We start from the raw sequence: 144,179 nt of genomic DNA on the forward strand, positions 1-144,179 counted from the left end.
ACCAGAAACGACCAAACTCACAATTGTGACTAATGTCCCATTCTGCAACTCTACAACAGAGTTGATTCTTTTCTGAAGGCGGCTGTTTGTGTCAGAGTGATACAGTATTCCATTCACAATGAAACTGTTGTAGTAGGAGGCTTGTTTCACTCTAACACCTAGTAGGTCATCTATTGCAAGCATGTGTAAAACCGAAACATCTGTCTGTACTGATTTTCCGAAAACTCTTACATGGGCACTGATTTGAACTGATTTGTCAGTAGAACACTTTCTGCCCTGTAGTTCAGAGAAAATATCTTTGACATCCTCATTCTCATTTTGCATCACTGTTGCACCTTTCTTTGTGAGACTCTTCTCCCTAAGGTACCTTTTCATTATTTGGACAGGGACATGAGTTGTGCCATTGAAATATGTCAACAGGGTGCCGTTAAAAGATTCAAAGGAAAATGTGGATGTGGCCCACAGTGGTCCCCAGTTCCTCAAACTCGCAGCCAAGTGTGTCATGAGGTGCACATTACATGACACATTAGCTGTGCCATATAACCCCTGAAACTCCCTGACAAATTTGTTCAATGCCTGCTCAGCTATCACCACCTCGGCGTCTCTGACCCTTTCTTGCAGGAGATGATAGACTGCAAAAACCAAAAGGAAAAGATGATTCCAGTATTTTCTGGGGAGGATGCCATTTAAAACGGGCAAAGCATAAAACAAAAGAAACGACCTCCACTCAGACGCCTTCCAGAACTTTCTCTCTCGTATAGATCGTGGTACTCTTGTGATCTCGGTTGGTGGTGAAATTTTTTTAAGCACTTTGTCGATCTGCTCAGTTTTGGTGCCTATGTACCAACCATGCTGATGGTTTTGTGGAATCTAACCACAGAGAAGTCAGCTGTCTTGTAACTCCAAGGCATACACTATGCTGATATTCTGGAACAAAGCCTCGCACCATTTGAAATTTGTCTAATTTCATTAGTTGACTTGGGCCTTTCACTCCCATGATAGGCTGCTGTGGTGTTGCATTCATAGCATTGTCAAAATGCTCAACTTCTGTACGCAGACGGGGTTCAGGACTTACATACGGATATGAGCCTCCACCTCTATGGTAACAGAAGTCACATCCATAAATACCATTGAACTGCTTTTTATTTTGCAGAAGTGGCCTTGCAACTGAATCTGCACTACAAACAAGTGCATGCACCTTTGAAGTGCAACCATCTCCCCAGGTGATCCCATGACTTTCAAGTTCCTGCAGCTGTTTTACAAATAGAACTAAGAGAGTCTGAATATTAGGCTTGCTCTCTCCAAACCAAAGACAAGGAACACATATGTTGTTCTTCCTGTCTGTAGGGTGTAGTTCTATGATTTGGCACTGAATAGGCCATATTTGGCATCTAGAGCTTTTAAAAACAGGGATCCCATCAGTGTTCCAGATCAGACTGATATCATCATCACCTATTTCTCCACTGTCTTTTAGCCTCCTATACTCCCCTCCACATTGCACATCACAAATTAAACCTGGAGTTGATGTATGTGTTTGGATTTTGATGTTGGGATTTTCCAGAATCTCTTTAATTTGCAAAGATAAACTGATCACCAAAAAATATGAACCCTTTTCTAGACTAGCATCCACATCAAATTCTGCCTCACACAGAACACACTGTGTCAAACCACAATCTTTGGTTCCAATATAATTAGAACACTGATGGCAGTAGAAATGGGGCACATACTCGCCATATTGGCCATAGGATTTATGGAAGAGATAAGAGGTTGCTGGTATCAGTGCAGGGAAAAGTTCATGGAAAATCCGTAAAAGATGGTCCAGAGCAATCCCGGTCAGGTTATGCCTCAGGACATAGGCCATTAGAAGGAGCAAACTTTGACCTTTGGTAATTGGTGCTCCAGGGTACAAAAGGTCATCTCCAGAATTTCCATCCTACAAAATGACACATTGAGATTAATAAAACATTCATTGCAATGGACAAAATATTCTCAACAGTACATATTCAAGTTTGTCATATCTTGTCCAGTTTCTAATCATTTAAAAATACCCCATATGAATGACACAGTACACAGTACATTAACTTTGCTCTACTACCTGAGCAAAATCTAAGACATGATTCAATATTATAATTATTTGTAATATGTTATTTGCTAAATATGATATAACAAGAAATGTCCTTGTATGTATTAGTTTGGGAACCCTTTGAATCGAGCACCATTTTTTTTGATCTTTCCTGGGTTGAGTATTAGTCTCTTTGCTCTGATGGGTTTCGATAAGTTGTCATCACTGAAACACTGAACTTCAATTTACAGAAATTTTAGGGATTCCTTGTGTGTATAGTTAGTTTTGGGGCGTCTAACACAGTATTTCAATGTTTTTTGGGTTCAAACAACAGACCATGTAGTAAAATGCTACGTCTAGTTATCACTATGATCAAGATTTGCTAGAATCTTGTGCCTTGATGCCCTCTTTGGGCATGGTTTTATGTCACCCAGAGATCTCAATTCAGCTTTCTTGTAGCCTATCTAACCAATACCCAGCTTGTCATGGAGGCGTGGCCTCCATGACACAGGATATAACTGATTGGCTAGTGTTGAGCGCCCGCCTCCTATTGCAGCCATCTTGTGGTCAGGTAAAAATAGTGCAATATATATATGTTTGGTCGTGTTCCCTTGTGGCTATGTGAGGATATTACTGCCAATTGCTATATGTACTGTTATTTTCGTAACATCTTACCTGTGACGGATTTGGGTTGGGTCTCTCAGCCGAAGGTCCTTGCATGGTCTGGTGCTGATCTATATCAACCACATCATCCTCAGCAGCTGATCCATTCTGAAGTTGGTACAAAGTGTGTGGGAAGTTAGTCACTGAATCTAGTGTTATTTTGATATCGAGTGTGATCTTAAAGGTACAGTATGTAGTTTTTTAAGTAATTTATTACCTCAAATCAACACCGTCATTCATAAATAAGTCCCTATTGGTGTAAAATGATCTATGTCAACAATCTCACTTATCCTCCTGAGCGAAGAATCACTTCTCTGAATGTACCTTGGACGGGTAAGCTCTGGAGGCTTCCGGTCTATGAACTGCCGAGAGGGACAAAAAGCACCGCGTGGTACAGGTGAGGTGAAACGCGTTTTCACTCCGAGCCAGCGGGACTGTGGAGCTTAGCGAGACGCGCTTGTCACTTCTAGGGTGACCCTCTATGAGTTGTTGAAAAGGAGGACACCTCAGCCCGGGGGGGGGGATAGGTGCCTCGGACCTACGGCCGACGGGAGGGGGGGGGGAGTGGGGAGGTGCGCGCCGATCTGGGTTCTCATAAACCCGTTCGCGTTGGTAAGAGACGACCAGAGTCTACAGCGTCCATTCGCTCCAGTAATAACCCGGTCACGGTGATAGATTACGCTAACTCTAACCATAACCCTAACCATAACTACCAATGCGAACGGTGTAGACTCTGCTCGTCTCTTACCACCGCGAACTGGTTTATGAGAACCCAGATCGTGTCACACAGACGCGGGAGGGTAGCCTACCTTTTACGTCAGTATCAGACGTCTAGGGGCGTGACAAATCGTCGGTATATTAAGAGTTGGGATGAGAACGGGTTGCTGTAACCTGTGACCGGCGGGGGTGTCTCAAAAAGGAGGACAAATACGCGTCCGGCTTGATGCTGCGCCGGACGCCGGACAGGGCTTTGAAAAACCGCACTGCACTTTAGTTTGTTTGAAATAACGTAAATCATCATCCGAAACAAAACTTGATGAAGTGGTGTTTGAAGACATGTTGTCATAGCTTCTTGAATCTTGACTAATACCGCATGCCGTAGTTTGTAAACGTGAGGTGCTAGAGAGCATAAATTCGTTTGAATGCAAAATCAAATTTGACCACTAGATGGGAGTAAAAATTACACACTGTACCTTTAAAGCACTAGAAGTAAAGCAACCTGTAATGCAAATGCTGGCCTGTGAGTAATTGTTATCTTACCTGTGATGGATTTGGGTTGGGTCTCTCAGCCCATGGTCCTTGCATGGTCTGGTGCCAGTCCATACCAACCACATCGTCCTCAGCAGCTGATCCATTCTTAAGTTGGTACAAAGTGTGTGGGAAGTTAGTCACTGAATCTAGTGTTATTTTGATATTGAGTGTGATCTTAAAGCACTAGAAGTAAAGCAACCTGCTCCAACTGTTACACTGAAATTTGAACAATGTGTGTAGCTAGTTTGTTACGTTGTAGGAGTCAGTTCCTCTAAATATGAAATACCAATAAACTAACATAGTGAACAAATGTGTATTACCTGTGTCCTGACCTGCATGTTTTTCAATTCTGCACACTATTGTCACTAACCTATAGGTAACTACTACTAGATATGTTGTTGTACTACACTCTACCCTATATTGGATTACACACACACATACATACATTTTGCATTGTCAGTGTCCTGACCTTACTGTCAGCACGTTTTCCTGCTCTTGGCTGCAGTGGTGCATCATGGTGAGCTGGAGGCTGTAAGCAAAACAATTATCACCATCCATATCAGTGTACTGCAGAAAATAAAATCTAACCAAGTGTTATTAAGATAAAAACATCTATTTGGTATTGATTTTAGTATGAAGTAGGGCTGTCACTTTTTATTCGAAGTTCGAATATTCGTTCGAAGGTGGGGTGAAAAGTTTGAATTCGAAGTGTAATTCTCCATTCGAACTGTGTGTGCTGCCGTCTCATAAGAACTTCAGACCATTTTAAGTAGTCTGCTTTCGATCCAGCAGAGGGCGCGCTAACATTTTATATCAGTTTGACCTGTTGCCGACCCTCTTGGCCTGGCTATCTGTATCGAATGTTGAATCAACATTCGATACAGACAGGCCAAGAGGGCTTTGAAACAAAACGTAACTGAAGAGAACGCAAACCGAGATACGGCTATTAAAAATGGAGAATTGCGAGGAGTACAATGCTGAGCGGACCATAACGACACCATCACATTTAAAAAGCAGCGTATGGAAGCATTTTGGCTTTTACACCGTGGGTGGAAAAGTCAGAAAACAAAGAAAAGGCCGTTTGTCGTCTTTGTAAAAGAGAGCTGTCGTACTTATCGACATCAAATTTACGCACTCATCTGCTAGCTTACCACCGAAATGTAGCAGTAGAGGAACAACTGCAGAGCGGAGCAGCACAGAGTGTACAGCCTTGTTCTAGCTAAAATCGGCGCACTCCTTTCTTTATTTAAAAATGTTCTATTTGAGGTTTTTTTTCAACTCCTATGTTAGCCTATATGAATTCAGAGGCATGTGAAAGTCTCATTTTCTTTCCGTAAGGAACAAAAAGAGCAGCGTTCCGTGTTGGAGGTCGGTCATTTATATAGGCTGTGTGTGCCATGGACGACATGCGCTCCGCATATCGCGCTCCGAGCAGTTATTGTTAATGTGTAAAAGACAGCCGCACTTGTGTGTCGGAGCTTCCTCTTGTGTTTACAAATGTGTTATCAAAGATGTGTTTTTATCCTGTGCTGTTATGAATTCAGTAGGTATACGTGATTTCCACAAGAAATAAAAAGAGTAACATAAAAAATCAAGACTGTTGTCGTGTTCTTTGGGGGGGGGGGGGTCGAATGTATTCGAATTAATTATGGACATTCGAAATTCGTTCAAATTTCATTTTTGGAAAAAGTGACAGCCCTAGTATGAAGAGACTTACCTGGCTCTCTTGAAAGATCATTTTGACTAAATTTAAGAGGACTTTGACTTATTTGAAGGAGTGAAGGACTACGAGACAAAATTACTTTTTTTCAGCATGAGACGTCTTAAGTCAAACTGTAGATTAAGTCAAATGATTTTACGAGAAAGGGTTAGGTAAATCTCTTTATACTGAAAACAATACCAACTACTTTTTTGATCTTGATATAAGATTAATAACACTTTTCTTTTTTGATAAGCAGTTTTTGCAGTGTGTCAAAGCAATTGGGCTGAAATGTCCATCACACCTTGTGATGCATGCAATACACAATGTCATAAGCATAAAAAAAATACTTATCATCATCATAGGCTAGCTTACTTCTCTGTCATGACGTTCTAAAATTTTGTCAGGGACTTCAACGCCAGTACTGTAAACGTACTGCTTGTACAGTCTTCTGCCTTTTCCCTGAAACAAAAGACAATGTCAATACAGTATAGATAGCCTATAAGATGGTGCAGCTAGCCTATACTTGCCTACTAGTTATCATGAATATCTGGTAGCTTTCTCCATTTCTCAGCCTGCTACTTGCCATTACCTATATCATGCCTAATATTTATTATTAATAACATTACTACTGTACTAGTACTATACTTCTTCTTATTATTATGGTAGAAGTAGTAGGACAACTACTAGGCTACCATAATAATAATAATTATAGGCCTAATAATAATAATAATAATAATCAGAAGAATAGTAATAATAACAAAAACATATCAATAATTCAAAAAATGATACCACTTTTAATTACCTTACTGTGTCTGTATGCTGTTGTCCTTGGTATTTTCTTGTTATCAACCAATAAGTAGGACTTGTACTTTGATTGTACAGGTGGCATATTTGAAAAATTAGCGCCACATCAGCCAATGTGGTACCAGTCCCCAAAGATGTGCCACATTTTCAAAATTCAAGACTATGCAGTAGATGGACCCAGGAATTGGACCTACCCACTAGTCGGTTCCCACATCCAATCAGTGTGCAGCAGCATCATCGACATCCAATCACTATGTAGAAGTTTGGGCGGCAATTACTTACACGGCCACAACGTATCCAAATACATTGACCGTTAATATTTGAAATTCATCACGGATACTCAGGCGGTAACAGCTTAACTTAACTTTAGCACAATGTATGTGTTGTTTTATTTCGTAGACGGGTCCGTTACTGTAGATAGTACATCTATTATACAGTATACATATAGAAATGCAGGTGTTACAGTCACATGCAAGGAAGACCTCCAGTCCGAGCATGGCTGGATAGAGGTGGTTTTGCCTGCTAAACGCAGGCAAAACCCGAAGCCGGTTGCAGCCAAACTCCTGTTCTTGGCGGGTAAGTTCTAAAACAATAGAAACATTCAACAACTTCAACTTTCATTGCATTAATACTGAAAGGAGCGCTAACGCTAATCGCTAGCAAAGTGCTAACGTTAATCCAGAACAACGTCAACTCTCATTGTATTAATACTGAAAGGAGAGCTAACGCTAATCGCTAGATAAGCGCTAGCTAAATTAATGTTTTTGATTGTATTATGCACCTGAAGGAGTGCTAATGTAAATTCTAAGCCAGTTGTTAGTTTGGTTAAGGAGTAATACTGATGAAAGTAATAAAGTACAAATAAATTAAATGAAATTAATAAAAGGTCACATTGAATTTGTATTTTATTTGTTAAGTTAATTGTGAACAGTAATGTTTGAAAAAAGTAACTGAAAGTTGTTGCATTTAGAATGAACTCAGCAAATATTGTGTCTTCACAGAAAACTACAAAGAAGTAGTCGAGAAGCGTGTTGCTTTCCACCAGGGGGATATATGGTCTTCCTTTGGTCAGTCTGGCAAAACGACTGGCCAGGAGAAGGGGAGGATGAAGCAAGGAATGACTGTAAGTGATTTATGACTTAACAGTAATGGAGCATTGTGATTCCACTTTACAAATAATAATGCTGTGGCATCGTAGAATGTGTTTGCCATGGGAGTTACATTGTGAATTTGTAACTCTTATCCAAGCTGGGTGCACAAGCATTTAGCAGACTTAGCCAGCAAATATAAATTTGTAATGATAAATATTACTTAAAAGACCATGAAACAAATCAAGTTAGCTTTTTTGTAATGCCATGCAGGTTAAGTCAAGATTAAGTCTCCTGTTACAAATACTATCAGAGTGATGGATGGATGGAGGTGGATTCTTGGAAAGTGTGGTGTATTTGCTATATGAAGAAATGCACTACTAAAAAATGAGTCTCTACAGTTACTTAAAGGAGAAATCCTGCGAGTTTTCACATACATCTCTGCCTGGCTGCGTTACCTGCTGGTTGTAGCAACTCGAGCTAGGTAAAACCAATTGTTTTCATTTTGTTTTGTACCGACAGTACTCGGTGACCTCGAGAAACGGAGTTCTTTGTGAAAACTTGCGTTGAATTTCCCCTTTAAAGTCTTGTGGTTTGTGTGGAAATGTTCAAAATCATTCTCTTAAACAAGATGTACGTTGTCAGTCTGGTTCACAGATGGCCAAGATTGGTGAGGTGCTGAAGAGGGACCTCAAACGGCAACGTATAGCACAATTGGAGTCTGATTCCGACGACACATGTTGCGACCTGTTTGATGAACCCAAAAAACGTAAACCGGTACGTTTAAAAATGTAACCACCTTCATCAAATAATGTGTAGTGTTCCCAAGAGAATTGTCAGAGTTTACAGTGGTGGATGATAGCCTATTGGTGCTGACATGCATGTAATAGCGCACTTTGCGCTTGCATTGAATTATGTCCCAATATCAAAGTCCAAACCCAACCTACAAACCTATGCCCATGGTGCTCAGGGTAAAGCTTTACGTGATATAGCAAAACTGCATTTTTTTGAAAATGAGTTACTATTCAAGACTGTATGAACTCTGTTGATTTATATGCATACACTCACACCATGAAAATTGTGTTTTGGCGTGTGTATGATTAGGAGGCTATAGCTGCCCTTTGTGCGACCAGTGACGACGAGGACGCCATCCCTCAGGTGGAGTCTCAGCGGCCAGGGGCAGTGCCTGCCGTTTTTGTTGAGATGAGCGAGGACACATTTAAGGCTCTGAAAGGTGGGTGGGTGCATATGTATGCTAGTGATGCCAGGGTTATCTCTGCCACCACCTGAACCCTCCCATACACCTGCAGCCATTGTAAATGAGGTCATGAAGTGAATTCAAGACATGCACCCCACTGTTAATTTGAAGAACATACATGTTACGTGTTATTTCTTAGAATACAGACCCGACTTCCCACATATTACAAATTTGAAAATAATCCACGGCCATTTTTGCCATCATTGTCTACCGTTAATACTCCTTGTTTGAATGTCACTGATTGAGCAATATGGCACAAGTGACAGTGGGGTTGGTAGAGATATAACCACAAGGCCTCTGGCAGACTGGCGCAGGTAACCACAGCCGTGGGTATCTGTACCAATACCATGACCACAAGTGCCATTTTGCTTTTACACATCAGTTCCACTTCCATCACGTTTAAGATATCAAATTGTGTTTTCAATCATTTATGGAGATTTATTTATTTATTTAATCTACTCCAAGAAATAGTTCTAATCTTCCATCTCTGTTGCCAAGCATCGCAATATATCAGTCAAGAGAAGGGTGTATGGTCTTATTCACACAAGAATGTGTAGCAGTTGCTTGCAGGGTTCCCACAGGTCATGGAATTTTTGGAATATCATGGATTTTCAGGAAAGCAATAATCATTTTTGGGGGCAAAGTCATGGAATGCTGGGGAATTTTGTTTTAGCAGTTTAAAATGAATTATTAATACAAATGTACTGTATTTCCACACAAAATCAAGGTATATCTGGCTATTAGCTTTACTGCTTGCTTGAGTAGTTGTGGTTGACCCAACTTCAATTCAAATTCAATGCCCAGTTATTCATCTCCCACTCTAAAAAGTAAAAGATGCTTGAACGCTACGAGGCTACTCTGAAATCGTTGGTCAGTTTATTGTACCATTCATAGTAGGTCATGGAAGTTATTTTTTTTGTCTGGGGAACTCGAGGGAAAGTCATGGAATTTTACATTTGACTTAACATGGGAACCCTGTGCTTCTCTATACTTCACATGCTATACTTAACATTTGCCCTACTCCATCTTCTCACCCAATAATGGAATCACTACCCTGTGGCTTTGAGTGAGTGGAACATTCATGTCAGACATGCATGGTAGCAGTGAAAGGTAGGAGTAATGATCCTCATCCAATCAGAAAAAAATGAAAGTTAAATCAGATTTAGCTGTTGAAATTACATTCATATATGTGCTTTTTTCTGTCACAATGTGATACTGACCCCTTTTATACTGCAGTGTTTCCCGCAGGATTTTTTTCAGCAGCGGTGGTGTGGTCCCCGAACCCTCTAGGGGGCTCCGGGGGCATGGTCGCCCGGCCGAAATTGTTTTGTACCCTTTACATTGGAATGCATGAATCTGGTGCACTTTGAGGAGAATATGCACTTAAATCCTATTCAAACAGTCCTGTGTATTACTGTAGATGGGATTATTGGTGTTGTAACTTTGCCTTGTGTCTTCATTTACAGATTTTTATATTTTTGTATAGTAATATTTAAACAAGAAATGCCACAACGCAAATATAATTTGCACAATTTATTTACAGATTTTTGCCTAATGCTTAAACACTAAACATGGTTGCTATCCCAAAAAGAGCGACAACACGCACACACACACATAGGCCTACACACACACACACAATACTAGAGGAAAAATGGCACGGAGGTTGCGGTTTATAGATACAATAAAATGATTGGGCTCAGAGGGTTTTTAACACTGGTGGTCATGTAGCGACACATTTTAGCAACTTACTTACTTTCTCTCTCTCTCTCTGTCTGTCTCTCTCTCTCTCTGTCTGGCTCACTATTTCCTTCTTTCTTCGATCTTCCGCTTCACTCGCTACTACAAGAATCAATGTAACTTTGCAACCGTGTAGGGTAGCCTACTGCCAACAACTGCCACACTCGCTGTGTATTTTTCTTCTTTGATGTTGGTTACGTGACGATGTGCCGCGTGCTGCGCAATTGACGTTACGCGCTGTACATTTTCTAAAAGGAGCTACGTAAAAAAAAAAAAATGAGGAGAAGGATTTTTATTGCAGCGGCGGAGAAAATTCAGCAGCGGCGGCGTGCCGCTGCTGTGTGAACGTGGGGGAAACACTGTACTGTATCCTTGTTTTAGAGCTGCCAGGACTGGTGTCTTCTCTGAAAACAGTCATTAACAAAATGGCAGAGTCACCTTTCTCTTCAATGAATTCGAGCCAAAGTGACTTACCACACACTGGCAGTGACACTGGCAGTGAAGACATGGTATGACTGAAGGACCTTAAAACAATCCCTCATTAGCATTGTGCAGGCCCTCCAGGATTTTGCGATCTTGCATGTTCACCAATTCATGCAAATTCAGGGATTTTGCTGCATTTGCGGGTTGCAATATTCAATAAATGCGAAATCATACACTGCAGAAACTACCGTAAATTCCGGACTATAAGCCGCTACTTTTTTCCCACACTTTGAGCACTGCGGCCTATACTACGGTGCGGCCTATACTACGGCCGTTTTGTTTAGTTTTAATGCCGCCAAAAGCATTTTGCCTCGTATCATTAGATCAATCAGATTAACGAATAGGTCTTATGTCCATGTCTTATGAATAGCTTATGCTATTCATAAGACATGGTTATGAGCAGGGCCGGCCCAAGGCATAAGCGAACTAAGCAGCTGCTTAGGGCCCCGTGACCACTAGGGGGCCCCCAAGAGCAACTAACTTAAAAAATAAAAAAGCTTTTTTTTTTTTCACGTGTGCGTGATGATGATTCATATATTATCAAATTCTTCTATCTCGTTCTTGTACAAAAAAAACAACAACAGTATCATGTTAACAGAGTCTGTTAACATGATATCAAGCACAGTGTAGTTTCCTACTGCCTCGCTGCTTGACATTTGACCTCCGCTAGTAACGTGTGCAGTGCACCCAACCGTGCGGTGCGCACTCAGCATCTAGGAGCAGGTGAAAGATGTCGCAAAAAAGGACTTACCCCTCAGGGGCAGAAAAGAGAAAAAAGAAGAAAGATGAAGACGAGAAAAAACGACAAGATAAAGGTATGTCTCGGTAATGTAACATTTGGTGTCAAGGAGATTTTGAAAAGTTCCCTGAAATTAGGAAAGTCCCTAATTATTGTTGACATTTCATTTCAAATACGTTAGCCTATAATAGCAAATTTGCTAGCTAACATTAGTTCAAAATGTCTTACTACTTCTCTCTTGTGGGTAGGTTAGATAGCTTAGATTACTATTCAAGCTAACGTTTTTGTGTTTGTGTTATACTTTGAATAAGTTAATTCTCAGTGTATATATATTATTCTGGGTCGCTTTTTGGCATCAAAACAACGTTTCTGATAACGTTTGATAGTAAATGTTTAATAACTAATGTTTATTACAAACGCGGTGACGTTTGCTAGCAATATGGTTTTGCATTAATGAATTAATATAGTTAACTTATAGTTTGAGGTATGTTGTTTGCAATTGTTTGCTGCAGAGCACAGTAATTTATGTGAGTAAATAAATATATTCCTTTTACATCAACTCCCTGTTATGCTGATACGTTATATGAAACTTCCCCAGGAGCACTGTTAAAGTATTTTGGAGGAGGCAGTGACTCAGCCCAGGAGCAATCCACCTCCTCAGGAGCAGCCCAGGCTGATGAATCAGGTAATCGAAAAACTGTCAACATATATATTTAATTTCTAGTCAAATTATCTCATTAAGATGTAATAATATAAGATAATCATATGACAAGGGACATTTTTTTCATCTCAGATCCATCTCCATCCTCTGCTACATCCACTGTGCCCACTGTCCTCTCTGCAACCTCAGCTGTACCTGGTAAGTTAACAACAAAACAGCCTTTGATGCTCAGTGCACTGCAGAACATACTGAGATGAATATTTTTATAATATAAGATATAATATATAATCATATGACAAGGGACATGTTTTTCATCCCAGGTCCATATCTATCCTCTGCTACATCCACTGTACCCACTGTCGTCTCTGCAACCTCAGCTGTACCTGGTAAGTTAACTACAAAACAGCCTTTAATGCTCAGTGCCCTGCAGAACATACTGAGATGAATATTTTTATAATATAAGATATAATATATAATCATATGACAAGGGACATGTTTTTCATCTCAGGTCCATCTCTATCCTCTGCTACATTCACTGTACCCACTGTCCTCTCTGCAACCTCAGCTGTACCTGGTAAGTTAACTACAAAACAGCCTTTATAATTGCTCAGTGTACTGCAGAATATTCTGAGATTAATAATTTTGTCCAAAAATATTATTTTAATTTCCCTATAGGTCCTTCATCTTTGGTCATGGAGATTGATGTGTCTTCTTCAGCATCCAGTTTGCAGCAGGGGTCAGCAGCTCCACCAGTGGACCCAGCTGAGTGTCCATCTTTCCTGACGGACTCAGAAAGGACTGAACAGGTATTAAGAGGGCCACTGCCTATAAAGGACACATTCACATTCCCGAAGAGACACGATGGCCGAAGCTTCCACCATCATTACACATACAGACAACTAGTAAATGGGGAAAAAGTCAAGCGGAGCTGGCTCACATATTCAAAAAGTAAAGATGCGGTCTATTGCTTTTGCTGCAAATTATTTTCAAAAAAGTCCATAAAACTGGCAACTGAGGGACAGCAGGATTGGGTCAACATAGGTGCACTGTTGAAACAGCATGAAAACAGTGGAGATCACTGTAACAACCTGGTTAAATGGAAGGAATTTGCCTTGCGTCTTTCAAAGGGGAAAACTATCGATGAAACAGAAATGGTCCTCCTAGAGGCAGAAAAGAATCGCTGGAGAGATGTCCTCACACGTCTAATCAGCATTATCCAGTCATTGGCAGAAAGGAACCTGGCACTCAGAGGATCTGTAGACACATTACAGGCCAACAATGGGAACTTTCTAAAAGAAGTGGAACTCATGGCTACATTTGATCCAGTGTTGAAAGATCACGTGAGACGAATTGACAGTGGAGCTGAGCATATCACATATTTGGGGAAAACAATTAAAAATGAGTTGATAACCTGTGTAAGTGATAAAATACTGGACACAATGGTTTCAGAAATCAAGGAATCTAAATATTAAGCAATAATATTGGATTGCACCCCAGATGTAAGTCATCAAGAACAGATGTCTGTTGTTGTCCGCACTCTAAGTCTTGTCAAAACACCAGAGATAAAGGAACACTTCTTGGGGTTTCTTGTAGCTCCTGAATCTACAGGTCAAGGCTTGTCTGAACTAATTCTTCAGAGGCTTGAAGAATTGAACATCCCCTTTGAGGACTGTAGGGGACAATCATATGACAACGGTGCAAACATGAAAGGGGCAAATAAAGGTGTGCAGGCTTGGCTTTTTTAAAAAAAATCCACGTGCTTTTTATGTGCCTTGTGGAGCCCATACCTTAAATCTTGTGGTTTCAGATGCTGCCAAAGTGTCCGTGGATGCCACTTGTTTTTTTGGAAATGTGGAAAAAATCGACAAACTCTTCTCAGGTTCCCCTCAAAGGTGGGCCATCTTGAAGAAGCATGTGAACATCACACTCAAGTCCTGGAGTGAAACACGATGGGAGAGCCGGATTAAAAGTATAGAACCATTACGCTACCAAGCAGACAAGGTGAGAGAAGCTTTGCTTGAAGTCAGGGAAAAAACTACTGACTCTATACTGAAAGTTGAGACCCACTCTCTTACTGAAGAAATCGGATCATTCCGATTTCAAATTTGCTGCGTGGTTTGGCATGACATTCTCTCCCAGATTAACACCACAAGCAAACTACTTCAGTCGCCCAACATGCAGATTGATGTTGCAGTGAGCCTCATTCAGAAAAACAAACAAAATTTAATCAGTTACAGGGCAACTGGTTTTAAAGATGCACAGGTCTCAGCAAAAGACATGTGTGAACAAATGAACACTGAAGCAGTGCTGAAGCAGAAGAGGTTGCGAACCACAAAAAGGCACTTTGCCTATGAGATGCCTGATGAGCCACAAGCTGATGCAATGAAGAGGCTGGAAGTGTCCTTTTTTAATGCTACAGTTGACTGTAGCATCCGGTCTTTAGAGGACCGCTTTCAGTCCCTAGGGGAGGTCAGAAGCCATTTTGGAGTGCTTCTCAACTTTGGCCAGCTTGATGCACAGATAAGGAGTGATCAGTGTAAACTTCTTGGAGACAAAATCACCTTAGGGGAACAGGCTGATATTGATGGGAGTGCACTGGCTACAGAGATGGAGAGCCTTCCAGAACTCCCCAAAGCACAGATGACCCCATTTGAGCTGCTCACTTACCTCTCTCAAAATGTGAGTTGTACCCAAATCTTTGGGTAGCTCTACGGATAGCCTGCACTCTCCCTGTTACTGTTGCGTCTGCAGAGCGGAGCTTTTCCAAACTCAAGTTAATCAAGAACTACTTGAGATCATCCATGGCACAAGAAAGACTGAGTGGACTGGCAGTGATGAGTATAAACAACAAAGTTGGCCATCGGATTTCTTACTGTGATCTCATAAATGACTTTGCCTCCAGAAAGGCCAGGAAACACAGGTTCTAAGGAGTGTATTTTGTATTTCCCTCCCTATTTCTACCAAAGATTTTGCACATTTTTACATAGTTTTCAGACGTAATTATTTAACTTTCTATTTTATTTGATATTTCTTTGTTTATTTTATTCAAGGCTGTGTTTTTTACATATAAAAGTCAAATGTTTGAATTACAGGAGTGTGTTTTGTATTTCCCTCCCTATTTTTACCAAAGATTTTGCACATTTTTACATAGTTTTCAGACCTAATTCAACTTAATATTTTATTTATCAACCATTTGTGTGTTACCTTGTTTTAGGTGCCTGTTGATTTTCATCATTATTTAAGTATTTGTTGTATTTTTATTTTATTTAATACTGTCTGTTTTTGTATATTTGGTGTTGCAGTTTATTTAAAATATTAATAATAAAGCAGATTGTGTTTACAGTAACTGATTAGTTTATTTTGTTACTTTTAATTGACCTAGATGACATTCAGTATCCCACTTAGTACTATATCACTTTGAATATTAAGTGTTAATCAACCCCAGGCTGCTCTTGTAGCTGAATTTGCTACCATTTCAGATTAAAAACCATAGATGGGTAAAACATGCCGGGCTGCTCTTTGAGGTTTTATGTATTGATTCTCTGTGTGGCCAGTAGGGGGAGTTGCTGACTTTGCCAAATATTAATTGAAAGATTTTTCTGTAAGTTTGCAAATCTTGTGTCTGCTTCCATTGCATTAATCACTGTTGATTACAATCTAACTACAACAAAAAGTTTTCACATTTAGTTTTACAAGTGTATTCGTAATGACGGAGTAGAATACGTTTATAGTAGGTGTGTGAATGATCAATAATCATTATTGGCAGTAATAGAGGGCCCCAAAATCAAATTTCGCTTAGGGCCCCATGGAGGCTTGGGCCGGCCCTGGTTATGAGCCACGGCGGGTCCGCGGTCCACCTCCGTAGCGGACCAACGGAAGCCGCGATACTCCGCGGCGGATTTGTCCGAGTCCGAGTTCCGGACTCGATACTCCGCGGCGGATTTGTCCAAGTCCAAGTCCCGGACTCGATACTCCGCGGCGGATTTGTCCTATATTTGTAGTATAGGCAGCACCGTAGTATACGCCGTATACGCAACACACCCGCCTCCCCCCCCCCCGTCGGTCGTAGGTCCGGGATGCCGGGGTGTGTTACGATCGCACGCAACCGCCCCCCCCCCCCACCTACCTGCGCCTTATAGTCCGGTGCGGCCTATGCAAGTACAAAATAGAGTTTCTTTCTAAAATTAGAGGGTGCGGCTAAAATTCAGGTGCGCTCTATAGTCCGGAATTTACGGTACTGCTATTTTTACTAAATCTTTGTTATGATTGGGTGCAATAAGCATACCAAAAAAATCTTACAAGATCCTGGAATTACTAATTGTGTTAAAACACTAGAAGCCAAGACACGTGCCAATCTTCCCTATAGAGAAGTATATGTAATGTACCTTTTGTCTTAATCTGTTTGTGTGTTTTCACAGATGTCATTGGGCAACTCATCAGTGGAAGTCCCAAAACATCTCTATCAGAGGCTGAGTGGGAGGAGGATGTCCCTCTTCACACAGGAACTGGCCACATTGGTTTTTGGAAGGGAAACTTTGGCCAAGGCAACCCTCACAGGGAAAGGGAAAAAAGGCGAGCTGAAGGACCAGCTTGAGCCAGAAAAAATCAGCGCAATTATAGGTACAGTAATGTCATAATTATGAATACACATCCATTGTCATGATTAATTGACAAATCCATTATCATCAATGATTGTATATCAGTGTTATACATTGTCTATCTTGTTTTAATTCATGCCCATGTCTCTTTCCTGTTTTCACAGATGCAGTGAGGGAGCGATTCCCCAACACAGAGGTGGCCGAGATCCGGGCCCTTCTACGGAGGAAGTGCAACAATGAGAGCTACAAGGCCTCATCTCATAATCACAGTTAGATGTTGCATGAGTGTATCATCTTTCTTGTAAGTGTGTTTGTGTTGTTTTCCCCTCTGTGTCAGTTCTAGTTCATCTTCAGATCTATGGCACAGAATGTTGATGTGTTATTATGTTCCTGTTATGGTGTTATTGTTATTATCATTATATGTCATATATGCTATGTCCTATTTTTTTTGAAGGGTAATAAAGTTACTTTTCTGAAATGCAATTTGTAATCTGTTGATATAATGCACTTGAAATATATTGAATTATAAAACACTTGTAGTATAATAGCAACATTTATGCTTAACTATAACAAAATGGGGATAAAAGTACAAATGAAATATACTTCAAACACAATTGTTTTCAAGAAAACACTAAAATAACATTGCACTTAAAGTATGTGTCTATGATGTTTAGATTGTTATTGAACCTCACTATAAATACACTATTATTATCATAGTGGGACACTTTTAATAGTACTAAAAATAGTAAGGAAGTGTATTTGTAGATCACTTGAAATATTGAAGAAGCATACTAAATTGACATAGTTTATAGTAATAATAAGTATGATAACAGTATGTACAAAATCTACTTAAAAAAACTTGAAGTTGAGCTTCAATGCCTTTTTAAGTGTATTTCCATTAGAATGGTAACATACTGTAAGCGTGCTTAATCACTCTTGATTCTTGGTTTTCATTAGTATACTTTAGTGCATTTGAAGTTTGAAAAAAGTTGTTCCATTTTAGCATACAATTTACACTTGAAGTGTAGTCAAATTGGTATTAAGTTGAACTTAATACATAATTTAATACACTTAACTACACTTGGATTTGACGAAAAAAGTACAAAATGCACTTAGTATGCTTTCAAAAAGTATATTTTTAATAGTTTTTTTTTTTACCTGGGGCGAGTGGGCGAAATACCTGGTCGGTTGTTCCGAAGAAAAGTGGAGACTTCTTCGGAAGAGAAAAAAATTCTGGCAGGAGTCTGGCAGGAAAAAACATCCGATATCCGAAGCCGGCGTTTCTCAGCTGTGACTTCACCGTGGAATAAGTTGCTCTTTTCTTGGACACCTCTGCGCTATAGTCGGGTTAGATGTGTATCTCGGAACCGCGGAAAGAGAGAGACCCAACCTCTCTAGCCAGCTTCACGATGCGCTCCTTGCTCTGGTAATGATGGATCCAAACGATGAACGGGCGCGGAGGGTCGTCCTGTTTCTTGCGGGGGATGGCTACTCTGTGCGCCCTGTCCACGGCTGGAGGAGAGGGAAAAGCTTCTGCGCCGAAGATTTCTGTCAGGAATACCTCCATGAAAGCTGTCGGTTGCGAGCCTTCAATTTCTTCAGGTAAGCCGGTTGTACGGATATTGTTGCACCTCTATCTATTTTCCAGATCATCCGTCTTATGTTTTAGGGCCTCTTTCTCTCTGGATAGGGCAGTGCAGGTTGACTCAAGGATTAGCAGCCTGGCCTCCATATCGTTAAGTGACGATTCCATATGTTGGATGGTCTGGTCGTGGCGGTCAATAATTGCTCTGTCAGCAGAAAATTGGACAGAAAGCTTGGCTATAATGCGTTCCTCCAATGAGTTGAGAAGTTTCTCCATGTCGGCCAAGGTCAGCGGAGCATTGCCAGTAGAATGATGTTCGTTTGGACTAGGTGCACGCGGTTCCTTTTGGCTAGCATTTGGTTCGCGGTCCTGGTTCTTCCCAGGCGACTGCTCGTCTGTAGGTTGGCATTGCTTCTTCGGTTTCCCCATGTTTAGTATACCTCCACACAAGCTTGCACAAGATGATTGTGATAATAATACCTTGTATTATTCGAATTTTGGCAGGATTTCAACAGAGCTCTCCCGGTTTGCGACCTACACCGTCATTGATCAAACCGGAAGTCCAGGATTCCACTTTTAGGCAGCAGCCTGTTGAATACAAATAGACATCAAACGCACAGCGGGTTGGCAGGAAGGGTGGCCGTCTCCAGACCGAGCTGGTGCAGGTAGAAGCCCCCCCACCCCAACCCGCCTCCGCCCGCACATACACTTTGAATTCATGATAGGTTTAGGGGCGTAGATTGAATTAAACCAATATAAGCGAAGGGAGCGAGGCGGACTGGCTAATGCCGTGCCAGGGCGGAAGGAGCCAAAATGCAGGTGGTTCTGAGTTGCGTTGCAACCGGTGATCCTGCAGGACCACTGATAAAAACCCATTTGGCTGGGCTGAGCGTGTGTGTGTGTGCTTGTGCGAAGTTGGGGAGTGGGTTGTGTGTGTGTGTGTGTGGTGGTGGTGGGGGCTGGGGGATATGCATGTGGGCAGTTGGGGAGTGCAGTCTCTCTCTCTCTCTCTCTCTCTCTCTCTAGCTCTCTCTCTTTCAAAGACACAGTCCTGTAGGGAAGGTTCTGTGTCAATTATTTTTTCATTTGAAAAAGTGAAATAGGGCGCTGGCGGTAGAGTACGGTGGCGCTGAGCATTCACAAAAAAAAAAGTAAGTTTCACACCGTTAGCACACCAGGATCTCGTAATTACGAGATATTTTCTCGTAATTACGAGATCTTTTCTCGTAATTATGGGAAAAGATCTCGTATTTACGACATCAGGATCTCGAAATTACGAGAAAAGATCTCAAGCCCCTAAATCGACATCAGGATCACCCCTCTCATTCATCAATAACGTGGCTGGCTGGCTGCAGGACGGCAACGATGACGCTATCCGACGCTATTGTATTTTATTTCTTGCTCGGATTGAGGCATTGGGAAATATTGATGTTCCTTAAAAGTGAGGAGGGCATTTATATGAGTATGTCAACATTGCGCAGACATCAATGATTTAGCCTCTACATTGTAAGTATCAAGCTTACCAATGTTATTGAACCTCTCCGTGGACACGCATTGGCTCTACTGAGCAAAGTAGTGACAGTGGTTCGTTAATTTTTTTTCTCGTTATGGATCTCGAGAGATCGCATAATTACGAGATCCTGATGTCGTAATTACGATATCTTTTCTCGTAATTACGAGATCCTGGTGTGCACCAATGGCATGCATTAACTAGTAAGACACAACTTAAGATGGTTGTACCCGTGTCACAATCTGTGAACACATTGTTTTCACATGACTCTCATAATGGTTCCCAGCTCTGGTTTCCTGACGTATGCGATCTTAAAAGAAATCTGTGTTGTTCCTCCAGTCCGTTTGGGCTTGGCACACGCCAAAACGTGTAGTGATTCACGATACAACAAGACACGTGTTGGCAGTGCACTGTGGAGACAGCACCACGGTCTCCCAGAAATGGATCCTGTTTTGTGTTCTGTTAATACGGTATGCTGATCAATGAAGAGCAGCTCTGTCAGAAGCGATCAGAGGAAGGTCCAGACTGACCAACCCATGCTTTGGTTTCGCTCATTTCTGTGTTTTTTTTATTTCCGGATAAATAGTTGTTGTCATTGGATGATGACATCCCTACTAACGACATTATTACCGAATTCATTTATTTGTTGAACGTTCTGCAATGTTTATTGTAAGTAGTAGAATTAGTAACATAATCTCAGCACATTTCAGCGCATGCATTTTTTAAGAGAAACAGTTCCTGTTTTTGTCTTTCTTTAATATTTGATTATGTTAATGCTGGTTTCTTCATAATCCTACTGCTGAAAAGCATGCCTCCGATAAGCTTAACCTTTACAATTACGAACCAAACTTTCTGAGAAAAACACTTGACAAACCAAATAGTTCAATGATTATTGTATTAGGGGCCCGAGCAGCGAAGCTGCTTGGTCCCCTATTGTTTCTGTAGCGTTTTTTTTTCCCCTCAAATTCTGTAAAAGTCATACTGCAGCCTATACCGTAAATCGAAAACTCTTGAAATTGTCAGGTATGGTTACCAATAACCCCCACTACCCATAAACCCAAATTTGTGGTACTGCACCTGTGGGGCTATTGTAAAAAATCATGAATTAGCCTTATTTCTCCTCACCAGATTTACTTCGACTCAAATTTTTTCCATAATATTAATCTCTAGAATCAGGTGTATCTATAAAAAAAAATAAATGATTCACAGGCTACAAAAATTATCAAAATTCAAAAATTCAAAATCGCCACATACATTTTTTAGATAATATCAATAATAATAATAAAGAATTTTGACATATTGCCTTAGAAAGCACACTAAAGAAGGATCGAAGTCCATGTCAATTGTTTAGTTTTTTTTTAGTATTGGCTTCATTTCCTTTTACAATTTTTTCACGCAAACGTAGTTCGACCTGCCCCTCGTCACTTTGTACTGAAGCATTTTACATTTCTCGAGAAACTACGACGACTACTTCTCAAGAAACAGAAGACCTTAGAAGACCTGTTGCATGAAAATATATGGCTATAACTTCAGCTACAACCCAAGCCACTAGAGGGTGCTGCTGGAGAACCGGGTAATGTGAGACATTGGGTAATGTGAGACACTCCCTGTATCTAGGCAACGGTACACATTTGTGGTCATGTGACCATTTAGGGGCTTGTTTCAAGCCCCTCCCATTTCCCCTTGGCCATAAAGGAGAGAACCTCCTGGTGCTGTGGTAAGCATGTGTTTTTCACAAAAATATTTTTTTGCATGTAAAAGTAAATTTTCTTGCTGTTATTAATAATAATATAATATATGTATCTATATAAGATCTAATATCAAGGCAAAAAGCTTTGTGCGCCTCAAATGATATTATGAATCATAAAGACTGCGTCTGACTTCTCTCGTGCTTCCACAACAAGTAAAGACTCGTAGTGGGGGTTATCTCTGCCATTGTTGAGAATAATTGGGAGAAAGGAACTTTGGCATTGAATTGGGGGAAAATAACTTTTTCCCCCTCATTCATTCCCCTCATTCATTTATTTTGCGTCTGACTTCTCTGGTACTTCCACAACAAGTAAAGACTCGTAGTGGGGGTTATCTCTGCCATGGTTGAGAAGAATTGGGAGAAAAGAACTTTGGCTTTGAATTGGGGGAAAGGAACTTTTGACCCCCCCCCCCCCCCCCTCCTTCTTGCCGTCCGTAGGTGGTCACCTGAACCCGGCCGTGACCTTTGCCCTCTGCCCCCTGGGGAGAGAGCCATGGAGGAAGGTTCCGGTCTACTTCCTCTTCCAGACGTTGGGGGCGGCGGTGTATTCATGTGAGTAGCTGACCCCTTTTAGATAAAGAAGGAATGCATCACCTGTATCCGAAAGGTAGATGGCTGTGAATGCGTTTTGGTTTGTAGCCGGGTATAGCGCATGATGGAAACAATTACGGCACCGCAACAAAGTCTAGCCCCGGTAAAAAGTATTATCTATTATGATTCTGAATCGATTCACAACTTCCACAAATCTATGAATATATATATTTTGGTTTTATTTAAATATTTTGTTTGCCTTTGTGTGTTGACATTATTGCCATCAGTTTATAGAATATTTCCAAATATATAAACAACGTACTCGTATGTACCACCTTTGTGTAACCAGTCAAAATTACAAGGAACAATTCAGTTAACCCTTGGTAGGGACCATATACCAGCCCTAGTGAAACATAGTACCTCTTCACACCTTATCGATTGGCTCAGGGGAATTTTGACATATTGCCTTAAAAAGCACACTAAAGAAGGATCGAAGTCCGTGTCAATTGTTTAGTTTTGTTAAGTATTGGCTTCATTTCCTTTTACACTTTTTTTGCAGATCAATATCACGAAAACGTAGTTCGACCTGCCCCTCGTCACTTTGTACTGAAGCATTTTACATTTCTCGAGAAACTACGACGACTACTTCTCAAGAAACAGAAGACCTTAGCAGACCTGCTGCATGAAAATATATGGCTATAACTTCAGCTACAACCCAAGCCACTAGAGGGTGCTGCTATAAAACGTAGGGGAGAACGGGGATAGGTGAGACATTGGGTAATGTGAGACACTCCCTGTATCTAGGCAACGGTACATATTTGTGGTCATGTGACCATTATGTTTTCAAGCCCCTCCCATTTCCCCTTGGCCATGAAGGAGAGAACCTCCTGGTGCTGTGGTAAGCATGTTTTTTTCACAATTTTTTTTTTGCATGTAAAAGTAAATCTTCTTGCTGTCAACTTAATCAACTGTTGTGCCAAAGCAAATTGATTAATATCATACATGTTGATGAACTACCAACGTATAAAACCATGTGATGATGCTAGCTGAAGATTAGCCTGAATTACTAAGAGAGGTTGTTTTTTCTAAAATGGTGGTGGTGGGGTAAAGTGAGACAAATGCTGTGGGGTAAAGTGAGACAGTGTTTCACTTTACCCCACCATGAGGCCCAAGTTTAGTTAAATCTTAAACATATTTTAATGTAATATTACATTACATATGTTTTATTTTTAATGTCATAAACATTGTAGAAAAGCCATCATGCCAAGGTAATACAGCAGGAAGACAACCTGGGGAAAAACACCCCTCGAGGAGATTGAGAGTGCAGCCGCTGAGGTCAAGGAAGGGAAGATGTCTTTAAGAGCAGCTGCAAGGGACAGAAATATTAAGTCAACTCCTATTAAGTCAAAGATTCATGAAGAAAAAAGAGAAAGGGGAAGTACAATCAGTAGCCTGGGGTGCAGTAGCTGAGGCAAAGAGAATATTCACAGACGAGATGGAGGAGGAGCTTGCGCAACACTTGAAACAACTAGCTGACCAGTTCCATGGCCTTCCTCCAGTTGAGTGCCGTCAACTGGCATTTGAATACAGAGAAAAAAAAAATCCCTGTCCCAGCCAATTGGACAAAGACACAATGTGCAGGTAGGCTGGGGTGTGCAAGAGATCAAATGATTATGTAGGTTAACTAAGGCCAACTGATCATGCCACAAAGCTAAATCTTATAATAATGAATTGTCTACTCTAGGTGAAGATTGGTTTGGCAGCTTCCTAGCACGTCGCCATCTCTCTGTCCGAACTCCAGAGGCAACATCCATGGGAAGGGCTACAGCCAAACGAAAGCATGTGAAGACAGCCATCATAACTGATACTCCTGAGAAGCAGGCAATTGAAAAGGCTTATAAAGAAAGACAAAAGAAACTGGCAGGGAAAAAGCAAAATAGCAAAGAAAAGGGAAAACCGAAAAAGAAAGCAACCAAAAAGAAAGTAGTTAGTAGCTCTGAGGAGAGTGATGTCCCTGTCCCACTTGATGATGTGTCTGACAAAGAGAGCTCTGAGGATGAGAGAAGTGATCCAGGGAACACAGATCTGTCCGTGGGTGACTTTGTCATAGTTAACTTTGCAACCAAACACAGGAGCGTCCGTTACATTGGCATGGTTGAGAAAGTTGAGGATGACGAAATACTTTTCGTCATTCTCAACTCATGCACAATTTCTCAGAAGAATCAAGGGAAACACGAAAGAGTGGGAGAGACCCATGTTTGCTATAAAGGAAAATGATGTGGCACATGTTCATAAAAGTGATGTGGTGAAGAAGCTGCCTCAACCTAAAAGGCCTGGAGGAACCACACTGAGAGAGCCACTCTTCATCTTTCCCTGTAACCTTCAGGGTTGTAATGTAGAGTAGCCTACTTCGACTTCGACTCTCTACCTGTCTCCACTCCTCTTCTTTACTTGTCTCCTCTCCTACAAAACAGTTCACGTTTCACAATGAACCTCATAAGTAACGTTGCTCAGAAACCTCAAGCCAATCAGAAGGTTCTTCTTGCTCTCTTCGCTCTTGGCGATCCAGTAGAAAGTTGAATCCACTGCTCTGAGGAAAGCCTTCTGATTTCTGTTCATCTTTTAACATCGTTCATGACATTTAAAAGTGTATATTTCGGGTGGTTTGTACCAAATTAGCCCTTTGGACATCTTCAAATTCCGTCGTGCTGTTCAAATACATAACAAAAATATATAAAGTCCTAAATTCTTGCAAAACTCGGCTAACGGCTTCTGGAATCTTCCACATCAGAGGGGTTTTGAAGAACAAGCAGACTGAAGAATCCAGCCGTCTCTCTTTTCCCGCCACAGAGATAAAAGCAGATAAAGGGCCTGCTCATAAAAACGTCCGTTGGGGCTGTGGGATGTTTTACTCTTAATCTCTTACCTTATCGGACAGCGGTGATCTGTGGGGCCACGGCTGTAGCCCTCGTGTTTTACACCGGGATACACGCTAAAGTGTGCACCTCAGGGGCCAGGAGCCTTATTAGGTTAGTTATTAATTAGTTATTTATAAGATGTAACAAGGCACACCCACTCGAGGTAACAGCACACTGGATTGCAATTAATAAAGAAATGAAGAGTAGACGTGTGGAGGAGTGTGTTCACCAGGTTTGATGACTCGTTTTGAGGTCACAGCCCTTTCACCTTTTCTCTGTGCATAGGTCAGTGTATGAACGCAGCATATTTCAATAAGCCGTCCTTACAATCTCCTCTTTATTTCCTGTTCTATTCAACCACAGCACCCAGCACCATATTATCCTGCAGCCACCGTCAAACAACTGCTGAACTCAACCCTAACAATTTCCAACCTCATTTGTTTGGCTTTGCCGCACTAGCCGTAGCCTTTTAACGGGGCCAGCGGTAGCCAGTTCATTGGCTCTGGCCCTTCGCTTTAACGCGATAATGGTGGTCGGTTGACAACACTTTCAAGTGTTATTTGCTTTGGGTTTCCTTTATGTCCACATTTCCCTTAGAATTTGGTCTCCTGAGAGGAGAAGAATTCTTTTCGGCTTGGAGATGGCGCGTATATGACCGCCAACCACATGCTCGCATGCCTCTACTGCAGGCAATGGAACAGGCCTGCGAAGACAACGACTTAGGGTCAATCCATGGATGGATGCATTGCTTGTGATGTTGATGAGATCCTATGGCCAGAACCCAACAGACGGCAGGATCCATAAGCCTACCCACGCACAATTGCCATGTTTTTCTGTGTTTACATTGCAGTAGGGTTTATTTTTTTTTATTTTTGCTCAAACTGTATTTACTGAAATGTAATGTACAGTACTGCAATGTATAGTATTTAGTATTTGATCTTTTGGTTGTGGTGAAAACGTGCCCTCTGTGGAACTGAATAAAAACAGTGAACATGAATGCAGTTCATGCTGTTTTATATAAAGTAGACCAGTGTGTTGCTGCTGATCTGAAAGTGTATTCATATGATGCAAGTGTGTATCATTTTGTCATCAGAGTGCCATTTTTACAAAGAATTGTTAGGTTTCGATAGCCGAGTTTCAATTTGACATAGATGTGAATGGTTTATTTCCCAGTGTTGTGTCTTATTTGGTTGTGTGTTGAGATTTGACACAATGAGCCAAATTTTGCAAAATGTGTTCAAGCAATTGAAAAAAACTAAATACAAATTAGAATAGTTACATTTCTATTACCATAGAATGAGCTCTTTATGTCTTAATAGGGTCCTCTTGCACGGAACCCACCATGTTGCACAGCCATGTTTCTACAGTAGCCCAGAACGGACAAACAGCTCTCAGGAGGATGGGATTTTAACTTTAAATTCTTACTTGTAAGCTATTGTGGGAGTGTGTGTGGATGATGGCTTAAGCAGCCTCACCTGGCCGATTCTGAATTGACTCTGGGGCTGGGTGAGGCTGCACACCTGTTGTGCATTGATCACAGTAGAGTTGTGATCTCCGCAATCAGGAGATCTCAACGGAAGTGGTGCACCAATGTCAAATGGCCTAAGTCATATCAAACCTTTGCAGTCCTTTGTCTGGACGAGCCCAAAAGAAGTCACCAAGGCGGACTGTAGAATGGACATGTAAAAAAAAGATAAATATACATCTCTCCTGAGTGCGTGTGGTGATGGCTGGTTTAACCTGTGCACATTGATCAATGTGCAACAGGTGTGCAGCCTTACCCGGCCCCAGAGTCCAATCAGCCTGCCTTGTGTCTATGGTGCAACAGTATCTTGATTTTTTACAATTTGTTTGCCATATTGCTATCAATGAGTTTCAAAAGCATAACAAAAACACTAGTCCACTCGTTACACTAGTTAAAAATCCTAGTCCAAATAGAACAAATGTCATAACACCTTATTAATGACAGTGGCGTAGCACCACTGTGTGGTCAACTAATAAATGGCATAGGCCTATTGTTGACAATTCAAGTTAAAATGGTCCTCGTGAATAGCTGCTCGCAGCGTGAGTAAAGTGGACCCAGAGACAACATAAGAGGCAATAGACATCTTTGCAATCCTTTCGATGTCAAACGCAATGGAAACATCCGACTAGTTAGGACAAGGAATCAGGCCAAGAACAATTCTTAGATCTCTGCATGGGTTTTCCAATTAATGTCATGCAAGGGATATTTAAACTATTAGTCTTCAATGCATTAGGAGAAAAAATCTAGTCTGTGTGATGAAGAGAGGCTAATTTATACCTGCGGTATCGTGTACTGTTAAGTTACCTGCCCGGTTCTCCGCAAATTACATTAATTGGAGACCTGAGATACCCAACAGGCGTGACCACTATATTCTGAAGAAGGATATCCACCCTCGGTCTACTTGGGCTGAGAGAGGATCATGGATTATGGGGTTATCCCGGTTTACCACAATGCAATTTCCTGTCTCTTTTTTCCTATGAACTGTGTAGCCTACTCCAGTCGACATTAAACAGTCCCCGGAGTGAGAACAACATGATTAGAAGAATGTTTGGGAGGGTTTTCTAAACCTCTACAATTAACGGAATCTTATATCCCACTTTAGGAAGTTCTTCCCTCTCTCCCTTCAGTAACACAGGTTTAAAGAATCCCGTTCCAGGCGCCCCGTAGTGAGACGAGAATAGGCTGAGTGAGCAAATAAAAAATAACACAGAAATAAAAGGCAATTTCATGAAGCATTTAGCAACATTAATGAAATTGTTATTGGCTAAGGGTTTTTAGTACTATTGTTATTTTTAGTTTGAAATCTTTTATTTCGGTTTTGTACGACCTAAACCACTATTATATTATACAATATATAGGATACTAGGGTCATCTAGTGGTCAAGCCCATCTACTGCCGTTAGAGTAGACCTAATAAGATGAATGCAACCACTTGCTCTACGATGAGCCTGGACGACTTAAAATAGTTTTGTAAGAAGCTCAATTTATTGTTTGTTTTCTTTATCATTTAATCTCTCAATCTCATTCTCTGCATTCCTTTGTCCTATTTGCCACCACACCCACATGCTCAGGTAGCAGATTATGACAAATGAAAGTAGGCACAAAATGCATAACAGAGGTGACTGGAGAGTCACCTCTGATAGAAGGTATGTAGAATGTCTAATTTGCTTCCATACCAGAATCAACAGTTTCTGATATTGCTGTCATTACTGTTTTCTTTCGGCCTTAACTCAAAGAAATATAACTTGAACCTTACAAAATGTCTATCCTCATTTTGTCCCTTTATTAAATGGTGAAATGTGTAGGGTTGGTAGCCTATAGCAGAACAGACTTGGCAGAAATGGAATATAATATTCATATGCATGTTTTAATTAGTGTTAGTTTTTTTCAATTGCTTGAACACTATAGACACAAGCTTAGACCAAAGTAACACAACTTGAAGTTCTTGTTTCTATACCTTAAACACATGTAACCATTCCTTAAACAAAAGCGCTGCTTTGCACTTTAGTTGCAATTGTGCAACACACTTGCTCCTTTCTGCAATACACTTGCTGCTGCACACTACACACTATTTCATACATAAGATACTTAATTCAAAAATGACATCTCATTGGACCATTGGGAAAACACATCTATTCAAAATCCTAAACCCATTGGTTAATTGAAAAAACTTGCATACATACCTGAAAACACTTTCTTCCAAAACTGAACCCCAATCAGCCAGCTACAGAAAAAAAGGCCTCAGTTAAGCCATTTTGAGAACTTTGCAAGCATGGATGCAGGAAGAGCAAGAGGCAGAGGTAGAGGCGGAAGAGGAGGACAGAGACATAGAGGAGGACGTGGTGGAAGAGGCCGCGCACGGAACATTATTTCAGATGACGTAAGAGCAACTTTGGTGGACCATGTCATAAACCATGGTCTGACTATGAGGGAAGCTGGGCAGAGAGTCCTTCCTAATCTAAGACGTTTCACAGTTTCATCCATAATAAGGACATTCCGACTGGAAAACAGGTATGTCTTCAGCTCTCTACTTTCTACTCTACTCAGACTGTATCTAGAGTATTTGCAGTACTGTACCATATCACATGTACTGTATTGCAGGGTGGCTAAAGCTACTTTTTGAATGAAAGTGGCAGTTTTGTGACATACTGTGATTACCTACATTGAGATGTTTCAGTACTTTCTATGGTATATACAGTACAGTACAGTATATACAGTACTGTAAAAAATAAGCAAACCAATACAGTACCATTTTGTGGTTGCTTTTTTCTATAGAATGACTAGAAGACCTTCTGGGGGCGGACGCCAACGCCTGTTCACCCAACAGCAGGAACTTGCCATTGTGGACCTGGTCAGAGCAAACAATGCAATCCGTCTCAACCAGCTACAGCAACAAATACTTGCAGATAGAGAAGTATTCAATAACATAGAGCGAGTAAGCATTTCCACTATCAGACGCATCTTGGTAAAGCACGAAATTACCATGAAGCAATTGTATAGGGTCCCATTTGAGAGGAACAGTGTCAGGGTCAAAGGACTTCGACGTGAATGTACAGGTAATTGTTACAGTCCTTTACATTTACAATACAGTATTGGTTTCGTTCAGTTACAGCTGAATATGTACCATTGTATCAGTACCACATAGATACATTCAGAGAAGTACCAGGTACCTGTTTGATGGGGTGGGGGTTCTGTATGTGTAGTACTGTAGTTGAGTGTTTTGAGTAATGCCATCCAAAATGTGTATTACATGTATTTTGTTTTGTTACAGAGCATCTTGCAGATGGATGGAGCTGCACAGCCTCATGAATTTATTTACATTGATGAGGCTGGATTCAACCTCAGCAAAACAAGACGACAGGGTCGTAACATAATTGACCAAAGGGCAATTGTGCAAGTCCCGGGGCAGCGCGGGTGAAACATCTCGTTGTGTGCTGCCATAAGCCTTCAAGGGCTACTGCACCATCAAGCAAAACTAGGTCCCTTCAATACTGAACATATAATAACCTTTCTGGATGCACTTCACGATGCAGCTGTACAGGACAGACCAGAGCAGCCCAGGTTTGTTGTTGTCTGGGATAATGTAAGTCCTATACTTGCCCCCTTACACACCATTTCTAAACCCAATAGAAGAATTATTTTCGGCTTGGAGGTGGCGCGTATATGACCGCCAACCACATGCTCGCATGCCTTTACTGCAGGCAATGGAACAGGCCTGCGGAGACAATGACTTAGGGTTAATCCATGGATGGATTCAGCACACAAGGCAATATTTACCCCGATGCTTGGCGGGAGAAAACATTGCTTGTGATGTTGATGAGATCCTATGGCCGGACCCCAACAGACGGCAGGATCCATAAGCCCACCCACGCACAATTGCCATGTTTTACTGTGTTTACAGTACAGTAGGGTTTATTTTTGTTTTATTTTTGCTCAAACTGTATTTACTGCAATGTAATGTACAGTACTGCAATGTATAGTATTTAGTGTTTGATCTTTTGGTTGTGGTGAAAACGTGCCCTCTGTGGAACTGAATAAAAACAGTGAACATGAATTCAGTTCATGCTGTTTTATATAAAGTAGACCAGTGTGTTGCTGCTGATCTGAAAGTGTATTCATATGATGCAAGTGTGCATCATTTTGTCATCAGAGTGCCATTTTTACAAAGAATTGTTAGGTTTCGATAGCCAAGTTTCAATTTGACATAGATGTGAATGGTTTATTTCCCAGTGTTGTGTCTTATTTGCTAGTGTGTTGAGATTTGAGACAACGAGCCAAATTTTGCAAAACGTGTTCAAGCAATTGAAAAAACTGTAAATACAAATTAGAATAGTTGCATTTCTATTACCGTAGAATGACCTCTTTATGTCTTAATAGGGTCCTCTTGCGCGGAACCCACCATGTTGCACAGCCATGGTTCTATCAGGAGATCTCAACGGAAGTGGTGCACCAATGTCAAATGGCCTAAGTCATATCAAACCTTTGCAGTCCTTTGTCTGGACGAGCCCAAAAGAAGTCACCAAGGCGGACTGTAGAATGGACATGTAAAAAAGTGATAAATATACGTCTCTCCTGAGTGCGTGTGGTGATGGCTGGTTTAACCTGTGCACATTGATCAATGTGCAACAGGTGTGCAGCCTTACCCGGCCCCAGAGTCCAATCAGTCTGCCTTGTGTCAGGTGAGACTGCTTAAACCATCCATCATCCACACACTCTAGACTGACCAGCATTACCATACCCAACTTAAACGGACTCTGACCAGGGTCACCATAACTAGAATAAATAAAAAGCCCAAATCCATTTGTCTCCACACCCCCCAGGGTTACACACTAACCCACCCTCCCCCTCCACCCTGGAGACTGGAGGCCTGGGATTCTGCCCTGCCTGGGTGAGGTGTCGACGGACCTGGCAGGGCTGTCTGGGACGGGGCTGGTTGGGTTGACATTCAGCTGGACTGCGGCGGTAGCTCTTCGGAGGGCCGGAAACAGGCCGATGTAGGGCCAGCCTCTCCCAGGGCGACAGGGCCTTCCCCTTCTCCCTCAAGCATGGGACCCATTGCTCCTGTGCTGACTGACTGAGGGGTGGCTTGGCCTGGGCTGCTGCGTGCTGAATGCAGGGGTGGCTAGTTGCAGGCGGTTGCTGGGCTGCCTCTCCCATCCTCCGCTGGGCTCCTTAACTGTTGTTGTGGAATGGGCTGGTGTTGGTTGGTGGCTGTCCTTTGCTGCTGCTGCTGCTGGCCTGTGGGTCTCTAGACAGCACTTCTGGGTCCCCAGTGGTCTGGAAAGGCTGTCCTAGTGTAGCAAATGTCCATGCTTCACCCCAACTAGCTGGCTGTCACGATCCACCTAGGTGACTTATTTTGGGCTCCTCCATTCCAAGGACACAGGGTGTTGGTTTTACAAATCTGTTTTATTGCAAAGGTTTCATACTGAACAAGGCAAGGGTCTGTGTAGGGATGGCTGGTCTAACCAATGCACACTGATTATTCAATGCACAACAGGTGTGCAGCCTCACCCAGCCCCAGAGTCCAATCAGACTCGGCCATGTTAGGCTGCTAAAACCAGCCATCATCCACAAACACTTGCGTTGAGCATGCTACAGCAGCAGCAAGCATTGAAGTGGCACTAGGTGAAGACCTGAGAAGACGTAAATGAGTAGGTCTCTGTGTCAGAAGCATGTGATGTGGAGAACAATCTATCTCTTCTCTCTCATAGACTCTCTGGCCCAATCCCAATGTCCGGAATCACAGTCACAGACTTTGCTGCGTATTCTCGCGAAATTATTAAAGCTTTAGGGCTGTCCCAATGTCGAATTCCAAAGGGCGTGAGGGTTTAAGTCCAAACGTAACGAGCCCTTTGCATGAGTCTGCATCAGCGCAGACTTCACCTAAGAGAATTACCCACAGTTCAAAGCATTTTGACGTTTACCGCGGAGACCATAGGGAAATCTGGAAATTAGGAAGGTAAACACCAAGACAACGCTACTGTCAATGCGCGACCAGATCGGAATTTCAGCCTTTTTTTAGTGAGCCGGATCATTTGGATCAGCTCACCAACAAGAGCCGGCTCTCTTTGCTCCCAATCGGCTCTTCATATTACTAATTATACCTTTTATAATTCAGCCAAATGTAGCCTGTTTTGACTTATGATTAGTATGTGTAGGCCAATAATCATCTAATTCAATGCATCCTTTATAATGAAGTATTCAAAAGTAAAAATTATATTTTCTAATATCAATAAATTGCTGTAGCCGATTTTTTTCACTGCATTTACAAAAAAACTAAAAAAAAACTAAAAATGAGGATTCCCAAACCGGCAAATGTCAGCAGCATCTTTGTCATTAAATGTTGCCAAGATAACATGTGCTCTCGTGAAGTGCTGTCCCAATCCCATATAAACCTCTCTGAGCCCATGTGGCCTCACGCACTCACTCACTTAGCACCTGACATCAATTAAGTCTGTGGGCCCTATTTTAACGGTCTGAAACGCAAGTGAGAAGCGCCAAGCGCAAGTAGCTTTGTGGGCGATTCTATGGCGATGTCGCTATTTTACCGGCGCAAAAAATGAATCTTGTGCCCAGCGCAAATCTAAAAAGTGTTGGTCTGAAGTAGCCTAATTATCCGTAGGTGTGGTTTGGGCGTAACATGCAATAAACCAATGAGAGTGCCAGCTCCCATCCCCTTTAAGAGCCATGAGCGAATTTGAATCTGACGAGTTGATATTTTGACAGCGTGTTTGCAGTCTCCGATGAGACAGATGCACATGAATTTCAAACGTCAAATGGCTCAGTTTTTGGCCAAATAATATGGCCTCAAATAGTCCTCAAATAAATTCGAAAAAAAAATTGGCAAAGAAAACTTGTATGATATAACATATGATATGCGGTAACTGTGGTTCTATTTAATGATATACACAGTACATTATAAACGTTGTTTCTTATCAGTATTGTATGCATTATTGTTATCGACTTGTGTTCCTAATATGCATGTGTCTCCCCGTTAATATACATTGCCATGGACTGTATTATGCGTTACGTGTTTAGTTTGCGTGTGTTTAAACAGATGGATGCACACACGCACACCCGCATTCATTACTTTGTTTACACATACAAACACGCGCGCATTCATTCATTCTTTTTAACACTCACTCGCGGTAAAACAATGTTTTCTCACGATCAAATACTCATCAATCCTAAGTTATGGGCATGTACACGATGTCTGTGTCAAGAAAATATGTGTTTGCTGTACGGTGTTTGCAGATGCATTGATTTAAAAGTACAACTTATTACCGCTGTACCTGCTGTTCTTTCCCAAATAATTTACCAAGAATGTTTCACTAGGTAGATGAGAGAAGCAAAGTGTATGCGCGAGGTGCACAAGCAACATTATGCATGCGCCCTTAAAATAGCATCTGAACAACGCGCCACTGACTTTAAACCACATATTTCCTAGTTTCAATCTCAAGTGCAATGCAAATTTTAACCTCGCTGATTCTCCTTGCATTTTGGCGAAGACAGGTGTTTTCTGAAACCTTATTCTCTTTTGGGTTTCATCGTGCCTATTAGTTTGTGTAGTGCTACACAAACAAAGGCGCATACATATCTTCGCCTTGGGCCCCCAATTTGCTAAATCCGCCAATTTTGAGTCCAACTGTATATTTACATTGAGTTTATTCAGAGCATGACTACAAGCATCACTTCACCTCCAGACTGCCCCCACTTTTTGATGCTGTCATCATACCGTGCCATATTGTGTCATAACCTTATCGTAACATTAGGCGAGTTTCAGATCAAGCATGCGTTGCGTTGCCTCACATAACGTAATGCATTCTGGGATCAAAACGTCAGAAATGCTGGTGATAACTTCCCTTTGCGACATGTCACATGACTTTAAAAACCCACAGGAGCTCCCTCCGTCTGCATTTCTGTGCATATGGTCTCAAATAAATGCGGACAGAAGACACTCCCCTCAACATATCAAAACGTTAGCCTAGTTGGTTGGAATTATCACATGGAATTTTCCATGTGAGAAACGACATATCTCCTTTCAAACTATGCTTGTTCAAACAACGAGAAGTGAACCTGTGTCCAACTTGACGTGGTGGGAACTTGGCGTATTTCTGACTAGTTCCGGCGGATGTTCTCAAGTCCCGTGCATGCATGCGCGCAAATGCAGACGATCTGAAACACGCCTATCATGCCACATCTCCCCTTTCTTGATTCTGGAAATACTTATTTAAAACTAATCACTTGTATTGTCCCCTTCTCCCGGGTGAGTGGCAGTGTTCATCACTAACAGGGTAATCGCTCTTGAATGGGACGGGGAGCGGCTGTATTTGTAACCAGAGATGTGGACTCGAGTCACATGACTTGGACTCGTGTCAGACTCGAGTCATGATTTTGATGACTTCAGACTCGACTTGACAAAATTACGCATGACTTGCGTATCGACTTAGACTTGACTGCTATTGACTTGAGACTTGAATCGGACTTTGCCTCTTTGACTTGTAATGACTCGACATGTCTTGAGTCAAAAACATTTATTGTTTTAGATATCTAATCTATTTCCCGCCTACAGGCCTAGACACCCAAGACGCATTGACCTCCGTGAAGATGAAAAAAAAAACAGCGAGCGAAGACAAATCTACACTTCAATAATATCGAAACGAAATTTCGATATTGTTTATACTTTATTCAGAATAACAGTTTTAGTTTCACATCGGCTGCGTTTTGAGTTGGTCCCATTGAAGCCGTCTGGCCAGCCTCTGACACTTAAGACATCGTAACTAAATTACTAATTGTTCAACCGTTTTCCTTCGTAAAAAAATATAACAAATCTACACACTCGTATCTTCAATAATATCTAAACTGAATTTCGATATCATTTATGCTTTCTTCAGAATCACAGTTTAAGTTTCATATCGGCTTCGTTTCAGTTGGTCTCATTGATTTACGTTGACACTGGAGGTGAGGACGTTCAGCAGTGTTGCCAGATTGGGCGTTTTTTATCGCCCTATTGAGCTATATTTTGAGGACATTCAGGCAGTATTGTCAGATTGGGCGGTTTTCCCACCCTATTGGGCTACTTTTAACAACATAAGATTTCGGCGCATGCCCATATCATAACACATTTGAAGACAAACAATGAACATATTATAACTGTATTGATAAGAAATGACTGTACATTAGAGTGATATGCTGAAATTATGATCAATAGCCTAATAATGACATTAAGTAAAAATACATGGTGACTTGTTCAAGATGTAGTGACTACATTATGGGTTCGTGTTCCCCTCTTACTGATCGAGTGGGAGGGAACTGGCTATGAGTCACGGGGGTCTAGGGGGACGGGTTATGCGGTTGCACCAGTTCTAGCCATGCGCTGCGAGTGATTGTTCTGCTCTGTCGTTGTTGGATTAAAACGGTTATTATTACGCTGCCTACGTCCTCCTTTTCCTCCGGCACTACATTGGTGACCCCGACGTTCGTTTTTGTTATTTATTCGTTTACAAAAACCGCACAAGCGAACACTGCAATTCTGCAACATGTCCGCCCGAGGAAGACGTTCACAGCGGCAGACATCACCGTCTCCTGTCAGGGTGACGCAGGTCGTGCGCACCCCCACTCTTAAGCTGCCAGAGTTCTGGGACTCAACGCCTGCTGCATGGTTCACTATAGTAGAGGCACATTTCTACAAAAGCGACGTTACCGACGACGACGACCGGTACAACCATGCTGTGGCTATGTTAGGCAGCTCCACCGCAGCGCGTGTGGTGGGGTTTCTGTCCACCCCCCCGGCGACAAACAAGTATGAGCGCCTCAAGGCCCTGCTCCTGGAGACATTTGAGCTGTCCACCGCAGAGAGGGTGCGCCGCTTGTTTGACATGTCGGACTTGGGAGACGAGAGGCCCTCTGCACGTATGGAGAGGATGCTTAACCTGCTCGGTACAGAAGACCCCATGATCCTCTTCACGGAGCTGTTTATGCGCGCACTGCCAGCTCAGGTCAGGATGGCGCTTGCTAACACCACCGTCGTTGGACCCCACGCCCTGGCCAGGGAGGCAGACCGGTTCGTCTTGGCCATGCCTCAACGGTCCCCGGACCTGCTGGCTCCCGCGGCTGCTCCACCGCCGGACCGTCGCAGGAGAACGAAGGACGACGCCGGACCCTCGGGCCAGCAGGGTAACGCTGCGGGCCATTGTTTCTACCACGCCACTTTTGGCGCCAAGGCCAAACGATGCCGCTCGCCCTGCTCCTTTGGACCGGCGGGAAACGGCAGGGCCGGCGTTCGGTAGTAGCCCTGAGCGCTGGTGTCACCAACAGGCTGCTCTTCATAAAAGACACCATTTCCGGTCGCAGATTCCTTTGTGATACGGGTGCCCAATGGAGCATCATTCCGTCAGGGGGATCGGAGGTGGCGAAGGGGGAGCACGGTCCGCAGTTGGTGGGTGCGGACGGCACGCCTATCCGTTCCTATGGCACTAGAGCGGTGGATGTTTGCTTCGGTGGACAACGCTTTACCTGGGATTTTGTCGTCGCTGCTGTCACGTTTCCCCTCCTGGGCGCTGATTTTCTGTGCGCCCACAACCTGTTGGTGGACGTGGGGAACAGGCGCCTGGTCAACTCGCAGACTTTCGCTTCCTTCGCCTGTACGCAGGGGGAGGCGATCTACAGCGGGTTGTCCAACACGCTCGCCAACGGCGACCAGTACCTTCGGCTGCTCGCCGAATTCCCTGACCTCACTAAGCCCACCTTCTCCGCTCCCACGGTGAAGCATGGTGTGGAGCACCACATCGAGACCAATGGGCCTCCCCTCCACGCCAGGGCCAGGCGCCTCAACCCGGAGAAGCTGTCCGTCGCCAGGGCGGAGTTCGCGCACATGGAGCAGGTGGGCATTGTTCGACGCTCGAACAGCCCCTGGGCGTCTCCCCTGCACATCGTCCCTAAGCCAGACGGTGGGTGGCGCCCATGTGGGGACTACCGCCGCCTCAACGACGCGTCCAAGCCTGACCGCTACCCAGTCCCGCATATCCAGGACTTTTCAGCGCATCTGGCGGGCAAACGCTTCTTCTCCAAGGTGGACCTGGTACGGGGGTACCATCAGGTGCCGGTGCACCCAGAGGACGTCCCTAAAACAGCCGTCGTCACCCCCTTCGGTCTCTTCGAGTTTCTGCGGATGCCCTTCAGCCTGAGGAACGCGGCGCAGACCTTCCAACGCCTCATGCACTCGGTGCTCCAGGACCTGCCCTTCCTCTTCGTCTACTTGGATGACATCCTCGTCGCGAGCACCACAGAAGAGGAGCACCTGTCCCACCTCCGGACCCTCTTCACGCGACTCAGCCAACATGGGCTGATTGTCAATCCGGCGAAGTGTGAGTTCGGACGACACACCCTTGACTTTCTCGGGCATCAGGTCTCCGCGGAGGGTGTGACCCCCCTACCCTCGAAGGTAGAAGCTGTTGCAGCCTTCCCGCGCCCCTGCACAGTCAGCGAGCTCAAGGGGTTCATCGGGATGGTGACTTTCTACTATCGCTTCCTCCGCCACATAGCTCACATCCTGCACCCACTGTACGAGGCCCAGAAGGGCAAGGCTCTGAAACAACCGGTCGACTGGACGGCGGAACGTGTCAAGGCCTTCCAGGACGCCAAGGCGGCCCTGGCCCGCGCGGCCATGTTGGCCCACCCCTCACCCTCTGCGCCCACTGCTCTCACCACGGACGCATCGGACTTTGCCGTGGGGGCGGTGTACGAGCAGTGGGTTGGGGATGCCTGGCAGCCACTCGCATTCTTCAGCCGCCAGCTGTCTCCCAGAGAGCGCAAGTACAGCACCTTCGACAGGGAGCTCCTCGGGTTGTGGCTCGCGGTCAGACACTTCCGTTTTTTGCTGGAAGGCCGTGAGTTTACGGCCTACGTGGACCACAAGCCGCTCACACACGCCATGTCCAAAACCACGGAGCCTTGGTCCGACCGCCAGCAGCGCCAACTCTCCTACATCTCCGAGTTCACCACAGACATCCAGCACGTGGCTGGGAAGTCCAACGTGGTCGCCGATTGTCTCTCCAGGGCGGTGGTCGGTGCGGTCCAGCTGAACTTGGACTACTCCCGCATGGCTGTGGATCAGGCTGCCGACCCCTCCGTCCAAGCTCTAAAGTCGTCGAACACAGGGCTGCGCCTGGAGGAGGTGCTCTTCAGTGACACAGGGGCCAAGCTCCTGTGCGACGTTTCCATGGGTCAGCCAAGGCCAGTAGTCCCCGCCAACTGGAGACGCCCCATCTTCGAGGCGGTGCACAGCTTATCTCACCCGGGTAGGAAACCGTCCTCATGGCTGGTGTCAGCGAAGTTCGTCTGGCACGGGCTCAAGAGGGATGTGAGGTCCTGGGTCGACACTTGCACTGCCTGTCAACGCGCCAAGGTGCATCGCCATGTCAAGGCCCCCGTGGAACAGTTCGCGGTGCCCGAGCGGAGGTTCGACCATGTCAACGTGGACCTGGTGGGACCCCTGCCCCCCTCGCACGGCTTCACCTACCTCTTTACCATGGTGGACAGGACGACCCGCTGGCCGGAAGCAGTCCCACTCTCCTCAACGACAGCCCCCGACCTGGCCCGGGCGTTCATCGCGGTGTGGGTCTCCCGCTACGGCACTCCTGCTGACCTCTCCTCTGACCGCGGCCCGCAGTTTACTTCGGGGCTGTGGGCGGCGGTGGCAGAGAATCTGGGGGTCAGGCTCCACCGCACTACCGCCTACCACCCACAGGCTAACGGACTTGTGGAGCGCTTTCATCGCTCCATGAAGGCCGCCCTTCGGGCCGGCCTCACGGACAGCAACTGGCTCGACAAACTGCCGTGGGTCATGCTGGGGCTCAGGACGGCGCCCAAGGAGGACCTCCGGTCATCGTCGGCTGAGCTGGTGTTCGGACAGCCGCTGCGGGTCCCTGGTGACTTCATCCCCAAGCCGACGGAGCCCTGGTCCGCCTCCACTCAGCACGCCTCCCTGCTGGACGGCGCCAGGGCCTTCGCCCCGGTCCCGACCACGCGGCATGGCGTCCCTGCTTCGCGGGTGCCCCCGGAGCTGCAGTCTGCGGGTTACGTTTTCATCCGCCACGACGGCCACAGGGCTCCGCTACGACCTCCCTATGACGGACCCTTCCGTGTCATCGAGGCGGGAGCTAAGAGCTTCATGGTTGATATGGGGGGTACGCCGGAGTGTGTGTCTGTTGATCGCCTCAAACCGGCTCACTTGGACCTTGAACTGCCCCCGGACTTGGCTCTGCCACCGCGCAGGGGCCGCCCCCCCGTCCTGCCCCCCCCTGCCACGCCGTGGCCGTTCCCCCCTCCAACCCCTACAAGCCCCCACAGCTTGCGGCCCTCGGGTCGACGCTGCCCCCCGCCCCGCACAACAAGAGGCTGTGATGGACGATGTCACACCTCCTCCCGCACCTCCTGACTTTGCCTACAGTCGTAGGGGCCGGGCCATACGCCCTCCTCGCCGCGGGGATTTTGAATATTGAGGTGAACACTGGGGGGGCTGGTGTAGTGACTACATTATGGGTTCGTGTTCCCCTCTTACTGATCGAGTGGGAGGGAACTGGCTATGAGTCACGGGGGTGTAGGGGGACGGGTTATGCGGTTGCACCAGTTCTAGCCATGCGCTGCGAGTGATTGTTCTGCTCTGTCGTTGTTGGATTAAAACGGTTATTATTACGCTGCGTACGTCCTCCTTTTCCTCCGGCACTACAAAGACTTGAAAAAGTTTGGGACTTGGACTTGGACTCGACTTGGCTTTGGTGTGACTTTGACTTGGACTCGACTTGCCTTTCCCTGTCTTGACTTGGGACTCGACTCGGACTTGACTGCCAAGACTTGGGACTTACTTGGGACTTGATGTGACTTTGTCCCATCTCTGTTTGTAACCACAAGTGTTCTCAGCTTTGCTGTGCTGGGCGCTGTGTACTGGGCTTAGCTGATATATGCTGCTATAATGGTGAAGTTTGTTTTTAGCGTTGCCCTTGTTACTGCCTTTAAACATTCTGTCTATGGAGTTGGTGTCACAAGTCTCCGACCTGGCCTGACCTGTCAGCGTGACTTGCTGCCGTTTCACCTCCTGGCTCTGCCGCGCCCTGATGATTACCGACTCCAGCATCAGCTCTTTTTCCGGCTGCATGCTCACCGATAACCGCCTGTTACGTAGTCCCAATGTGATACTGTCACGAAAGCAAGTCAACGTGTAGCAGTTCATATTTGCGGTGTTCGGTTAGCACATACAGTGCAGCGACAACAGAGGCAAGGATAAAAATTTGAACCTCATTTTGAAGTTAACCTGCTTATTGACAATTGAAAAACTCTTGGAAAGTGCCGGTTCAACTGCCATTCTGCTGTCCTTCCTCCTCTAATTTTAACTTTACCATCTTAGAGCTGTTGCTCTTACTATGCTCCGAAGCTTAACAATAAGACATTACAATGTATAAGCCCATAAATCTCTAAAATACAATGGCCAATATCGATATTTATGTCAATATATTTGAGAGATGCATGTTCCTTGTAAGGTTAGGGTGGGTTTGTTAAAAGGAAATAGGGGCCTCATAACTATTATCTGTAAACTAGGCTTCCTTATCGGGAGCATGCCTGTGAGGTTGTCAGGAGCAAAGGTGTCATGGAACATTTCGTTACACGCTGTGCTTCTTGGCTTGCGCTGCAAACAATAGACAAATACTTATTTTCTGTCCTTCGAAGATGTTTCCTCAAAATGTCTACACTATGAGGTTGCAAACGACACAAAGGGTCTTTGACGGGTTGCAACAAAAATGTCTACAGAGATCACTCAGCCACGCTGATTAACATTCCATGTTCAACATACAGACTCTCTGTCAGCATGATTGACACACTTTTCAAAAACACCCCTGTGAGACAAATAGTGGAATTTGTTACTCGTAAAACAGAAAAAAGAGAAGCTGTGTAGGAGCAGGCAAGCGACCCATTGACCTGTCTCGGTCCAGTCTTGATGCATTGCATCTAAGGCCCCATACATTGTGTCAATATTTGAATAATTATTACACTATTTAACATGTTCTTAAATCTTATCCTCTACAAATCTTTCCTGTTTGTGTCAACCGGTAATTCCGCTTACTGAAATAACTATGTATTCCTCGATTCAAACAAAGGGCCATTGTAGTTTCACCCACAGGTGCCAGTTACATTTCCCCATGCCATCAATTTGAATTCCCAGAACTGCAATCCAACCATACACAACATTTAAACTGAATCATGCCCGCACACTGGTCAAATTACTGTTCTTCTGGTTATCAAGAGATGTTTACGCGAACGTGTTTGAAATTAAAAAAATGATTGGATGAGGCCTGAATGAAAGTGGTTCACCCGCTGATTGGACAGAAACAATTACTGGAAATTGTCATGGGGGCTGAAATGAGGCACTCAAAGGGTCTAATATTGCCCTGATAACCACCCAGACTAAATTCCTTCTAAAGGTTGTGAGCTTCAGATTGAGAGGAGCGGGGCTGGAGCGATGTACCTGGGCCTGTGTGTTTCAGCAGTGGAGCAGAGCCTCCGTCAGCAAAGCGTTCCACCTCACGCTGCACAAAACACAAAGACGTCACTCTGGAATTCAACTTGGTGATAAGATGTGCACTCTTTTTGCAAACCTTATGCCAATATCTACAGTGTTCTTAAAATTACAGAATTTGTGTCTCCATATACATTCCTGGTTAGGTAAAGGTAATAAAATCATATAGATACTGGCTAAGATATTATATTTCAGGAGAAGGAAATATATACACAGCCCTGCCTGTGTTTGGCAGCCTATTTCATAATTGTTAGGTGTGACTCACTGACTATTATTATTTTTTTAATAGATGACATTCTAAACTTGGAACTCAGTTGACTGACATTGTTTTACGAATTACACTGCCAGCTCAGACAGCTGCAATTTCACTGTCGATCTATTGTGCTAACGTGGTGGCTTTGCTATAACGCCATCAATCATCATGGTCCAAAAAAAACAAGACACATTGTTTAAGAAGTCATGCATAGAGCCGCACAATGAAATGTTAAAAGAGGAACAAACTGATTTGTAATCAGCGTTGACGGTTATGTATTTTCAGTTATTCGCCATTTTACGCTCGACGTGCGCAAATGTTCATTCACCATCATAATCATAACACAATAATCCTAATAACCACCTGGCAATGGAATAATTGTCTATATGACACACACAACAAATCAAGGCAGTCCCTCAATCAAATCTATTCTCATGCCGTCAGTGTTTTCTCAAGTCTCTCACGAAAAGGTGAACCACCCCTCACACAGATTCTTATCTAAAAACTATCATTAAAGCATCCTCAATTCCACAGCCTTTCCCTGCATAATTAGGGCCATTGTCATTACAGTAAACCTTTTATCACCCCACTCGTATATATAGCTATGTCATGACATAGACAATGTGTCACATTTTAAAACCATTAATCAGCAATATTATTAATTTAGCACTGAAAAAAATAGAATTTGTATTTCTTCAAATTACAAAACACACTACATGCGTCAGTTAATATAAAATAAACCTCATGTTTATTTTTATTGATTTGATATTATTATTTCAAACAATGAATACAGTTTTGTACTTGAGGATCCTAATATTACGTTTTTTATTTAGTATAAGGTGATGCCAAGATGCCGTTGCGGTCATTTTCAAACAGGTGTAACCGGTCCGACATTGTTAAGGAAGAGGTTGGAGTATACACCCTCATAGAGTTGCCGTTCTGTCATTCAAAACACCTCTGTTGTTTTCACTAAGTTTATTCTTTGCAGAACACTGGAGGTAACACTAAGGTTACCCTGAACCGGTTGATTTCTATGGGTCTATGAAATTGCAACCATCAGTAGAAACAGGTAAGAAACTATAAATATTTAAGTTAAGATAGACATTTTGGGAGATAGTTTGGGAATTTTTTACATGTTGAATTAAGAAATCAGCTGGTGTTAAATTGGAAGACCGGTGCCTAGACACATACATACAGTACATAAATACATCTCTAGTTTGTTTAGTAATTTGTTTCGTTTTTCTAGTAAAACCCTCAGGCTATTATTTTCCATGTGTTTATTTGAGCAGAAAGAAAGCTTTTGGGCATGACTCCAGGGGGAGGCTCCAAAGTCATTGGCCGTGGATTATGTTGACATAATAACATGATTGTTCCATTAATCAAATAACATTCATGGTGATATTCATTAGTTTTCATCTACTTTTTAATGGACTTTATTAAATTCACATTGTATGCATTCATGAAATTAGTTCAAGTTGTGTTCATCATTCATCATTTAAGTTTTGCACTGCATCATGAACATTTTAATTCAGTGTTTGTGGGTCTGTGGTTATACAACCTTATCCTTATTGCACATTGTTTGTGTGCTCATTGTTCTCAGTCCTACGTCATGGCCAATGGAGAGGTCCAGGAGGCGATGGCAGTGCAGGAACAGAAGGAGCCAGATGAGATGTCAGAGGAATCTTTTCTTAAAGATCTCTATCTGAACATGAAGAAGAGGGACACGCCCATCGAGAGAGTCCCACACTTGGGCTTCAAACAAAGTAAGTACTGAGAAGCCAGCATCTGTGTTTAGCTGATGTTTTCCCTCTGCGTCTCTTTGTAACATTATTACAAGCGGTGCCTGTGTGAGAGTCCGTTTGTCATTATACATTAGTGTTCCCGATAGCCCTGTCGTGTGTATGCATAAACAATTACAAATGACTTACCTCTGTTTTTCTTTTTCCTGCTTAGTCGATTTGTTTTTGATGTACAAGACAGTCAAGCATTTGGGGGGCTACCACCAGGTAAACACAACCTGAATAAGTCACCAACATGCCGATCTACAGAACAAACCAAACACACTCATTTATAATTCAATCCACCTTTTTTCAGTTCAGTTAATGATGTTCTGCTTCCCCTGTTCCAGGTCACCACCCACCAGCTGTGGAAACAGGTTTACAACACCCTGGGTGGCAACCCCCGAAGTACCAGCGCTGCGACCTGCACCCGCAGACACTACGAAAAGTCGGTCCAAATTACAATCATTACACTCTTGCTTATTGTTCTTAATATTGCGCTTTTGCTTCTGCTGCTGAACTAGTTTTTCACCCGAAGTAAGCTGACATGGGTGATTTATGTTCTGTATCCTCCTGTTCCCACAGATTACTACTGCCCTACGAATGCTACCTGAAAGGGGGCCAGCTGAGGGCCATCCTGCCCCCTCAGAAGCGCCCGACCTGCGACAGTCTGCTGGAGGAAGGTGGCGTCCAGAGGCCGTTGAAACGCAGGCTGTTACCCTGCACCCCCCTCCACCAGGTCCGCTACGCTTATTCTGCTCATATTATACACCATGTTTCCACATTATCACCTTTACAGATCATTGAAGTTGCACTGAGCTATTCGTCCTCGATAGTAAACCTGGAAAGATTTCCATGGGGGTTCTTCATTTCTCCCAGAATAACACCCGCCCTCCCCCTTTGCCCTCTTCCAGGCCCCGCGCAGCATCGCAAACTCCCACCTGAGGGTGATCTCCCTGCCCGTGCACTACCCCCACTACTACCACCCCAGCTATCCCGTCTTGTCCCCCTACGTTCCCATGACTCCATCGCTGAAGGGCCCACCCCCAGGTCCTCCCCCGTTGGCCCCCCGGGCTCCAACACCCCCACCCCCACCACCTCCACCAGCATCACCGCCGCCCCTAGCAGTGCCTCAGCCTCAAGCCTTCTACCCCCCAGCCCCTCGCCAGAGGCCCATGGAGGCGGCCCAGAAGTCCCTGGAGCACCTGCGCTACCTGGCCCAGCAGTACAATCCCTCCACGGGGCTGACGGAGCCGATGAAGGAGCCGCTCAACCTCAGCGGCTGGGCGCCCCGCGTGGAGGCCCGCGAGAGCCCCGCCTCGTCCTTTGCGCCGCTCTCCGCCAACAAGAACCCCAAGTTCCTGAACAAGCCCTCCCCTCTGTACCCGGCGCGCCGCGAGAGGGACCAGGGCTCGCCGCCGTGTGTGAAACAAGACCCCGGCGACACCCAGTATCTAGGCAGCCCGCCACCGTACCCCCACGGCGCCAGGGAGGACGTTGTCCTGAACTTGAAGACCATACCCGGGACCTGTGCGTCTGGAAGCCCCCCTGCATCGCCGGCCCGTCCCCAGAGGACCCCCCCAGGGGTCCGGTCACCGATTGGGTCTCCAAAGGCGGATGGCGGTCCGAGTTTTGCGTGGGACGAGCGAGCGGAGAGCGAGCAGAGCCTCAGGCGAGACGTGTTGGAGTTCGGCGACGGGCTGGCCTTCCTGAAGACGGAGCACGCAGAGAGCGGCAAAAGGGAGATACAGATCCCGTTGTCGGTGCTGCATGGCTGGATCAAACTCATCTCCTCATCCTCCGCTCCAGCCAGCAAACTGTTCCGTGGCGAAGGAGACGCCGCCACCGCCACCACAACCACCACCACCACCACCACCAGCCCCAGCCCCAGCCCCACCAACACTGCCCTGTGCATGGACTCTGAGGTCCCGCCCTTCGACCTGAGAACCCGTCGAAATCCCCCCAGCCACAAGGACCCCAGGTTGGGGTCCCCCAGGCAGAAGCCCCCACCCAACTACGGCCCGCTTGGCCTCACTGGCCACAGCGACCCTTACCCACCCGGCCCCAGCTACCACCAGCAGCTGGCCTTGTCCAGCGCATTCCTGAAGGGTGTCTACGGCACGGGGCCGCCGGGGTGGGACCCCCCTCTGGACTTCCACCGAACCCCGGAGGCCTTCGGTAGAGACCCCCATGGACAGGGTCACTCCTTCCCCCTCCGGGTGGGGGGGAGATGGAGCCCCTCCGCGGCCAGACAGGACTTCCAGGGCTCCTCCCAGAGAGCGGCCCAGCCTAGCGTGGACATAAGGCGTTCACCGGGAGAGGAGGACGTCACGTGGAAAGGGATGATGATGAACAACCCTTCCTTCTCCTCCTCCTCCTCCCCCCCCTTGCTTAAACTCACCACTGAAGAGATCATGAAGCTGAAGAGGATCATATCCTGTTCACCATAAGGACATGTTTTCACCAAATCACGCAATACCACTTAAAATAAATTTTAAGAGCTTGTTTTTGAGGGTAATATGTTAGAAGTGGCCGAGCCGTCTGTCAGCTGTTGGTAAGTGAAATGTGCTGTGAAAACATCTGTTTCCAGTTGACTTCAACTGCCTTCGTATGAGTCATTTGGGATTTTAGACAGCTCCCCGCTCATTTCTTACCAATCAGGACGTCTCTTCAGCCTTTTGGGGATTATCTTTTGAAACAACTGCTTTTTGTGGCCAAGTGCATAGCACTTGGCCACAAATCAGAAGAAAAATGTAAGGCATTTTTTGGTTATTTACCGAAGAAATTACTGTTGTCTTTTTTTCATTTTGTTGCTTATGTACAGCTTTTTCATTTATGCTGCAACAAATTGTGTTTGTTTAGTTTTTATGCTCAGGAAAATACCATAATTATTGTGTCGTTAGTGATCACAGTACGTGAAATAAGTCTATATTATTTAAATGCAAGTACAATTTATGAAATTATAGGAAAACGACATAGTAACTTTCAGAGAGTAATACGGGGCATCAGTGGCTCAGGAGGTAGAGTGGGTTGACTGGCAATCGGAAGGTTGCTAGCTCAATCCCCGGCCCCTCCTAGCTGAGCGTTGGGGTTTCCATAAGCACGACACCCAACCCTAACTGCTCCCAGGTTGAGCATGAATGGGTGAATGTTATGCAATAATTGTAAAGCGCTTTGAAGTGACCACTGGTCAGAAGAGCTATATATAAATGCAGTCCATTTAATTTGAATAGATGTTAAATGTGCAGAGTATCCTTGCTATAGGCCTAAGCGATACGTGTAAGAAAGCATTTTCATGCACGTAGACTACTTCAAAACCTTCTGGAATAATGTGCCAAGTCAGGTGACCTGAATGATTGAGCTTACTAAGAATGTCAAAGTATATATATATATAATGTAAATAGAAATATAAACAATGGAACCTTAAATGCGTGGAAGCAATGACATGCTTTTATAATGTGCTCTTGGTTTATAATTTGTACTTATGTACATACATTGACTACGTCACATGCCTCACCGGTTATTTTCTTTCCAGTTCTGTAACTATACACTATTATTTGATTGAACAAATGCTTCTATTTATTTTCATTAATCTTATTTTATATTTTTATATATATTTCTACATTTAAAACATGGTGAAGCAGCATTAAGCTTGCATTGATATTTTAATATATTGTAACTTTGACACAGCAGCTGCACTGGTCAATGCCTTAACCTGTTAAGAAAAAAGAATTCTTTATGCTGTCCCAAATGCTTGAAAAGTAATTAAACCTGAAATATAAACATACAACAGTTTTAAGCAAAAGTCTCCTGCAGAGTAATTGTACTTTACCAGGATCTAGAACATTTCTTGTCACCTGATATCTGCCAACACTGCCCAACTGACCTTTAACTGGCCTAAAAAGACAGTTAAACAGCCACAAAGACATTTCTACTGAAGAAAAATGATTAATAGTGTTTTTTATTTTTATAGTCTGAATGACATAGCTATCATTGTTACGTATATAAAACAACACAAAAGTGATACAAATCACTCAATCATCCTGAGAGACACAAACGTCTAGACAATATCTGAAGAGAAATGCGACACAGAATGGAGGACGTGAATTCCCGCCCGGCGACACACCTTCAATTTTTAGCAATATCTCCTCCTTGATCTCTTGTCTGGAACTCGTCCTGGCTATGGCGCTGCACAATTATCTTAAATCATTCATTCTATGTGTTCTTAATCTCTCAACATAATAACATTAATCCCCGGTTGTGTTACTAATAAGACAATGCTTGTAAGGTTTTCCAGTATGCATCAAAAAGTATAATTAAAAGCCAATCCAATCATAGGGAGGGATCACCTTCACCATGCAAAACAACAACATACTGTAATCATAGGTCGACGCCGTGCTGAAAAGGACAGAGAGAACTAGTTCAACCTGGGGTGAGAAGAAGTGCTTCCGCAGTGATTTGGTTCCCTAAACATGGCGGAGGGGAGGAGAGCTCCACCACTGTGTCCATCATCCTCACTCCTCAAGGTCAACTACAAGGGAGAAAACAGGTTTTTAACATCAACAATGAACAACAGCTGTAACCGTCTGTGTGTACCCTGCGATGAATGACGTTTGCGGCTGTCCCTTCATTTAACAGACCATATAAAAAACTGGTTAGGTCACGTAATAACATTTCTGGCTGAGCCCTCTATTCAATGGAGTGTAAGTGTGGCCCCTGCCATGATAGTCATTTGGAGGGGATGACGTCGGACTCTGAAGCCCGATAATGATCTTTAGTTGTTTGTTGTTGCCTAGCAGGACATCTCGTCTTCAGATCGCAAACCTCTTAGGACAAAGAAATGTGAGCCAGGATGTCATAAAATCACACTGAATACACCCTTACACACAAAATGTCTAGCTTGAAGGGACAAGCTAATGTTCCCTTCAATGTCACAACATCAGCGTGGTATCCGAACACCACCAAATTGTGCATAGTGGTGAAGTGTTATAGGATTGATTTTCAATGTACTACTACTAGTGGATCTAATGACATCATCTTATTTTCGACATTATCTGTTATTTATTTTTTTACAGGCTGGACTTCTGCAGGCATTATTTTGTCATGCCTATATCTATCTCATAACCAGACATTGTTGATAAAAATATAATTATTTTCACTCATACGAAGCTACAGTAACAAATACTACAATGTTATCTAGTTATTCAACTGTCAAATGTTGACTTTCATATTCCGCTGTGAATAAATATTTAATCAAGATATCTGCATGTCTCAGGTGGAAACTATGGGCCTCATTTCGATGCACGATGACAGATATGAAAGCCAGGCCAAAAGCAGATGGCTCACTCGATGATGGAGGGTTATATATTTACTGGGCGTGTACAACGTAATTATGTCTTTCACACTTGCATCTGTAGATTAATCATGTTGTTTTAGATGTGGGTTTGGTTGATTTACTATGTAAGGCTGAATGATAACCAGGAATGTGACAAAAGAAATGTGAAAGGGCCACGTATAGTAAGAGGTGACATGTTAAAGATCGCTCCAGGCTTATTTCTGACCCTCACGACAGGAGGGCCCAGACTTTCTCAGCTTGCAAGCTACTGTCAAAATGACCATTATCTACCTACATAAAAAAATGCTAAACATATATTTATTTATGTTATACTGAGTACATACTCTGATGACTTGCACTGAATGGCGTTAGCTAGGGATGCGGTCTGGACAGTAGCTGCTCGTAGCTAGTCTCAAGCAGGCTTCCAAATGACCATCAGTCCTGGTGGAATGGTATTTAGACTAAATAATCTTCATGTGGGAAAAGGCTTACGGGCATAAATTAGTAGAGCCAAATAATGCAGTAAAGGAGGCAGCAGGATACTCTCCCTTTGTGAGTAAATTACAAAATTGTCCATGAGCCCTGGACTTAAGCTCAATATCAGCTTTAAGTATCAAAATTTGATCCTTTGATCCATCTTCCCTAAATTGGTAGCACATAAATGTAGCGATTGGTTCGAGTAAAGCAAAGTCTTGAAACCATTTGTCAAAGTCTGACAGACAATGGTGGTAAAGCCATACGGATGAATTAAAATATAATAATAATAAAAAAATGTATATATATTTATTTTTTGGAATGTCAAGTGATCTACCTGCACTACATTTGCGATCAACCTTTTAAATCGCGATCGACATATTGGGGCACCCCTGCTTCAGGACATCTCTTCTGTGATTGGTTAAGAGAACAGCAATGAGTCTGATTGGGGGACTTGTAGCACCTAGCGTGTTGCAAAAATATCTGCAAGAAAAACAACAGCTGACTCATAGCATCAGATTCGAGCAGTTGTATCGATGGACTTGTGCTTACTCATTAAAATGCTCAATGAACATAGCGATCTATATAATTTTATTTGTGAGGAAATATTTCACAGATGTGCAACTTCTGATGCATTAGTTCACATTTGGGTTTACAAATGCATGAATTCTGTGCATGTTCTCAGATTATGAAGCACGGGTGTGCAAATGTGTTTTGCACCCGCTGCGCTGCAATGATTGTAGCAAAAGTTTAAAGTGCATGACTCTTTGAAGTTGTGGTGCACAGGATAGGATTTGGGCACCTATAACAAAGGACTTGTGAACTCGTAGCCCCTATTTAGGGTTTACAATGGTATAAAAAATATTTACGGTTACACATTTGTGACTTTAGTGTACACATGCAAAATAAATATTTACGACTTCAAATTTACTGTCACACATTTGGGACTTTAGTGTACGCATGCTAAAGACGTTTGCTTCAATAATACCTTCATAGAAGGGGTCACTGATGAGCTGCACTGGGCAGCAGCGGGGGAGGGAGAGCTGAGATGGAAGGGAGGATCTGTGGTTGGTTTTGGTGAAACGTCATGCTCCTTCTTTTCTGTTTTCAAACTCTCAAATCGTACAGCATTACCTATAGCAACTTTAATTATTATTATTTATTTTTTAGTTTATTGGTTTAGTTGACATGGACCATGTACAGAACAGGTTATATACCAGAGCTACAGTCACGGTTAGCTGAATAGCTAATATGCATCTGTGGTTCAAATTAATTCATAATGAATATCTTACTACATATATTATTAAACTTTCTGATGGGCAGGGTAGATTCGAGCCATCCATAGCTATGCATCTGATACGGTGTTTAAAGCACCAGTGATCACAAGATGTCGTCTTTTAGTTTTAGGTTTAAATGTGCTAAAATGTATTCCTTCATCTTATTTCATTTAATGAACATTTTGTCAATTTGACTTTATAATAAAAGTTTAATTTAGAAAAAGCATGTCTAAAACCCTATGTTTTTTGCCATCCTCCTCCAACCAGTAGGAGGAGGATTTTCTCCTTCCTTAAATTGCGACTCCAATCCTGATCCACCCGGCCAGGGAGTGTGTGGATGTGAGGAACTGGGCAGCTCTGACCCTCAGAGTAAAATTAATTGAAACAGTTCACCTTCACTAATCCCACAGCTCCTGAAGTCGAAATTGGCACATTTTGTCTGCAAATAAACTCAATCAATAGTTGGTTCAATAGACATGTGTATGCCGAACATGTGACGTCTGTTTGTGGGTCCTTATTGTTCAGTGACATAAATATGACCACATGCCACGTAAAACGACAAGTGTTTGGTAAGAAAAGTGTGAACAGGATTAGGCGCTGTGTGTGGAAAGCACAGGCCTCCACAGCAACACAGACCTTTATTGTTCCATAGTATAGCCCAGAGGCTTTCTCACACTAAACCTCAGCGGGCATGACATGAATCTGTTTGTATGTGTGTTTGTATGTGTGTGTGTGTGCGTGTGCGTGTGCGTGTGTGTGTGTAATGCAATGCAAACAGTGAAACGTATGCTGAAAACGGACAAGAGTGAACAATGCTGCTACGAGTGCTGCTAGTTTCCATTGTGTTGGCAGAGGAGTGCCATTATTGATGTATCTTGATTATTAACCATGATGTTGATAAAAGTCATTCTTCAGGGTACGTGCATTGGTCTGAGTTTATACATGCTCTAAATAGTTGTTTTATTTTAAATATATAGATCACGTTATCTTCAAAGCAGAAAGGCTGCATAGGTAGTCACAGCGGTGTGCACTCACACTCACCTCTCTTGATAGTAAGACACCAGAAGTTCAGTGATCTCTGCAGACAAATCCTGGACCACATGCCCCTCCCCAGCAGTGGGTGTTACTGAAGCAGGAAGAGGGGACAGGGGACAAGCAAGGACCAAACAGTCACTATTTAAAGGACAACCAGATTCAATATAATATGGAGCCATTTCCAATGTTGACAAACTATGGCCGCAATCTTATCTCAGTGGCTCACGTGTTTTGTGACAAAAATGTCCTCATATTTAATCCAACGGGAAACAATCTTTCTCTATCCTCTCAGTTTGGGGTCACCAAACCCAACCTTATTTTCTTTCTGCCCAACACGTTATTAGTATAAATACTTCACATTGTTTCTGTAATCATCACACCAGGGAGGCACCCTTCAGATTGTATGGTTTGTCTTGCTTTAGTTCATTCTGAAGCAGGTTGGTTGACATCCATTCTAGGCTTCACTCCAACTTCCGTTCTAAAATGACAAAGAGATCCGCTGTATGATCCAACTTTAACCGAAACGCATAACAGACGAACAACAGGAGTTCTAGTGTCACGGTAATCACAACCGTTTCGGATAAGTTTTGGTTTGATACACTGAATGCACAGACGAGTCCCCTAATGTGGCGCCACTGAGGCAGTTTAAAAAACAACCAAGATGGCCTCCGCTAATGCGTCAGATGGTTTGTTGCTCTGACCTGTATGGTTGGTCTATCAAATTACGTTCAGAAACATTTTGGTCTGCGGCCGTTGATTACGCATCGAAAATGAAAGGTCTGCCGTTATCAGGCTTATAAGTGTGATTATTTAAGTGTAATCTTTTGTAAATGGCACAGCCATCCGTAAGCTATAAGTGAGTGAGAGGCAAGGTCAGAATATCGGTTTCTATTTGAAGCCCCCTACCGCTGTCTACACCTGCCACTGTGTGAACCAGTTCCGATTTAAAACCTCTCCCGACAAATTCTGACCATTCAGGGCAGACAAGGAAAGGAAAGGAGTGGAGGAGCCGAGAGTGAGGGGACCTTTACGGTTATTTTAAGTCTTGCAAGGGCGGTGATCGGTGGTTCCAGTGATGTGGCAGTGCCATGGGGGTGAGGGGGTGACATTGGGGTGAGGGGGTGACATTGGGGTGAGGGGGTGACATGGGGTTGGGGATGACATAGGGGTGAGGGGGTGGGCGCTTGTGGCATATCGTACCCATTTCATGATACAAGGAGCCCTGCCGGGCCGCGGAGGCTTTCCGAGGCGCCGGCTCTTCAATCTTCATGAGGTTGGTGCAACATCGCTGCCAACAGTCTGCGGTGAAAGAAGAGCATGTGTTCATCACCATGTCATTTATTCAGGTGAGTGATGATCACAACCCATCATAAGTGATTAAGAAACCTTCTGAAAGCATACCCGGACGCACACAGCAGTCCTTTGAACATATAATAAACTAGACAATGAATTCCTTTCAGCATGTTTTTTTGACAATCATTCCAAATTATTTTGTTGGGTGTGAAGTCAACAGGTTTTTGTTGATTGCGTTTTTTCTGCCGATTAGCTTTGAGATGAGTCAATGGAGCGTAAAAGATATGCTCCAGCTATATCTAATATAAAATGTTAACAGCTAGATTCCAATACTCAACAGCATAAAACTTAAATGTAACATAAATGTATTTATATTATAAATATTATTAATTTGTATTATGTATTTTATGATGAATTCTAAATAAGCTATGATTTATTGACAATCTTAAATTAGACATTAATATTTCGATCAGTGGTTCTCAAACTGTGGTAAGCGTACCACTGGTGGTACGCAATGCGCTATTTAGTGGTTTGCACTATTTCAAACATAATAATATCAAAATACTAGTACAAATTAAAACAAAATTAACCATGAGATTTAAATGGGGTTTAAAATAAGTAATAAGTCTTTCCTGTCATATTTTTAATTCAATATCAGCATTTCCTTGATGGGTTGTGGCGTTCGCAAACATCCACGATTACAAGCTAAACTGACGGCAACTGCTAAAAACACGCAGCGCTGAAAGAAAAAAACAGTTTATTTTTTCCTTAGAAATCGTGTTGGATTGAAGCAGTCAAATTCCATGGTTCAATGGTCAGGAACAACATCTTTGAGCTCCTCTTTTCGCTCGGAGCAGTTCCGCGAATATTTCTCAGTGCCGAAGCAAACAACTGGATGAGAAACCTGTTCAGCATCGAAACCTCTGAAATGCCAAAGGCCTTCACTGTGGGTTATAAGGGGATGTTAACAGATTTGTCATGCAACGAAACATTGCAGTCTGCTTTTAGAAGGCGGTCATTGTCTGACTTTTGGAAACAGCAACACTGCGAATACCTGTGCTTTCGGACCACACCGTGTCCCCTGTCCTTCCTTTTGCGACCACATCCGAGTGATAAAGGCTTCTCTTCACTTGCCATCATGAAAACAAAATACATAAACAGGATTGATTCTGAGCCACACCTGAAACTGAAGCTGATCTTGAGCGACCTCACATCGCAGGACTGTGTTTGCAGAGGAAGGTGTGGCCTCCTCATTGGGAGGGTGCGCCTTCCTCTGAGGTGAACTTACACATGATGGAAGTTCAGTTATCAACATGCGTGCCAACTCTTTATATAATTTGTATTTAGCCTTATACTTTTCAAACAGGTTTTCGGTATAGCTATTCATAATGTTGTCATTTGCTCTGTGTGTGCGTGTGTGTGTGTGTGTGTGTGTGTGTGTGTGTGTGTGTGTGTGTGTGTGTGTGTGTGTGTGTGTGTGTGTGTGTTTGTGTGTCAGTACTAGCGCTACTCCTTTGTACAGCTGAGAACCAACAATAAGTAATATAATTCTAAGGAATAAATGTGCCTCCTTTGTGTGGTGTGCGTAGCTGAATAGGACCGGCCTACACTACTGTATTTTGTTATATTTTATCAGTCACAATGGTTTGGGAGCAAACTTGGGGAGACAAATATCTTCTAAGTTGGTACGCAGTATAAAAAGTTTAAAAACCACTGTACTATAGTTATGCCTCATTATGCTTCAAGAGATAGTAATGTTTTGTTATGCTTCTAGAGATAGTAATGTCTCATTATACTTCTAGAGATAGTAAAGTCTCATTATGCTTCTAGCTAGCCAAGTCTCATTATGCTTCTAGAGATAGTAATGTCTCATTATGCTTCTAGAGATAGTTATGTTTCAATATGCTTCTAGAGATAGTTATGTCTCAATATGCTTCTAGAGATAGTAAAGTCTCATTATGCTTCTAGCTAGCCAAGTCTCATTATGCTTCTAGAGATAGTAATGTCTCATTATGCTTCTAGAGATAGTTATGTTTCAATATGCTTCTAGAGATAGTTATGTCTCAATATGCTTCTAGAGATAGTAATGTCTCATTATGCTTCTAGCTAACCAAGTCTCAATATTTTCAAGGGTCAACATGAAGCAGAAAAAAAGCTGCAGTGTCACGGGAGGAAAATCAGTTGAGTCTTTTGAATAACCCTATTTGCGTTTAAATGCATGATTTGCCAAACGGCACATTTTATCAGAACACCTCATCTTCCCGCGGCCATGAATACTAGCCAAATAACAATCAAGTGTGAACCAATAAACAAATTAAAACAACAACAATAAATGCCAACAACAAAAACAAATCTGTTGGAGTGCCAGTAACTGAACCGGAACAGACTGGGGATTGCCGGTAACAAACTAACTTCACAAATGCTATCTCAACTGGCAGCCACTGGAATGCAGTGGAGCAGGTCTTGGGCACACAAAGAGACATTACCGCCCAGTTCTGATAATGCCGGCGCAGCCTGCGTCGCTTACTGATTACAGGCTGAGTTGATACGAGAAGGCTACTAATTTAAATGGATTATATTGTTTGCATCTTTCCTTTCTGAATAACTAATAAGTGCATTGAACTGTGATTACATTCTTTCGGGGCCAACATGTACAGAAAACAAAGGGGATGACGATGAGGGCTGATGACGATTATGTAGGCTATTATTAATTTATTACTTTGGCCGCTCCTGACTAATAGAGGCATGACATGTCTCGCCTTACACAATGATTACAATGTTAAAATATGAAAACAACATGCTATTTGGTATTCAAAATATGCCAGTGACCTTGGACCTTTCAGTTATGTTTCCCGAAATGATTTTCACCGTTCAAGAAATATAATATTCATACTTCAATATTTTAACAGTGCCATGCACCTAGCTAGTGATAATGTTATCGTTGTCACTTCCCACAGAGAGAGACAGAGATACAGCAATGTTGAATCAGAGCCGTTTCAGACGAGAAGCTGAGGGAAGTCTGCAAGTGTCTTTGACACAGCCACTGACAGGGTGGTAAATGTATTCTTGAGGCTGCACATCTGGCTGCTTCCTTCAAGCTCGCAGGTCTATAATATCACAATGTCATTCAAACCCGGGGCCATGTTGACAAAAACGGTAAATAAACTTTGACAGGGATTAACAGGAGATCCAATTGCATAATAAGGAAATCTCTGAGACACTATAAATAAGACGCGCCAGTTTCCTTGCCGCTAATGTCTCACTCGCGGCCTCTAGTGGCCATTAGCTGTATTGTTTAAAAAATATATTATTTACATTATAACATCGCCACATTATAGAGGGAAGAATATATGATTGCCTTGGTTTTTTTGTAGGCTAGACATTCTCAATTGTCTAGTCAAAGTGCTAGTGAATAATATGAAGTTTGCCCAAACGTGCAGTGGAATAAAAGTGTGTCGCTTTGCAAAACCTTGTTGATAAAAACGATGAATCAAACATTCGACAGTTGTCTATTTAAGTGAAAAAGAATCCTAGCAAAGCTGAGCTGCGCCAGGGAGACATTCCGGACACCATGGTCTGGAAGCTAAGGGACACACTTCCTGTCTGGGGTACGTACCTTGGCACGACACCTCTATTCAACAGCCGCCATAATCAGTCAGTCAGTCAGTCAGTCAGCCTGCCTGCCTGCCTGCCTGCCTGCCTGCCTGTCGGTCTGTTGGTCTGTCGGTCTGTCGGTCTGTCTGTCTGTCTGTCTGTCGGTCAGTCTGTCGGTCTGTCGGTCTGTCGGTCTGTCTGTCTGTCTGTCGGTCTGTCGGTCTGTCGGCCTGTCTGTCTGTCGGTCTGTCTGTCTGTCTAGCATGTAATACCCATAACTTACTCAGGTCATGGAGCTGCTGCTGGCATAGCTGCAGCCATCGCTGGGTATCTTCAGGTGTGGGAGGAGCCACTGTGTAGGCTATGCTCTCGCCGTGACACTTTGTGCTGATCAGCAAAGATGGTGCTGGAAGGACTTCTTCTGACACAGAAACAATGGTGTTCTGAAAGAGAAAATGTGTGTGTGTGTGTGTGTGTGTGTGTGTGTGTGTGTGTGTGTGTATGTGACACCTTAAAACTTGTTTTTTGTTCACACACAACTTCAATCCTAACTTTAGCTGATTATGAACTATTCATGCAGGCAACGGTACCCATAGATCGTTTAAGCAAGACTTAATTATTCTGTGTTTTTACAGATTCCAGACCAAACTAAGTGAGGCAATGGTGGTCAAATCAATTGAATAGGATTGAATCTAAATACTTTTATTACTATTCTGTAATTTTCCCTTTGTATTTTCGCTGATGATGTATAAAGTTGATTTTAAGCCCAGGGCAAATACTATCAATACACACATCATAGATATTACAGTTGAAAACAAGTCGAACAAGGGTTTAAATGAAGAGGCATATAAAGGAATTAGGGGACTATGTTTTCATTTAAACCAACCTTGTTAACAGGGATTACCAATAGCGGCATCTCATCTGACTGCATGGCTTTTTCACATTGGTAGCAGAGCAGAGTTGGCCCTCTGAGGACACCGTATATATCCTCCCAGCCATCAGCGTCCACTGTCGACTAAATAGGTGGAAGTATAGGGTTACAAAAAATAAATGGAAAAATACACACAACGAAGATATTCTAAATTAAAAAATGCAATAGGCAAACAAAAAACAGACAGACAGACAGACAGAAAGACAGACACATTGAGTAGACAGATGGCTTACCTTGACTCTCAGTCTGCCCATAACAACTGGCCTGGTCATACAGGCGGGCTGAGCAACCAGCCGGCAGCACATGCTGCCGTACAGAGGCAGCCAGAACGGACTGTCCTCTGGAAGGACAGGTGACAAAACCTGTCAAAACCTCTTGGGCTCAAAGGAAAGGAAGAAACTACAAGGAAACTGAGGCCTAATTGGGCAGCATACTTTTAAATAAGAGGATTTTTTTGTTTTCAGACAGGTTGTCTATTACATCATCAATACGATGGTTGCTGAACAATCCATTAAGACTAGTGGGGTCTCAGTGGAGACGGAAACCAGAAATCTGATTGCGCAAATTAAAAAAATTGTCTTACTAATCACACACATCCTATTGTCATTCTGCTGAGATTTCAGTACTTAACAAACTCTTGGAGGTGCTAGAATTGCAGACAAATAAGTTTGGTGAGGTATTTCCAAGAGATCCACTGACCTGTGGCGGTCAGAGACAGGTCATGGGTCTTAAAGCTGTCCTGAACGTGATCCATGGTCAGTGTAGTGTGGCCCAACAGATGGAACCTCGGGCCCCTAGGGACAAGACAAGTACTGTTCATTGTTACAGCCCTTAATAACAGTTAGAGTCTCAAAGGGCTTCACAGGCTGTGTATGTATGACACCCCCTTAACCAAGACCCCAAGGGGCATGTATTAGAAACAATCGGTAACCTCAGAAAATCATTAGTTATGTCATACATATTGTATTCTTGTCTCTGTGCATCAATTATTCCCTGTTATGGTTTGTTTTTATTATTTTTCATAAAATAAAAATTCCATTGATATTAACTTATATTGCACTGTGTTTTCAAAGTGTACACAAATGAAATCCATCAGTTGTGGATACACACTTTTTATTAAAAAAAGCCTGGGATATGAGGTTCAAAAAGACTATGTCCTTTGAGGAGTGTCTTTTGAATCTGTCTTCAAATTCACACTTCACACTAATAAAAAACGTTTGTTGGATAATAATGCCAAGAGAAATGTTTTCTTCATCTAGTGAGGCGGGAAAACCCGAGAGATGAGGACAAACGTTGTCTGAACCTCTTCAGGAGGTTGTGTTGGGGTGATGTGTACGCTGTATTTAAACCAAGGTTGACTAGCTATAGCTTCTCGTACAGACGGAATTCATACATAGCAAACATAGCAGACATAGTGTGCGGTTTCTCTACCCTGCTGAGGACTAAAAAATAGCGTCTACGTATAAAAACGGGTTTTAGAGCACGCTTCAAAACCAATTCGTTTTCGGATATAGGATCCTTAAAAGAGGCGTGTAGGATCGGGCCGAGGGAGGTGGCGGGGGCTCTGGGCTCACGGTGTGACGGGGGGAGGCGCCAGAGCAGGGGGCTGGTCCTCCGCTCTCTCTCCGCCCCCGCCGCCGGACCCGCTCCCGCAGGCCGTGGCGGCGTCGAAGGCGGCCCGGATCCTGCGGCCGGACTGGCCCCCCAGGGTGCTGCCCAGGAGACTCAGCCTCCGGGCCCCCGACGAGGCGTCGTCCGCCATGGGGCTGCTGTAGAGCTCCACCCGCAGCTGGAATCCCGGCTCCACCTCTGTACTGGAGAACAGGCACGGGGGGCGGGGGGGTCAGAGGGGGGGGTCAATCCCAGGTGAAAGGTTCTGGGTTCAGCAAGGTTTGTTTTGCATTAATATCAATTACAAAATATCAATTATTTAATAGTAGTACTGTCAAGTTGGTGGACAGGTTTGGGAAGGGGGGGCTGTATTAATGTAGTGACACAGGGTTTTTGACCCCCAGGTTCTATGGTGGAACCTTGATTCACGATTCAGAGTTGATTTTGACCAAAAAGCGATTAATGGCGATTAATGATTAAGGTACAGAGAAAGAGAAACTCTTTCTGTTGTACAGCATACATACTAAAGGGGGGGGGGGGGTCAGCATGCTACGCTTACAATAAGACAGTGTCCTCAAAGCAGATGTCTGTCAGCGTCCGGTCCACCACCGCCAGGTTAGTGTCACGAATGTCTTTACCACACTGGAGCAGGCAGAACACTGCACACTGATGTAACTCTACCAGAGAATGGAGGAGAGAGGGAGAGAGCGTGAGAGAGAGAGAGAGAGAGAGAGAGAGAGAGACCTTGGGGACACACCCCAATACGAACAGAGATAGAGATCCTGTGTGAGTTCCTACAGCAATAACAGAGACATTCCAGTTCATTGAGCCATAGAGCCACTGGCAGTTAGAGCCGACATACAAACATAATAGCCTTAATGGTGTTTCAATAGCAGAATTAACATTTTGTCATTGGCACGGTAGAGTGAAATTTTGGGAGTGCCAGGGTGTCGAAATACATGTTTGTCTATGCATCTGGCCGAGTTCCCGTCTCGTTGACTTAACGATTATTTTAAAACAATTGCTAATACGTGAATGAAGAAAGAAAGAAAACACAACAATGAATGAGTGAATACAACTAAATAAAGAACTAGCAAAGGAACTAACTAAGGAAAGGATTATTGTCAAAACATATTTTTCATAACCACATACACAATTGTAAAGGATCATTTCTCGTTACGGTCTGTATCTGGGTATTGGTTGACTAACCGCCTTTGTTTTTGAAGTACTCTGAGTCTTTCCACATGAGAGGGATCCTGAGGCCTACAGAGGGGCACAACACATGCAGTATTGATGTACAGCGCTAAGCGTGAGGCGTGGTAGGCTAACACACATTGGGTTTATAGAATCAGGCTGCTTATGTAGGATTTCTCACTGTTTTACCAATGAGCCATGTCTCACCTGAAATGGCTAATTTCCCTGTACAGGGCAGTGTGTCCTTGGCATCCGATGACCTGCAATGAAACAGATACCTTCTTTCATTGTCTACATTCACTATCAATCCAGCTATATACTCATCTTAGTTTATCTCCATTCATTCACCATTCGTTCATCACCAGTCCATTTATCCATTAACTCATCCACCCCTTCATCAATCCATTCAATTCAAGTCAAGTCAGTTTGAACTTTATGACTTTATGAATTGAAGTCTTTTAACAGGGCTTCCCAGGCCATATATTCTTACACCCCCTCCCCCTAACCACTGTTTGAATCCCCCCCCCCCCACAGACCCTGACCTGTGGCCCATCCTCTGCAGGACCTGGGACTCTTTCATGCGCTGCAGCTGTCCCAGGAGGGCCAGGAGCCGTGCGTTGCAGGTGAGCAGGCTCTTGGAGGCCTCCAGGGCCTGGTCCCTCTGGGAGCAGGCCGCCAGCAGCCGGCTGGCCCCCTCTTGCATCCGCACCTCCATCTCGATCTGCCGCTGGAGCTCCCCGTCCTGGGGACCACCAAGCACACACAGGGGGGTGGTTCAGGGGTGTAGGACCACCAAGCACACACAGGGGGGTGGTTCAGGGGTGTAGGACCACCAAGCACACACAGGGGGTGGTTCAGGGGTGTAGGACCACCAAGCACACACAGGGGAGTGGTTCAGGGGTGTAGGACCACCAAGCACACACAGGGGGTGGTTCAGGGTGTCTGTACATGCAGACCGGTTCCCCTTGTTTCGCTGTCAATTTGCTGCTTAAGCAAAAACCCAAAAGGTATTTGTATTCACAAAGTTTTATTTAGCCTTCCGGAAGCACAATTTTAAAGGAAATAGATGAAGAAGTGCATACATCGTCTGTTTATTTGCCTTTAGGCTAAATTCAGTCAGCGGCTTAGAGAAAGCGTACAGGCCAAAGGACTGTGGCATTAAAGATATAAGGAGCTCATACCTCAGCCCTGAACATATTACAGAACATTCTGTTATCCAGAAAACGCAGAGAAAGTTAATGATTGTGGCAGAACAACATACCATGCAGTGTTACGTAACACAATGATCAGACAGACACAAAGCGGGCAGTCAGTCTCAGATACGCCTCTTTAGATATTTTACAAGTAGTTCAGAATGGTGACTCGTGTCTAAGTCAATAGCTCATTGTGGATTATAAGAGTTATTTCCAAAGTGGGCAGGCAGCAGTAGGGGTTAACAGCAGTACAACAAATGAACTCTGTTCACATGTGGGGAAGAAGGATAAATCATGCACAGTGTAGTCACTTGTCGCCAGCTCCCTGCATGAGACACCGAAACTTATACTACCCAGTCAGGTTCAACCTCACTAACTTCTCCTTCACTCTTAAGCAAATATATTTCAGAAAATGCATGTGTCCATTGAAGAAAAACTAATTTGATCCTTTGTGGTATGGCCGTCTCGGGCAAGTTATGACTCGAGAGTGGTAAATGCTTAACACTTGGTTTATTACAACAGAGACACAAGGTTAACTAGCTTGCGTTCTGGAGGTGGTTCATGAAGCCTCTCCCGAACACAGGTAAGAAATCAGTTTATATTGGAAGTGGGTGGAATGGTAAATAAGCCTACATATTCTAATTTACCCAGGTAAACCTTTGGTCTGTCTTGGATTTTGCAGAGATGGCAAAGTGGCCATGTTTGTAGTCTTTAACTTATCTACAAACTCATAAAACCTTACATGGTGTTGTCCATTATGTGGAGAAGAAACCATTCATAACTGTGGTTAGCTTGAAACATGTCATCAGAAGAAGCATAAACTAAAATAATTTACATCACCATGAACAAAGACACAATGGTAACTGTCACATGGTTGCAGGTAGCAGCATGTAGCAGAGGGTATCTTAGCAAGGTAGCATGATTCCATAGTAGCAGGTATCAGGGTAACATTGTAGCATGGTATCTGGTATCAGGTAGCATGCATGGTACCATCATGGTCACATAGTAGCAGGGCAGCAAGACACACCCTTTACATAAGAGGCACATTAAGGTTCTTAGCTCTTAATGCTCTCAGTATGTCACTTTGATTTTGGGCCTCAGTCCATGTGACGCGAGGCCCATGTGGAGCCTTAGGGTAGTCTGAGCTAAGCTGATTGAACCACACAGGCTGTTGTTCACTTACACTTCAAAACAGTGTGAAGACAAATAATTGAATTTATCTTTGCTATTGATATACAAAGATTCAGACAAAATATGCATAATGTGAAAATGGATACAAAAGGAATCAAATTATCTGTATTTATTCTAGTAGGCCTGTCGTAATTATAACATTGAGAGAATAATAGTAAAATATATATAAATTCACATAATGGTTAGGTTTAAATTGAATGCAAAATTAAAATTATAATCTCATTCAATATATTTTTATTTCTAACCTATCATTATGGCTTGGATTCAACATTTTAAACGTGCTATTCCACCCCAAATAGAAAAAAGCCGCCAAGTCAATAAGATGTGCATTCCAGGTTCTCCGTCAATGTGGCCCTCAACATGGAAGGCTCCGACATTTAAACAATAACCTGCATCACCTGCTCTCAATGGGCTACGTCATTCCTTCAGGGAACTCCTGTGATGGAGGACCAACTCGTCATCTAATTTACTATTTGAATGTAAAGAGGACTTAATTACGGTAGGCCTAGCGATCAATGTTGATAATAATAACCCGAGTCGTCTTCGTATAATTCAATTCAGTCCACCTTATAAAATGACCAAAGATGATAAATAATCCTACCAAAATATTCACTCACCTGCTACAGCAGATCATTAAGGTATAATGGGAAATATATACATATATATTCTACTGACCGTGTTGATATCACAGATGTCCATATCCAATATGCGCCAACGACAGCTCAGGAGTTCAACAACCCGAGAGGAAAAACGGATCTTCAGATATTCCCGATTTTTGGCCTAGATGGGGAAGGATAACCCGGGATAACCGAGGATAGACGGACAAATCTTTGCTGCGAGTTTAATAGTACAATAGAACAGTCCCAACACTCACCACTAGGAGTCGTGCTTGGACAGACAGTCCCGACACTGGCCACTAGGGGGCGTACTTGGACAGACAGTCCAAACACTCGCCACTAGGGGGCGTGCTTGGACAGACAGTCCCAACACTCGCCACTAGGGGGCTTGCTTGGACGGATTAGGGAAGAACAGTGCCTTGTCTGCTCTCAAGAATATATAACAGCAGTTTCAGCTCGAGTTCAGACATATTCATAAGAAACTAAACAAACAGTATATAATGCTCGTGAAATAAACTTCAAAAATTCCACTTGTATCCAAGGCTTGATTTATTAACATATCTTACAGGAAAGTAAAGGATGAATAAATGAAGTCATTTATGACAATGGATTGTTGAAGTGGTTCTAAACTTTGTCTGAAATGTTTTCACCTTTTATCACTGACAACTTAAAACAATGGTAAATTTAGCTAGTAACAGCAGAACGCAAGTAAAAAACAGTAAGTACAGAACATTTCCGAAAACGGAAATGCTATGCTTGTCATCTCCATAGGAAAGCATGGCTGGCCATTTGACTTTCAGCAGACTGTAGTTAACTTGCTGGATATGAGACAGTAAACTAAACACTAACCTGAGAAACAAGACTCAGGAATGAGCACTGACACTATGACACTGGTGGGTTTACAAAGAATATAATGTTGGCAGCTTTACAAAGACTATGGTTTCATGAGGTTACAATTGGCACCTTTTTCAACAGGCCAGAGGTGCAGTAATCATAAGTTCTTTGATTTGCTCAAGCTGAGGAGTTACCAGCTAAAATATATCAGAGGACTAACAGTAACCTAAATATACACAAAATGAGTTATGGTATATCTATTGTCAATTCAAACAACAGGTCAGAATGAGGGTGTTTGAAACCTAGATACTAACCAGCAGCAAATAAATAGTACACATAAACATTAAACAGCTGAATTATCTTTAATATCTCTATATAGAACAAACTAAATACAAAAAATAAGACTAATGATCAAAAAAAGATTGTCCACTCATTCGTCCACTTCTGTAAAAATGTCTCTAAAGAAGTACTGAATGACGTTGGTGGGCTCCTCGTCCCCCCTGCTGACCCTCAGCTGGTCCTCCTGGTGGGGCGGGGCCGTCTGTAGGGGAGGGGGCAGAAGGTTAGACAGGAGCAACCAGTCGCTACCGTGCATTTGATAGACTGTTGGGTGATCTATCCACTACCAGGTGGTACGGTGCATTTGATAGGCTGTTGGGTGATCTATCCACTACCAGGTGGTACGGTGCATTTGATAGGCTGTTGGGTGATCTATCCACTACCAGGTGGTACGGTGCATTTGATAGGCTGTTGGGTGATCTATCCACTACCAGGTGGTACGGTGCATTTGATAGGCTGGGAGGCTGAGATATCCTCTGTACTTCTGGGTGGACACTTCCACTTGTGAAGTCATAAAATTTTATATATATATATATATATATATATATATATATATATATATATATATATATATATATATATATATATATATATATATATTTAGAATATTTTGAAATGGCTTCTAATGGCAATTCAAAAAGACACACTTGCTGGTAAAAAAGGGCCCCGTTAAGCGCTAGTAAACCCCCAAATCACTTTTAGACTCAATGTTGGATATCCTTTCTGTTATTCTTGAGTAAAACGTAGACAGCTTTTCAAACGGGGGGAGCTCTGCTGCTTGCTGCCACAGTGAATCCTGCGTCATGTCATTAGGGAGCAGTGAGGGCTAGTGAGGGCTTCTAGTTAAAGGATGCTTCAACTAGCCATTAGACAAACCCCCCCCCCCCCCCCCCCCCCCTAGTGTTATTGTCCCGGGGTGGACAGCGTCACCTCAGCAGTTCTTCCAGAGGTGGTGGGCCGCGGTTCTGCGGGGCCCGTACTGTCGCGGGACACCGGCACCGGGGCCCGTGACGGGACAGGGGCCGGCCTAGCCTGCGGCGCCATGGAAACGTCTTTGAGTGATGTTTTCTTGGCACCGCCTACCGAGGCGGGGCCCGGTTTTCTCGCCGCGCCACAAGACACTTTGACCTGCGGGGCGAGGGGCGGCGCTCTGACCTTTGACCCGGGGGTTCCAGAGGGGCCCGGGATCGCCGGGCCCGAGAGGAACGAGAGGAACCCCTTGGGCTTCCTGCAAGGTAAAATAAACCACAAAAATAAAAAAATAGATTAGGGATTCCCCGATAGCAAAAAAAAACGCTTTTGTCCTCCATTTTAAGTGTACTTCTAGTGTGTTCTTCTTGTAGCTTTAAGTACAGCCCCTTGATACATTTAATTACTAACTGTACATTAAAAAGTATTTCTGCTCAATTTAAAAGGTTGAATCTCCTCGTGACTGAATGTTTGCATACAGTGTGCAGCCTTAATGCGTGCAGGCTTGATGCGCTCCACTTTTTTCTGTGGAGATCCAGCGCCTTGAATATTTACTACAGTGTTTCTACAGCTCGATGCGGTTTCGCAATGAATCCGTGTTTACAGAGATATTCCTGAACGCATAAAACGAAACCGGATAGTGTGGACGGGGCCTGAGATCAGGACCTTTCACGTTCTCCGACTCACCTCTTCAGAGCAGGTGCTTTAGGAGGTTGAGTTTCTATTGGCCGGCTGGCGTCACCGGCCTCGTCTGGGGTACACCCGCCCTGCTGAGCCTCCAGAAGCCCTGTGGACCCTGGGGGTGGTTGTGTGTCAGTGGAGCCCTGCGACTGGGGGACATCAGCAGTCCGGTCCTTGCCACCAGAGGCCCTTCTGGTCTGCCTCGTCCCGGTAGATCTGGGCTGGACCTCCACCGGGGCTAGAGGATGAAGTTATACGCAAATGTTTCCACGTGATGCCAAGTTTGGAATGTTGGATTGTTGATTTGAGAATTTTCATATTTTTACGCATATCTTATTATATATCTCGCAGAAACATTCAGTTAAAAAAATTGATAAACATATGCGTTGACACTTTTCAGACGGGATAAGTCCAGTAGGCCGACCGTGAGAACCTGAACTGTGTGTGTGAACTTGTGCAGACCCGTAGCACCCAGCCGTCGTCCGATACGACCGAAGGGTGTGGTCTGTACTCACCCTGCTTCCCTTGTCGACGGGCCCCAGGGCCTCTCCTCTTCTTGCTGGGGGGTTCCTGGGGCTTCTCAGCCGGCTCAGCGACAGCAGGGCTCGGACTGGGCTCTGCTCAAAAGGTACACACAACAGACCGCCCACTGAGTCTCACTGGCTTTGTGTTTAGGACCGGTGCCTTAATGGCTGAAGAACACACAGTGCCTGGTGGCTTTAGTCGCTACAAGACGTCCTGCATACCTTCCAACGATAAGGGGGGTGCCGGGGCCAGTGAAAACAGTAAACATTTCAACACGCACAGACCGTAAACATTTCAAGTGACAGGTATATAAAATGAATGAATGAAGATTTGCCATATTAAATGTTCCAGTATTAGCATGGGAAAGATAGTTTATCATGTCTGCATTTGTTTAAAGAGGCAATGAACCAAAAACCACTTTATTTTTGTTTTTAAAGTAGTCATTGTCTTATATGATCTTCAACAAAGTAATCTATGCCATTTTATCACTGTTCCTGAACTGAGGACCCAATTAAGAGAAAAAAGGGGTAAAATCCAAGGTTTTTGCCATTCTCACCAAAACCCGCAGGTGGCGTTCTTTTCGTGACGTCAGACCACCTTCTTTTTTTTGAGGTAGTCTGACGTCACAAAGGGGCAGCGCGGTTTGTGTGGACCTGTAGAGCTCTGTCTGGGCAGCGGTTGGCTGTGGTGTCCGAGATAAAGTTGGGCCTTTCGGAAAAGTATTGTATAACGCCATGGTGTACTAATGGTGAAGCTCCGTCTGAGCAGTGGTTAACGCCCGCGTCCGAGTGAGGGTTAGGCTTTCCGGACACCTATAGTAAAATACTACGGTGTACGGCAGAATTTATATACAACATTGCTTATCATAATGCTCAAAACAGTTGAGTACACAACAACGGTACTAAAAATGCATCATAAAGTTGGCCTGGCTCGTAACTATGGCGATAACATGCACCATCTTTCCCTAAACTCCCAGCCCAAAACACATTCGTTTTATCTCATAGTGTTCGAATTCCAGCTGAAAAAGTGGGCTTACTGGCACTTTAAATCCATGACTAAACATGTCTAGAACGCGCTACTTTGGTTTTTACAGCTGTTTATTACAACTCTAAGGGAGTTGTCACTAAAAAACGTCCTCGGCCCGGCATGTAGAAAATGTGAAGGGAGACTCCAGACGCGAGACTTGCAAAATTGCTAGCCTGTGTCTGATATGCCGTGCCTCCAACACGGAAACACATTCCACGCACGATAACACTGCATTCCCTTGAGCCTTGCCCCATATTTACCGGCATCCTACCGGACACATAAAAAACCGGTTTGGCAGCCAGTGATTGCCAACAACCCTCAAGACAAATGCTTAATTTATTCTGCTCAGAGTATCGTCTGTTTAGCCAGCGCCGTCATAGACGATGTGATGGAGAGTCCGCTTTACTGGCCCCGCATGCCATCGCTAAACATGCTAATTGAAAAAAGTTTCAGAGGGCGGTCCAAACTCTGTGTGCATATGTCTGACACACACACACACACACACACACACACACACATACACACACACACACAGTTGTGTTTAGATATAAATAACTTCTCCTTACTTTTCCTTCGCCTGGAACCGGACAACGCTCTCCTCTCCTTACTGGGAGGTTCAGCCTCCACAGACCGGACCACAGCTTCTTGTAGCTCTGGAACTGGGACCGGAACAGGGTCTATTCAGATGGTGAAAACAACGTCAGGAAATAACACAAACAAAAATATTTTCTCTCTATCAGGTCTGTCAATTATACAGAAATGATGAAGCACATGTTAATAATAATGTATTATTCAAATTGTTCAAGTGAGTGAGTTACTGAGAGAGTGAGAGACAGACACACACACACACACCAGCTACCTTGTTGGGGGTCTGGCTGCTCAGTCACGTGTGCCTGTGAGAAAGGGTTAAAGATGAAGGAGAGGTTGTCATGGTGGTCATGGTGAAGACTGAGGTGCGAGGACGTCTCATTAACTCTGCCTACCGTCTGAGTTGGGAGGGTGGAGTCGGCGTCCTGGTGCAGGCGGAGGCCGGACCTCCTGCCTGATGACCCCCCTGCAGGGGTCGGTGGGTCGCTGGCCAGGGAACAGAGAGGTCAGTACAACACCACCAGCAGAAATCAATTTATAGAAATCAACTCATGTATTTTACATTTTTATCATTATTTCCATATTATTGATGGTTAACAACAATACAGCTATTTTCAAGCATATATTTCACTAGAATTGCTGACAACCCTTTAGTTCATCCCTTCAGGTTGGAGTCGCCCTCTATCCATGAACCATGCTTTGTCAGTTTGGAGGCATTACTGGTGTGTGTGTGTGTGTGTGTGTGTGTGTGTGTGTGTGTGTGTGTACCCGCTGACCTCAGTGGCTCTGGGGCTGCCTCGGCCCCAGGCAGATTGGGGGGGTCCTCAGACACCCCGAAGGCCCCCCCCGCTGTGGGGAAGACGGGGATCTCGGTGAGGGAGAGGATGAAGAAGGGTTCCTCCGGGTCGGAGGGCACCGGCAGGACGGGGAGCACTGAGGGCATGGTACCGGGACGTTAGAGACACAGGAGGAAGGTTTGCTCCACGCACACACACACACACACACACACACACACACACACACACACACACACACACACACACACACACACACACACACACACACACACACACACACACACACACACACACACACACACACACATTTTTAGCCTTCGGATAAAAAATATGTTTTCATCGCCCCTTTCTTCCTTAGAAAAAATAGGTAAACAAACCATTCATTCAACCCCTTTTTTTTGTCCAAAAATATAGTTTCAACCAAACTGATAGCTGTGGTGGAAGTGCAGTGGTGCATTAGTTTCCAGTTACTGCATGTCCTTCAGTTTTATAAACATCTAATTTACGTCAGTTTAATTATTCCTCTGACCTGTCTGAGGTGCGGGTATGGCCGTCTCTGTGACTGGCCGGCTCAGGGGATCAAATTCTGGAGCTTTGGAGGCCTGATCACACCTGGAAGCCCTTGAATTCTCTTGACAAACAGGGGGTGCTGTTGCTAGGGCCACGCTAGGTAACACCTCCTCAACGCCCTCGTCCACCACCGTGAAGGGGTTTTCAACAAACCACGAGGCGCCGTGACTGGATGTTGTTCCCTCAACGCTCGCTTCCCATGTCGACGATGCTACCGAGGCTGGAGGTTGGTCGTCTTCGGTCATATCGAAAGGGTCCGGAAGGAGGAGCGACTTCTCGGCGTTCGCACAGCTTGTGTTTTCAAAATTTGGCGTACTTCTCACGGATGGATTTAGCGTTGTTTCGTTTTCGGAGGACGCCACGGGATTCAACTGAGCCGCAACCGAAGAGGACCTCGATGGCCCTCTGTGTTCCTCAACGGCGTCCCTTCCCCCTCGGGAGTCCGAAGGGAGGGCCTCTTTTGGCGTCCCGGGGCCTGTGTCGGGTTGAGACGGTGGGACTTGGCGCCGGGTTGGAGGCTGCTTGTCGTGGCTGACCCTGGAGGCCTGAGGGCCCAGGTTAGGCTTGGGTTTGACATGGCTGATGCGAGGCCTTGATGTGCCCGGGACGCACCGCGGTTTCGTCCGGACCACCCCCTCCTCCGACTGCGACGAAGAACTGTCGGATACGGAATCCTTGGAGCCCGCCGGCGGCCGCACCACCCCGTCTCCCACCGCAGGTCCTCCTTCGGATGGGGAGGATTCCTCCTCTTGTTGAGCAGGCTGAGGGGCCGGAGTGGTGGTCCTGGTGGCCCCGGGGCCGCTTGTCTCCTGCTCCCCTTCCACACGTGACCTTTGTGCCCCCATACATCCAGAGGTCTCCGGTTCGAGGGGTTCAGAAGTTTGCTTCAGAGAGGCTTGCAGGGGTGTGGGGGCTGCCACACAGCGGGTGATTCTCGGTCGCATTCCGACTTCGAAGCGTGATCCGTGATCTGCGACGGGCTTCGGTTCTGATCCAAGCGAGACCGGCACGTTGTCTTGTTTCGAGGTGTCTGAGTGGTTATCCTTCGTGGTTTGTACCTGTGCTACCTTTGCCTGACTTCCTCCGAGGGAATCCACAACGTCAGCCTTCCCCTCCTCTCTGCCGACCCCTGCTCCCGTGGGCGTGATAGCCGATCCCGCTTTTATCAACGTAACCGGCGACGGTGAGGTAAGACCGGTCGTTTTGAAGTCCCCAGTGGTGCTGTAGGTGGATCCTGGTCCCGGCGGCGTCACCGTGTCCTCTGTGGGTTGTGGTTCTGAAGACGAGGCGTTCCCGTCCGGACTGACCTTAGTCGGGTCCGACTCTACAGAAGGAGCGGTTCGGGTCCGTCGGCCCAGATTGGGTTTGGCTTTGGGGAATTGTCTCCTCCTCGCCACCACAGGACTTGGCTGTACAACTTCAGCTACCTTTGCCTCAGTCGCGGCCAGCATTCCATTGGCCGCAACGTCACAGGAGGGATGGGATGGTGCAGGATCTGTCCGAGGTTCACTCCCTGTTGCCGCTTCCGGAACAGTTTCCAATGTAAATCTTGCAGAGTCCTCTTCTTCAGTGTCCTTCTTCACTGAGGTCTCCAATTGTGGTTCTACTTCAAGACTCTGTCCTCTCCCTGCGGTCCCATCCTGTCCGGCAGGTGTCTCCTCTGGGATCTCATCCCTACAAGTTGGCCGGAGTCCGACTGCAGATGATGGTGGCACACGGCCCGTTGATGGAACAGAAGATTCCACCGCCGCTGGCAACGTCGCCTTCTCAGACACATCCTCCTTGTGCGCGGCTCCCGGCGTCTGGTTCCCGTCAGCCTCGTGTGATTCGGTCGTGGGGTTCTGCGTGGGTCGAGCGACCCTGGAGGCCCGAAGCAGGTTGGGCTTGGGTTTGATCTTGGCTAACCGCCCGTGCTTCCTCGGCGGGGAACTGATCGCTGCCACCGCCGTCCCCTCTACGTGGGCTTCTCTTTGTCGAGGCTTTGGTTCCGTATTCAGAGCGGCAAGGGGGGCGTCACTAATGCTACTGCTGGATGCATTGGGGGTATCGGGAATGGGTTTGTCCACCGTAAGAGCTCCACGATCATCGTGTGTTGCACTGATGTCCTGATGTGCCGAGTCCACCGCGAGCATGGGTGTGTCTGAAGGCGCCGTCGTGGCAGGGAGAATGTCGAGGAAGTCGCCATCGGGTTCGACGTCTTCCTTCTGGTTGGCAATGCCCGGATCACTGACGGCCGGTAAATCTGTAATGACATTGGGAAAGAATATGTTGTTGATTAGATTTATAAAAGGTGCTTTTTAGGTTCAAGAGCTAATATTTGAGTGTCATGTGTTAGAAGTGGCATAGCCATTGGTCAGCTATTAGTGGGTGAAATGCGCTGTGAATATCTGTTCTGATTTGAGTTTCTGTAGGAGACGATTTCAATTTTTGACAAATTTGGGCATCTCATCCCTGGTTGGTTCTGGGGTTTCCATCTTGCCCGTTTATCACAAGTACATGAAATGGAATACATATCATGAATCCCAAAGCAAAATAAGAAAGGGAGGGAGCAGAGAGGGATTGAGGGTATCGTAGTTTTAAATCTTGTTCTCTTCTGCTCTCTTTATTACCCTCGAAACTTACGTAGAGCAGCTTTAAGAGACAAAGGACTATACAGAGTAAAACAAAAAGTCTTAGTTTATGTGAAACTGAGGTGGCTCTAAACTCTTGTACCACACCTGTATTGAAGTCAGGCCCTGACAGATCCCCGACGTGGACCAGGAGAGATTGCAGGGAGCGGTTGCCGATGGTCAGCAGGGTGTGAGCCGCCTCGTTGTCAGACACTGAATAAAAACAAAATGGCTGTCACGCAAATCCTGCGGAAAGAACGATATCTTTGCTAAAGTCCTGTCAAATGCTGTAACATACCTTCCATATGATCTGGAGACAGAAAGTCGATCACATCCTGGGAACAGATCGGATGAGAGAATGCTTTATAGATAATAGTCACCTTATAATAACTGGTATAAAACATGCAACGTTTTAATGGGGACAAAATAAATGAAACATGGATAAGTAAGGAAATAGAAAAAAGGAATATGAAAAAGCTTCCTAAACATAATAAAGTGTGCCATTTCAATAGACTAGCGATGGAGCCAAAGTTCAGATGTTATAAGATGAGATCCAAAGACAATCAATGAAAAACCAGATAGATCATAATAATCATTATATGGTTAAACGTTTTATGACGAAGCAAGTTGATGGTTCGGGGGGGGGTTCAGAGGGACTTACAGCCAGCAGGTCTAAGGAATGCTCAAACGGTACCGATTCCGTTTCATTCTGCACATGCTCACAGGGCGCGTGGTGGGAGGAGTCTTGGGTGATGTCCAACATGTCGGGCACATTAACTAAAATATCAAGCTGAGGAGAATGGAGCACAGGGGGGGGGGGTGGCATGGGGATGAGATGAAACACATCCATGCATGGAAAAGGAAATGAAGGGGAAAAACTAAATCATGTAAAAGAACAGCTGAACACAACTGAGATACGAGTGATTGAGTGACGGCGCGATGCGGATGGGCGAGGGTGAAGTCGTGAGCTGGGTGGAGGTTCTCCTACCTCCTCCATGGTCTCCTCCACCGCCGAGACCACCGGGCGCGGGGAGCGGAGGCTGGCGGGCACGAAGACCGGAGCGCAGCTGACCCCCATGGGGTCCAACCCACGGAGCCTGTTCTCCTCCTCTTCCTCCTCCTCCAACCCCACCCAAACTGGCTTCTTCCGTCCTGCATCCTCCGTCTCCTCCTCCTCATCGTCGCTACAGTCTGACAGGAAGGCCCGGAGCGTGACCAGCTTTGGCTGCTTGGGCTCCGGGGCCGGCGCCTTGGAGGAGGTGGTCTTGAAGGGGGGCCGCCTGCTCTTTGGGCAGGAGGAGGTCGGGGGTCGGCTGGGGGAGGCGGGGTAGTTCAGGTGCTGGGTGGCTTTGGGCATCCTGCCGTACCTGAAACCCCATCATCACACGTTGACCAAGAACAGCATCTTCTAAAACGCCATGATGTGTGGGATAGGAACATTTTAATAGTAGAAATATTGATCAAATCTAAGCTCTCCGACAAAAACCAAGCAGCCCATTGGGCTTCCGCAAGAGACTCAAGACTCTTTTGTTCAGAGGTCACCTGGACTCTGCATAGCCTCCCTCCTTACCCTCAGCAACCCTCCTCCCTTACTCTCCTATTAACACCTGGCACTTAATGTACACACTTATTGTATATTGTACTTCCTGGCACTTGATAAAAGTACATTACACAGCATTGTGTAGGATCTAACGCTAGCTATCTTTGTTGGATACACGGAATGGGTTAACCTAGCAATTGTAAGTCACTTTGGATAAAAGCATCTGCTAAAAGCCCTACATGTATGTGTAAATGGCTTCCTTCTTGGTTGGCATACCTTGTAGGTTTGAGATCAATCTTAATGTGGGAGACTTCTTCATCTTGAGAGGAGTTATCGTTATCATCATCATCATCGTAGTCCAGCTTCTTCCTTTTCTTGGCTGGGGTAAAGGGTTCTTCATCGACCTTTAGAGTAGAGCACTTTAGATACTTTACATTGAAAGTTTTTTTAAATAACATTCTAGGCCAGGGGTTTTCAAACTTCTTTGTGTCAAGGAAAGTCAGACCAGAGCATGTTGACAAAGTTTGACATTATAACTTGGAAATAATGGTATAGATTACTATGTTGAAGACCATATAATACATATAACAATGTTTAAAAGAAACCTAAATAGATTTTGGGTACACCACCCTTTTTAAATTAAACAAGCCCCAACCAGACCAAACATGCCGAACCCAACACAACTCACCTCTTCTGCATCACTTGTGAGGGTTTCCACCGTGGCAGGTGTATCTTGGGAGTTTTTGACTGGTGCATCTTGGGAGTCTGAGGCTGGTGCATCTTGGGAGTCTGAGGCTGGTGCATCTTGGGAGTCTGAGGCTGCTGCATCTTGGGAGTCTGAGGCTGGTGCATCTTGGAAGTCTGAGGCTGGTGCATCTTGGGAGTTCGAGGCTGTTGAATCTGGGGGTACTGCGACGGCCTCCTTTCCTTTCTTCCGGCGGGGTGGTAGGACAGGTTTAACAGCCCTGGCCCGGGCCCGCTTGCCGGGTTGGGATACGGTGTCGCCGGCGGGGGTCCCCTGTTCGGCATCTTCCGGCCTGGGGATTCAGAGTCGTGTGTTTAGAGTTTGTATTGCACCCAATGGGTGACATGAGGTCCATTGAATAAGGAAGGATTCATTATTCATGGTTACTCTTTGATGGATAAACCGTCCTCTGGCACTGCTGCTTCAGCCTCTTCGGGTACAGATGCCTCCGCTGTGTTTAGGAATATAGTACAGAGATAAACGTGTGCAGACTCAAAGCTTCTATTGGAAAGCATTTTGAAGAGGAGAAAACACAGCAACCCATGGCACATCAGTCCAGGGTGTCTTCCTCAGTCTAAAACCATTTGGTCTTTGGAAAACCATATTGAGAAAGTCTCAACGCTTGCGCAATCACAGAGTGCGTTACGGTAGACCTGGCGAGAAAGTGACACAAAGCCCCTTTACCTAACTCAAGGGGAACCATCACCCTAGGCTTCTTTTTAAAACAAATGTCCCATATGATGAAATAGATCAAGTTAAGTCAAGTCTAATACATCAGCGCTGTTGCTTGGCATTTTTCCATTGGTTCGACTAAGAGCAATTACGTTTTCTTTTTTCTGATTTTGTTTTTTTGATGTTTCCATTCTCTTAGAATAACTAAAGGAACAAAGAAGTAAAGGGGGATGACATCCACTACCTTGCACTACCTTCTTGGCCCTCTTCATGCTTTTGATCTTGGGCTTCTGGCTCGAGGGGCTGTTCTCGACGGGTTTTTCCGCTGAGGAAGGGTCAACGGGGATCTCGGGCACGTCGCCCACATCGTGCCGTCCCCCGACGTAGTCGGGATCCTCCTGTCCGTCCTCCCCTTCCACCTCCTCCCCCAGAGGATCCTCCTCCACATCGCTCAGGTCCTTTGAGGTCTTCCTCCCTGGGGGAAACAGGAGGTGCCTGGTGAGCTCCCTCGAGCTCTGAAGTGTACAAGTAAGCCTCCTCATGCAAGAAGTGGCCCCTACCTGCTCCTTCATAACCTGTCTCAGTACCGTGTCACCCCTACCTGCTCCTTAGTGACCCGTCTCTGTACAGTCCAACCCCTACCTGCTCCTTAGTGACCCGTCTCTGTACAGTCCAACCCCTACCTGCTCCTTAGTGACCCGTCGCTGTACCGTCCAACCCCTTCCTGCTCCTGAATGACCTGTCTATGTAGTCACTATCCAACCCCTACCTAAAAGCCACTTTGGATAAAAGCCTCTCCAAAATCAGTGTTTCCCCTACATGCACCTAGCAGGGGCGGTACGCCGCTGCTGAAATATGACCGCCGCTGCTGAATTTCCTTTTTTAACTAGAGGAGAGGAGAGCTTCAGCTTATCTCTTTAAATTTCGAATGTTGCACTACGCAAAATAATATACAATTTTGTGCGCTACGGACGCTGGATATGTTATTTTGCGCAACGGACGCTTCATATCCAGGTCAATTCACGCTCTGAGCAAAGCATAAACGGAGAGGAACTTCCGCAGATTCAGAGTTTATGGTTCAATAGATCATCAGTGAAACATCGTTGCGACACAATTGAGTGTAGTAACCCAGAGAACCAGCTACAACATTGTTTTCATCCAAACGAGCCGTCTTTAGTGAACGGTGAATTGCATTGGCTTTTACGAGCTGTCGGCTTTCAGCCGCGAGCTTAGGGACCGTCTGCAAAGTGCAAAACTGAAAACGACCACAATGGTAAAATTTCAATAGCGCCGCCATTATTGACTCTAGAGCCCCAAAACTTGTTCCATAGAGGTATGGCCTCTTCATGGTCCTACTACAACCTTTAGTTTTGAAAAATATATCTCTTCTTATTTTTGAGGATTTTTTATTCAGCAACAATTTAAATAGCGTCGCCATTATTGACTCTAGAGCCCCAAAACTTGTTCCATAGAAGTATGGCCGCTTTATGGTACTACTTCAACCTTTAGTTTTGAAAAAATATATCACTCCTTATTTTTGAGGATTTTTTATTTAGGAACAATTTCAATAGTGTTGCCATTATTGACTCTAGATCCCTAAAACGTTTTCCATATGCATGGGCTCTTTATGGTCTTACTGTAACCTTAAGTTTTGAAAAATATATCTCTACTTATTTTTAAGGAATTTCTTTTTAGCAAAAATGTCAAAATACATTTAGTTTTAGCAACAATTTCAGTAGCGTCGCCATTATTGACTCTAGAGCCCCAAAACTTGTTCAATAGAGGCATGGCCTATTTATGGTCCTACTACAACCTTTGTTATGGGGAGAGGGGAGGGAGAGGGAAGATGCATTGGTTTGATGCACAGACCTTTTCGATTGTTGTATGTTGTATCGATTGTTGTAGTATATTGGTTATGTGATTTTACTGTATAGGGTGGTTGTTGATATAAAATATTTTTTGTTAAATAAATGTAAATAATGGTTCTAAAGATTATACTTGTAATATGTTCATTCTCTCCTTATTTCCCCTGCTCATTACTGTGCACAAATGTACTCTTTGTATGTTGCTGGCAGACACATAGAAACCTCCCGGCAGGGTGCGCTTTGCGAGCACACAAAAGAATTTCCGTGCGAAAAAAATAAACATTTCACCTCCGTTGCTGCCTCTCCATCCTAGGGGAAAAACTGAAAATGATACTACAGTTAATTGTAAATGATTCGTTAATTTTACCGTTAGCCTTCTTCGTAGGTTTTCTGGTCTTCTTCTCACAGGGCACTTTGGGCTTCCTCTTTTTCTTGCTCTGAAGCTCCAGAATCTTTTCCAGAAGCTTTGAAAAAAACTTGAGATCCAATTTCCGCCGTTCCTCTGAAAAGCCATGAAACACAAACCATCAGGAGAGGAGGTTCCTTAATGGCCATCCAAAGGAACTCCATTATCCCACAGAACCAACACGTCGGATCGATGCAACACAGTGGTTGATTTTTGTTCAGTGACAAAGACAAAAACATAATGGGATAACAAGAACATTGAATAGGATTAACATTTCAATTAATAAGATATAGTGCTAAGATAAAGAGAAAAGGAAGGTCCAGTGACGGCAAGGAAGAGTTGTGGTGACGAAGACCCTTACTGAAGGCCTTGTCCACCCTCCAGGAGTTCGCCCGCTCCTCCCTCTTGAATTTATTCTGTGATAAAACACATGAAAGATCAGGTCAACACAATCATGTGATGAAAAATCATAACGACAACAATGCACCGGACTTCATCTGATTGACCTGTATGCTTGTATCGACAATACTCCATTTAATGTAATTATATGAACCTTTCTGATATTAAAGTAATCGTGTCTTAATGGCCCATTTCCATCGAAGGGTGTGGGTCAAAGGTGCGGCACGGTTCGCATTTCCACCGCCAAAAGTGGCCATGATCCGGACTGAGCCGTATTGAGCCATACTCATTTCAAAGTACTCCTCCGTTGGGGTACTGAGACGCCCGAAAGGATGCCGGCAAATTCGAGCTACATACGCCGTTTGTTAAACAGACCAACACAGTAACCGCAAGGTATTTCTGGACAACGATGAAAGCTTTGTTTATAGAAGAAAATGTTGCGCAAAATTTGGACGTCCTTCTTGGACGTCCTACATTGTTGCTCTTTGTTAATTGTGTTGCGTTCTTCTTTTTCATTGGACTTATTAGCAGTCTACACTGTGTCAGGCTGCTATGAGATCACGATGCTTACGTAGCTGCCGTGGCTATCGCCATCCGGCTTAAACCTCACCCTACCATAAGGGTACTGTCGGCGGTGGAAACGAGAGCCGTTACTGAGCTGGGCTATACCGCACCTTCACTACTGGGCTAAGGCGTGCTGGGCCGAAGTGGACCTGCCGGTGGAAATGTGCCATAAGAGCCCATTTAGGAAAGGCCATTTGTTTGTGCATCGACATCCCGTTTTACCCAATCAATCACTTATTTCAGCCGTTCTTTAATCCTGTTAATAAATATATTGTAGCTTTGAAAATATAGAAGCTGGGTGTAACCTTGATCTCGGATCGGCCTCTGTGAGGGAACAGCTGGCCGATCATGGAGAAGTCTGTCCCCACCATGCTGACTGCCAGGAAGAACATGTCCGTCTCTGTAACACACACACACACACACATTAAAACAGCGAACGTTATGCATTCAAAAAGTACACAAAGTGGGTGTGTGATTCCAGAAGGTCGTGTTAAGTTGCATGTTATCTACTGCGCGTGCGCAGTTTGGTTGGCTGGCTGTTCTATCGGGGAATAATGGCGGCAGCCATGGTTGTACATGTAATATGCTAACTTTCAGTAAACGTTTCAACTTGATCAACTGTCGTTGTGGTTATTGGATTATCTCGATTAACATTGGTAGCAGAGGATGGCTGCTGCTGGGAATTACAAAGTTCCGCCACCGTTTGACGAGAAGACGTCATACGAAAGCTGGAAAAATGAGATCGCAATATGGAGACTCGTCACAGAACTGGATGAAAAGAAGCAAGCCTTGGCGGTTACCTTGTCGCTAAAGGGGAGAGCCAAGGCTAGTGCTCTGGAAATTGCTGCTGACGACTTAAATTCCGACACGGGAATGACTACTAGAGGTGGTTCGGTCGCGAACTGATTCGTTCGAACGAACGAATCGTTAGAACGAACGATCCGAACTGGTTCTTCTCTCTCGTTCGCGTCGTTCGCGTCGGTCGTCTCGTTCACGTCGGTCGTCTCGTTCGCGTCGTTCGTGACTCAGAATTGACTCCTCCCAGACCCACGACTCGCAGACAGTTCGTTCAGGAAGACGAGGGACCGAGGCGACTCACGGCACACACTGTTGCTTGCACTGCACCAGGAGCAGGTTATAGTTATAACTAGGCTTTACTTAGTTAGCTCCAACGATACATGAAGTAAACATACTTGGAACGTCCATGTAGGCCTACGCAGCAGCACTATGCGCAGGTGATGCCGCATGATATGCCGCAAGGCATATCATTATTAACTAACGCATTATCTCTGAGGTGAAGTAAAGCCTCAGGTGGTCCGTTACATTTTCTTGTCAAGTAGCCTGGTGTTTACATTTTAGGGTTAGGGTTTCACATTGTTCCTTTATCTCGGGTATTTTTTTAATGTATAAAATTAACGATATTGACTCAACTTTCAGGATAAAGTGATTCGATTCGCCATTCGATTCACCGGAAACTCGACTGAACCAGTTCAGTCGAGTTTCCGGTAGCACTGAGTCTGACTGACTCAGCTGAGAACCATGCAATGGGTGCATTGCATGATGCGATTCACCGCTACCGGAAACGGAAACTGGACTGAACCGGAAACTGGGCTGAACGAACGAACGAACGAACGATTCGCGAACGACTCATCTTGGCGAACTGACTGACGCGAACTGGTTCACGTAAACGAATCATTGAATCCACCTCTAATGACTACACTTATGACTAAATTGGACTCATTGTCTTTGAAAGAAGAAAAGGACCGGCAGTACGAGGCTTACACCGAGTTCGATCGGATCGCTAGAGGAAGCGCTACTTCAATGGTGGATTACATCATCGAATTTGAACATCGCTACAACAAGCTCTGTAAATTTAAAATGGAGCTTCCGGATGCCGTGTTAGCCTTCAAGCTACTAGATACCGCGGGACTTAATGTGAAAGATAAGCAGCTGGCGCTAACAGCTTGCCCGAGCGTCTCTTTTGTTGACGTAAAATCAGCCTTGAAAATAATTTTTGGCGATAACGTTACACCACAAGATGGCAGCAGTGCGCTGCGAATGAGCGAAGATGCTGCCTACTACACGCGATACACAGGCAGACGAGAGGGTAGGTCAAACTTGCAACCGTTACAAACGGTGTTTCAGGGCACAAACCCACTCGACAAACATGGGAGGAGAACAAGATGTGCAGTATGCCAGAGTACTTACCACTGGGCAAAGGATTGTCCAAACAAAAAGGAATATGTAAAACTGACAAAGGATGAGGGGATAAAAAATGATGTTGAAGAATGCAACATTACTTTGTTTTCCAACGTTTTGTCTGACACAGAAATCTTCATGGTGGAGGCTTTGGGATCAGCTGTGATTGACACAGCCTGTACTAGAACTGTGTGTGGGGAAAAATGGCTTGATGATTACATCAGTGAACTGCCACAGAGTGAGTTGCAAAAAGTTAGTGACAAACAGAGTGCAAGACCTTTCAGGTTTGGTGATGGGAAAGTGGTCCACTCCACGCGGAAAGTGATTATTCCAGTCAAGATAGGACAGACAAAATGCAAAATCGAAACAGAAGTTGTCCCTGCAGATATACCCATGCTTTTAAGCAAGACTTCGTTGAAAAGAGCAAGTGCAGTTTTGGACATTGCGCATGACAAAGCGACAATGTTTGAACAACCTGTTGAGCTTGAACAGACATCTTCAGGACATTATTGTGTGAACTTGAGAGATGATAGTGACGCAGAAGAAAGTGAGACCCAAAACGATGAGGATGAAGTTCTCGCTGTGACAGAAAACATGACAACAAAGGGGAAAAAGACAGTCCTGTTGAAACTGCATCGACAATTTGGACATGCTTCAGTTGAAAGACTACAAAAACTACTGGCCTGTGCAGGTAATAATGATGAGGAAAGCAACACCATACTCAAAGACATTGTAAAAAACTGTGAAACATGCATCAGGTACAGCAAACCAAAACGCAAACCAGTGGTGGGTTTGCCCATGGCCTCAACATACAATGAAACTATTGCTGTGGACTTGCATGAGCTTGAACCGGGAGTGTGGTATCTCCATGCTATTGATCACTTCACACGCTTCAGTGCGGGGAGTATTATCACCACGATAAAACCCAGGGAGATAGTGAAGCACTTTATTCACTGCTGGATAAGTATCCATGGTCCTCCGCGCAGGTTACTCAGTGATAATGGAGGTGAATTCAACAACGAAGAAATTAGGGACATGGCTGAAAAATTTAACATTGAAGTGAAAACCACTGCAGCATACAGCCCATGGAGCAACGGCCTGCTGGAAAGGCATAATCAAACACTGACTGACATTTTGCTGAAGGTGAAGAAAGACAACCAATGTGATTGGAAGACGGCCCTGGATTGGGCCTTGATGGCAAAAAACTCGATGCACAATGTACATGGTTACAGCCCCTACCAACTAGTGTTTGGGCAGAACCCAAATCTGCCTTCAACCCTTACCGATAAGCCACCAGCTCTGGAAACAAGTTTGAATACTTGGGTAGCCCAACACATCACAACATTACATGCATCAAGAAGAGCGTTTACGGAAGCCGAATGCTCTGAGAGGATCCGAAGAGCCCTTCGCAAACAACTCCGGCCCAATGATGACAGATATGAAACGGGGGACAAAGTATACTATAAGAGAGTAGACTGTAACGAGTGGAAAGGTCCAGGCGTAGTCATCGGCCAAGATGGTGTGGTGATTTTTGTCAGACATGGGGGAACCTACATTCGAGTGCACCAGTCTAGGCTGAGAAAAGTGGATCACCCAGAGCTGGAAGAAAATACAAAGGGAGATCGAATAATTGTCAATGAAAAACTTACAATGACACCAGCAGTTGGACTCAATGATCATAACTATGACAGTGACGATGAATTACAGGAAGTGGAACCGAGAAATGATGAACACCTTGATGCTGAGGATAACACTGAACCCTCTCATGCATCAGTACAGCCTGGAGGAGGTGATCTTGATCAACCTGTCACGTCGCAGATAAACTCAACCGCGACTTGTGAAGGCCTGAGGCTGAAAGCTGGACAGTTGGTTCAATACACAGACAATGAAAGTGGCCAAACCCACACTGGAAAAATTCTCAGCCGGGCAGGAAAGGCCACTGGAAAACACAAAAACTGTTATAATGTGCAGTACAGTGAGCCCGAGGAAACTGATGGCACAACAAGGTCAGTTGACTTAGGACAAATTAAAGATCTTCAAGTTATTCTGCCTGAGCATGCCAAGGTATGTACTGACTACAATCAGGATGACATACTGATAGTGGATGATGATGCCTTCATACCTGCCAAACACATTGAACTCAGCAACTGGAAAAAGAATGATGTATTTGAAGAGGTAAAAGATGAGGGTCAGAAATGCATCTCAACAAGGTGGGTGTGCACACTCAAGGAAACACCTGATAGCATTGTACCTAAAGCCAGACTAGTTGCGAGAGGCTTTGAAGAAAGAAACACACAAGACCTTCCCAAAGACTCGCCTACATGTGCTTCAGAATCTCTAAAGATGATCATGGCTGTCATATGTCAAAATAAATGGCAGCTGAACTCCATGGACATTAAAGCAGCCTTTTTACAAGGTAAAGAGTTAACCCGAAATGTCTACATTCGCCCACCCCAAGAAGCACAGTGCAAAGGAACTGTATGGAAGTTGAAAAAGTGTGTTTATGGCCTTACAGATGCTTCTTTGTACTGGTACAATAGAGTGAAAGACACTATGCAGCAGTTGGGAGCTACTGTGTCAAAAGTTGATCCAGCAGTATTCTACTGGCTGGATGATTCCTGTGCTGTAATGGGGATCCTTGCAGCTCATGTGGATGACTTTATCTGGGGTGGTTCACATGCGTTCTCCACAGCTGTCATCCCCCAATTGAAAGATGCTTTTCAAGTTGGACGTGAAGAACACCACAGCTTCAGCTACATTGGAATGCAGGTTCATTCCCTGAAGGATGAGATACAGGTACAACAAAGTACATACATAAAAAGTCTTCAACCTATTCATGTGGACCCCACCTGAGCAACACAGCGTGAGGCTCCTTTAACAGAAATCGAGCTTGACATGCTTAAATCAAAGATTGGCCAGATATTGTGGGTAGCAAGACAGAGCAGACCGGATGTAATGTGTGACATATCCATTTTGGCATCTAACACAAAGCATGCTACTGTCCAAACCCTGCACTGTGCAAACAAACTCATCAGAAAACTAAAATCAGAAGAGGTGATCTTGAGGTTTCAGTACTTGGGAGAAAACTGTTCCCTCAAACTAGTCGTGTTCAGTGATTCCTCAATGGGGAACCTTGCAGATGGAGGAACACAGGGTGGACATTTTATCATGCTTATGGGAGAAGATGGGAAGTTTTCACCAATATGCTGGCAGTCAAAACGCATCAGGAGAGTTGTACGGAGTACGTTAGCAGGAGAGACATTGGCACTTGCAGATGGGATCGACAGTGGAGTTTTTCTAGCTACTATCTACTCGGAGCTTACCACTGGGGGTTGCACACACAGCAATTTGCCCATTGTGTGTGTAACGGATAACCATTCTCTTCTTGATGCTGTCAAGTCTACAAAGTGTGTCACAGAAAAGAGACTCCGCCTCGAAATCAGCAGTATTAAGGAGCTCATGCACTCTGGAGCTGTTCAGCAGATCATGTGGTTACCTACCAAGGAACAGCTTGCTAACTGCTTGACGAAGACAGGGACTTCTGCACTAAGTCTGCTGAGGGCCCTCAGCGAAGGTGTACTGCATCTTAAGGACTAAATGATCTTGACAATAGACTACAGTTAGTTTGGTCATTAAAACTGTCATTTAATCATACCTGTTTAGCTGTTGTAGGTTTAAAATATAACCTATGTTGATGTTCTATTTCTTGGACAGTGTTCTTAGTTTTTAAAAAAAAAAGTCCTTCGTTATGAAAAATGTTCTTGGTTTTGAAAAAATGTTTTTCTTTAAAGAAAAAGGGGAGATTGTTAAGTTGCATGTTATCTACTGCGCGTGCGCAGTTTGGTTGGCTGGCTGTTCTATCGGGGAATAATGGCGGCAGCCATGGTTGTACATGTAATATGCTAACTTTCAGTAAACGTTTCAACTTGATCAACTGTCGTTGTGGTTATTGGATTATCTCGATTAACAGGTCGTTCACGTGGATCAGACCTTCGCTAGACCAGGCTTTGGAGTGGGACTTCTTCCGGAAGCTGGAGTAGGTGGTGGTGGAGCCGCACTCAAAGACGGCATCCCCGTCACTGGCGGGGTTGGGGCCCTTGGCCCTCTTCACCTCGATCGTCAAACTGGGAGGAACAGAAGAAGCATTGAAGGAAGGGAAGCCTCGGACCAGCCTGCAGCTTTGCAACCCTTCGGCTCCAGAAACCAGCTGGCCTGGGGCCGCTTGGCACGTAATCACCAAGATCTCATCTTTGAACAAAATATTGTCTAAGTTGTCTATGGATCTGTTTCTTAAGACATACCTTTCAAATTGTACAGGGGTATATCGACAGATTGCATTGCGTTATATTTCCTTATGAATATAATGACAAATGTTTACTACTACTACTACTACACCATCCGATGTATACTTTATAGAGGTTTACACAATATATGCTTATGAATTGTGATTATTTGTGGTCGATTTCTGCTTAAATACATTTAAGTTATGTACAAATGTATTTAAGCAGTCTCGGCAGTGTCAGATTATTAGACAGTAATAGTATCACCCCATCAAGTGACCATTCCCTCTCATGATGAGAAAACCCCTCGGTCTGCATTTCTACCGGATAACGTGACTGTGGTCATTGGGACTAAACCGGGTTGATACTTTTCTATAGGATACGGACAAGGAATCGGACAGGAAAAGGAAATGTATATTTGAAAGGAAGTGGGAGCGTCCCTCACCTCTCTTCGTCGATGATCAGAGATCCGTCCTCGGCCACCTTCACCCTGGGGACCATCACCCCCCCCTCTTCCTCGTCATCCTCCACCTCATCATCCTCATTATCCTCAGCTCTATGGCTTGAAGCCTCGGGGTCCTTGACCTTCTCTTTGGATCTGTGGAGGGAAAATTGAAATATACAAATGTGTAGAAAGCAATGATACTAAAAGCACTAAACAGAGCATATGTATTGATTAGGTGAAATAGGGCCTTATCTGAGTTATGACCATGTGATAAAAAAATATTGATTTGAGTTATGAATATGTAAAAAACATTACTATTACCAATTACTCATAACTATTACTCCTAACCCTGTAGGAAGTGAACATGATGCAAGTATGGACTCAGTTTGCCCTCTATGGGTTAAACCATGCTATTGCCTCCAACCTGCTGTTGGAGGCTTTGGGTTACCAAGTAACACTCTGGCTCCACCGCCCTTAATCTGATTGTTGTAAATGGGAATGCATTGTTCAACATTTTGTCAAAGCCTGAACATCATATGGCCCCTTCCCTAAATCAGACAGGATGAGTTTTCAGCTGACTTAATTACAAAAAAAGCAGTGATCCTACCGAGCATTGTGAATGGAAGATCATGTGCGAAAACAAACAAACTCTGCATCAGTGAACAAGACAAGACGCAAGATAAATCCTGCGATTGTGAAACTCTACGGCATCAAACTTTTTCCGACTGTTAAATAGGCACACATGCTGTGGGACTCTCAGGCAAAACCCAAGGGATTATTAGGAATTAATAATTAGAATTTAAATATCCGAAGTGCTAAAAATGATCAACTGCAGCATCTTTTATATTAATCAAATTTGGAATTATTTTGCTTATCAGAGAATGAAAAGACTCTCCTGCTGATGTATTAAATGTTCACGCCAACAATATGTTTAGAGAGACAGGGCTAATGGTCGGGGTGGCGGAATATTGTCTTATATCAAGGACAGTATAAATTGTGCGCAAATTCACATATCCTCTGTTAATGACTTGGAATGCATTGTTCTCAAATTAAATCTCTCAGCCCAAATGTCATTCACTGTGATTAGAATGTATAGACCACCGTCCACAAAAACTGTTTTCTATGATAACCTGAATGCCCTTTTGAAGGAATGTGATAATAAAAATTTGATCATTTTATTAGGAGAATTGAACATAAACTGGAGTGATAAAACAAAAAGGAAAGAGCTGAAACGTGTCACAATTGAATTCCAACAGATAATTTTAGGGCCAACAAGGATAGCTAGTTGATCAGAGACACTCAATGACTTGGCTTTCACAAATAGACCAGGAAGAATAAGGAAATATTACAATTTGGTCACAAATTGTAATATCTGACCGGCTATCTGACCACAATATGATTCTGATCGTAAGAAAGCGCTCTAAAAATAGTTCAACTTGATCAAACTACCCAGAATTCAACTGGAATAAACAGCTTGCACGTAAAAGTATTGCTGATAATTGTAATTCTTTCATGGTAAAACTTGAAACAACTATACACATAAAACCAGGCAAAAGAAACCATCTACCTTGGATAAATGAGACTATACGGTTACTAATGAAACAGAGGGATCATGCCCTTAAGATTGCTCTCAAAAGTAAACTGGTCAATGAAAGGCGTGTTTATACCACACTAAGAAATAAGGTTTTAAAATAACTCATGCAGGCAAAGGCAACATTTTTCATTAATGCTTTAAAGCTAGGGGAAATACCAAAGAAATCTGGCAGAATTCAAAATAATTAAAAGGGAAATCAAACGCCATCAGTAAACCAATAGAACTAAATATAGAGGGAATCGTAACAAATTATTCAACTCAAGTGGCAGCAGCATTTAACTCGACAAAAGTAATTTGGATCAAATTACTTTGTCACCCCTCTAGAACCAGATGCTCCCATTCTGAGTTTTAGATGTGAACAACTCCAAAGTGAATATGATGATTATATCCTCTCTTAATGGCTTAAGGGCAAAGGATGTATATTGGATGGGCACAGTATTTATTAAAACTCATATGTAGGCACTCATACCTTCCATCTCAAATATTGTAAATTGGTCCATTAATGAAGGAGTGTTTCCCAGTTCCCAGAAGACTCCGATAATTACACCAGTATTCAAATCAGGTGATCACACTGTCATTAGCAACTACAGACCATAAGCATTCTTCCAGGCACATCAAAAATTGCAGTAAAATAGATTTCTAAACAGATCACAGTGCATTTAAATAAAGGTTCCTTCCCATTGCATCCTATGCAATTTGGGTTTAGAAAACATCATTCTACAGAAACGGCTAATTGTTTTCTTCTGGAAAATATAAGGGCTAAATAAGATAGGGTGGGGGGGGTGGTATTTTTGTTGATTTAAAGAAAGCTTTAAATAGGTTTTAATTATGATATATTTATTAATGACCTACCTGAAGTCTGTCTATCTACTGTCACCTGTCAGATGTACGCTGATGACTCAGCCTTATGTCTACATGCTAAAATCAAGAAGCAAGCCCTAGAAAAACTATCAGCTGCAATGGTCAATATTTCAAATAGGTTAGCAAACTCATGTCTGCACCTAAATGTTGATAAAACTGTATGTATGTTATTTTCAAAATCTGCAAATAGCGATCAAGATCCAGATGTGACAGTAGAAGGGAGAAGACTCTCAGTGGTCCAAGAGTTCAAGTATCTGGGAATAATAATAGATTCAAAACTCACTTTTAAAACACAAGTTAAAATAGTCCTAATCAAAATTAAATTCAACTTATCAAATTTCAGACACATCAGGAATTATTTAACTACAGAGGCCTCAAAGCTGTACTTTCATGCTATGATTTTCTCACATATTAATTACTCTTACCAGCTGAACACAGGCAGGCGGATTACATTACGCTCAGTTGAAACACATTTTAAAAAGGCCTTGAAAACGGTAGATAAAAAAATCAAATTCATATCACCATTGTAAAATCTTGATGAAATATGATGTGTTGACTGGGAAAACATGTTTAAGTTCGCAGAAATCTTACTTGTACATAAAATCTTTCATGGTATGGCTCCCCCTCTGCTCAAGGAATTTGTTAAAGGTCCCATGGCATGAAAATTTCACTTTATGAGGTTTTCTAACATCAATATGAGTTCCCCTAGCCTGCCTATGGTCCCCCAGTAGCTAGAAATAGAAATAGATTTTAATCCATGATGGCGTAGTGTGTTACTAATGGTTTTCTTTGAGACTGTGGTCCTAGCTCTCTTCAGGTCATTGACCAGGTCCTGCCGTGTAGTTCTGGGCTGATCCCTCACCTTCCTCATGATCATTGACGCCCCACAAGGTGAGATCTTGCATGGAGCCCCAGACCGAGGGAGATTGACCGTCATCTTGAACTTCTTCCATTTTCTAATAATTGCGCCAACAGTTGTTGCCTTCTCACCAAGCTGCTTGCCTATTGTCCTGTAGCCCATCCCAGCCTTTTGCAGGTCTACAATTTTATCCCTGATGTCCTTACACAGCTCTCTGGTCTTGGCCATTGTAGAGAGGTTGGAGTCTGTTTGATTGAGTGAGTGGACAGGTGTCTTTTATACAGGTAACAAGTTCAAAAAGGTGCAGTTAATACAGGTAATGAGTGGAGAACAGGAGAGCTTTTTAAAGAATAACTAACAGGTCTGTGAGAGCCGGAATTCTTACTGGTTTGTAGGTGATCAAGTACTAATGTCATGCAATAAAATGCAATTAATTACTTAAAAATCATACAATGTGATTTTCTGGATTTTCTGATTGTCTCTCACAGTTGAAGTGTACCTATGATGCAAATTACAGACCTCTACATGCTTTGTAAGTGGGAAAACCTGCAAAATCGGCAGAGTATCAAATACTTGTTCTCCCCACTGTGTGTGTGTATATATATATATATATATATAAATAAAAGCATCCATAAAGTAGCATGCCATGGGACCTTTATCAAAATATAAACTTCCATGAGAGCATCCACAAGAGGGGATTGTAAAATACCATCTAGAAAAAGTTATTTTCGGCAGTCAGCCCTTTCTTATCGAGCAAAAAAATAAATAAGTAGCATGGTCTCGGCAGCACTAACTACTGTCTAGAAGTATTACTAGATAACACTAAACCAGGCTTAAGTCTTACACTTCTCTTGTTGGCGACGCTGGGACCACTGTCTCATCCTCTGGAACGGACTCCTCCAAATAGGCTCTGGAGGGAATCAACAAAATAACACTCTTGGTTCGTAGAACTGCAATTCCAACCCATAGATCAATCCAAACATCACATCAACGTACATAATGACCAGCGGTAGAGCAGCCCCGCTGGTTCAGAAAGGCTCCGGGGGGAGGTGGGGACTCACGTCATGGGGTTTGACGCGGGGAGGTAGTGGACCAGGTCCCTCATGGTCATCTTGGAGGGATCCAGGGCATACTCCTTTAGGCGGTATCTCGACTTCCTGTTTCCTTGCTAAGGGATGGTGAGGAGGAAAAAGACAAAAGGGAGTGCCAAAAATGATTTATGAAACACAGTTCATAAATCACTTTGTCTCTCATAAAGCACTTGCTGTGTCTTCTCAAATGACCCACCTTCTCCTTCTCCTTGCCCATCTCCTGCCGGAGCAGTTCCCGTAGCCTCTGGGCTTTGGCAATCCTCTGCAGGTCCTTCTGGTCGTGCAGCAGCTGGCTCAGTCGCATGTTCTTGGGCAACGTCTTCCCCACCTTGGAGGCCTTGGCCAACAGGATCCGGGCCCTCTCCGAGTTCTCCCTCGCCTCCTTGTCCGGGATGGAGAACGGCGCCTTATCCGGTGGTTTTGGAGGGACTTCTTTGGCCTCACCCGCCGGAAGAGACTCCGGATTTTGGGGCTTCTCGGATGGCGTCGGCTCCACTGGGGTTTCCTGAGTGGTGGGATCGTTCCCTGGACCGGAGCCTTCGATGTGGGCCTTGGGGATTGGATCCCCATGGTGGGCTGCTGCTGCTGCTGCCGTTGGGGTTGTGGTGGGTTCTTCGAGGTCTGACCCCGGAGGTCCAGCAAGCCCCTCCTCTGCGGGGGGTTTGGACGCTTGAGTTTGGATGTTCTGGTTTGCCGACGCCCGTGCAGTCGCCCGGTTCGGGGCAGCGGAGACTTTGGGCTTGACGGAGACACGCTTCCTTCTTTGAAGGTTAACGGAAGAGGAAATAGTGGTGGTGGCGGGGGTAGTGATGGAGGTGGTGGTGGTGGGGGTGGTGGATGCCTCACCGTGGTCATCAGCAGCTTCCCTGCCAAGTGGAAAAATAAAGAAGAAACTTCAGTATTTCATAACTTATTTTGATTGGTGTGTGAGGAATTGATGGTCACAATATTTGAGACTTTTCATAAAAATGTAGGAAAAATAAAAAATAACTACCATGATAGATAAGATTTAGGAGCTATTATTTGAGAGTATATTACTATAAAAGGCATAGCCATCCTTAAGCCATTAGTGAGTGAAATGTGCTGTCTGTTTTGAGTTGACTGCCCCTTTTCAATTTTAGACCACTCCTGGCTAATTTCTGACCAATAAGGGCAACACTTTCCTGATTTGTTGGAGGAATACATCTTGCCTGTCAATCAAAGGTGCTTGAGAAGAAACACTTTTCAATGGCACTTTTCAAAATAACGTAAGTCAGGAGAGACGTTTTCCAAAATCTCTCTCTCTGTCTTTACAACTCTCTAATCATGCCTTAAAGGTCCCATGGCATGAAAATCTCACTTTATGAGGTTTTCTAACATAAATATGAGTTCCCCTAGCCTGCCTATGGTCCCCCAGTGGCTAAAACTTGCATTCGGTGTAAAACGAACACTAGGTTTTCTGCTCGCCTTTGAAAAAACGGGAGGCTCAAGCGCGCTGATTTGGAATGTGGTCCCATATGTCATCATAAAGGATCTTAACTCCTCCCCTTTCTCTCCCTGGCCCACCCAGAGAATTTGGCCCACCAATGAGACACGACCGTGCGAGCGCCGTGTTTGTTTGTTTGTTTGTTTGTTTGTTTGTTTGTGATTACACAAAGTGTTTGCTGTTGATGTTATGGCGCATAACACGTCGGTTCTTTGACGTCTCTTGTATTTCCACAACAAGACTGTAGTTGGGGTTATCTCAGCCATGGTTGAGAAGGAATTGGGGGATAGGAACTTTGGCTTTCACTCCCTGAAGTATGAACTGCGACATGCTGCCTGCCGCTGGTTGCCGCGAGGCACCACCGCCGCGAAGCACCCCCGCCGCAAAGAAGCACCGCCCGGCAGCGGGCAGTTGGCAGCGCGCGGTTGTCTACTTCAGATTGATGTGGAAGTGGAAGAACCAGAGACGTCTGAGAACCCGACGAAGTTGTTTGTGATTCATAATATCGTCTGGAGGCGCACACAGCTTGGCCGTGATAATATGTATTATATGATATAGATATTTATGTATTATATGATATTATTTAGATCTCTTGTTACCAGGACTGTAACGCGTGCGTCGTACACACGCTTACACACAGTGTTGTACACGCTGTTGGTAACACGTCAGACGAGAGTTATAATATGATAATATATATTATACGATATAAATATCCATGTATAATATGATATTATTTAGATATAGAGCTCCAGGACTCCCGTGTGTTCTAGAATATTAACAGAATACGGCTAAAGGCTGTGTGCGCCTCGTCATACACCACTGTAAACAGAGCGCTTGGTACCGTGGCTTCAAGCTGCTCAGGGCCACACCCCCACCCTCCTCCTTGACCCGCCTCGCTTCTCCTCATTTGCATTATAGCTACAGACACCAAAACAGCGCATTTGGGGGAAGCTCAATGTGCGACTGGCTCGGAGTGGCTGCAACTCTGCACCACGGCTGAATTTCGGGAACGTCTTTGAATACTGTGTTAGTGGCCCACTAATACCTATATTAAAGCATCCATAAAATAGCATGTGATGGGACCTTTAAAGTTTGGGTAGGCAATTTGGAAGTATCCAACAAGAGCAAATCCTTCAGGTAGGGCTGAAGGATTTATCGAAATAAAACAGACATTGCGATGTATAGAATGTGATTTGCAAATCGCGAGGGCTGCGATTAAGAAACTTTTTTTTTTCGTAATTTTTAACTTACTGACTGGAGATCAGAAAGATTTGTATTATAGTATAGTATAGTAATAGTTTAAAAAGATGTTATATCAATTCATGCATCAATTCATCTCAACACATAGGCCTGGCCTAAAGGAAAGAGCAGTTTATATGTTGACTGCTTCAGAAGTTGTGTTGGTCATACTATACAATGAGTTATTGCTTGTTTAGTGAATAATACAGAACATAAGGAACTTAAACAAAAAAAGTGGATACTAAATCGTGATCGCAATACTGTCAAAATAATCGCAATTCGATTATTTCCCAAAATCGTTCAGCCCTACCTTCAGGCGTCCATGCCCAATGAGCGTACAGACAGAGTGACTGCATCTAGGCGGGTAGGTTGATAGACAGGTAGTCCATCCAATAATTTCAGAATGAAACGATTGGCTTTTTACAGGCCAGCAACTGCCACATATACCAGATGTTGACCTTTTTTTGGTCAGAGCATTTTATTTTTGAATTGTAGCTGATGTGTAAAGCGAATTTCAAAGATTAACTAAACATGCCGACGTAAAGTGCTTCTACCCCAGCTTAAAAAAAAACAAAAAGAACAATTGCTACTCACCGTTGAATTGCGGTCGTCAAACCTGCAGTGGTAGAATTGTTATTGTCCTCTACTTCAACCGCTGTCATGTTGTTATTGTCCTCCGTTTGGGCAGTGGACTCTGCTGGCGTAGGATCGGCTGGGGGGTCATCCTGGGGTGTAGGGGCCTCCTGGGCCGTTGTGGTGGCCCCAGCTCTACCCGGTCTCCCCACGTTGGGCCGAACGCTGATCCTTGACCTACGAATCATTCTCTCCTGAAGAGAGAAAGGCAGTATGCGGTGTTACATTTCCTGACAGACTGGAACACTGTCTATGTATCCATTTAGTCTGACCTTTTGAGTTCCCTGTTAAAACAAAACCTGTAGCCAAGAGTAGTGATTAGTAATGCGCGATATAAACAATATATGATATAAACGATAAAAAATGGCCTACGATAGAGATTTTAATTCTATCGCTCTATCGCGATAATGCATGTTGATGACCCAAAATACGATGTTTAATTTTTGGTTTGGTGCATTTCCTTTTCACATTGCAATTTTCGCAACAGTGCCAGGATTCGTCAACAAACCTGTATGTGTGCAAAGAACGTTAAATCATTGGACAAAAAGGTCTGGGGCGTTGTAAAGCGTTAAAGAAAAAGGGGGGGGGGGAGCACCGGTGAAAGTAAACAATCATGGATATCCAGCGTGATATACATTGATCTGCGGACTGGTCCAACTCCTTCTCCCTCATCCTGACTCGGAATGTGTTAAATGCATCGGCATTTTTAAGTTATGTTTTCCAGCATACTTTTTACTTGCTTTTGTCAGACCGTCGGGTGGTGGCTCAACATGGAGCAAAGAGGAGACGGAATGTCTTTTGGATATCGGACCCGAATATCCAAAAGACGCTCCGTCTCCTCTTTGCTCCATGTTGAGAAACGTCTCCGAGACCACCTCTCCGGCTGGGTCAACCTCCTTTTGATGGTTAAAAATATCACGTAATCGACAAAAATCTTAACAATCAATGATCGATCATCAATTAATCATGCCCATCCCTAATTGTCAGTACAGTGTCTTTTCCTTATCTAGAAAGACACCCGTTTTTCCTGTTCTCTGCATCTTGGGTGGCATTTAACCCATTTGTGCCGGCTGCTGCGCGGCACAACATTGTATCTAGTAGATACAATGTTGCGCCGCGCAGCAGCCGGCACAAATGGGTTAAGAACCAAGGACTTAAACTAAGTGTAGTGCCTTTTAGAATGGTTTGCACTAAAGGAAAGAAACCCAATACTAATTTTATTTATCTGCAACATTACGTTGTATGATTAGTGTTTCACAATGAATGTTCTCGAAATTACATACTATATTTCTCTTTTTTTGAAATACATTTAGCAGTTTGGCTTTCCTTAGGGTCTATGTAACTTGTTCTGAAACGGTTATTTTATGATTTTATATCGTGATGTATATCGTTATCGCAAGAGGCTGCAATGTATATCGCAATATGGACTTCAGGCCATATCGCCCATCTCTAGTAGTGATCGGCCAATATTTGAGTTTTTTACGTGTATCGTATCGGCCAATCTTTTTTCGGTATCGGACGTTTTTGTCATGACTTACAGAAAGTTCAATAAATGTTCATTTTTTAAAATTGAGACATTGTAACATTGTAACATACAACGTTATCATCATTGTGTCATTTTTTTGATGTAAATTGAGGGAGGCTTAGCCTGGAAATCCAGACCCACATCTATAAAGCTGTAGGGTCTGGCAACGAGTAATGAAAATGGCCCAACTCGAGGGGTGGCACCAAGCATGCATTTGAAAATATCAGAAGAATACAAGGGGTGACGTCTCCAGACCAGTGGAGCTATCCAATAGATAAGACTCTTGCCGTATCCGGTCGGTAAAACAGCAACGCTTTTGGTCCGCCTTTATTGATACATCGATGTGAGTGATTAATGTTCTGGGACCAGAATCAACGAGGCCCAGAATATACACGAGTATATTGCTTGTTCCCAGAGTAACTCGCTGAGTAAATTCAAATTGTGCTCTCGCAAGAACTCCTGATTTCCAGGGTAGTATCGGCTCCAAATATCGGCTCAAGAAAATCGGTATCGGCGTATCGGGCATCGGCTAAGGCTGAAAAATTGGTATTGACTAGGGCTCGATATAAGATAAATATCGATATTTGTTGGGGGGGGGGGGCAGCGCGCTCTGTAAGCCGATGGACCATTACTATTCCTACCGTTCGGAATTGAATAAGGTTTGATGGTTGAATAAACCTTGGACTAGACACTGCCTCCGCCTCGTATTTGAGAACATTATAATATATAATATCACGGCCAAAAGCTGTGTGCGCCTCCGAAATATTATGAATCGTAACGACTGCGTGAGGGGGCGTTGCTAGGTTACTTGTTTATGTAGAGTGTTTGGGTCTAGCAGAGTGAGAAAACTTGAAGTTAGTTACTGTGGAGTTACCGTTATTACTATACCTACCTACCATTTCCATACTATGGAGCCGTTGGTCTTTCGCTTACAAACAAGCTCCTCGGAGCTGCTTGTGCCGGCGGACTCCATGTTTCGCGATTTCAAAAAGTGGAGAGACATAAGCAAAGTTACGAAATAGCAGGCAGCAGGCGCGGTTCGAAACTGCTGCTTTTTGGAACAAATGTGCTGTAATTTCAACGCAAATTAAATTATATTGATGTTGACGATATGGTCTCGTTCCATATCGCGTTTGAAAAAATATCGATATATTTTAAATATCGATGCATCGCCCAGCCCTAGTATCGACCCTAAAAAAACGGTCGATCGGTCGATCCCTAGCCAAGAGCAAGTGTTACGATTGTCTCGGAAGCCGCAACAAAGTATGGAGACAGACCACAGAGTTTAAATCCCAAAATAAAGTGTTTTACTTTCATAAATAATTGTATAATTTAAAAGTCTTGACCGTAGCACATGTTGTCACGAGAAAGCAAGCCCCCTCCTGAGGCTGAAGGCATGGCTTTTAAGCAAACCTTCGCAGGTGTGCACAATTAACATGATTGTGCCCGTGCACCACCCAAAGACCATTGCACTGCCACTGCCAGGCCAGTGGGGGTGTAGAGGGGCGTAACACTTCCCCCCCCTTAAAATGGTTCCTCTAGGAAGCAGTCTTCACCAGCCTTCGGTCTGCCACCTAGAAGTTGCAGTCCGATAATAATAATCCCATAATCCCAACCAAAAGTCAACTGTTGTCACCATGACAAAAATGGTCACTTAAGAGTTACTGCAATCTACAAGTACAGTGTACAATTACAATTAGGACATTTAGCAGACGCTTTTATCCAAAGCGACTTACATCGGTTAATACAGGCATTGACACACCGACGGCAGAGTCAACCATGCAAGGCAACAGCCAGCTCGTCAGGAGCAGTTAGGGTTAAGTGTCTTGCTCAGGGACACATCAACACTCAGACAACTGCTCTACCTCCTGAGCTAAGCCGACGCACACACCCGTGACCAATCAGAATGGAAAGCCATTCCACTGATCACTAGTGTGGCTCACTACCACACAAACAAAAGTTGCTGCCTTCACCTGGCTAGCAACTAGGGCTGGGCGATTAATCGAATTTTGATCTCGATTTCAATTTTAGCGTCAAACGATCACATTTTTTTTTTTTTTATGGTTTATAGAAAGGGCAGAACAGCTGGATACATATCTGTATATTATTTTAGATTGGAAGATTTTCTTTTGATCATTGTGTAATTTTTAAGGCGAAATTTCAAAGTTCTCAGTTACAAGGTTTCTTTGGGAGAGACATGCTGAATAAATACATGTTTTCAAACTCAAAAATAATCGTTTGAATAATCGTGATTTCAATATCGACCAAATAATCGTGATTATGATTTTTCCCATAATCGAGCAGCCCTACACGTGATCTACAAAAGGGGGCTGACCACCATCTCATTAAAGGTCACATTTCAACGTACACCTCACGCTCATTTAAGGCATCAAAAATGCTGATCTTCAGACAAAGTGGCCATGTTCACACAGACAAATATGATACAAACACCACATGCTTTCTGTTAATGAACCTGCACTGACCAGTCAATCAGAAGCAATTAACTATAATGAGCTTCATGCTCATACACACATAGGGCTCACCAAAAGCCGCACGTACAAAAGCGATAGTTATATTATAACTCTAACTATAGTTCTATGATTGTAGGCGTAGCTGTCTAGGTTTCACCTTATGGGCTTGTCCCGTGCGCGGGCTCGCGTGCAATGAAAATTTCAGCTATGCACCAATCAACATGGGCACCGCCCACATTCCGCACGGCACCCTGTATATAAGGTGGCGCACACCGCCGCTCATCCTCCATGCTATTCTTTCAGTATTTGGAGGGTACAGCCAGGCCCCCAGGAACAGTGCATACTTCAGGAAGTTTTCTCTTTTCAAAACGCCTCCTCAAACGTTTTATTAGCCGTTTTATGTAATTATTTTTTGCTGGAGAAGGAGGGGTGGGCAGCTGAAAGGAGTCGTAGTGAAACAAACGGCTCAGTGCCATGGACCTATTAAAGAAGTGGCTCCATTAACTTCTTGTGTTTGAGGTTTTTCCTTTTACTTAACATGAATGGCGTTGAACACGGATATACAAAACACACATATCATTGAAATAGCTGTAACAGGCATGGACGTATTGATTATCTGAATGATTATGGGAGACCTACGTAATTTTCATAATATTGTTAATTGTCTAATATTAACATTTTAGTTGCATTGGTATTTCATTTTCCTTTGCTTGTTTAGCTATGTATGACAGTTAACAATGTTGGTGTATTACAATTTATTATTTGGGTAGGCTACTCCAACTTCGTTGCTGGTCGATATGTAACCATTTACTTTTATATTAATTATTGATTGCATTTTTCGTAAATAGTTAGTTGGAAGGCATCTGTTTCTTAAGCAATAACATTGAACTGTATTTTTCTAGGCCTACATACGTTTACTATGTTGTTGGTGTTATATGTTATATGAAGCAATCTTACATATTTATGAAGTTCCCAGATCAGTAAAGTTCAATCTATTTTGTTTTTTGAATTGCCTGTATGTCCTCTAGATTATAGTACTACAGTGTGTACCTTGGTTATCAGCTATCAAAGAATGGTGTCCAAATGGCTGCCTTTTATATTTTTTGGATTGTTATTGTTTGTCACAGTCTCTTATTAATGATACAAAGCCTTAATTAAACCTATTCTCTTGTTTGCAGAAACTGGAAACTTCAGAGTATATTTTATCTTAAGTTAGATCATCTTTTTTGTAACGTCATCAGATCCCAGTCCATCATGCTCCTCTACTTGTCTGCCGTGCCACCATCATGCCTCATGCACCGCCTCTTAGCGCCCTGCCCAGCTGCATCTTATTCCGTTACTCCAGCTCTTTCACAAAAGTGACAAACATAAAAGCAAAACACACCTGAACCTCCCCAGGTGATTAACTAAACATTTCCTTTGCTCCACTCAGTGTTCAAAGTGTCCCCCCCCCTCTTACATCTCTGACATCCTCCAGAACTACAGCCCTACCGGTACTCTCCGCTCTTCCTCCTCCATGCTCCTCACCATACCTCCTGCACGGCTGTAATCCATGGGGTCCTGAGCTTTCAGCCGTACAGACCCACATCTTCAAACTGGCATATTCTATTATATTCTATATTGTTGTTTTTATTGCTTTGTATTTATCTTTATCTACTCTGTTTTGATGGTGTGCAAGTGTTTTCAATCTTTTATTAATAATACATGTAAGGTTTCCTTAAGTGGCCTGGACGAATATAATAACTATTGTTCTATTTCATGTAGGCTACACGTCTAGACTTCGCCTTATGGGCTAAGGCGAAGCTGCAAGTGGAGCCCAATCAATGTACTCCTGCTGGACCCCAGTCAAAAAAAACCTAAGACAGCTTGCCCACTGCATCCGTCTGTCAACTGACGACGGAAGGCGTGTCTGACGGATGGGGGAGTGGTATTTGCAGACGGAGCCACGATCTGATTGGTTGACGGATCCGTTGCAGCCTGAAAAGTTTAAATTTCTCAACTTCTGAACGCAAGAGACTGAGCCGACGGAACGGACAGACCCACGATGCATTTCGGGATCGCCCCATGCAAAGTCAATGGATCCGTCAACAGACGGATGCAGTGGGCAAGGGGTGATAATCACAGGGCACATCAGACTCAAAAAAGCCGAAGATGTGCAAAACACAACAGCTTAATAAAAAACGAATTACTCTTAGATCAAGCAAGGCGAAGATAAAGAGAAAAAAGTGAATCTGTAAAAGATAAAAAACGAGTATCGAGTAATACGGTTTCCATTAGGTCCACTACCACAGGGGGCGGAGCTATGGAGTCCAACTCTCCAATAAGGAACTTCTCTCGTCCGTTTCTAATTTGAAAAACGGCGGGAGGGAAAGACTGGCAGACGAATCTATCTCGTCAACTGGCGAGCCAATAGGAACCTCTCTAGTCCGTTTCTCATTTGAAAAACGGCGGGAGAGATATACTGGCAGTCTAGGCAACTCGCCAACCGGCGAAAAAATATTAACAATGCCGGTATGAACCGTAACTCTCAAGCAAAAAGAGGCTTAAAAGAACATGCCTATATTCTAAAGCTGTAGAAGGGGCCCCGGACTCCAACACGTGTGGTGGCCGAGTGAGCCCCTGGACATGTCTTACATGTAAGAACGGACAAAGGGACCGGGGAAAGACCAAGACACCACCGCGCAGATGTCTTCCACCGAAACACCTCTGAGTAGAGCCGTTGAAGCGGCCGTTCCCCATGTCGAGTGAGCTTATACGCCCAAAGGTGGCGCTAAGCCCTGCCGAGAGTAGGCTAAGCTAACAACCTCACATATCCAGCGAGAAAACCGCTGTTTAGAGAGAGCGTGGCCCCTGCCAGCGTCGCTATAACACACAAACAAGTGTTGTGTGGAGCGGAACGCGGCCAAGCATTTCACGTACATAGCCAGGGCCTGCACCAGCACAGAAGATGCAACTCTGCCTCCGCCTCACTAGAATGAGGCGGGGGGAGAAAAACCTTAAGCACAATATCCCTCAACCGAAAATAAGTAAATGTTCTTTGGGAGGAACGCAGGATGAGGTCTGAGTGTTCCTCCCAAAGGAGCTGTTCTTGTTAAGCAACAAGCAGCTCGGACTGACAGACAGAGCGGTCAACCAGCCTGCTTGGCAGAAACCAAAGACAATAAGAGCGCCGTCTTAAAGGAGGGGAAATCCAAGGGGGCCTGAGACAGAGGCTCAAGAGGGTTCCTGGACAATTCACACAACACGGTGGGAAGATCCCAGCGTGGTGTAAGCACGTGCGAAACAGGCCTCACACGTTTAGCCCCAGGCAAGAATCTCTTGACCAGTGGATGGCTGAAGACCGGTCTACCATCACAGCCTGCATGGGCAGCCGAAACGCAAGCATGCTTCCCACCTCGCATAGAGATGGGACAGTGTGGTTCTGAACTTCCTGTCACACCACAGAAAGCATACCACTACGCAGCATAGAGGCAAGAAGTAGAAGGTGCACGAGCACTCTAGATAGTGTTGATAACCAATTCAGGCAAACCTTTGCCCTGCAGGATCAACCTCCGCCAGATCATTCTGACAATGTCGGGATGTAACCTCCACTCGTCTCGGCAGGGACCGCCGCGAGAGATGAGGTCCGCCCCGAAGTTCTGGGCGCCCACGATATGCAGGGCTCTTAGGCATTTCTGCAAATGCGAAAGCAGGAGAGTGCCAACAGGACGCTGTCATGGTGGCTGATTCCAGGCAAAGGCCCAAGTAGACCATCTTTCCCAGTTGATGGCAAAACCCAGTAAAGAGAGATGGTTAATCACCATCATACTGTCCCTTCTCGCAGCTTCCTCCGAGTTGCTGAACAAGGAGAACCCTCTTTCCCTGAGCGTACCCAACGCCGTCTCCACACACTTTAAGAAGGTGCAGGGGGCCAGGGAGTAGCCGAATGGCAGGCACTGTTACTCGTACGCAACCCCCATAATACGCAAAGCGGAGAAACTTCCTGTTCGCCTGCCAAACAGGGACGTGGAAGTAAGCATCCTTGAGATCCAGGGATGTGAACCAGTCGCCCACTCGTCACACATCGGAGCAGCGCTCTGATAGCCTTCGCAGGTGTGCACAATTAACTTGATTGTGCACCACCCAAAGACCATTGCACTGCCACTGGAAGGCCAATAGGGGTGTAGAGGGCGTAACACAAGGATTATAGCTGACTACTGGGAACAAGAAGCAAACCAAAAAAAATCGTGCTATGGATCCAAGGACACATGAGAAAGACAGTATATTAACAGTGTGAAGGCTAACGTAACGTTACTTCTTAACAGAAACCCACTCACAACAATGGTGGACATATGGGGCCAAAGCTGGTGTAAAGTGATCCGGATCAGTGTACTGACAATCACAAGTAGCCACGATAAACAGTACCTCCTTCAAAGACTAGCAGCACAATTATAAAGCTTCGTCTGACTTGTATTGCTAAACAATACGACCCCCGAATCGATAACGCCACTGTTTACCAGGCAGCAGACATGAACAACAAACCACAGCATCCTCACTATAACACACTAGGAACTATGTTTCCTGCGTCAAACATGTGGCATTTATGAACACTTACTATTGCTGCACTTATTGAGACATACCTTTTTCAAATGGAGCAGTGTATTTAGGGGGAATTATCTTGATGTATTGGTCAATGTGGGGGAATGAAGTACAGACTCCATGGACACGTTAGACCGCCATTTTTGTGTGACACAAGGCTGTCAGGAGGACCGTGGACCCGCCGGGGTTTCTGGGAGATGTAGTCCTTCTATCGCCAATCGGAGAAAATTCAACCGAGTTTGCAAAACAGAAAGCCACAATGTCATTGCTGGATATTTAGCAGTATTAAATGCAGATTATTTATGTTTCATTTTGAAAGGTAACAATAAGGGTGTAATGTATTGATTAGCAAAATATTTTTTCAATAATTTATGTATACGTGTCACGTGTGCCTATCTCGCAGTTTAAACCCGAATAATATTAATTCCACTTATTACATTCTAGCAAGAACAACATTTATGTGCGTTTGCATCGCATTTATGTTTATATTTTCTAAGTCCGCGTGGCCTTATTAAGAACAAGAGACTGAACTTAATGATTAAATCACATGACTTTATTTATCACCATGGCAGGAGATGAGGCCTATGTAGGCCTATACACAATGAACGACCACTTTCAGGCACACCTGATGGTTAAGCGAACCCTTATAAGGAAAAATGTGGCCGAAACGTATTACATTGCTTTTTAATTCATAAAGTGTGTTAATTCCACACAATTATAAATCACAACAGAAAATTGGGAATTATTGTATTTGTGGGATATGGTTGGCCCTTCTACCAGCTCCAAATTCCTGGCATTGCACCATTCTAGTTAGTTCTTTGGGTGCAAACCTCTTGTTATAGAGGTCACGGGATAAGGCCCTGACATGTCCAAACTGGCTGCAAGTCTTCAGCTTCTCAAATAACCATTTAAAAACAGTGGTGAGTGAGCGTAGACCATGTCTGATGGCACAAGCCGTTGTGTGGTCACTGTTTGGGGCTGCAGTTGGTTATAAAGCTGTGGGGATGTTTGAGTGGAACAAATACGGCCACTTCATCCATCCGAGTATTGTTGCTGACCACTTTCAGAATTGTAGTGCCATGGTTTATTGCAGCTTTCTCCAGCGGCTCATGTTCCACCTATAACAGATCTCGCTCACAGTTGTAACCCTCCCACTGTGTTGCATATGGCTGCTGTCGTCACTGATAATCAAGCCGTGAGAAACAAAACAGAGAAGGCTACTCAACGACTTCCCAAAGTGAATGACAACAGACGCAATGTTATTCCTGAAGCAACAACAACACACAGAAGATTATTTCTCTTTTATATAAACTATTTGGTTGTACACAAACATTGCAGCATTGAACGTGTTTAGACGTGCCCCCCCCACCACCCACCATTTAGTGTGTCTTTATTCCTTCAGCAGATCACGACAAAAACATTCCCTTTTTGAACACTCCCTTTTACATCACATTCAGTTGCATTCGAAAGACACTCAAGAAAACTATTGATTTATTACAACAGGACGAAATTCTTTAAAAATGTGGAGATGCTGAAGCATATTTTTTTTCTTTGTCATCATTTGCCATCTGAGGGTCGAGGCGGGAGTGGATAATTTGGTTTCCCTCGTACGTCGCAGCAGCTGTGAACCGACGTCTACACTACATTATGATCACCATTTCCGATACCCTTGAGCTTCAAGTCGCCCTGCTGAAACAAACGTAGAGAAAAAGAAAAAAAAGAAGAAAATTTACAGTTTATGCCTACCTTTTCCACCACTAATACAAAGGTTCAGCGCTACTCACTTGTTGCTATGGTTACAGTCAAGCAAAGGGATTTCCAAAGGGGTCGTCAAAGGCATCCGGAGGGTTAGACGCCTGGACAACTGGAGTGTTTTGCTATCAACAGAACAGTTTGGGATGAGAAGAGCGACAGCTGAATTTTGAACGGGTGCAACACTATTTATCTGGATAGATTTGCCGTACCATAGCCATTGGTGGCGCTCCAAAGGGACTGCCGGCGTGTGGCGCCCCGAATGCGTCGTCAAAGATGTTAGGGTTCAGCCCTTGCCCAGGCGCAGGCCCCGTGACCGGACACGAGGAGAAAGCGTCCAGAAGTCCGGGTTGGGCCATTGGTGCTGTGACAGGGGGCACGGTTGGTTTAGGAACATCTGAAAAAAAGCAGGGAACACAGAGGTTTGATGACAAATGCAATACAAAAACACGAAAAGATCCAAATGCAACGTCCTTCGAACACTTTACCGTTCCCAGGGGACATTTGACTGAAGTCAAAGTCATTGTGTTCCGCATCTACAGGAATACCGCCCACTTTATTTTGAAAGTACTGGCTGAAAGCCTCGCCTCCGTTGCTGCCGGCGACCTGCTCCCCCTTCCGGGCCGGGATGGCGGGCGGCGTGAGGACGAAGTCCTTGAACATGTCCTTCCCCGTCTTCTTCTCCTTCTCCCCCAGGGGGTCAAGGGCGGTGAAGGCGCTTTTCTCCACCTTGGGCGGGGCTTCACTCACCGGCTGCCTGGGCGGAGGCCTGGGCGGAGGCATGTGGCTGGAGGCGGGCTGGAAAGGGTTGCTCATCGGGGTCTGCTGGCCCCAGACGGGGGCTCCGACGGGGCCGGCGTGAGGGGGCTGCATCCAGGCGGTGGCAGGCTGGGGGATCCCCGGGACCCCGAACGGACCGGGTACCTGCGGGCCCCAAGACCCGGGTGGGCCGTACGCGTGCGGCTGGGGGAATCCGCGCGGTGGCCCCTGGAAGCCCATGGGATGGCCCCCTGCCGGTGCAGAGAACATGGAGTGCACGGTGGAGGCTGGGGGGGCTCCCCACATGGTGGGGCCGGGGGCGCAGGGGGTCCCCTGGGGGCCCAGATGGAGATTCTCTGGTGTTGGGAAAGGGATCGTACTTATAGTTTGCATGCAAAACAAATGCTCTGGTGCCACAGAAAAACTCCTACTTCCCACAAATGTATTCAATATTTGACTTCAAAAACCATCATAGCCTTTATTGCTACCTGATAAGTGTGATTTTAAGTGATTGCCGAGCACAACAACAAAGGAGGGGATAAGACAACGGTTTAGTCTCAAGATGGCGGGCGATTTTACCCAGAGCGCTGAGGGAGGAGGACGCAGGCTGGGCAGGTGGAGCCGTACTGCCGAAGAAGTCTGCCTTGTCTGAGAAGTCCCCGGTCTGACCAGAGGTCGACATCACCTTGGCCCCGAACAGATCACTGGGTGTAGACTACCATGGATGGGGAGGAATGACAGTTTAAAATAAGACGGTAACATCCGCTACTGACAAATGCATCGATACAAATACGTTTGAGTTTGATCTGATCATACGGGTCGTATAAGTGGAGTCTTGAAATGTCTCAGAAAGTTACAAAAGATTACTATATCAGATTATTGGACTTTATTATGTTTTTGAATTAAAAAAGACTAACTCTAAAGACAACTTACCGCCACTGTATTTGTAATGAGGAATGCACATTAATGAGCAGAGATGACAAAACAAATAGAGTTAAACGTTGAGCAATCAGACAAGTCAAGAGGGTTAAGAGTTAGAGGGTCATGCAACCAACACATGCAATGATCACGCACCTCGCTCCTGTTAGATCTGTGCATCGAGAGGAAAAGAGAGCAAGCACACCACACGCCCACAGAACCAATCCAGCCATAAAAAGTGCATTCTTTCACCTAAAACCAGTGCAAGCCATGTCTAACACCACCGGGCCCAGAAGCCAACCACAGTCAATCCTAGTGCTCAGAAAGGGAGATATTAGGATGTTACCCTTGACCAAACGTTGAGCTGTGAATACTCAAATTAACCCAACGACTACCCCACTGCCATGCAAGGAAACGCCATTGTCTCGCTCTGAAATGTCACCTTTGCACCTGCAGCCCTTCGACCGCGTCCGGCCTTAGTGTTCTGCGGGGGTGGGCTAAGGACCACCGAGTCCTTCAAAAAGGTTGGGCTTGTGGCGTGCGTTACGCCGTTAGGAGCGGAGGCACTCGCCACTGATGCGTTGCGGAAAGGGTTTTGGAATGGCATGTCCGTCGCCTCCAGTGAGCTCTGCTCCTGGGCCACTGCGCCTTCTAGCGGCCACTGGCCCTGACCGAGGGCCAACATCATGTCCTTCCTGGTTAACCCGTTCATCTGCCCACTGAGACCGTGGTCCTGCTCCCCACCCTGTCCCCCGTGGAAGAGGGCCTTGTCGTTGACGGGAACCGTAAAGCCGGGGTTCTGATCACTGCTAGTCAGAGAGATCTGTGCGTTATGGGGGGGCGCCGGCTGGGTGGGGGGCGATTTCGAGAAGGGGTCATCTCTGAAAGGGTCACTGTTTGGCACTGGAAAGAAGCCAAACGTGGAGGAAAAGGGATTCTCTGTCTGCGTAGACGGCCAAGTGCTAGGGGCACAGGAAGTGACAAACGGGTTTCCCTTTATACAATTCTGATTGCTGTCAACCTCCGCGGACAAGTCCAGCAAGAGAATATCATTAGACTCCTGGTTAGCATGAGGAGAATGGGAGAGACAGAGAGAGAGATAGAGAGAGAGAGAGAGAGACAGAGAAAGATTATAAATAATTCAGTTGCCAGATAAAAGGTCATTGTTAACAAATATGAAATCGTATGTGATGAAAAGATATGACAATGTAAGCAATTGATTTACAGGATTACAAAATCAAAAAACATGGACCGAAACTCATTTCTTTTAAAGAACACTTGTTTCACAGGCTGTTTTCGTTCAATTAAAGGTAGATCCAAAGTTTGGACTTTTTTTCTGTGAAATAAGGCTCTTTTTACAGATAGGAGTTTGAGATTGTGCAATGACTTGAGTAGTGCTTATTAATTAAAAGATATGCGGTGGAGCGCCATAAAGTTTAGAAGGACAAACTGAATACAAACAAACAACATATAGTAGCCAGAACTCATCGTGGTAGTTTATGTATGGAACGCAGTACTAACATTACCATGAAAGGACATCAGGAAGTCCCAACAACGCCCATATTTGAAGTTCCTGTCAGGTAAGCCTGTGTGGTATGTACCGTACCACACTGTTCCATAGCTTGCATAGCTAACCATAACGCAGTAAACAATGATGCTGGTCATAACGCATATGTCAGGACACGACAAGGGGTCGATCGCACTGCTTGTGTATAATTGGGCACTTACGGGGGGGGAGAGGTCGCCTGAAGGGGTGGACATGACCCCAAAAAGATCCAGTTGGTTCATTGACTGGTTGGACAGAAAGAGTCATGTGTCATGTCAGTGTGTCATGTGATGTTCCTTCAACCAAGTGGCAAGGCCAGATCAACCAATGAGGATTGTGAACCGCTAGGACATTCTCAGACCCTTATTACCTGGGAAGGTTTGGCTTCTCCCTCCACAGTGGGAAAGGCAGCGCTTCCATTCTGAAGAAAATGAATCAGAACACAGATCATGTCACATATTAAACTGCGGTTTAATCATTTCAATTATATAATTTATAAATGTGGACAAATGTTAGCAATGAGGAAAATCCTCCCCACTAATCAAACCTACCTCAACAACGACACTGCCATTTTCCCCCTGTTAAAAATAAAAGTTCTTAATGTACAGAATTTGTATCATACTGACATTTTGAGAATAGCATCCAACAAATGTCCACTGATGCAGCAGCTGGGAATAATGTTCGGTGTGTACTACATACAATCACTGTAGTCATTCAAATCATTATTGTAAAGATCAGTTACCTTCTGCGCTGCGTCGGCCTCCTTCTTCCTCATGTTGAAGATGACTTGGAACAGATCCTTCAGATCCACCACCAGCGGCTCAGCCTGGTGGACGATACAACAGGAAGTGTCATGTCGCCATTCTAATTTGCTGCATTTAGATTAAATAGCGCTTTTCAACAATACTTCTACATAGTGACTATGTGCACGTGTGAGTGCGGTTGGATACTTCATCCAACTACTTATTATTCAGGGGGACATGTGCAAGGTACAAATATAATGTATGTGAGTGAGTGAGTGAGTGAGTACATCTACCTACCTGTTGAGAAGTCTTTATGGCAAAGAACTGATGCTGCCCCTCGCCTCCACACACATAGCCAAATGCTCTGTTATCGGTCACATCCCGGGCGATGAAGGAGATCTTATTCACCAAGTGCTCGTGCTCAATAACCTGACCCCCAAAAAGGACATTCGTTTTTTACTGTAATATTACGTAGGACATTTTGAGATTGATCTAAGGATAGAAATCACAGAATAATTTTGCGCATTTGCAGTATAATGACTTGTTTCCTTTGAAATTCAAATTCTAGGGTTAAAGCAAATCGGGATTTTTCGGAATTCTTGTTTATTTTGCAATTCATGTCTAGGTTTAACATGCAAAACCTACGATAAAACCATTGTTTAAACAATTTTTTTATGCTAAAATACATGAATAATTATGTATGCTATTCTAATGTATTAATTTTAATGTGAATGCCATTTGAATGAAGAGAGGGGATATTATCCCATATATATTAAGATGGTTTGTGGAGGCTCCCTCCCCAAACCATTCCCCTCACAGATGCCCAGGTTTTGTTTGGGGGAAGCTCAGCCCGCCCCCGGCTCCTTCATAATTCAAAGCCTGCTGAGAACCCATCGAGGGCGCAGTCCACAGACTCACCCCTGTTCGCTCGTCAATGATCTTGATGCCCGACATGGAAATGTTGATCCATATCCTCTGTTTGTGTTTTCCTTGGGAGCGAGCGGCTACAGCCATGCCCTAGAAATAGAAAACACTTTTACCATGATAGAAAAACTGATTTGTCAAATGGCTTGATCGTGTGCCCAAAGCACACAGCCGTTTCGGAACAGAAGCAAAATAAACTTTGGAATATCCACGTTCAAAGTAGAGCATAAAACACTCATTACATACATTCTAACTCCTGCTTGGCTTCAATAAAACAGTATGATTTTATTTAGATTTTATTTATGATTGTATTTATCTATGGAGTCGCATAACAAAAGAAACACTACATTCTTTAGATGATGTCAGCCCAAACCAAATGAGTTTGCCCCAACATCATCTTTAGCTACAGCAACACTACACTGACGCCCCTCATTACCACGGTAACCAAACCAAATGAGTTTGCCCCAACATCATCTTTAGCTACAGCAACACTACACTGACGCCCCTCATTACCACGGTAACCGGCGGTCACCTTGAGTTTCATCATGGAATCCTGGCTCATCTTGTCCCCCCTTGCTTCGGGGACGTCGTCGATGCCTATCAGCTTGGCCTTGTACCTCACGCCGTCCCCATGAAACCTGCCCAGCAGGTACTCATCCGACTTCTCCGGGACTGGCGCAAAAGACAACAACAGCAACAACAACAACAAGCACCGTTTAGCCTCCGCCGTAACCATCATATTGACTATGATAACCATAATGCTGACGTCTGGCACTCGCCGTCTGGCACACACGGTGAGTCACACAGTGACTCGCCGTGGATACAAAGGTAGGGTTTACAGGGACATTTGGGGGGGCGAACTCCATTAAAATATGATCTGAACTAGACTTTCTTCAAGAATAAAACCCACCCTCCCATGAATCCATCCACACAGGGAGTTCTTCTCTTTAAATCTTTTTATAAGTGATTTAAAGCTTTAACTGTAGCTACAACTAAGAGGCTTGAGGCTAGTAATGGGAATCTAACATAGTGCATGTTTAAATCAATAAAACATTTGTATTCATCGAAACTAAGAAAAAGATGATACCTTTTTTCTTCTTGATGGAGGCGGGCTTGGACGAGGGGGAGGTGGGCGAGCTGGTAGGGGAGGCGGGGCTAGGATCGGCAGCCGGTGTGGACATGGTCATCGTGTTCTCTACGTCCGCTGACATGGACGTCGCCAGGGACGATGATGACAATGGTGATGGTGCCTCACCACACGACAAAAAGCGACGGGTATGAGCTGGACTGTAGCTCCTCACGGTGGGGAAGTCGACTCAGCAGAGGGAGGGGCTTAGCATTGGAACATTCTCAGAGGCTGGGGAGGAGAGAAGATAGGTTGTTATGGTGTGTTCCTGAATCCTGACGCAAGCCTTCCGAGTCGGAAGTCGGGAAATAGCCCAGCTTTCTTGCGGCATTTCTCGGGGGTACACCCCCTATTTGTCTTCATCTCTCGGAATTCATTGGGGTCATTACATAAGGCTGTATTATACAACATGACCACAGCAAAAACACACAATGTCGATTGTGACCGCACGACTGGGCACGCACTCGCATACACACCGATAGATTTGATGCAAATCAATACTAATTTTGTCATTACATTTATGAATGATCTGCAAATCTGAAATGAAGAGTGTTTCAATCTCTAGTTATAATCAAAGTACATTTAGCACTATCTTCTGTTCAAGTCTAGCCATTATACTAGCCCCAATCAAGAGAGAGATAGAGAGAGAAAGAGAAACATAATTTATGCTGGCAACAAAACAACAAAACAGAAAAATGCAGTTCAGCCTTTGACATCTGTACGAGTCCACAAGCCAGCGAACTTCAACCGATGCATATATGCTATCGAAGTTCAACGTCTAAAGGACATGTCATGCGCTCTAATTTACCACCAGAGAGTGATAATGTGCAATACAAAAGCGATTACTAGAATACAATCTTAGCCAACACCATATATCCAGAACAAACAATCAATAAAAATGAATTATGGTCTGCACTGGGCATACCTTTAGGAGCAGTTCCAGGTGAGGCCATGCTACAGGCCTGTGAAGTGTGTGTGACTGTGGTTAAGCAGCCTGAAGGTTGACCGGGAGCAAAGGTTGAGCTCTTAAATGTAGGTAATCTTACGCCAGCCCTATAGAAGCTCCTGTGATGCTCAGCTGATCAAGCCGAGGAGTGTGACCCCAACGTTTATGTTTCTGATACGTGGCGTCAATGTCCTTCAATGACTCCCTATGTCGGGCCCTAAGGAGTCTGACCTAAGACAACACGAGGAAGGAAACAGCAGTGCTTTTTTTTCAGTTATTTATTTTATAAATGCCTGCTTTGTGCTTTCTCCTTGTAAGTAGTTGTAGGTATTTATAGTGCCACCCAATATAATTGTGACGATATAATCACTTAATTGATTCCCAGAGGAAATTGTAAGACAGATAAGATGGTACAGATAAGGACTCTTTAAAAGCCATTGGGTTCATTAGGCCGAGCAATAGCAATGACGCTAAAGCAGCATACAAAACTAAAGAAAATGTATTCCAGTAAACAAAAAAATAACTAATAGCAGGGGTTTCAAAATGGTGAATTGGTTACTCTACAAGAATAGCAGTAAAAATAGAACCCATTACAAATAACATACTTGTTGGAGAAACAACAACAGTTGCAGTCGTCAAAGACTCGTTTTCAAGACGTGTTCAAAGCATAAACATGAAGTGAGAATGTCACACATGACCCGAGTTGTCCAGTAACTAATGTGGTGCCGTAGTCCTGCTGTATATGCTCAAACTGAATGATTGTGTCAGCAATTTAAGGAAAAGCTTGTAAAAATGCTTTTAAAGAAAAAAGTTAACTGTGCATATTAGTTAAAGGATTACATATTAGTTCTGCACAAGAACGTTGGAAGCCCCAACAGGACAAAACAAGCTGTGGGCTACAGACATCACAGGCCCATGAACCTAAACCCAAGTGGCACTAAAACATGGAAGGAAAGCGTAAAACACAGATACGGTAAAAGTGGACAAACACTTGAAACCAACATATCCTTCATATAGAAGGTCACAGATACCTATTTCAACAAGTTTGCGTGCAGCTATAGAGAGAGAAAAAAAACGATGCAATGAAATGTTAACTTCAGCACATCTGGAGGAAATCAACGAATGACTCAGTGCCTGACTGCAGCCGGAGATGGACTATAGCCACTACTTGGACCCGTGATGTTAAAACACACACACACACACACACACACACACACACACACACACACACACACACGCACGCACACGCAGGCAGGCGCGCATCCATACACACGCACACACACACATGCATACACACACACGAACAGAGGCATACAAACACACACTTTTTAAAGAAAACTTTTGTATTTCAGCCAAGAATTTAATTAACACCTTGATTTGCCATCTGCTGAACCGAAGTGGGAGATTACACAGTAGTCTGGTCTATGATTATGTAGGCCCACTGCAATTGTGGTTCAAAGTAGAAATAAAAACGAGAGAGGGAAAACAACTCACCTCATTAACCTGGTGGGAGAATAAGGAGCTCCTCAGCTCTTCCATCCTTCGCCCCTTGCCCACTTAGAAAAGCACAGCAACTGAAGCAGAACGCAAGAAGCGGACTACAACATGCCAAACAGAGGCTTCACCTAGGACCGCCTCTCTAAGTGACGTGAGCGCGGAGAGGCGCACAGCTGGAATTAATGGAAAACTTCGACTATTGTGCAGTTTCAACTTAAATCATCGATCCGAGCGTTTCTGATCGCCCGATCCACGCCATGTTGAGTCCCATGTCGCCATAATAACATGGTTTACATCTATTGGTTCCCATGTGTTTTTCTAGTCATGTTCTATGCAAATTAACGTTGTTTACATAACACGCTTACCGTTAGAAAGAGCCCGGGGAGCTTTCTGCTCGGTCAGAGGTTCAGCAGAGCTGTGTAGAGATGGCTGCGGGTTTGGTGGTGAAGTGAATTACATCAGTTTTTCGAAAAGACGCAAAATGCCAGCGCTGCCGAGCGTTGGACAGGAGGAAAAATGGCTTTGCCACAACGAAACTACCTCAAAAGTTAACTCTTCGCCTCCTCCAGAGCTCTGCAAGAGGTAAAACTTGTGCTCTTTAAAAGGGGCGGTCTCTTGTTGCACGGACATAAGAAATGTTTAAACTGATGACAAGACAGGAATGGCAAACGCTGTCTTCGAAATAAACTAACTATAAAAGGTTACACCGCTAATTATATTTCTATGTTCGCTGTGATATTTTGGCATCATCCACAATATTAATAGATTTTGTTGACTAAACTCAATTGCCTCAATCAATTAATTGTAGGGATCATATGCCCACCAATGACCGCCTGCCTGACTGATAGCAGGCCTACATGAGGTTTTAAATCTATAATCCTCTGGGGAAAAAGGTAGATTGGAACCCCATTCTACACAAAAGGGTTCTAATGGGCAACCATATAAATGTAGGCCTACTAGTGGAATACTGAACAATGTATTGAATAACCATTAGGCATACAAAGCAAGTATTGATAAAGTACTAAAGCACCAAAGCTTTATGTGTTAGACGTTTAGTCCGGTACTCTGCCTGTGCACATATAAACCAAAAGGCAGTGCCATTTGTCAAGAGGGAAGCACAAGGGCGTGATTGGTCGAGTGGCTCCTGTGATATTGGCCTTGCACAACATTTGGCTTCCTCTGCATCACACTGAAGATTCCTGGCAGCCAAGACTGTCAAGAGTTAGTGCGGTGTTGAAATGTGAGAAAAAGACGTTGTTAAAGACGTCTAGGATGTACTGGGACACAAAGCAAGCTTGTTTTTCCCTTCCAAGATGTGTTGTTGAGGGGACAGCGGGCCAGCGATGCCGGCAGAAGGGGTCACACCAAAGCAGAGTTGCCATGTGTGTTGTGAGTGTTGCTTCCATCCTCAGTATCTCACCAACACTTAACGTGTCTGTTTGACACCGTTCAGGGACGGTCCTTTGTGCTATAGGCTTGTTTGTAACAACATTAACAGTGTGCAGTGTAACGTTTCAGCTGCTCCCCTTCACTGACCTCCTTCATCAATATGAAAAGTGAGAGTCTACCTGGTCCTCACGTATGAGAGGGTCTTCCAGTGGAAATGAGTACAGCACAATTTGAGAATATATTTTTTATCCTAAAACCCCCTTTTCTTCCCATGAAGAAGTCTGTACTCTTTTAGTTTGAATGGATGTCTGAAATCTATCTCTGTGGTGCTTCACTGCTTTTCTAAACAAATTTATTATTGTGTTGTCTGCCTTGTCTCTGGAAAAGCGCAATATCATTAAAGTTTGATAAGAGTTCCACAGAAGCATAAGGAGAGGCCTGTATTGAAGGTAGAAAGCCCTGACAGGCACAGAAGAGAGAGAGAGAGAGGCAGAGAGCAGGAGAGAGCGAGAGACAGGGGGGAGAGGGGGGGATAGAGAGGGAGAGAGCGACAGGGGGGAGATAGAGGGGGAGAGAGAACAAGAGAGAGCGAGAGGGGGGCGGAGAGGGGGAGAGGGGCGGGGGGGGAAGAGAGAGTGGGGGGGGGAAAGAGAGGGAGAGAGAGGGGCGGGAGAGAGAGAGCGAGAGGGGGGGAGAGAGAGTGGACGGGAGAGGGGGGATAGAGAGAGCGAGAGAGAGAGGGGAGATAGAGATCAAGAGAGAGCAAGAGAGAGAGAGAGAGAAACGCATCCTTCCTGGCAATGGATCATGTGTTCTGCTGATCCTGCTCTTCAGACCAGGCTCAGTCCCGTCCAAAAACACAGATAATGGAGCCCAAAGTCAAACCTCTCTCCTGTAACCTGCACCCAAGTGGGTTTTCAGCCGAATCACCCGCCTTCTTCTGCCTGTTTTGATAAAATCGTTAGTATTTTACAAGCGGGAAATCTGAGGTCTAGTTTCTAGTGGGCCTACTCTTGGTTTTAATATTACACGTCACAATATGGTTCATAGGAAGAAAATCTTTTAAGAAATTACCATCTCCCACTGCTTATACGTTGTTGTTCAATCCTTTGCTCTCAATGACGTTTGATGACACTGTAGAGCGAATTACCTCGGCCTACCCGTAAGACTATGGTGAGGTTCCCCATTCTTGAATGTGATTCACTGCCTGCATTCCTCAGTGTCACACCTATCATGACGATAAGGGCATCTTTTATCAGGATATGAAGTCAAAATGTTCCCTCCTCACAAGGCCGCAGTTCGCGTTAAAACCTTCAGACGAGGTCAGTGGGTAGCCCAACGTCATCAAAGAACTGTGTTCGAAAACAAAGACTCTTCCGTCACTTCTATTGGCCAAAAGACAATGTCAAACTACAAACCAGAGCCAAAACTGGGCCAAAGGCACTTTTAAAGCCAACTCTACCCGACACATGGTGCTAGCAGGAGCAAAAATAAGACCAACTTTTGCTGACAAAGAAAACGGGGAAGGGGAAGGGAAGTGTGCTTTCCTCTGTCATGTCAGAAACACCACAGCTTCACACGTGACAGCTTGGGGGGTAATGATGCCGGTTAATAGCCTTCCACCAGTGCAGACGTATAATCTTCGGTCAGTCATTAAGGTTGTCCTCAATTTAGTTCCCTTGCTCGCCCATCTTTCTGCTCTTATAACGTTGAGCGCCAATTTGGGCGGCGATTGGACCTTTGTCCAATCAGGAGTCATGTTCTACACTTTGGGACATCCATGGTGTTCTGTTTTTCTAAATGGAAGGTGTTCCTACTAAATATGAGTGGGAGGCCTACATTTGCATTACCATGTCAAAAAAAGTTAGATAGCCTCTATATAAAGGCCCATTGTTTTCTTCAATACATCATTAGGCATTCTGGTTACATAAAGGCCTATTCCAAAAAAATTAAGATTGAAAAACACTACTGTACCGATGGCCAATACATAACAGCAGCCACTATGACCTTTCATATGCTGCCTGAATTGTGAATCAGTGCTGACGCCCCAACCATCACCCTTCCCTCCCGCAAAAAAACAGGAAGTCCTTCTGGTCAGTAGAAATATTAGCCAAGGACCTTACCTACTCCCCACCCCCCAGCCCCCACCCCAGTTTCCTGACCAAGTTCAGAGGAAACTGCCAGACTCGAAAACAGTGACTTCAGCACATATTTGTCCTTGCCAATGGGGCAAGACTTCAACCACTAGGCCTAAGCTCTGCTAAAAGGGCAACCCCAGACAGAGTATAGGCTTACAACAAGGAGCCAGAGTGAACTTAAAATGTTAAACAGATCTACCACATGCATATCCATAACAATGTGACCCTAAGAGAAATTATAATCAACGTGTTTTGTCTTTCTGTTAGTAAACTTTAGAAATTGCATACAAAATACATATTTTTACATTTTATTATTTCCAGCAAACTGTATTTTTTGGAATAACCTAATTACCAGGACTGTATCAGTCTCCTTAACACCTTTCTCTTCTAACAGTAAACGAACTGAATTATTGTTTTGACTTTCGCCAGTGGATTTATATCCAGTCCACTTCCTCCTATGAGGAGAGCTTTGCTGACTCCGCACCAGCCCCTAAAATGACATGAAAACTGCGCTACTTCCGGGACATTGTGCAATGTGCAAGCTTTGCTGGTCATAAGGCATACCATATGTCCGTGGAAAGAAACACTGTAACTGCTTGATCTTCTCGTGTATAATGTTATCTGTTTATTTTGTGTCTTAGTGTTATATTCAACACCCTTTACAGTCGGTGAATAATAATATACAATGTGGCCATTGCGTTGTTATCAAGTTTTACTAACCTGGTTCAGTGACGCCCTCCTGTGGACCTAGGGAGGAAATAAAATAGAAAATCAAAGTTGCACTTAGTTGACAACCATACTAGCATACTAGCATCCTCATGAGATTGAAGTAGCCGACTCTTTAATAGTGTTATTAGCCATGTTTTTTTTTCTTTCTGTCAACTCTAGCCCTAATGTTTAAAAGGTGAGATGGTTGTGGTGAAGTATACTAGAACATCCCACTGTCAACAGTCTTCTCGAATCACATGTAGTCACTGGTGTAGGCCAGGGTATACGCGGGTATACGGCGTATACCCACTTATTTTTCAGTCAGCATTGCGTATACCCACTTCTAAATCCCCCCAGATGCGCACCATTCAGTAGCATCTGCAAGCCAAATCGCCCACCTTTTCCTTAGGATGGTGAAGCCACGACCCACGCTACTCTGCCTCTTATTGGCTAATACCCGCTGCCTTTACTTATTAGATTGGTTAATTGTAGGCATGACGACGAATGAGCCAATCGGAGGGAGAGAAGGGCGAGTCATGCCGAGGTAAATATTGCGAAAGGCAAATTTACTTTTACAAGTTTACTTTAAATGATTTGCTATAATAATCCGGTAAAATGAAGTGAGCTATCCAAACAAAAATTTCGGATATACGGATATAGCCAGGGTGCGATTTGCCGGTGGGGATGCTGGGGATTATCCCCCCCTCTGGTTTACACGTCCTACCCTCTGCTGAATTATTTTTATCCTCGGTGGGGATAAAAATTATCCCCCCCACCCAAAGTATTTTCACCATTACATCGTAATAATTAACAACCAAAATACACAGGGTCCGTCTTCATTTTGAAACATTTTAAAATGTTTCTCAAGATTATCCCCCCCTCTGGTGGGGGGGGGGGGGGGGGGGGGGGGGGGGGGGGGGATTATGCAATTTAAAACGAAAGGGATTATGCAACTTTACACTTTCGAATGGGTTGTGGTCATTGTAACCCTTGTTACATTTAGCCTATAGTTATTCAATCATTTTAGTTATTTTATAACCTGTAATTCAATCACTTTTGTTGTTTTTCTGTAGACATTAATATTGACTGGCCAGACTTGTGGACTGCCAAACAAAAAGAAGATTTTAAATACAAGAACCCCTGGTTGAGATCCAAAAACAAAAAAATGGGTAAGTTTAGGTAGATTGCTAGTTTGGGTAACTTCTGAAACAGTGGACACAGAGAAATATTGTGTGTGTGTATGGGGGGGGGGGGGGGGAACAAAAAGCAGTGACAATAGTAACTGTAGTAATACATTTTTGTACTGTCTGTATGTATTTTTGCATTGTTTGTTTATGCTTCACAGAATGTCTGGTCTGTAGAAGTGTGAACTCCATTGGGATCAACAAGGAGCAAGGTGTATCACTCTCAAGAGAATGGATGAACTTTGAAATTCAAGCGTCTGGCCAGGGAAGTAGAACAACAAGTCTGTCTGCCTTTACAAATAAGGTGAGGAAACATGCTTTGTCCAAGGCCCACACTAAGGCAGTGAACGTGGCAGAGCAACAGGACAAAGCTGCCATTGAGAATGCAATGGAGGCTATGACTGAGTCCTACATGAAGGAAACTGAAGCCGTGTTTCGAACAGCCTACCATATTGCCAAATAAAACTGAACCTTTTCTGTCCATGAGAGCCTCATCGAGCTGCAGGAACTGAATGGTCTAAAAATGGGCACAATACTTCATTCACGTTATAGTGCAACACAAATAATACAACATGTTGCCAGTGAGATGCAGAGCAAAATCGTCAGTAACATTATAGCATCATCCAGTAAATTGGCTGTCCTAATTGACGAGACATCTTCTTTAAGTCACAAAGCTGTCATGACAGTTTCAATTAAAGCATCAATTCAAGAAGAAAGCCCTGATTTCATGTTCATTGAACTTGTTGAACTGGAAAATCAGAGAACAGATGGCATAGAACAGGTGTTACTCACCTGTTTAACTAATGCTGGCTTTGCAGAACAGTGGCTACATGAAAACTGGGTAACATTTGTATCTGATGGAGCCAGTGTCATGTTAGGAAAGAAGTCAGGAGTAGCAACCAGGCTGACCTCGAGATTCCCAAAGCTTTTTGTATGGCACTGTATGAACCATAGACTTGAACTCGCTGTGTCAGATGCAGTTGATGAGGTAAACTCTGTCAATCACTTCAAAACTTTTATCCAGAAGCTATATTCTCTGTATAGTACGTCAAACAAAAATGAGCGTGAACTTGTAAATGCAGCAGCTGAAGTAGGCTCACAACTTCTTCGCATTGGCAGAATCTTGGATGTACGCTGGGTGGCCACTTTCAGACTGTTTGTGCTGTTTGGACATCCCTGGGAGCTCTTGTGCAGCACTTTAAAAATGATTGCTGTGATGAGACGAGGTCCACCAAAGACAGGCAAATGTACAGAGGTTTACTAGACCGTATTCAAAGTCCAGAATTTATTTGTGACCTTGGGCTCATGTATGACACACTCCATGAACTAAGTCTCCTGTCACAGGAGCTTCAGTCTCGTTCGATCACTCTGCTCAGAGCTGAGCATCTGCTGAAACGCTCAATCAGAGTGATCCAGTCATTCAAAGAGAGTCCAGGTGAGAAATATAGTGAGGCTTTAGAAGCAAAAAAGACTGGGGAGTATCGGTCTACAACACTGAAAACAATGGCAAAGCTGAAGTCTATCAATCCAGGCCAGTTCTTACAACGCCTAGTGAACAATCTTGAGAAACGCTTGTCTTTTGAGGATGAGACCATCAAGGACCTCAGCATCCTTGATCAGAGTAAATGGCCATCAAAGCCCAGCATCCGCCATGGTGAAGAACAAATTAAGCGACTGTGCAAGCGATTTTAACCTGTGCACAGACCAAGCACTGAATGGGATGCGGGACCTACTGGAACAGCCCACTAGTGAGCCCAAGGACGTAAAACCACTCATGAACTGTGTGAAAACATTCCCTGTCAGTACAGCAGAGTGTGAGAGGAACTTTAGCCTTATGAATAATATGAGCTCAGACAAAAGGGCTGTCCTACTGATCTCAAACATATCAAACTTGATGATGATTAATATCAATGGCCCGCCTACTTCCAAGTTTGATCCTAGAAAGTATACAAGGACCTGGTTGAAGAACCATCGTGCTGCCTCTTCTGTGCGTTCTAGACAGTGCAGTGTGAAAACTCCTGCAGAAAGCAAGTCTGTCTGGAAAATACTGTAATATGAGCAAGGTTAGAAACCCAGTACTTTAGAGAGTTTATATCACTGTTGATGTGTTGTAAATGCTAAATATTGTTGTTTTGTTACATATTGTTTTGTTGAATAATTTCAATGATGATGTTCAATCATCATATGATATTTATATATGTATTGATATTATATATATCTAACAAGATGATTGATGTGGCAGAGAATGATGAACGTTTTTTTTAATCTAAGGTGAAATATGAACAAGGATGCATTGTCAAATTCAGATCTGAAGTATTTTATTTAAATAAATGTTCAAAAAATTACTGAAACACCATGTTTGCCTCATCTATATTTTACATTCATGAAGGCTGCCTGTGTGACCAGTAATACCTACAAACTGCTCCTGATCAAGTCATGTTCATTTCATTATAGTGGCACACTCTGGCCCATGCTATGTGTTGCAAATCAGCTGTTCAAAGACACAGTTTACAAATGAAATTACTGACTTGCCAAGTGAGAGAATAGGTGTCATTCCAGGAATAAGGAATAGTTCACTCAAAATGCATAGTTGTCTCTCACTAGTCTGTGGGCCAGTATTGGTTTAGTAATTTCATAATCCTTCCTCCCTGAGATCAAGCAGTAGAAATAATGTGACAATGAGCAAATACTACTGACGGATTTTTGGGTAAACTAAATAGAGTAGTCTCACATGTCACTGTTTCTTAAACAGGGCGTTTTTCTGGGCTGCGTTAAAAACGGGCAAACATTTAGAGTATACCCACTTCTCCAGGGACCACTACACCACTGCATGTAGGTATATTTATAAAACACATTTAAACACTTAATTGCTACACAATGGGTGTCCACAAACCGACTTATTAGAGGGAAATAGGTTGATAATCCTACAAATATTGGAATGTAACATCTAAAGTCATAACGAAATTGCCTTTATGTGTGCAACGTATCCTCATACAACGGTTATTATTCTATCTTACGAAAATGTATGCAGTTTTTTGTAAGATTCCTACGAAATTCCAGCAACACGAGCGATCAGTGCGTCTGCGCCCAAAAAAATACATGGCTTTTATTCTCAGTGGAAATGCCATATTTTGAAATAGATTCGGCGTTAAAGTGGGTTATGATAAAATTTATTTCGTCAAGCGGAAATTATGCATTTAATTAGCCTAATACCGTATTGACCCGAATATAAGATGCGTTTTCTTTTCCTGGACATTTGGCTGAAAAAGATAACTGTTAGAAAAACGTATTCACCCAAAAGAAGACACGTTTTTTTCCTGGAAACGTGGCTGAAAAAGGGTCAGTGGCATACAAAAGCAGACTGTGACAGCCCATTGACGTCACTATATAAAGCATGAGTTCCACGCACTTCCTATCCAACGATCCAAACTCTTGGATTTCGCGATCTCATTAGCGGAGGTTATTTTCCCGCAGTGCCTGTCTGCGTGGGCAACTCTCACCTCTCTTGAGGTGTATTGACAGCAGAACGGCCTTGATATTCTTATCCTCAAGCCTATGCTTTAATTATCATGATTTTCAAATAAAATGATTTGATCTAAAAGAGCCGGTGAGCCCACTTTTTCGAATAGAATTTAAACACTAATGAGATAAAAAAACAAAGAAACTTTTTGGGCTGAGAGTTATACGAAAGAGGGGGCGTGTTATCCCAATGGTTACGATCCAACTTCCTGACACTTTTTTAGTACCATCTTTGTTTAACTGTTGATGAGGTGTAATAAGCGAAGTGGGCCATACAACCTTGGAAGGGAAGCCTTACCTTCACTCGGACGCGGACATTAAATATCCTATATCATGCTTTTTTAGGGTTAATAATTGCATTTGGGGGTAATACTAGAATTGTGTTAAATGCCTGTTTGTTAGAAATACCCCTCATTATTCTCATTCTGTTAATTTCTGCAGAGTGGAACGGTCACATAGTGTTTTGGGGAGACTTTTTCAGAGTGACAGCGCCTAATAGCAGACTGACAGAAAGTACATCCAATCAGGACGAGGCGTCATTGTCCCACAGGTAGGCTACCGAAAAAATATATAAAAAATGTGTGCATCAATGACCATTTTACGGCAGCTCAGCTGCCATACGTAACGTCATTATGGCAACTAGTGCGCTATGGTTCGGAGTAAAAGCAGGCTAAATCTCTTCTTTTTTTGTATAGGCCTAAGTACAGTGGCGGACTCAGAGTGTTTGAAGGGCAGGGGCGAAAAAATAAAAGGGCCACATTCTTGCTCTAGAGCAGGGGTTCCCAAAGTGGGGGTCGCGACCCCCCGGGGGGTCGCGGGACGCCGAGGGTTGGGTCGCGGAATGATTTCCATGAATCAAATAATAAAATAAATTATAATAAAAAAATAAAAAAATAAAATAATAATAAAATAAATTTGGAAAAAATAAAATACAGAAGAATTCAGCCATAGTTGTCAAAATTATGAAACATGGTAGTTAAAATTAAAATAAAACTACAGATTTTCCTCCTGAGGTGATTACGACAGATTAACGATAGCATAATTTGCAGGTGTCAGTTCACTTTACGGCTCCACAGTAAACATCACAAAGCGGACCAGTAGATTTTCTCTGAACTAGCTCATTGATGACTTTTTGATGATTTTTCAAAATGAAACGTTGGTTAATACCGTTGATAAAGAGTCAGCTGATTGGAATATGCTTTACAGTTAGACGAATCCACGGATGTATCAAACTGTGCCCAGCTGCTTGTTTTCGTTAGATATAGTTTTGATGGAAAACTTAACGAGGACCTGCTATTTTGCGCCTCGCTGGAGGGAACATGCACAGGCGAGGACATTTTCACAAAACTTGACAACAAACTGAAAGAAGAGGGACTGTCCTGGGATGAATGCATCGATGTGTGTACAGACGGTGCTGCAGCAATGCTGGGGAAAAAGAAAGGACTTAAAGCAAGAGTCTTACAAGTGGCGCCCCACATAAAATTCACGCACTGTATTATCCACAGAGAGGCTCTTGCGAGTAAAACGCTCGGCCCAGAGCTGAAAAGTGTTCTTGAGACTGCAATAAAAAACTGCAATGTGGTTGTCAACCACATTAAATCGCGTCCACTCAACACCAGGCTGTTTGCCACTCTCTGCAACGAACTGGGATCGCAGCACGAGCGCCTGATGTTCCACACAAAAGTCAGATGGCTTTCGCGGGGAAATGTTCTCAGCCGCCTGTTTGAGCTGCGGGACGAGGTGCGCTTATTTCTGATGGAGCATGGGTCCCAGCTCGCTGACCACCTGACTGACCCTGACTGGTTAACAAGGCTAGCGTATCTGTCTTGCATTTTTGACAGACTGAATGGACTTAACCTGTCATTGCAAGGTGAAAACACAAGCATCATGTCAATGAGTGATAAAATCCGCATTCAAGAGAAAAGTGGATCGCTGGACTGCACGAGTTGAAATGGGAAGGATTGACATGTTTAATGAGCTGGACGAATTCATGGAAGAAAATGATCTGAGTGTTCACATTGTGAAGACGTCTATAACTACCCACCTTCCAGCCCTCCTGGAACACTTTGACAAGTATTTCCCTGAGGAAACGGCTCCGGAACAATATGACTGGATAAAATCACCATTCACTGTAACCGCCGCAAGTCATCTGTCAGCCGGCATGGAGGACGCACTGATTGAGCTGTCATGTGACCGCACTTTAAAGACAGATTTTAATTCCAAGACGCTTGCTGAGTTCTGGATTTCAGTCGAGAGGGAATATCCACAGCTGTCCAAGGCCGCGATGGACGTACTGACGCCGTTTGGCTCCACATACCTGTGCGAAAAAACTTTCTCTGCACTGACATATATTAAAAATAAATACAGATCAGGTCTAAATGTGGAGGATGATCTCCGTGCGGCCGTCTCAACAATTAAACCGAGAATGGACTTGCTGTGTTCCGCGCATAGCGCGCATCCATCTCATTAGATGAGATTAACGCTGAAACATAGTTGCCAGCAACAATGTACATATGTTTACAACAGTTTGTGGATATTACCCTGACTGAGATATTCTTCTGTTCAAATGGAAATGAAAGTAATGTTTCAAAGTTAAGTTTGCACATGACAGCAATACTGTGCACTCATGTTACATGGATATTATTTTGACTGAGGGATTCTGCTTTTTATCAAACAGTACATTTCTATATGTAAAATCATATCAGGCTGCTCTGTTCTTTTGTGTTGTCGTTAAGCCCGTGTTTGGATAAGCCTAGTGCGTATGGCCTGTGCGCACATTTTATTTTATTTTTTCAGTTACATCCGGGGATAGTGGGGGTCGCCAGTCTCTGGCACCGTTATTTTGGGGGTCGCGGGTTGAAAAGTTTGGGAACCCCTGCTCTAGAGGGCACATCGTCATAATTTATTGTATGAAGGGGCACCAGAGGGCACCCATTCATTTTTTTCACATGTAAAGGGCAGCCAATGAGGCACTTTCTCTCGTATTCACCACTCTTGAGGGCACTTTTTCAACCATGGAGGCACCAGGGGGGGCGGTCGCCCCCCCTGGTGCCTCCGTCCGCCACTGCCTAAGTAAATGACTGAAGTGCACTATTGTTAATAAATCCTTATCTAGCTTTGTGTAAATGAACCAAGAATCAATCATTTTGGGTTTTCTTCAGAATATTGTGTTCATGTATTAATTACAGAATATATGGGTGCATGTTATAGAAGATTAAATTTAATCTTGTGAAAAATTTGGTGGATGGTGAAGGGTCAGTTATGTTAGGTGAGCTGACTCAACTCTGTGAAAGTCAGGTGCTGGGAAGGCACAACTGAGTGACTGTCATAGGCCACTCCCATAGGCAACTATTACTGGAACTGCTGTATTTGCTTTCACCTCCCGTAAATTGTACTAGTTTGCATAATTTGTTGAGGTTAAAGATAATATCTAATCGAAGCCAGAAACCGTCAAACAAAACCAGACAAATAATGAACAAGGATGATAAATAAATTAAACTGATTTTAACACCTCTCTTATCACTCTTATTAGATCCCTATTATTATGGCTATCTCAGGATCGGAACATTAACATGTGTGCCTGAAAGTAGGATATTCAAATTAATTGGATTCCTATGTAACTCACTCTAGATCCAAAGTTGAATGAAGCTGTAGCATATTATCAGCCTTTTATAGAATATGAGCAACCACCAGCAGGCAGGATATACAGGTGATTAACTACCAGTCAACAAAGGATCGCCTAATCAATAGCACGATGCTTGCTGAGATGGAACAGTTTAACATAGAAAGAGGTGTCCTTTATTCTTTCAAGCTTTTGAATAAACTTATATGCATAAGAAATTGAATACTGGCAATTCCATGTATGACCAAACATTCATCAGGAAAGGATTTTTTAACAAATCTGATCTGCATGATCAAAATGTAAGACTGTAAGAACTTTGTTGACAACAAAAGTCTATCTTTATTTTGGATAATCATTGACAGGGAAATAGTTCATAAGGGTCAGATCGAGTCCTAGCACACCATTTATTCTCCCCTCTTGCGGGCTCGATATGATGTCCATAAAAAACGCTTTTCAGCTGAGCCTCTATGGCCTGTTTTTCACTCTGACTATTTTTGGACAGGCAATGTAGGCCTTTGATTTTCTTTATTTTTAGGTTTAATTTCATGAGCCCTTTTGGATATTGGGGAAATTTGAAACGACAAACCATTAGACAATAACTTTCAACTCTTTTACCATATGTGTCTATTTAGGGGGAACCCGTTGCCTGATCCACCACAAGTGAATTGTCAATACGACCGTTGGTCTCAGTGGACTACGTGCAATTCGTGCCACAATCAGAGGGTGAGTCAACTCATGGATTGCATCGTGCCACTTGAATTAAATGCAGAGCTATAATAGTTGAGTGTACATCTGCAAGTAACAATTATTTTCATTCAATTAATCGAACAATATTACATATATTATATTATCATAGGAAATCCAAAGTGATGTCTTACTTAGTGAATATTCTATCTGACAAGTACAATAGAAAAACGAAAGTAATCATTTCATAATAATCCATTATGAAATGATAACTTTTCATAATCATTTTCCAACTGAAAATTAAAATGTCTAAAGCATTATTTTGCAAATTGTTGGTATTTGATGAATAACCAATTGATTTAAAAAATAAGATTGACTAATCCATAGTCGACTAATGTTGCAGCCCTAGTAGATGGATCAATTATTAGCGTTTATGTTTGTGATCTTGGATTCAGCAGTCCTACTATGCTATAGCGGAAATACTGGGGGGGGAGCACAGAGCCTGGCCCGGAAGCCAGAAACTGCAAGGGGCTGAGTTATGACTTGTTTTCTGTTTCATTACAGAGATATTTCAAATAGAAAATCATTCCTGTGGTTGGACGCTTTCAGAAGGGGATTTGTGCCGTTGAGGTCTATAGTTGTTTATTTGAAACCTTTACCGACTCATTTTAGTTCACTACTGCTGTCCTCATTTGTGTTTCTTTGTTTGCTGTACTGCCAATTAGGTGCTTGCAGATTCCCACTCCAGCAATATGATTGGTCGAAACAAATATGAAGCAAAAGAAAGTGAGACGTAAATTCATACGGATTTGAGCAATAAGTTACTACTATAATATTTTAACAGACGACATCACATCACTCGTGTCTGAGCTTCTTTGCACTGGCCCTCTGTCTGTTTTAGAATCAATTTTAAGATTTTATGGATCACTTTTAAGGCTCGTCGTGGTCTAGCCCCCGGGTACATAACTGACATGCTGACCCCGTACGAGCCTGTTCGCAGCATTAGATCCGCGGGCGGGGCCCTATTTACTGTTCCAAGGTCGAGGCTCAAGACTAGAGGTGATTGGACCTTCTCCACCAGGGCGCCTCGGCTTTGGAACGTCCTGCCCGCAGAGGTAAGGCTTGCTGAATCAGTAACCTCTTTTAAATCACTTCTTAAAACACATTTCTACAGACTTGCTTTTACGTGACGCTGTATTTCTATTCTTTTTATTCTCTTCATAAATGTCTTCCTAATTGTCTTATGTCAAAGCACTTTGTAAACTATTGTTTTTAAAGGTGCTATATAAAAAAAGACATCGTACTACTATAATAGCAGGCCTGGCGCACCAGTTACTCTAGTTACTCATGTGAGCATGTGCCAAGCAGCCTGGAGCTCACACACACACAAAGCACGCGCGATCGCACACATTCACCGCAAGCATGCACATACACACACCGCACACACGCACATGCGCACGAACATACACGGAAACGCACACAAACGCGCACACATACACACACACGCACAAACCGCACGTCAAAACAAATGCAGCGACACACTCACCGAGGTAAGAAGCTATGTTATTAAACATAACAGCCTCGCCATTGACACACGCGCAGGTAAGAACACACACGCATGCACACACACCGCAGCGACACTCGCCCAGGTAAGATGTTATGTTTTTAAACATAACGGCTCTGCCATCGGCACACGAGCAGGTAGGAACACACACGTACGTGCACACACCGCAGCGACACTCGCCCAGGTAAAACTTTATGTTTTTAAACATAACAACTCCGCAATCAACACACGCGCATGTAAGAACACACACCCAAGCGCACACACCAAAGCGACACTCGCCCAGGTAAGACGTTATGTTTTTATACATAACGGCTCCGCCATTGACACACACGCACAGGTAAGAACACACGCACACACCGCAGCGACACACTCCCCCAGTTAAGACGTTATGTTTTTAAACATAACGGCTCCGCCGTCGACAAACTCTCCCAGGTAAGACGTTCTGTCTATAGACTGTAGATAATATTGCTATAAAAGAAGGGAAGAGACGATTTCTCACCTCAAAAAAGCAACGGCAGGTCGTTCTTTTTGTCATATAAAAACCGTTAAATTAAAATATCGCGCCGACCGGCATATCAACAAAAAAAACGCGCGATAAATTAAAGACACAGCGTCCCTATAACACAGAACGAAAACATGTCACACAGTGACACAGTATGGTGAATTATGTCTATAGAGTCCACCACAAGACTACACTTTGTTGCTCAAATGTAATATTACCCTCCTCCTTGAGCCTCCCGAAATGTCTGTACACATTGTTGCTCAAACTTAATATTACTCTCCTCCTTGAGCCTCCCCAAATGTCTTGCGATATTGATATCCCCCCTCCCCCCTGCAGACTGTTTTAGTTGTTTTAGTTTTCTTATGTTTTGTGTGTATGCTATGTGTGACTGTAGGCTACTGCTGCCTGTCTTGTCCAGGACACAGGCCAGGATGAAATGTTTAATCTCAATGATGATTATTATTTTCAGAAATTTGTTACATTATCGACTGGGGTTCCCACATTATTGCTATGGATTTAATTACAACTAGAGGTTGAGCGAGCGCAACGCATGCACGAGTTATTATAATAGTTATTAGTCTAGTTATTATAATAGTTATTAGTCTAGTTATTATAATAGTTATTAGTCTAGTTATTATAATAGCAGGCCTGTCGCACCAGTTACTCAAGTTGGTCAGTGCGCATGTGCCAAGCAGCCTGCAGCTTACACACACACACACAGCACGCACAAACGCATACATACACCGCAAGCACGCACATACACAACGCATACACACACCGCACACACACGCACATGTGTACGAACATACAAGGAAAGCCGAGGCACAGTATGGCATTAAGGGGAACATCAACATCTTTCCTTCGGACCCCGTTAATCACCGCTTGCGGTTATATCTTTTCTTCAGTTTTGTGTGTATGCTATGTGTTACTGTAGGCCACTGCTGCCTGTCTTGGCCAGGACACTGGAAAAGATGTTTAATCTCAATGATGATTATTATTTTCAACTAACCAATAGTAGTTTCCTTACATTTTAAAATGTCAATGCACTTTTCAGCCTTGAATAACAGTAAAAGCTATTTAATAATTGATTTGCATGCATAGTATTCTACACTTTCCATTGAACAATTACCCCTGTTACCATAAATTGACAAATTTTATAATGTAATCAAATGCTCACACACTAGCTGCTTTCAGACACACGTGTAAGTCCTGATGGGCCGTATGTGTGAACAAAATATTCTGAAAATTGTACCCTGAAAATCTCCTGAATAATACTACCCCTGAGGTAGTATTTTCTCCGTAGGAAATATAAATGACCTTATACGTACCAAAGGAGTAGAAAGTTGGTATTTCTCACACCACTTCATTGGGCGTGTTGATGACGCTTCTGCATGTCATTGAGTGGCCCCCTAAATGATAATCAGCTTGTTGCCTTTTGTTTGCTGAATGGTTAAAAAACATTTAAATGTTGGCACTGCTTTTAAGAGTCATTTGTGGTGAACGAATGTTATACGTTGTAACATTATAGGCAAAATGTTATTATATTATGGTCTCAGAAATTTGTTGCATTATCGACTGGGGTTTCCACATTATTGCTATGGGTTTAATTACAACTAGAGTTGCGCGGGCAAAAAACTCTAGTCAATCTAAAAACAAATCTACATTCTCTGGTGCTGGTACTTTGTGCTGGCATTATTTATGTTTAATATATAAAGACATGGCCTCCTGTGGCCGTTGTTGCGATGCTGATGTTTGGTTCTGATGTAGGTCTGTCGGTGTGTTCATCTGTCCGTTTAAAGAAGAAATCTGGTGTAAAATGGATCTGGGATATGTTTGGCATGATAACGAGTTGGTATGTTCGTTTGGGAGCAAACAAGTGCATATAGATGCATTCTTAAGTTGGCTATTTTTAACCAATTCTACCAAAAAGCTATAAGCTTGGAAAGATAGGGGCATGTTTCATGGTAAAAACTCAATTGCTATTTTAAACCACTTACAAGGCTAGAAGTAGCCTGACACTGATTTGGTATCTGTCTGTCTTACATCCATCTGTCTTTCTGTTGGTCATCCACTTGTCTTTTTGTCATCCACCTGTCTGTCTGTCTGGCTGTTATCCTCCTGTCTGTCTGTCATCCAACTGTCTATGTCATCCACCTGTCTGTCTTTCTGTCTGTCATTCACTTGTCTGTCTGTTATCCACCTGTCTGTCTGCCATCCACTTGTCTGTCTGTCACTCACATATCTGTCTGCCTGTCATCCACCTGTCGGCCTGTCATCTAACTGCCTGCCATCCCTTGTCTGCCTGCACTTTTCTGTCTGTCATCAACTTGTCTGTCTTTTACATACCTGTTCTTTATCCCCCTGTTCGTCATCCTCCGTCTGTCATCCACCTGTCGGTCTGCCTGTCATCCACCTGTCTGTCTGCCTGTCGTCCACATGTCTGTCATCCACCTGGCTCTCTGTCATCCCCCTGTCTGTCTGTGGTCCACCTGTCTGCACTGCTCCCCATGTTCAGAGTCGAACTCGAGGGATCATAGAATTCGGACAGTTCAACGGGCAGGCCTGCGCCGGATCACTAGGGGAGAAAGAGTTCTGCCCCACGCAGGAGGCGTGTGTCAATCCACCAGCCCCAAACTGCAGCATCTCGGAGTTCCAGTGCGAGTCAGGTAACCGTTTAGTTTCATAGCTTGGACAGATTTGGAGACCATTCTGTTTGTATTTTCTCTCTCTCTTTCTCTCTCTCTCTCTCTCTCTCTCTCTCTCTCTCTCCCTCTCTCGCTTCAATTCAAGTCATCCTTTATTGGCATGGACATTGCCATTATTGCCAAAACAGTTTCAAAATCGAACACTGTAGTACTATAAAGTATAAGGCAATGGCCAGGATAGTAGAGAGTTAATCTCTCTCTCTCTCTCTCTCTCTCTCTCTCTCTCTCTCTCTCTCGCTCTCTCTCTCTCTGTCTCTCCCAGGCACTTGTATAAAGAAAAATCTAGAATGCAACTACGATATCGACTGTGAGGACCAATCAGACGAGGACTGTGAGGGCCCGCCGCGGAAACCGTGTCGTAGCAGGGAGCTGGAAACCAACCGCCTAGGCAGATTAGCGGGATACGGGTTGGTGGTCTAACACACACACACACACACACACACACACACACACACACACACACACACACACACACACACACACAAACAGAGTAGAAGCATGGGATTTGAAACAACAGACGTTTTCTCTGTTTTGGTGAAGCTATGGTTTTGTGTGACAGATATGTTCTAAAATACATGACAGGAGCATTAAAACCTCTGGCACTTTTTTCGACTCCCAAAGGGACATCTTCAGAAGACGTGTGTTAAGTGAGTGTAACGTGTGTGAAGTGATGGTAGTGAGCCAACGGTCTCTCCTTAACGCACTAGGATCAACATCCTGGGCTCTTCCCCGGCACAAAACCCCTTCTTCAACGAGTACTTCCACGGATTCTGCAGTCAGATGTGGGACCCCACACAGCAGGCGCAGATTAGACTCCCCTGGAACGTTGCAGTGCTCAACTATGAGGTGATATCAGTAACTATTGATCGTCAGACGAAGAGTAAGGATACAATACAAAATCAATTGAAGTATATATTTTTTTTCTTTCAGACAAATGTCGAGGAAACAATTACTAATGAAGTCTACTCGAACAGCGACAGCCTCGTTAACGAGATTCTGAAAGAAAACAGTCACAGCATTGACATGGGACTGAGCTTCAAGTTCGGGGACGGGCTCCTGTCAGCAGGCGCCGGCATCGAGGTCGGACATGAAACATCGGACATAGTGAGAGAACTCCACGAGACCACCAAGACGACGGTATGAAAGGTTTAACTAACAGAACATAGTCTCTTCCATGTTATTATTTCTCTCTCTCCCAGCCCCCCTCCCTCTCCAACAATCCCCCTACCCTACCGCTCTCTCTCTTCACCCCTCTCTCTCTTCCTCCCCCTACCCTCTCCCTCTCTCCCTCCCCCTCTCCCTCTTCACCCCTCTCTCCCTCCCACCCCCTACCCTTCTCCCTCTCTACCACCCACCTACCCTACCCCCACTCTCTTCAGCCCCCTCTCTGTCTTCACCTCCTTCCCTCTCCCACCCCCCTACCCTCTCTGTCTTCACCTCCTTCCCTCTCCCCCATCTCTCTCTCCCACCCCCCAACCTCCCCTCTCTCTCTCGTTGACCCCTGAGGAGCCCGTTTTGTGTGCTGTGTGCGTCCAGAGCCAGAGGTTTGTCAGGGTGAAGGGCCGGGTGCAGTTCGCCAGCTTCCGGATGCGTCCGCGGAGCCTGCGCGTGGCCAACGAGTTCCTAAACGAAGTTCGGTTCCTGCCCCTCCAGTACGAGAAGAAAGCCTACTTTGACTTCATGGAGATATACGGAACGCACTACACGCGCTACGGCAAGTTCGGAGGGGAATACCAGCTGGTGTACGTGCTCAACAATGAGGTCATCACCCAGAAGGGTAGGTGTGGCTTTCCTTTATTTTCATATGTGTGTTGTTATGGTTGAACCGAGGTCAAAGCTGAGAGCAGAGAACAGCAGGAGAGAGAGAGAGATTTTGAAACTCTCTCTCTCTCTCTCTCTCTCTCTCTCTCTCTCTGTCTCTCGCGCGTATAAGGCTTGAACCTCTCAGTTCATTTTCAGCTCTCCATGGGGTGAAATCCGTGGGTGCAGGAACAAATGCCTCTGGAAGCAATTGAACAGACCTAGAAACCATCAGAGCATTGAAATGTGTGACGTAGCGCTGTACGGCCAGTGGGTAAATTAAACTGTTACTAGACGTATGGCAAACACATCTTTTGGATCAACAAAGCCTTCGGCAAGTTGATTATCTTATTTTAGAGAAAAATAACCTTCCAATTAATTTAATACTGTCGCGATAGCAGAGTCAACAGACCGTTCCACAACTGAATCATCGTATTGAACCCGTCCCATTTTAGATGGGTTGTGATTCGCCCTGCGAAGACCAGGTCTGCTGGAGATCTATCTGAACGGGAGGGGGGCCAGGGAAAATGAACATGAGTTTGCTGATTTTTCTTGTTTCCAGGCTAAGAGGCGTGCACTAGTCAACCAGGACAGATATTCACAGAGCATTTTAACCAGATACCATCACTCATGGCTGGCCGATGGCTGTAGCATAAATCTAAGAAATGACAGCTCTTACCAACAGCACCTTTTTATGTCCTAATGTCAAGTGTAAACCTTTTGATGTTCTGTGCTTGTTTCAGGCGTGAACGAGGAGACACTGAAAGAATGTCTGACAGTTGGTGTAAAACTAGAAGTGGCCAGCATAGTCTTGGCCAATAAAAACGATAAGGATTGTGATTCAGTTACGACCAAAAAAGAAGGTTTGTTTTTTTTAATCCCATTTCCCTTGGCACACACTCACCAACTCACATGCTCACACACTCATCCACGTTGACCGAAGCACATGCACAAATAAGTCCTGATCATTTTGCCCCATCTCACACGCAGAGGGCAATACGCAGGAGGCCATGGTGGAAAAGGTGCACGTATTTGTGAACGGAGGCGACATGGCAGCCGCCGCCTCCATGAGGACAACCGTCCAGAAGGAAGGGACGATGAACGCCGACGTGTACAGAGAGTGGGCTCAGTCGGTCATAAACAACCCCGCCCTGATCCACAGTGAGGTAGAGAACAGCTTGTGGAATGAGCTAGACCTAGAACCTCCCCCGCAGGGTTGTATCCAGGCAACATCATGAGAAGTAACATATGAGTTTAGATGAGGAATATAGATAATTGTATTCAAGTATAATGCAATATAATATATATATATATATATATATATATATATATATATATATATATATATATATATATATATATATATATATATATATATACAGTTAGTAATATATGTATATATACAGACACGGATTAACACACAGGCTTGCCTATGGTGCAGCCTAGGGACCCAGGTGAGCAAGGAGCCCTGGATTGGCCGGACTATATCTCTACAGACTATTTCAGACTTTATAAATAAATATATACATATAAGAGCGAAAGAAAGACAGAGAGAGAGGGAGAGGGTGATTTTATATTTTATATTATGCCATGTGTAGAATATTATATACATGAGAAAAACAACTCCTAGTCTTCCATTAAACCACGCTGATTGTCACGGTGGTGTTCCAGCCGGAGCCGATCTACACCGTGATCCCGCTGGACATGCCCGATGCCAACACCCGGGTGGCCCACCTGAAGCGCGCCATCGCGGACTACGTGGCCGAGTACAACATGTGCAAGTGCAAGCCGTGCCAGAACGGAGGCACGGTGGCGCTGGTCGACGGCAGGTGCCTGTGTCTCTGCCCTCACATGTTCCATGGCCTGGCCTGCCAGAACTTCAGACCTGAGGCAGCGCACATTAACTGTGAGCGATGAAAAAATGATTTGATCCTTTGTGGTGTTGTTGTTTCGGGCTAGGTATGACTCGAAGAGTAGTAAATGTTTAACATGTGGTTTATTCAGAGACACAAGTTAAACAAACTTGAGTTCTGGAGGTGGTTCATGAAGCAAACTATCGAAAACAAGTAAGAATTATAATATAGTTTACGTTGGAAGTGGGCGGAGTGGTTAATAAGCCACGCCTACAGGTTTTAATTGACCCAGGTAAACCTGGGCGGAAATGGCAAAATGGCCATATTTGAAGTGTCTGACTATCTTCAAACTCAAAACTTTATATGGTGTTGCATTGACCAGTATATTGAAAAGAAACCGTTCATAGCTGGTGTTAGCACTACATAGTGGTCCAATGAGGTACTGATGTTAGCTTCAAACGTGATCAAAATAAAGCATAGACTGGAATAATTTACATCATGAGCAGCATAACAAGTTGAATCTCAACCTGTCTGGTTTACATTGCCCCTCCGAGGTCAGCAGCTGGGATAGGAGGCGAGAGGGCTCGGCTGGGACTCTCTCTGCCCTGTTGTTTGTGTATTTGATACAAATGCTGCTGTTGTATTAAAGCTCGGAGGTCGAAAGGTAAAATCACTCAAACGGCGCGTCAACTCAAGGGTTCACAGTTGGAAACTTGGGTACTCCTCAACCCCCAGTTCAACTCGATGTAACTGGACGCAAATTCATCACGGCTACCTTCTTTGTATGCTATAATATGCATTGTATGGGATTGTATCATATGCTTATTTTCAATTGACTATGCATTCAGACCAATCAGTACACTACTGCAGCAGTTGGTTAAGATGTAAAGATGGCCTTGTGTGCCTTGTCCATCTGCTATTTAAGATCTATTTCTATCTTATATTTCAACAATCGTAAATGTGTTCTATTTTAAATGTAAGGAGGAGGAGTAGGGACACATTGGATTCTTCTTTTGTAGTTCTGACTTTAATCTCAGAATTCTCGCTTTAAACTGAATGGTCCGAAAATATTCAGATGTGGCCCGAATCATCATCCGTATAAATGTGTATATCTTTACGTATAAAAATAAAAAGGTGTATACATTTTACAAATGTCTGTAATGTTAAATGTTGTTTTGCAGTGCCGAGGCCCAGGGTGGCCCAGCTGGGGAACTGGGGCTGCTGGAGCCCCTGGTCGGCATGCCAGGGCGACCGCCACCGCCTCCGCTACCGCACCTGTACCCTGGAGGGCCTGCACGGGGCCAGCTGCAGCGGGGCCACCCTGGGCCGGGAGGAGTGCTGAGACGCCAAGCACACACACACACACACATGCACACTTACACACGCACATGAACACTGACATAAACACATGAACCCTCACACACACACACACACACATACACACACACACACACAGATCATGATATAGGAATCTGGATTTCTTTTTTTCTCTTCATGATTTCTGAAACAACAAAAATATAATGGCTTTTGTATCGCAAAAATAAAGTTGCTTTTTTTCCACTGTGTTTTTACTGATGTAATACAAGAAGGCCTTTTTATGCTACATTTATAGTGAAACTACAATCTGTCTCAGTTGAAAACTACACAACAAACAATGTGTAATTATGATCTCACCTTTGGTTAAATTGGATATTTTATTTGGTAAATCAATTAGGAAATTATGCTACAATGTTACTGATTGATTTGGATTAATTCATTTGGTGATTTCGGAAATATTAATGCAGTTAAAATAATGAACAGAATGAAGATGTTTTGGGAAACTGAACACAAACCTCAAGCAAGTGCTCGAAACAAATCCTATCCTGTTTATCCTGTTTGTTTCAATCCCCTAGGCTAAACTCCCAATAGGCTTACTGGAACTGGCCCAATTGTTTTACAAATCAACATAGCTTGCTAATATCTTGCCTATCAGAGTATTTCTTCTCTGATTCAGGAAATCAATCTTACATGTCAATCAACTCTGATTCAGGAAATCAATCTTACATGTCATTCACTGGTGCATTAATTGCAACACTTCTCAAATAGCAGAGAAACTAATGTAGCAGAGAGGAAGAGACATTATTTTGGTTGTTGGTTGTCACCTCTGAATAAAGCAAGTCTTGCAGATGCCAATTCCTTGTAAATGAAGGATGCAAATGCAACGACTAATGACAGATATGATTCAGTTATTGCAGGAATCAGTCATGAAATGTGAACTCAAGAACGTGCTGTTGCCATGGTTTCAACGATTCCCACTCCTCAAAGAAGTGGAAAATCTCGGTTACCAATTCATTAGCTTCAATATATTCCTACCAAACAATCTAGGGATTTGTATAGATGTTATCTGGGCAAATTTTTCCCAGAAAGATAGCAGAAGAACCATAGGTGAAGTCAAGGAATAAGGCTGGTAGCTCACAAAACTGCTTCTAAACCTCATTGTCAAACCGGCCTTTGTATTGGATACTTAGATATGAAAATATGCTCAAATATATAGGTGCCGTTGCCCTTTTTAAAATATAGTGTTAATAAGTCTGCAGTTGATAACATTTGTTTTGACTTTTTTGGCACATGGCACAATAAATGCGTATCCATTTATGAATAAAAAATTTTAGTACCTCAAGTTGACACACAGATTTTAGCCAGCAAAGGAAAAAACTTGTTTCATCAATTACTCCTTTATTTAAAAAAAAAAAAGAAAAACAACTGAATAGGTATCTGAAACTAAGTCTAGATAAATAGCACTCAGACATTCACATTTATAGGAACACAACATAACAGTCCCCATGGACCCATTGAGTGTTCACAATTGCGTACAATCGCTCCTGATTTCCCTTTGTGCCTTCATCAGCCGGTCGATGCGGAGGAGCTGGGGCACAGAGAAGGTGCTGCTGGAGTCCTGTGTGTTAATCTTCCTCTTCACTGCTCCACGGTTCTCCTGTTGATTTAGATGAACACATGTTTGCCATGTTAATGTCATTCTGTTAATGTATAAACAACATTTGACTTGCACACACATGACGTCAATTTACCTTTTGCAATGCACTTTAGTATACAGGCCTAGTACATTATCAAATCTGATCCGAAACGGGAAAACTGTAGTCATGTATAACCTCCCGGGCCCTGGTTCTAACAGGGGTTTTAACAGGGGAAGTAGATAATATTGTAAATATAAATACAGTGGTGAAAAACATAATCTATTCTTATTATGACTACATGTTAGTAAGTACGGGCGGTGTGTGGGGGAGTTGAATATAAAATTACCGAGGCCATCTAAAACCACGGCGTCCGAGACATCGCCACCTCACCTCACTTCGCGTGCTTCTTGAAGATGGCGAGGTACTCCTGCACGTCGTCGGGGGAGCCCAGCACCACGGGACACCTTTCATGGATGTTGGCGGGCTGGATGTCCAGCACGTTCCCGCTGCCCGTGGTGGCCAGCCCCCCTGCCTGCTCGATGATGAAGGCCATGGGGTTGCACTCATACAGCAGCCTGAGCTGAAGGACAAAAACAAACCAAAAGGCCGCATGAGGACCGGGAAATCCACGGGATGGGGGTCATGCAAAGAGGGGTGCTTTTCATTACATGGCCTTACACACTGGCATATACTTTTATTTCTTCCGCATTGTTGGTGTTTATTTAAAAGGTCCCATGACATGCCACCAGGTGTGGTGTGATTAGCCGGTACAAGCCGTTTTGGAAATCTGCCCCTTATGACATCACAGGTGGGCATGTTCACATAGATGTGTGACGGATAGATGAGCACCTGGTGGCATGTCATGGAACCTTTAATTCCATTATCCCATTATATTCCCATGGGGATGAGTGGCCTAAAGCAGCCATCGGGCTGAGTGGTTTGGTTGATGACATTACCTTCCCTTTGGGGCTCTTGACGTTGGCGGGGTACAGGAAGATTCCTCCATAGACCAGAGTTCTGTGGACGTCGGCCACCATGGAGCCCACGTAGCGAGCGCCGTATGGAGCAGAGCCGTCCTACACAAGGTGGTGAAGAACAAGTGCTGAGTACATGCGTGGATGGCACATGGGGGCAGACTCCCACTAGGTTTACCAAATCCAGTTTTGTCAATTCAGAGGTTTGTTTTTTCAAACCTCTGATGTTTCTCAGTTTCTTTCAATTAGAAACTTCTGAAACTTCTGAAATAACTTGGACATGCTATGCATGTGTCCTGTCTCAGAGGGATCGCAAATTAGAAAAGTAGTTAGATAAACACAAATATATAGTATTTGAGTTAATTGTCATTCTCCTTTCTGACATGGCCTGCTGGAATAAGAATATATATCTGAAAGGGCGTTTGAATGCAGAACAATTACATTGCTACATTGAAGATATATTCTCGGGGCAACTCCTAGATCTACAGATGGTCTGTGGGGATCAAATAAAGAGTACAGCACTCTAGCCACTACACTGTACTGCCCCCTACAGTACATGTGGGTACAACATACAGGATGTCATACAGGATGTTGTACAATCCTCCTGGCACTCAGAATATGAATAGCTTTTGATTCTCCGCATGTGGATCTTGCTATTGCAGTCAACTTTGGTCTATTTACTTGGCTTCCATTACACCCAAAGAAGGAATTGCATGAATTTGTATAAATTGAGGCCAAAGATGGAGGCTTTTTTATTTATTTTGTTCCCAGCTATGTTCAGTGTGATATGGTCCTTGTTATACCGTCAGGGAAGTTCTGGTAAAGACACCTGTCTTCACGTTGCAATTGCATTGCATTGAAGAGTCGGCACACCCTATTCCAAAGTGGAGAGATCTTTCCTGATTGGAGGATGTGTTGTCCTTACCGTTGGATACTTCTTCTTCTGCAGGTACTCAGTGACATCGGGGTTGAAATGCTGTGCGTATCCTTCGTTCAAACTGTAGATCTTTCCCTTCTTCTTGATCTTCACGTCTTTGTCAGTGAGTATAAACTCACCAATGGACTACATGAAACAAGACACAATAAAAAATCAGTCTTTTTCGGTATTTGATATTCATATTTCATGATATATATATATATATATATATATATATATATATATATATATATATATATATATATATTTCAGCTGACCTACTGTTTATGTCTATTGTACATTCGTATTTCTGTTTTTATTTGTATGTTGTCATCAGGGCGTCATTGAAAAAGAGAGACTGCTCTATATGGCCTTCCCTGAATAATAAAGGTTAAATAAAAAAATAAAAATTCCTATGGTAGAGACGTACCGGGTCCAGCATGAAGCAGTTGACCCCTTGCCCGGTTGAGAGCACCATCATGGTGGCGCTCCCGTACAAGGCGTAACCCGCAGCAACCATCTTTCTCCCGGGCTGCAGGGCGTCGTTCTCGCTGGGCGCGCCATCTGTGGTCTGGAACAACAGAGAACCAAAACGTGAGCAGGTGAGCACTAACTGTCCAGAGATTTCACCATAACGTGTTTCTGACACAACCCCGCCCCAATCTCACAAACACACACTAGGCTACTGTGATCTGCTGATAACTGATATGTTTTGGTTCCTTGTTATGCAAGTCACCTCGTTTCTGCCTATGGTTGTCTGTTGTAACTTTAACTTTAAATAAACACACACACACACAATTTTTTGATAGTTTTGTATATACATTTCATATACATATCTATATATTTAATGTCCTATTATTATTAGTAGTATTAATAGCTCAAATGCTTTCAAAAACAACAAACTTGATCCAACATGTACTTTTCAAATGCAAATAATCAACATATTTTCTGTGTAAAATGACGGATTAGAAAACACATACCTTTCTGTAGATGGCAAAGATTGATCCGATTGATACGAGACAGTCAATGTTTGACGAGCCGTCCAGAGGATCGAAACAAACAATGTATTTACCCTGTGGAGAAAATGAGCGACGTCAATGATATTGATGATCGAAACTAACCACCCACCCACCCACCCACCCACACACACACACACCTGCTTGTCTGGCTCCACAATGATGGCCTTCTCGTCCTCCTCTGACACCAGCACACAGGAGGTGAAGGAGGACTTGATCATGTTGATGACCAGGTCATTGGACAGCACGTCCAGCTTCTTCACCTGGTCACCCGTCACGTTGGTGTTCCCAGCGATGCCATAGCTGGTCAAACAATGAGATGAGGGTCAGGTCAAACAATGAGATGAGGGTCAGGCCAGACAATGAGATGAGGGTCAGGACAGACAATGAGATGAGGGTCAGGACAGACAATGAGATGAGGGTCAGTCCAAAACACCTTTTTGCGACATCGCCAGTGAAGGAACTGAACGTGAATGAATGAGCCCATAGTAGCATGCGGGCGCCAAGAGGAAGTAAATAAACCAAGCACACCCACGTTTCAGGAAGGAATGCAGTGAAACCGGACATTCTTGAAACGAATTATTTATGCGAAAGAAGTAGTGAACGAAATGCAGTGCAGGGCGATAAACCAAAGTAATAATTATAAAGTTTGTATTTTCGTTTGCATTTCCGTGTTTTAATAACATTGCAAGCGGATCAGAGTTGCAGAGGAAAAGTTGCAGAGTAGAAGTTGCAGAGGGCACCCTGGTCCAACACAGCCGATAAGATTATCAGCTGTTAAGTAATGAATACAAATAATCAATGATTAATGATTAGTGAGTACATTCAGGCTGGAGCTGTCATTGACACACCCCTTTAGTCAAACACAAGACACAAAAAGACACAAACAACATGACATGTGACCGTTAACAAATTTAAACAAAACAACTGCAGAGAAAGGAGACGATAGGGTACACATAAAGCTCATACATAACCCTCTATAACTACAAATAGTCTTAGTTAGTGAATGCTAAAATAAGTTTGACAAAATAAGTTGTAAAATCTCACAGGTTAGCGATGCCTGCCTTCCTCACAGCGGTGGAGATTGCTTTCACCGCGGTGCAGATGGAGTTGAGCAGGGTGGTCAGCTCCCCGGTGCCCTGCGCCTTCCTCCCCTCCTCCAGGACGAACCGGGTCAGGGTCACCACGTTGGTGTCGAAGGCCCCCTTGTCGGACATGTCGATGCTGCTGCTGGTAAACCTTGGTGACTGGGAGAACTGGCCCCTGTTTTGCGTCAAGTAAGGGAGACGAAGTTTAGCGCTGACGCTATAATGGAACAGCGGTGCAAAGGTGGAGGAAGAGCAGACAGGGGTGTGCGTTGATTTGGGCCAATCGCGGCCAGGCGTCCTCCAGGGGACAGGGATCACTTTGGACGGTGTGCTTATGAAGAGAGGGGGAGCAAAGTGCGAAGATACTGAGATAATGTTCCTCCTCTGTGTGAATGGCGCTGGCATCATACAGTCGAACAACATGTGCATGTTTATAGCCTGGAATCTGCACATTTACACATTACAATCTGAGCATTTAGGATGTGAGCACAAATTAATAATCAACTTATTTTCCACTAAATTAATCAAGGATAAGTAACTTAACAGGGACAGATAATGGCCAGAAATGAATGATTAAACTTATTAGTTAAGACATCCTACTCTCACATCGGGCACACTCATTTTTCCATTTCAGTCTTACAATACACTGAAACATTGTAACAATATATCTTGTATTATTGTAACATGTATTATTAAGAGTTAAAATTAAATCTTACTATTCCAACTATTCTGACGACAGCAACTTTCTATATATTATGGATTATGCGCTTAATAACATGAGAGTGTATACGGGATACCTCTTCAAAACATTGAATAAATAATAAACCACTCATAGTGGATTTATGTTCATGCAATTCTCTCCAATGTAGCTTTGCATTTGAGTACAGGATCAAACACGGTCTGCGAAGAGCATGCTTTTTCAACCCCGATGGACTGCAGTCTAAAGGTGAACACTGGGGTTTTCCATGACGCACACATCTTTAAGGGTTCTGTATGGATCTGAAGGGATTTTTGTACACAAAGTGTACAAAGTGCAAGCCACATACTTTCAATGCAATGATATTAATAACCATGGTAATGTAAATACCTGTGGGGTTGAGGCAGCATGCAGTCTATGCATGACGCTATAATAACTATCCAGGATCATGCAAGAGGGTAAAGTTCACATCACAGGTTAATACCTCAGCCCCTGTGTGCATCTTAGAGTGTGTGTGTGTGTGTGTGTGTGTGTGTGTGTGTGTGTGTGTGTGTGTGTGTGTGTGTGTGTGTGAGCATGTGTGTGTGTGCATGTTAGTGTGTGTATGTGTGCGTGTGTGCAATGATATACAGTACAGCAGTATGTGTCTCTTAGGTCTTAACTGTCCTTTCTCTTGCCTAATACATGCACATGTATTAGGCACAGGTCAGCTCCCACGTAAGGCAATTCGTAAGGGACACGTTGTTTCACAGCAGGCAGCTTATTTGACCTTTGAACTTAAACAAGCTTGACTAAACAGGCATTCTTACAATCACTGTAAACTAATGTTGTGAGCTAATGTTTTGAGATGGCCAAAAGCTATCTTGTTTGCCAGTATTTTTACAAAACAAATGTAAAACAACGTGTATAGACATGACTTATGGATTAGGATGTGGGATAATACAAAAACAATCAATGAATTCTAATATTCTTCTGTGTAATGTGTATTTTACCATGATCCTAGACATAGTACTTTCCCTTGAATGTCTAAATAGGCTTTCAAGAATGCATGGATTACCATAAGGAGGGACAACAATTCAAAGTCTAGTACATGTCTGTGTTTTTTAAACATCCCATGTCACTCATACATTAGAAGGGGTATAACAACAGCCCTGCAGGCACAACCGCCCTGTGGTCCTGAATGTGGGGTTGAAATAGCATTCCATGGTAGTCAGTTTTGCCTAAGCCCATATCCAAGTCACAATATAACTCATTTCACTCACTTTAATACCACCTCTTTGCCAGGCATTGGAATCTTGATTGTTTGATACAATGTCCTTACTTGATCACTAGAGCTCTAGAGGTGGTAAAAATTCATTTTCATTAGGTTCTTAGCGATATTTCCCAGCATGCTTTGTGTGACAGTGAGGGGCTTTTGCGCTGTGAGACAACAGCGCTAAACTGAGAATGTCTGCATAAGCATGCAGACATTATCCTACTTTTCTACCTATTAACTAGTTACTGTAACGTGTGCTTATTGAGGAGAAAATCAACTCAGCGCCACCGCTTCTGCTGATTCTGCTCCTCCCGGGGTGTATGATGTCTCGTTTGGCATTATATTACCTGCATGTAAGCACTGTAAGGTTATCTGCTATTGATTTAGAGAGACAGAGAGAGAGGGATAGATAGAGAGAGAGACATGGGGAGAGAGAGAGATAGGGGTGGAGAGAAAGAAAGGGGAGAGGGAGAAATAGAGAGAGGAAGAGAGAGAAAAAGACAAAGAAAGAGCTGGAGAGAGAGAGAGAGAGAGAGAGGGAGAGAAAGCGAGAGAGAGGGGGAGAGAGAGGTGGAGAGAGAGAGGGAGATAGTGCGATGAGAGAGTGAGAGGTGGAGAGAGAGAGATGGAGAGAGAGAGAGGGGGGGAAGGCAGACAGAGGGAAAGGGAGAGAGAGGGGTGAATGAATTGAAAGACAGAAAGAGAGAAAAGGGAAAGGGAGAGAAAGAGAGGAGAGACAAAAAGAGAGAGATAGGGAGGCTTGGGCCTCTGAGAAAGAGAGACGGGCTTGGAGAGAAAGAGAAGGGGACAAATGAAA

General features: G+C 43.9%; 6 protein-coding genes and 1 long non-coding RNA gene across 13 annotated transcripts; 3 read left to right on the top strand and 4 right to left on the bottom strand.

The window, feature by feature from the left end:
* The first annotated feature begins 23,105 nt into the window (after positions 1–23,105).
* On the top strand, positions 23,106–26,297 carry LOC307075412. The gene is made up of 3 exons (XR_013811847.1): positions 23,106–23,320; positions 23,982–24,063; positions 24,167–26,297. It is a non-coding gene; the product is annotated as an uncharacterized lncRNA (long non-coding RNA).
* A 17,322-nt stretch (positions 26,298–43,619) lies between these two features.
* arid6 (AT-rich interaction domain 6) lies at positions 43,620–48,274 on the top strand. The gene is made up of 6 exons (XM_079734663.1): positions 43,620–43,760; positions 44,292–44,454; positions 44,645–44,697; positions 44,820–44,917; positions 45,055–45,208; positions 45,384–48,274. Exons 2-6 carry the CDS (start codon positions 44,301–44,303, stop codon positions 46,917–46,919), a joined length of 1,995 nt encoding a protein of 664 aa, XP_079590789.1. The 5' UTR covers positions 43,620–43,760; positions 44,292–44,300; the 3' UTR covers positions 46,920–48,274.
* A 284-nt stretch (positions 48,275–48,558) lies between these two features.
* Positions 48,559–64,296, bottom strand: LOC307075331 (rhotekin-like; the record flags this gene model as incomplete). The annotated part of the gene is made up of 13 exons (XM_079735892.1): positions 48,559–49,000; positions 52,597–52,681; positions 53,791–53,889; positions 57,761–57,920; positions 58,364–58,492; positions 58,642–58,748; positions 59,108–59,202; positions 59,983–60,222; positions 60,579–60,696; positions 61,229–61,282; positions 61,421–61,473; positions 61,756–61,955; positions 64,273–64,296. The coding sequence occupies 13 exons, from the start codon at positions 64,294–64,296 to the stop codon at positions 48,997–48,999; spliced, it is 1,368 nt and encodes a 455-aa protein (XP_079592018.1). The 3' UTR covers positions 48,559–48,996.
* Positions 64,297–64,806: 510 nt separating this feature from the next.
* Positions 64,807–102,718, bottom strand: LOC307074758 (uncharacterized protein). 3 transcript variants are annotated; one of them, XM_079735063.1, is made up of 27 exons: positions 102,625–102,718; positions 93,971–94,203; positions 90,869–91,538; positions 90,643–90,749; positions 90,426–90,491; positions 86,268–86,420; positions 85,533–85,666; positions 79,649–79,743; positions 78,742–78,796; positions 78,342–78,476; positions 76,354–76,584; positions 75,825–75,888; positions 75,381–75,729; positions 74,969–75,096; positions 74,141–74,519; positions 73,814–73,942; positions 73,451–73,487; positions 73,261–73,365; positions 70,503–72,785; positions 69,953–70,109; positions 69,572–69,662; positions 69,448–69,481; positions 69,155–69,265; positions 67,553–67,654; positions 67,044–67,275; positions 66,318–66,615; positions 64,807–65,589 (listed from the first exon to the last, which is right to left on the bottom strand). In XM_079735063.1, the coding sequence occupies exons 2-27, from the start codon at positions 94,195–94,197 to the stop codon at positions 65,479–65,481; spliced, it is 6,483 nt and encodes a 2,160-aa protein (XP_079591189.1). In that variant the 5' UTR covers positions 94,198–94,203; positions 102,625–102,718; the 3' UTR covers positions 64,807–65,478. The 3 variants fall into 3 exon arrangements, with proteins under 3 accessions (XP_079591189.1, XP_079591188.1, XP_079591190.1); XM_079735062.1 differs by having other exon boundaries at positions 67,553–67,657; XM_079735064.1 differs by lacking the exon at positions 73,814–73,942 and having other exon boundaries at positions 67,553–67,657.
* Positions 102,719–103,114: 396 nt separating this feature from the next.
* On the bottom strand, positions 103,115–113,346 carry dab2 (DAB adaptor protein 2). 5 transcript variants are annotated; one of them, XM_079735929.1, is made up of 15 exons: positions 113,160–113,346; positions 110,313–110,582; positions 109,758–109,897; positions 109,220–109,318; positions 108,599–108,730; positions 108,301–108,384; positions 108,110–108,136; positions 107,929–107,979; positions 107,741–107,803; positions 106,455–107,072; positions 105,674–105,809; positions 104,923–105,450; positions 104,548–104,732; positions 104,368–104,460; positions 103,115–104,272 (listed from the first exon to the last, which is right to left on the bottom strand). In XM_079735929.1, exons 2-14 carry the CDS (start codon positions 110,434–110,436, stop codon positions 104,386–104,388), a joined length of 2,262 nt encoding a protein of 753 aa, XP_079592055.1. In that variant the 5' UTR covers positions 110,437–110,582; positions 113,160–113,346; the 3' UTR covers positions 103,115–104,272; positions 104,368–104,385. The 5 variants fall into 5 exon arrangements, with proteins under 5 accessions (XP_079592055.1, XP_079592054.1, XP_079592052.1 ...); XM_079735928.1 differs by having other exon boundaries at positions 103,115–104,269; positions 104,824–105,450; XM_079735926.1 differs by having other exon boundaries at positions 104,824–105,450.
* A 10,547-nt stretch (positions 113,347–123,893) lies between these two features.
* On the top strand, positions 123,894–135,804 carry c9 (complement component 9; the record flags this gene model as incomplete). Its single annotated transcript, XM_079734234.1, has 10 exons — positions 123,894–124,022; positions 130,620–130,770; positions 131,072–131,216; positions 131,517–131,655; positions 131,740–131,946; positions 132,346–132,586; positions 133,353–133,472; positions 133,600–133,775; positions 134,281–134,515; positions 135,644–135,804. The coding sequence occupies 10 exons, from the start codon at positions 123,894–123,896 to the stop codon at positions 135,802–135,804; spliced, it is 1,704 nt and encodes a 567-aa protein (XP_079590360.1).
* Positions 135,805–137,157: 1,353 nt separating this feature from the next.
* On the bottom strand, positions 137,158–141,641 carry fbp1b (fructose-1,6-bisphosphatase 1b). The gene is made up of 8 exons (XM_079734894.1): positions 141,370–141,641; positions 140,463–140,625; positions 140,287–140,379; positions 139,737–139,877; positions 139,316–139,453; positions 138,373–138,492; positions 137,807–137,996; positions 137,158–137,436 (listed from the first exon to the last, which is right to left on the bottom strand). Exons 1-7 carry the CDS (start codon positions 141,537–141,539, stop codon positions 137,808–137,810), a joined length of 1,014 nt encoding a protein of 337 aa, XP_079591020.1. The 5' UTR covers positions 141,540–141,641; the 3' UTR covers positions 137,158–137,436; position 137,807.
* Between the last annotated feature and the right edge of the window lie 2,538 nt (positions 141,642–144,179).

Source organism: Pollachius pollachius (genome assembly GCF_949987615.1).
Source record: "Pollachius pollachius genome assembly, chromosome: 4".
Classification (NCBI taxonomy): Eukaryota; Metazoa; Chordata; class Actinopteri; order Gadiformes; family Gadidae; genus Pollachius; species Pollachius pollachius.

What these genes read in the sequence shown, in the direction of transcription:
- arid6 (XM_079734663.1), top strand. Translation starts at nt 44,301, where the DNA reads ATGGCCAATGGAGAGGTCCAGGAGGCGATGGCAGTGCAGGAACAGAAG. An exon ending in ACACTTGGGCTTCAAACAAA is followed by an intron (nt 44,455 to 44,644) that starts GTAAGTACTGAG and finishes TTTCCTGCTTAG; the next exon opens with TCGATTTGTTTTTGATGTAC. An exon ending in ACCCGCAGACACTACGAAAA is followed by an intron (nt 44,918 to 45,054) that starts GTCGGTCCAAAT and finishes CTGTTCCCACAG; the next exon opens with ATTACTACTGCCCTACGAAT.
- LOC307074758 (XM_079735062.1), bottom strand. Translation starts at nt 94,197, where the DNA reads ATGATTCGTAGGTCAAGGATCAGCGTTCGGCCCAACGTGGGGAGACCG. An exon ending in GTCTCCAGATCATATGGAAG is followed by an intron (nt 73,366 to 73,450) that starts GTATGTTACAGC and finishes GTTTTTATTCAG; the next exon opens with TGTCTGACAACGAGGCGGCT. An exon ending in AAAGCACCTGCTCTGAAGAG is followed by an intron (nt 66,616 to 67,043) that starts GTGAGTCGGAGA and finishes TTTACCTTGCAG; the next exon opens with GAAGCCCAAGGGGTTCCTCT.
- dab2 (XM_079735928.1), bottom strand. Translation starts at nt 110,436, where the DNA reads ATGTCAGCGGACGTAGAGAACACGATGACCATGTCCACACCGGCTGCC. An exon ending in TCATTGACGAGCGAACAGGG is followed by an intron (nt 108,731 to 109,219) that starts GTGAGTCTGTGG and finishes TTTGGGGGTCAG; the next exon opens with GTTATTGAGCACGAGCACTT. An exon ending in GAAGGGCTGCAGGTGCAAAG is followed by an intron (nt 105,810 to 106,454) that starts GTGACATTTCAG and finishes CATCCATGGTAG; the next exon opens with TCTACACCCAGTGATCTGTT.
- fbp1b (XM_079734894.1), bottom strand. Translation starts at nt 141,539, where the DNA reads ATGTCCGACAAGGGGGCCTTCGACACCAACGTGGTGACCCTGACCCGG. An exon ending in TTGTGGAGCCAGACAAGCAG is followed by an intron (nt 140,380 to 140,462) that starts GTGTGTGTGTGT and finishes TTTTCTCCACAG; the next exon opens with GGTAAATACATTGTTTGTTT. An exon ending in TCTTTGCCATCTACAGAAAG is followed by an intron (nt 139,878 to 140,286) that starts GTATGTGTTTTC and finishes CTGTTGTTCCAG; the next exon opens with ACCACAGATGGCGCGCCCAG.